The sequence below is a fragment of the Juglans microcarpa x Juglans regia genome, chromosome 5S (assembly GCF_004785595.1).
Source record: "Juglans microcarpa x Juglans regia isolate MS1-56 chromosome 5S, Jm3101_v1.0, whole genome shotgun sequence".
In the NCBI taxonomy this organism is placed as follows: Eukaryota; Viridiplantae; Streptophyta; class Magnoliopsida; order Fagales; family Juglandaceae; genus Juglans; species Juglans microcarpa x Juglans regia.
This window is the reverse complement of record NC_054603.1, coordinates 23,132,266-23,274,862: the sequence shown is the minus strand read 5'-3', so window position 1 is coordinate 23,274,862 and position 142,597 is coordinate 23,132,266. Positions and strand designations below refer to the sequence as shown.

Sequence of the window (142,597 nt, the reverse complement as noted above, 5' to 3'; positions counted from 1 at the left end):
TCTTCTATAGGACTCCTAGAAGATGAAGGTGCATGATATGGTGCAGGATATGATCTAGGGGGTTATGCAGGCTGCTGGTTTTCAGACTTTCAGCTAAAATTGGGTGATTGTGCCACCCCGGATTATAAGTATCAGAGTAAGGTATAAAAGACTTATTGTACATACCTAAGGCATTATATTGTCCCTCATACATCCCTCTCATCTCAGCAAATGTGAGACACTCTTGGGCTAGGTGATCCACCCCGCCACACACAAAACATGGTCCAAAAGACTCTGCATGATTAGCCACTTGTGTTGGCTTTAAGTCCTTAGTCTTTAACACCTCTAGCTCCCTAGTGAGTATCTCAACCTTAACCTTTAGGCTATCCTCTTCCCTGAGATGGTAAATTCCTCCACCATTTGGGTTTCCTGCAGGTCATGACCTATTCGTGCTTTCAGTAGCACTAGGTCCAATCCAAGTGTGAGCTTTTTCAGCAAGCTCATTAAGGTATTCTATGGCCTCATCAGAATCTTTATGTAAGAACTCACAATTACACATCATCTCCACAATTGCGCTCTCTAGGTGTAAGTCTCTCATAAAAATAGCTCACTAAGACCAATTCTCATACCCATGGTGAGGACACATACTCAACAACTCCTTAAATCTCTCCCAAGACTGATACAAAGTCTCACTGTCCTTTTGTGCAAAGGTGGAAATTTACCTTTTTAGTGCGTTGGTCTTATGTTGGGAAAAATATTTATTAAAGAAGACCTGAGTCATCTCACTCCATGACCCAATAGATTGGGGTCTCAGTGAGTACAGCCAACTCTTAGCTCTATCCTTCAAAGAGAAAGGAAAGAACTTAAGTCTCACAACATCATCAGTTGCATTTTGACTATAAAAAGTCGCAACTACTTCCTCAAACTCCCTAATATGCACACATATGGATTTTCATTTTCCAAGCCATGAAAATTAGGGAGTAACTGAATCATCCCTGTTTTAAAATCTAGTTGGCGAGTATTAGCTAGAAACATGATGCATGATGGTGTGGTTGTGCGTGTAGGGTGGAGGTAATCATGAAGAGTTCTAATGGGTTGATATTTGTGTTCACTCATTTCTTCAGGACTAGATGAATTGTCAACTAAAGGATTTAAAAAGCTTGATTCTAACTCTTCCACAGGCCTACAAGCAAATCTACCCAAGGTGTCTCTATATCTGTGCATGCAAGATAACAAAATACTAAAAGAAAAAAATACATTAAAAAGAAAGAAGAAAAAATACATAAATAATAATAATGCAGTAAGCTAAAAGAAGGAACGAAGTTACCGCCTTTACAAATTGCTAAAAAGAAAAACAATCTAGCAATTCTTTTACCATCTTCCCGACAACAGCGCCAAAATTTGATTACGCCCAAAGAATAATACAGTAGTTGTAACACAGCTTTGGGATGTCGATTCTACAGAGAGACAAATTAAAAGAATTGTAGAAGGAACAAAGAAACTAAAGAAATAGATTAAATTATTAATGGGAAAACAAAGATTAATTTTAAATGCAAATTAAAGTGAAGCAAAGTGACTAACGGAAAAAGTACTCAAGTTTAACAAACAGTAAAGCGTCGGGAATCCTTTGCACAAATATGGTATTTTAATTATTCTTAATTCATTGAATAACTCAATTGGGAACTCAATTCCTAATATTCCCAATTGGAAGGTATAGATTTATAAACTAAGATTAAACCAAATGTAACCCTTTGAAAAATCACTCACTACTTTTAAAATACGTAAATTATTATCACTATTGAGAAAATCCAACGACGACAATATACTCAGAAAGTGATATTGCAGCAAAGAATTAAATCAATATAGATAAATAATTGATCCAAACATAATCAAAGAGCTAATCCATTCAATAGAAAAAGCATGACTGAATCAATAAACAGAATAAATTCTATGATTATTCGGAGAAGAAAATATCAACAATAAATTGAGAATGATAAAATAAAAGAGTTTTAGTAATTGAAATTCAAATACATCAATTAAAAATACCATCTAATGTGCAAGTTCATCCCTAGCCCTACTTGAGAATTTAGTTACCCATAAATATAATAGACAACAAAAATCTCAAGAGAAAAATAGAGCAAATGGCGGCCATAGAAATTAATTTCAGTTCTTCCTCCTTCAAACTGAGTCGTCTCCCCTCTTCTGAACTCCCCAATTTCGTGCTAATGATGTGCTTAAATAGGGTAGGAAAGAAACCTTAATGTCTTCATATTCCCGCACACAAAATCACCTAAATTTTAAGACTCAACTTGGAAGCCACGTACGTGCTTTAGGAGTACGAATTTGGAAATTGTTATTAGAGACAACTTTGTAGCCCTTTAAGATTTCTTTCCAATGCATCAATCTGATATCTGAAAGAAAAGTTATGATTAAAATACTAAAGTATGTTCATTCTGTCTCCTAGGGCATTTTGGACTCTGATCCGAATTACTCTCAAACCCCATCATTATCCTTATTTGAAGAGTCCTACATTCGTTGAAAGTTCTTAGGTTGTTCCAACGTCTTGCCCACTTGAAAGTCCTTTGAATTTGAATGGGTTTGTACTTGCTCTTTTATAGACTCTGAAATTAAACATAAAAATCAGCTTAGGAGTATCCCAAAGTAAATAGAAACTCAATTCAAGAATACACATTAATTTTAATGATTTCTATTAACATTTTAGCATTTTAGTCCAATAATAGGGTATTTAGAGGGCACTTTCATACACTCATCACCACTTTTATTGCACTTATTCCCAAGAAGAATGGGGCTTCAGAGGTAAAGGATTACCGGCCTATTAGTCTTGTGAATGGGGTATATATGATCATTTCCAGAGTACTTTCAAATCGCTTGGGAGGAGTTTTGGTGAGATTCATTACGAAACCTCAAAACGCCTTTGTTAGGGGAAGATAGATATTGGACTCAATTCTTATCGCCAATGAATGCCTTGATAGTAGGTTAAAATTGAACAATTTGGGTCTTTTGTGTAAGTTAGATATAGAGAAGGCCTACGACCATGTTAACTGGGAATTCTTGTTGTACTTGCTTGGGAGGTGTGGTTTTGGGAAGAGATGGTGCATTTCGACAACGCGCTTGTCAGTTTTGGTGAATGGGAGCCCAGTTGGCTTTTTTAGCTGCTCTCGTGGGCTTAGACAAGGGGATCCTTTGTCCCCTCTCCTTTTTGTTATAGTCATGGAGGCATGCAGCAAAATGACTTCAGCAATGGTCAACAATGGATTCTTGACTATTTTTTGGTTGGTGATAACCATCGAGATACTCTCCACGTTTCTCATTTACTATTTGCAGATGACACCTTAGTTTTTTGCAAGGCAAAACGTAACCAGATCTAGGCTTTAAGGGCATTTCTACTCTGTTTTGAGACTGTGTCCGAGTTGAAAGTGAATCTATCCAAGTAAGAACTGGTTCCAGTTGGTAATATTCGGAATATCCGTATGTTGGCTAACACTCTTGGTTGTAAGCTATGAATCATCTGGGTCTTCCTCTAGGGGCTGCTTCCAGGGCGAAAACTATTTAGGATACAGTTATTGAAAAGATTGAACGAAGATTGACAGGTTGGAAGAGATTGTATCTATTGAAAGGGGGTAGGATTACTCTTATCAAAAGTACCCTTTCCAATATACCTACTTATTTCTTATCTTTGTTTCCCATTCATGCGAGTGTGGCGGCACGCATCAAAAAATTGCATCGTGATTTTCTATGGAGGGGAATTGGGGAAGAATTTAAATTTCACTTGGTCAAGTGGGACAAGATTTGTTCCCCAATCTCTTTTTGGGGGTTTGGGAATTAAAAATCTGAGGTTGATCAACTGGGCTTTACTTGGGAAATGATTGTGGCAAAACAATACGAAACATGAAGTGCTATGGAAGTCGGTGATTGATCACAAATATGGAGGCTTGCAGGGGATGGTGTTCTCAGGAGGCACGTGGGGTATATGGAGTGGGATTATGGAAGCACATTAGACGAGGGTAGGGAGGGTTTGCTCTTCATACTAGAAGAGTGTTTGGAAATGGGTCTAGAACCCAATTTTGGTATGATATTTGGTGCGGAGATAGGGTTTTCAAAGAATCATTCCCCACATTGTTTTTACTTGCCTGTGAGAAGGAAGCATCTTTGGTGGACATTATGGTGACAGATGGGGATTCAATCCAGCGGAATGTAAACTTCACTAAGGCCGCCCAAGATTGGGAAATCAAAACTTTTGTTGAATTCTTCCAACTCTTATATTCCATGAGATCGAGTAACCAAGGAGCTGATTCCTTATGGTGGACACTTGTCAGAAAAGGTTTATTTTCTGTTCGTTCTTTCTATAAAGCCCTCACATTACCACAGAATATTCAATTTCCATGGAAAAAAATATGGGGAAATAAGGCTCCTCTTCGGGCGGCATTTTTTGCATGGACTACGTCTTTGGAGAAGATTTTAACAATGGATAATCTACAAAAACGAGGGATGATAGTGGTGGAATGGTGTTGTAAGTGAAAACAAAGTAGTGAGACTGTGGACCATCTTCTACTACACTGCGAGATTGCTAGAGCATTATGGGTAGACATTCAGGCAGTTAGAGCTGGCATGGGTTATACCTGCAACAGTAGTGGAACTTCTGGCATGCTGGTCGAACCTTGGTGGTTTTCCACAAATCTAAGTTGGGGGAAAATGATTCTTATATTTATTCCTTGGTGCATTTGGCAGGAACAAAATGACCGGATATTTGAAGATCGGGAACGCTTCTTGGAGGGGATTAGATTGCTTGTTGTTAGCACTTTATTTTCTTGGGCCAGATCTGTAGACTTTGGCCTTGATTTTCAAGACTTTCTGTTTTCTATTTCTTCTAGCTAACTAGGTGTAATCTCTTGTATACTTTAGTTGTGCTTGGGCTATGCCTATTATATTAATATATTATAATCTTTTACTTATCAAAAAAAAAAAAATCTGGGTTGAAACCAGATTTGAAAAATGGTAGAAATAGACAGTAAATATACTGAAAGACATAATGAGGAAAACTTGGCTGAAGATAAACCAACAAAAAGAGCTTGGACTTATAAGTAGACCATCATAACGTGATCAGAAAACGAACACAAAATACAATAATGATCAAACCGGTGTGTAAATGCATATGATGGTAGTAGTTTTAGAGGACCCTCTTTTATCACTAACATCTAATATTTGTATCAAGTCCATGAAAGATCCTTCCAGGGTCTTTTGAGCATGACATTTCATGGCGGACGAGTAAGATGGCTGTTGATGTAGAGGTAAGTCGACGTCTTTACGTCGATCTGGTCTCTGCGGTACCTCAACCAATTCTAGACATTTCGGAGGCTTACAGGGGGCCAAAATATGTAGATGGAGAAGTATGTTTTCAATTTTCTAAGGAGGAGATTGTCCGATCCTCTGAACCTTTCTGTTTCTCCATAGTCCTAAAATTTTTACTACAAAGGCCGTCTTTGGATGCCATAAGGCTTTACATTCACAACGGTTGCGGATTATCATGTTTACCAGTGGTTTCAACAATGAGGCGTCCAAGAAATGTGTTTGTACATATGTCAACTGAAGCAGATTTTCAGAAAGCTCTCTCACGTGAAGTTTGTAAGGTGAATGGAATACATTATAGAATGTTTCATTGGAAGCCTGACTTTAATGAAGATGAAGAACCATCTTTGGTTCCGATGTGGCTATCTTTGTCTGGGCTCCTGCCAATTCCTACCAAGAATCATTCTTGAAAATTTTCACGGCACCGATAGGTAGGTATATTCGTCGAGACAATCCAACGGTCTGTGCAACTCGTATAGATGGGGCTCAGCTATATCTGGAGATGGATGTGTCGAAGGAACAAATACCGTATTTTTGGATAGGATTGCCGGGTAGTGGTCGAAAACAGGAGGTAATCTATGAAACATTACCAGCATTCTGATCTCAGTGCAAGATTCAAGGCCATAATGTGAGCACATGTAAAACGAAGAAGATATAGAAGAGAGAAAAAGTCTGGGAAAGGAAAAAGATTGTATAGAATGAAATGGAAAAAGAAGCCCAAGAGGAGAAGGTGGAGAATGATATTGATAAAGGTAAAGGGGGTGATGGTTAATTTGAACTCAATAATATGAGTAACTCATTGCAACTCCAGGTAGGGGACAAGGGTATGATTCGGTATGAGAATGAAGCTAAAGGGGTGGAGGATAATAATTAGATTGAGATATAGAAGGGCAAAGGTGTATCAAAAGAGGGGGGAAGTTCTGTGGAAAGGGTTTTAAATATGCAAGAGGACATGGAACCAGCAAGTTTGCCACCTGATGATGATGATGCTCTACGAGTGCCTGAAGAGGATTTATTCACAGTGGAGGAATCAGTTTCTGAACTTGATCCAGAGCGAGAGGTTGAAATTTTTTATTCTTGAAAAGACTATGCCTCTGAGAATGATGAGGAGGAAAAAAAAAAAAAAAAAAAAAAAGGTACTCAGAAAACTTTTGATAAAGTACAGAGATCGTCTCGGGTGTTAGCTAGACCCAATAAACTTCCTTTATGATCGGGCCAATATTGATATGGAATATCCGAGGTCTACATACTTTGAAAGGGAGGTTAAAAATGCTGGTTGGTAAGATGAAACCTCAAATTATTGCATTGATGGAGCCTTTTACATCGTCGGATACAGCTCAGGTTTGGATGAATATTTTACATATGGATCATTTTATGTCAAGTGAAGATGAGGGTGGGAAAATCTGGATATTGTGGCAGGATAATATTTGTGTGGATGTGATTTTACGATGTGAACAATTCTTGTTAATATGGGTGGATGATGGGAGCAGTATAATATTTTGTGGTTTTGTATATGCCAAGTGCAATATGTTTGATAGAACAGATTTATGGGCCCAATCAACTAGCAATGTATTAGGTAATGAGCCATGTATTATTGCAGGGGATTTTAATATTATCAGGAAGGATGCGGAGAGGAGGGGTGGGAGGCCTCGCCCAAGAGCAGCAATGGAAGAATTTAATTCTTGGATTCATGAATGTGGGCTTATTGAAATGAAGGCTGTGGGAAGAAGGTTTTCTTGGGGTAATGGACAGAGAGGATTATCAAGGGTCGGACAAAATTGGATAGAGTTTTCTTGAATACGAGTTTCCTAATTAAAGTGCCTAATGCTACTAACAATTATTTAACAAGATCAACATCAGACCATTCTCTGATGTTTGTGGAATTTCACAAGGATCCTTTTTCTTATGGCCCTACTCCTTTCCGTTTCCAGGAGATGTGGACGGAGCATACTGATTTCCATTCTTTTGTGGCTTCAACTTGGCAGGAGGAAATAGGGGGTATAGGGCTGTTGAAGCTAGCATTCAAACTTAAAAAGCTGAGAGGGGTAACGCGAAATTGGAATAAGCAAGTTTATGGTAGAACATAAGTTCATATAAGGAATCTGGAAAAGTAAGTTGAGGAGTTAGATGCAGTTTTGATAAATAACTGGGATCCCCGAATTGAATATGAGAGATTGCAGAAACAGTTTGAGTTGGATGAATAGAGGCATAGGGAAGAGATTCAATTAGCTCAAATGTCAAAAATTAAATGGCGTCTGGAAGGGGATCAAAATTCTAAGTTTTTCCATGCGTATTTATCTTATAAACGGAAGAAACGAGTGATGAATATGTCTCTTCAAGATGGTACAAATTTAAATTCTCCGGAAGAGATACACGTAGCTGTTGTTCAGTATTTTACAAAATTTATGCAAGAAGAGGATTATAGGGCCGAATCTTTCGAATCTAATCTCCCCAACGATATCAAGAGCTGATACTGCTGCTATTTGTAGTATTCCATCTGCTGAAGAAGTTCACCAAGCACTGGTTGATATTCCCTCTAATAGTGCACGGGGGTCAGATGGTTTTGGCTCAAGTTTCTATAAGAAATGTTGGGATATTATTAAAGCTAATGTTATGGATGCTATGTCAGAATTTTTTCAAGGAGGTAAGTTGTCCAGATTTTATTCATCTTCTTATTTGGTGTTAATTCTGAAAATTGATAATCCTACAAGGTTTGATAAATTCTGACCTATTAGTCTTTGTACGGTGTTTTACAAAATTTGTTCGAAGGTGATAGTGAATCGGTTAACTCCTCGACTTTCTAAAATGATATCTCCAGAACAAGGCGCATTTATCCCAGGTAGAAGTATTTTTGAGAATATAAGTCTTACTCAGGAAATGGTATAGGCGATTCACAGAAAGGTACATGGGGGAATGTGATGTTTAAATTGGATATGGCGAAGGCATATGATCGGGTTAATTGGGCTTTCTTGTTGGATGTTTTGCGATCATTTGGTTTTTCTCCACAAGTCTGTGAGTTGTTCCGTGAATGTATTTCTACTCGCTGGTTTTCTATAATGATGAATGGCACTACTAAATGTTTTTTTAAAAGTGGGCGTGGCTTGAGATAAGGGGACCCTTTGTCTCCTCGTTTGTTTATTATTTTCGAGGAAGTATTATCAAGATTAATTAAGCAAAATGTGGTTGAGAAGAAATTGGGCCAATTTTCACAATCTCAGGGCACTTGTTTGTTATCTCATCTCATGTATGCGGATGATGTCGTTATATTCACTAATGGTGGTCGAAACTCTATCTGATGTCTCTTGAAAATTTTGGCAACTTATGAGGAGTGGTCTGGTCAAGCAATTAGCAGAGAAAAGATGGCTATGTTTCCTTCGAATAAAATATCCATTGCTCGTAAACGACATTTGAAGAGAATTACTAGTTTTTCTGAAGGGAATTTTCCTTTCAAATATTTGAGTGTTCCCATTGTATCGGGAAGACTTAAAATGGTGGATTTGGAAGAGCTTGTTAACAAAGTCAATAAGAAAATAAGTGGTTGGAAAAGGAGGTTATTGTCTGTGGGTGGGAGATTAATTTTACTACGACATGTGCTTGTATGGTATTGGATTTGTTTGCGGTATTACAAGTTCCAAAAGCCATAATTGTTTCGTTAAATAGATTGATGAGTTCTTTTTTTTTTGGGAGAAAGCAAAGGAAGAGGTAAGCGGAAATGGGTTGCTTGGAATCTAATCTGTCGTCCTACTGCAGAGGGGGGGTTTAGGGATTAGGAACTTGGAGGAAATGCATAAAGCATTACATTTAAAATTTGCATGGAAACTAATGCATGAAGATTCTCTCCGGGCAAATTTTTTCCAATCTAAATATATTGGGAATAGGCCTTTGATGTTGACAATCCAGCAAAAGGGGTCTCATTTCTGGCAGATGATAGTAAAAAGTTTGCCTCTAGTTTTGAATAATTCTAAATGGAAAATAAATCAGGGGCAGGTGTACTTTTGGTATGACAAATGGCTGGATCAAGGAATACTAGCTGGTAATTTTTTGGTGAATGAGCAACCACTATTAAAAGTAAAGGATTGTCATATCAATAATGGTTGGGATTCAAATTTGATAGAGAGAATGGTGGGAATAGAAACTGCGGATAAGATCATAAAGGTGCTTGACAATAGTAAGGATGTGTTGATATGGACTAATTCTGAGTGGAGAGTTTTCAACTAATTCAGCTTGGGAGTGTATTCAGTTTCGAGGTGAAATTTTGGAGGGACATATATGGATTTGGAACAGATTATTGCCAAAAAACGTTTCAGTTTTAATGTGGAAGGCTTTTCATGGAGCTTTGGCTGTGGATGACTTTCGTAGTCAGGATCTTAAATCCACCATGCTTGGCGGCGAGAAAGGGACTTGGAACTGGTGTACCCCCTGCGACCGTCTAGTTTTGAGCTCAAGGCATCAACTTGAGTGACCCGCCAAGGTTTGAGTGTAGAGCATTGACCCAAATGGTGGGATTTGAGATCTACCGCACTGGGTGGCATTTGGATGTCGTGGCCCGAGCACTCTAAGTATCCAGAAAAGTTATGAAATCAACCACACTATGTGGCATTCGAACAGCAAGGCTCGAGCGCGGAACATCGACCTAACTAGCCAGGCAAGATGAAAAATCAAACGCGCTGGGTAGAGAGGGGGTGGGGCACTTGGGAAAGTTTTTCCCCCTTGCGCCTGTTGACTGAAGTGATTAGGTGAGATCTGAAATCGACCACATCGGGTGGCATTTAAACACTAAGGTGTGAGCGTGTATCATCCACCTACCAGAGTAGGTGGGATCTGAAAATCGACAGTGCTGGGTGGCTAGGGGGGACTGGGACACTTGGGAGATGTGTTACTGTTGCGCCCAGCAAGGTTTAAGCACAGAGCCTCAACCCGAGCGACCAGGCTAGATTTGAAATCAAGCACATTGGGTTACGTTCGGAGGCCAAGGGGGTGTAGCAGAGCATCGACTTAAGTCACCAGGCGGGATCTAGAATTGACCATGCTGAGTGGCAAGGGGAGACTGGGACACACCACGGTGGCATTTGGACGCTGAGGTGTGAGCATGGAGCATCAACCTACGAGAAGGCGAGATTAGAAATCGACCAGGTTGGGTGGCGAGGGACACTTCGGAGAGGTTTTCACTGTACACTCTCCAAGGCTTGAAAGAATTTGAAATTGACCTCACTAGGTGGCATTTGGAAGCCGAGGCCCAAGCAGGGAACATCGACCTAAGTCACTAGGCGGGATCTGAAATCGATCACGTTGGGTGGTGAGGTGGGGGGGGGGGGGATTGGGACACTTAGGAGAGGTGTTTCCTCTGCATACACGAAGGTTCGAGTGTGGGGCATCATTGTCAGCAATGTTGTTGCCTGTCAAAAGTACAATCAATGCGGATGTTGATGCATGTTTTGTAGCCGCCAAGATATGAAAACTCTCTGGTACCTTCGAGGGTGGAAGAAAGGGGTTGGGGGTGGTTGTGTAACCCTTAATGCCAAAGTCAGGTCTTTTCTTCAAGGACCAAAGCAGGAAGCCATGGCAAGTTTGAGAGATATATCAAGTTTGAAGCCTCCTTCCCTTTGCCAGCCTTCCTATATTTATAGAGATTTCTCGTGGATCCTTCTCTCTCTGTAGTGACATTTGTCCCAGATGGCATGATATCACATTTAATGCATGATGGGAACCAAGGTGGGCCTATTCTTAAAGATCATTTGCAAATTCCAGATGGGCCAATTACAAGATCAAGGGCCAAGAAGATCAAGGAAGCAATGCACGAATTGGTGCAATCCACTTGGGATGAAGCTAGCAAGAGCTCAACATTCAAGATGGGCTTGAAAGAAGGAAAACCAGCTTTGATCCACTTGATTCAAACTGTGGAAAACATGACTTAGAGATAGGGCCTATTGTTATTGGCGACTTCCAATTTGGTTAAATGATTTATTTTATTAGTTTAGAATAAGTGGGCTTGAAGATGCCTGGCCCACACGTCGTATTTTTAATGAACTAAGGTTTTCGAGAAGGCCTTGTATTTTGGCTAAGGGCTTATTTGGAAGGTTACTTTTTAGGAATTAGGGTTTCAAGAGGTACTGGTTCTTCAACGGGTTTAGATTTTGATATAATTTAAGTTCTTGAAATGAGAGTTCTCATCGGGTCTAGGTTTTTCCGTCCATTGACTTGAATTTGGCTTTCTTGGGGAGTTTTCAAATTGATTATGGGTTCAAGGGATTTCATTCCCGCGGGTTCATATCAATGCAATTGTTCGTGTCAACTACTGGAGGCAAACCTCAAGACTGGCCACTCTGAGCTGCATTCAATGCAGCAAATCATGCAAGGGACAGGATCATGACATGTTTGTTCCCCATTAATGGGTGGTGACTGGAGGAACCTAGGGGCCCAAGAAAGGGGTAAGGCAGCCGGCGGTTCCTCTAGTCACCACACATTAATGGGGAATTGACAGGTCAGGATCCTATCCCCTGTGTCCGTCAACTTTTGAGCACAGGGAATCAACTCGAGTGACCAGTCCCGATCTAAAATCAACCACCCATCGTTGGATCATACGAGAAATCGGTTATAAATAAAGGAAGGCTAACAACAGGAAGGAGGTTACAGGCTCGATATATCTCTCTAACTTCCATAGCTTCCTGCTTTCCTGGTCCTTGAATAAAAGACATGCCTTTGGCATCGGAGGAGACACAACCACCCCTCGCCACCCTTTCTTCCGCCCTCGTAGCTACAAGAGAGCTGTCATTGCAAGTTGCTACAAAACATGCATCAACAGTTGGCGCTGTTTGTGAGATCTGATATTATTTTGGCTTAATAGGGTAAGCGTGCCTTTCAGATGACGGCCACAAGGTGTTCTCGTGCGACCCTCGAGCAAGAGTCTACGTTGGCAAGAATGGTAGGAAGGTTCGTGAAACTAGAGAGAACAAAATGTTAAAGAAAAGGAATGTTGTGTTCGAGGGTGGTACCGGACCATGCAAGACTAAGCAGACAAAAGGGGAGTCACAGAACATTGCAGGGCACCACTCGAAGACAAAGAGCACAAGCGGATAGGTGACTAACTACACATGTCTCATGGGCAAGTATGAGGAGATGAAAAAGAGGATAATGGGTCATCCACTGTGGACCAAGCTACTTAGTGGCACAGACCTACCCTATAGAGATGAAGTGATGGTAGTCCCGCTTCCCCAAAATTTAGGGCCCCATAGATAGAGATGTATGATGGGTTGAAGGATCTGGCCAAGCACCTGGAAACGTTCAAAACTCACATGAAGCTACCCAGCTTCTTGGGAGAGATAGCATTTCGGGCTATCAATTGTCGCCCTTCGACCAGGCACCATCCATAGCTTCAAGGAGCTTGGCTAGCAATTCTTCTCAAGCAAGAAAAGAAGACGATTATAGGATTCAAGAAGGGAGGGGACATCCACCTTGGATAAAGAAGGGCTTGGGGATTGGTTGGAGCGGGTGGTAGAGTGTGGTGATGCAAGTTTAAGCTTGTGTCTTCACTTGTATAGGTGAATAGTGTTCAAACCCTTCATACCTTTTTTGTTTTTCCGGTGCTGCAATGCGTGATGTGGTTGCAGGTGCTTCGATGGTGCAGAAATTAAAACAAAAATAAAATGAAAAAAATATAATGAGATCATGCATTGATGCCTTTGGGTAGGGGTATCAAAATCTAGCCAGTTTTTCATCTCATGCTTGCCTCACCTCTTGTCTTTTTTTCATGGCTATTTTGCACAGGTATAATGACTTATTTTGAAGGCTTTTTCAGGTGGTGGAAGGTGCAAGAATTGGCTTCCAAATGCTCAAGTGTGTGCAGCTCATGGAAGGGGGTGAAATGATGTTGTCAAGTGGTTCAAGTGTGGATGTCCATCGGTTTGTGGTTTCTGTTTGGGGATAGCTTGGGTCAAAACTCCCATGATCGCTGGAGGGGCTCTTGGCGATTGAAGGGAAGGGGTGGTGGCGTGTGGAGTTGGCTCAACCAAGAGCAGAAATATCAATTGAAATACCATCATTGCCTGTTCGTTTGAAAACATCACTAGACGAGATTTTTCTTTAAAAAAGGATTTTCTCTTCGTAAAACGTTTATCCCGTCAGTGCCTTCATTTCTTAAAGAATGTGATACATTCATGCATTCATACGTTCATACATTAAATACTAATGTTGATATTTGATGTATCAAATACTCTTCACACTTTGTGCCTAGGCTTTAGGCAGCGTTTATGCAACTTAACCAATTGTAACGCCCCGTCCCCGAGGGTCCGGAGAGTTAACTCATAAAAACCTGATAATCAACAAATTTATAGACTCCAAAATATAACGTCATCAGAATACTACAAAGTCTCTTAATAAAATCCGCCACATCTCAAAAATCTTCTATGAGTAATCCACTATGCTTAAAAATCATCTCACCGATACTCCATAATCCTGATCCTTAGCTGGTCTATTCAAAATCATCTGAAAAATGAATGGAGATAAGGGGTGAGTTATCAACAACTCAGTAAGCAGAGGACATATACTAGTGTGTAAACATGAGCATTTTCACAGAGTTCGGAATGCAGAAACAAAACATTTCAGTATCAATATGCAAATCTCAAACAAATACGTTTTATCAGAAAATCAGAGTGACTTCTCAAATATTTCATATTCAGAAACCAACTTTTCATGTTCAAAGACTCCTTTGGCACAACATGACTGAACAACTTCGTCTTATCATATCATATCAGAACAGAAACCATGTTTAACCCCCGTGGTAGGGTTGTGCATCCTGCGGAAAGCCAAGCAGGACATAAATCACCGTGTTACCAAAGCGATTGCACTAAGAACAGAAAACCACTATTATATCCCGTGGCGGGCCAGAGGTCACTATTATCTCCCGTGACAGGGTCAGAGGTCACTATTATATCCCGTGACAGGGCCACATATCAGAGCAAAACAGAATCAGAATCACCATATCAAAGTCAGAATCAGAGTTAGAAAGTCATGCCAAAGGTTTTTCAGATGTCACATCATAACAGAGTACAAAACAGAATAGAATCATATCACAAAACATACTTTATGCACAAAATTTCATATTCGCCCTCTTTTTCAAAGTTCAGAAACAGAATATCAGAAATAAGCTCATGTCTACACCAGTCATGACAGAAAATACTTTCTTCTTAAACAGAATCTTATGAGTAATGCAGAACAAATATCTGAAGTTGTTTTCAGATTTCTTTTCATAACCAAATATGCACATTTTCCAAGAAGGACCTTAGTTCATTTTATTTTAATGCAAAGTCTAGCGTAGGAACCCCGCTTACCTGGACTTCTTAGCTTTTCAGAACTTTCCTCAAAAATACCAAACAAATATTAATCGTCACCTATAAAATAATCACGTAACTTCCATAAATTTCCAATCAACCACGTATTTCGATATTAAAACTTAAAAATGCTAAAAGAACCTATTTTAAGAACCTCAAAACCTCAAATTCTCATAATACCTAAAATACCAACATTTTCTAAGACCAACAATATTCACTTAATCGAAATCGTACTGGAGAAGAAAATTTATCGAAAAAGTATTATGATACTTATAGAACTCAATAAAAATTAATATTCAAAATATCTAAAATACCAACAATATTTTATAAATAAAAAGAATATATTGATTACTAAACTTTTCCTAAAATAATTCATGAAAAACTCACCTCTTATGAAAAATAGATTTACTTACTTTAACTAACAATATTATCAAAATACAATATAATATTTATTAAAACTTAAAACAAAATCCTAATTAGATATAAACTCAACACACAAAAATTTCTTCTCAGCCGAAACTCAAACTGTGAACTTTCCTAATATATATTAGGTTAAAACTAGTAAGTGCCCAAGTTAAAACTTTACTTATAAATACACACACACACACACAAGCACACATATATATATATATATATATAAATAGGCACCCTATACGTAAAACAGACGATAAACAAACAACAGAATAAACGAAAAACATGCAGCGGCGGCAGGGACTCACCGAGATGGTGAAGTGCGACGGCGCGGCGTGCGACGAGAGGTGGTGCACTCGGTGGCTATGCACTGGACGAGAAAGAGAGAGAGAGATGCACGGTGAGAGGAGCTTACGGGAGAGTAAACCAACGTGAGAGACAGAAAACAGAGAGGGAGATACCGTGCGGCGGGGCAGCAAGAGGCGGACCTGGGGTGACAGAAAACTTCGCAGGCGGTTTCTGGAGCCGCAACGTGAAGAAGCTCACGGTGGTTAAAGGTTGCAATGGCTCACGGTAGGAGGAGAACCATCCTCTGTTTCGGGAGTGAAAAACAGAGGCTGCGGGATGGCTATCGAAGGCTACGGGTTCACGGCTGGGTCACGGTGGCGGCGCATGGCAGCGTTGAGGAGGAGCAAGCGGCGACTTGACTTCCTTGGGAGGCTGCGATTTTCCAGGAGACGGTTGGATAAAACCGTGAAGATGCAGGATGGCTTTTGGCCGTGCGCGGGCGAGTCTCTTGCCGTGCGATCCGCTTGCTCAGCGTCTCACGTGGTGCAATGGTTTCCCGCGGTTGCTGACCTCATTGTATGAGCGGGACGCTCTCACGGTAACGGCATGCTGCTGCGGCTGAGGCCGAGACGGACACGATGGCGCACAGAGAGGTGTTGAGCCTAGGTGAAGGATGCTAACGGTGGTGTCGGTTTTACGTGCGTGGAGATGGAAGTTGATGTCGAACTAGGAGGGGCTGCACGATGGTGATCTCTGGAGGCTGGTGGCAGCGACGGCACAAGGTAGTTTCGAAGGTCTAGGGTGTAAGTGTGAAAATATACGGGTGTTAAGAAAACCCTAGAGAAAGAAAAGAGATAGACGTGCACCGTGTAGTGTTGTGCGTGGGAGAAAAAAAAAACAGAAAAGAAAAAGAAAAAGAAAAAAATAAAATAAAACAATAACAATTAAACTCCAACAATAAAATTATTCATTAAAGCAAAACTCAAATTTAAAAACAAACATTAAATAATAACACCAAAGCACATCTAAATAAATTTCACAACTTAAAAATTATAAAATAAATCCAACGAAAAAAATTCGATAAATTTTTAAAACAAGAACAATAATATTTAAATTAATTATATAAAAAAAATCTTCCACATAAAATAAATAAATACGCTAAAAAAATACGGGGTATTACACCAATACTCTGACCAACTCTGATGACTGCTGCATGAGAACCGACAAATATTAATTTGAATCTTTGCTCCTTACAAGTATCCTTGTATTACTTACAGTGTACCTCCTTGTGTGATGTGGCAGGTGTGGGTAAGAGTTGCCTTCTTTTGCGTTTCTCAGATGGATCATTTACTACCAGTTTTATTACAGTAATTGGTTAAGTGTTTTCCAATCCTATCTATTTAGGAAGTTTCTTTTCTTTTCTTTTTTCAATGTAATTAGCTTCTGATGACACTTGGTTGGATTTTATTTGACAAAATTGATTTTAAGATAAGGACAATAGAGCTTGATGGCAAATGAATTAAACTTAAAATTTGGGATACTACTGGTCAAGAGCGTTTTCGAACGATTACGACTGGTTAGTCTATAGCCTTAAAAGTGATATTGAATAGGATTGTAAATGCACTCTTATTCTATTTTATGGTCTTTACCACATTATGGGTAGTGCAGTTTTGTATTGGAATTTTTTGGGGTTGTCAAAAGTTTTGAAAGAGTTGAGTTTATAAAGCTAAGTTGGCAAAACAGTGATTTACAAAGCTTATATTGTGGTTAGGACCCCATTTATGATTAGGTGGAACCCATTATTGTAGAAGAGAAAGTGAGGACTTGTATTATCAGAACAAAGCAACAACAGAACTATATCCAAAATCAGAATGTCATGCCAAAAGTTTTCAGATGTCACATCTTATCAAAACAGATTCAAACTATCTTCATATAATTATGCACAAAATTTTATATTCACTCTTTTTGTACAGTTCAGAAACAAAACGTCACAAATAAACTCATGTCTACACCAGTTTTGACAAAATGGTTTCTCTTTCATACAGAGTTCATGAGTGACGTTGAACAAATAACTAAGGTTGTCGTCACATTTCTTTTCAAAACATATAATGCACATTTTCATAAATCAACCTCAATTCATTTTCTTTTTATGCAAAGTCTAGTATAGAAATCTCACTTACATGAACTTCTTAGCTTTTTAGAATTTCTTTACAAAAGTGTCAAACAAATATCAATCATCACCTATAGAAAATCATATAACTTGAGTAAATCTCCAATTGAACAGATACCTCGTATTTATACCTGAAATACTTAAATCTTCTATTTTAATTCCTCAAAAACCTAAGAATCCCCTTAACCCTAAAATATCATTATTCCCAAATACTTTGATTTCCACATTGTTCCTCAAAACAATTGCATGGTTAAATCATGTTACTTCAAAAATTAATCTTATAATATTGTCCATAAAAATATGTGAACTTGACACCAAAATTATTAAACCCAAATCATATAAATATTATAAAGGTATAACCACCTAAAATGATTTAGGATCCAATCCAAAACACACCAGCTGAACTTAGAATACCCACTCTTGTGTGATCAAGGATGGCCCATTAGAAGAAAAATAAGCCCAACTTAAGATCAAATCCACCATTAATAAAAGGCCCACCCCAAGCCAATTACATTATATCTGCCATAAGTTGCCTAAGGGCATGGCCGTAAATTACTAAACTAGAATGTAAAACCTAAAAGTGACTCAAAGCAGCACAAAGTGTAGAACCAGAAGTATTCGAGCGACAGCGTACGAACAAAAATAAAGGCCACCGTGTGAGAGAAGCAGGTCATGCGACTGCCGTTCCAAGCGGTCAAACCAAGATCGGCGACGATGGCATCGTGCGGGGTGGTGAAGCTGAGATAGAGAGAGAGTGAGAGAGAGAGAGAGAGAGAGACGAAAAGATGAGCAAGAGAGAAAAGGTTTGAGCAGTTGCTCACCGAACGGAAACCAGGCACCAAGTAAAAAGAATCCAGCGGCTGGCAACGATGAACTCACGGCGGCTTCCTTCATGGCATGTGGTGGAGTTCATAGAGAGAGTTTAATCGAAAAGGGACCGAGAGGAAGCATATCGTTGGGCGACACGAAGGAGTAACAGAAATAGCTGGACGATGTAGTGTAAAGTCGTGGGACCGTGTCTCATGGCTGGGCCACGATGCCCTGCTGGCAACTTGCTGGCACAGCTTCCGATGAAAATAGGTTGAGCACAAAACATGCTCTTTTTTCATGTTTAAAAACAAAGATCTTTGGTTTTCTTTGAGCAGGTGGCTCGACGACGGTGGTTCACAGTGGAGGAAAAATGGGCTGCGATGGATGCTGTTTGGCGTTGACCAGTGGCTGAGCAGAAGATGTAGGTTGCGGGTGTAACGCTCGTCCTTGTGGTGGGTCCTTTTATAAAATATTTTGAGAAAGGACGACGGGAATTACCGTCCGATTTAAAACTTTTTGCTTCTTCTGTAACACCCCGTATTTTAGTGTATTTTTTAATTGAAAGATTATTTGTTATTAATTTAAAATTTATTCTCTTGTTTTAAAATTGTTGGATTTTTAGTTGTGTTATTTTTATGATTTTTAGTTTACGAAAATTATTTTTGAAGTGCTTTCTCTAAATTAATTATTTTTATGCGTTTAAATTTCTTCTCAAATTAAATTAACTTGTTGTGGGGTTTAATTATTTATTTTCATTTTAATCACTGTGTTTGAATTATTTTATTTTACTTGCTGTGTTAAAATCGTTTCCGTTGGATCGTTTTTATGACCCAAGATATGAGGATTGGACCTCATTTCTTTTCCTACATTTTCTCTTTCCTCTTTTCTTTTTCTTCTTTTTTTTTTCTTCTCCTTCTTTTTCTTTTCTTTTTCTCCTCTCCCGCGCGCCGCACGACTCTCCCCCTTTCTCTCTCCGTCCGTTTCTTCTTCCACCCAGCCCCGCTGCCTCACGCTGCCGTGCGCGACACCGTCCGGCCCACTGTCCTTCCCAGCCACCAGCGACCACCCCCTGTAATCTCAGCCCCAACCGCGCCGCCGTTAGCTCCCACGCGCATCACCAAGCCGCGGCACACCTTGCGCTGCTGCACCGCCGTCGCACCACCCCCGGCCACCATCTTCTCACCACATCATCCTCGACCTTCTAGCAACCCAATGGACCCAACCCCACCTCCGATCTGTCACCGGTGAAGCCCCACCATCAACATTTCCGTTTTGGGTATTTTTGCACTTCAACCGCCTATTTGCGCCGGCACCCACAGCCAACCACCACCACCACTAGCTTCACCGACATCCCTAAGCCCTACCCTATCAATCTCGGGTCTTCGTTTACACCCGTTCAAAAGTGGGTCTTTGAGACCCACGGCCATAGTGCTTTTGGCACTGTTTTGTTGCTACGTTGCCGCTTCTAGCACCTCGGTGATCTCTCAAAAATTATATTATAGCATTGTAAGTATTTTTCCCAAAGAACTTTTGAGATTTAAATGTATTTATGCTCTGATTCATTTTACTGTTAATTTATTGGTGGTGCCGGACTGAGTCCGAGGAGTAAGGGGATCGGTTAGATTGGATGATGGAGTTGTTTGTGTGAGATTGGTTTATGCTATGAAATTTGTTAGCTGTTTCGGGTTTAAATATTGGAGTTTTGAGTTTGACGTTGGTCATGGTGAATATTGATGATTTTTAGGAAGTGATGATATATTTTTGGATTATTGGTTTGATGTATTGGAGATGTTTAGAAGGGTTTGTTGGGGCCTTTTAACATCTAGAAGTGTTGAGATATTTTTTCCTGTTGTGGAGTTGTGAACGGAGAGAGAGTAGTGTGTAGTGTCGTCCTGATTAAATTGTTAGTAATTGTTTGGGACTGCGAACTGTAGGAATAAGTGTGAGTTATTGGAATTTGAGTTTACATTGGTTTTGATGCTTGTATTGGACAATATTGAGATTGATATAGAATATTTTGGGTCGAAGTGTGAGCTGTCCGGATTATTATTTGGCTGATTGAGTTTGATTAAACTTACTGAATTATGGTCTAGAAATTGGGTATTAAGTTGTCTAAGACCAATTTTGTGTTGTTGGACTTTAATATTTAGTTTATATTATTTTTATGAATAGGTGACGAGACGGATAGAGACCGTTTTCAAGTCATAGATAATGCGCTGCAGGAGTCAGGTAAGCGGGGTTCCTATGCTAGACCTTACACGAATTATTCGAGACTAAGGTTGATTTTATGAAAACTTTACATATTTTTGTGGTGAAATGAGAACTTGGGAAAAACAAAACCAACCTCGGTCGTTTATTTGCATACTCATGAAATCTGTACGAAAAAGAGAAAAATATGTTCTGACATGCATTGTGTAGACATGAGCTAAATTCTGTCATGTGATTTCTGAAATCTAAAAAAAATGAGCGATATTGAGAATATGAAAGATTGTGCATTTATTTAGAAAGATGTTCTGACTTTTGTGTTCAGTGTGGGTAAATTGTCTGATTCTGTTTTGGTACTCTGTATTTTTTTTATATAACATTTGAAAACCTTTGGCATGGTGTACTGGTTTTCGTATCTGACTCTGTCTCTGCTTTGCTCTACTCTGCTCTGTTATGCTCTGCTCTGTTTGGGTTGGTACCAACTTCTCTGTCTCTGAGTGCACCCACTTTGGAAACAAAGTGGTTTTATTGTGGTCTTTCCTGTGTGCACACTCGAGTCTCCGAGAAGAATAAAGGAAAGATTTCACCTCTGTCTCTGCTTGGTTTGGCCACCGGGGTTAGCACAACCCTACCACGGGGGTGAAACATAGTCTCTGCTCTGTTTGATGCTCTGTTTTGATCTGATGATGATACTCAGTTTATGTTATGCCAAAGCACTATGAGTTTTACTTGTCTTAAAACCATCGCTCTGTTACTTTTGAAAATATGTTCTGTTCTGCATGATAACTCTGGAAAATATTTTGTTTTGCATGCTCTATTTTGTAAATGCTGATGTTTACATGCTAGCATATGATTTCTGCTTACTGAGTTGTTGATAACTCACCCCCCTATCTTCATAATATTTTTCAGATGATGTGGAGAGTGCAACTGAGGACCTGGATTAGATTGGTGAGCATGATTAAGCTGAGAGAGGATGTTAGAAGAAGGAATTCTGATGTCTTATGTCTTTTAGATTTAATTATATCTTGGGCTTGGGTTTAGTAAGACTTTTGAAGTTATTAGTTTGGTTTGTTATGACTACAGGGAGATTTTGGACTCCTTAGCTTATTTTGCTGCAGTAATAACTTTGTAGAGTTTCAATGTGGTTATTTAGAGTACTTGAGATTGAGTTTTGCTAATAAAGTTTTGGAATTTTATTTTAGTTGTGTTGGAAAACATGTTCTTAAGTGACAGGTAGTAATTCTCCAGGCCAGCTGGGTTTGGGGCGTTACATCTTCCCAGGGTGCAAGACTCTACGTTTATAAAATAAAATGTGCTTTTATAATAAAAGAGGTTTACAGTGGAAAACATCAATTTTAATAATAAAAAGGCCTCCCTTACATTTAAACCTCGTGCCTAGACTTCCGTGCTCTTCCTCATGGGCCGTGTCCGTCCCGACACGTACTTCATTTCCTTCCCTGTTGGGGGGGGAAGGGACATACATAAAAACTAAAATGAGTCAAAGACTCGTAAGCATTACTTCATACAGTTAAAATATAATAACGTAGGTTCTCATTCATACATTCATCATTCGTACATACTATACATACATGCATGCGTGCATACGTGCGTTCATTTGAAAATGTCACTGGACGGGGTTTTTCTTTGAAAATTGACTTTCTTTTCGTAAAACGTGTCCCCCGTCAGTGCCTTCATTTCTACAAGAGTGCAATGCCTTCATTTCTTAAAGTGCATTCATGCATACGTACATACATACATACATACATTCTTTCTTTCACTTTCATAGGCCAGTACACACTGTTACGCCCCGTGTGTTAGGGTTAGCAGCCCTATGGCCAATAGATTCTCCCGTAGCCACGGGTTGGAGTCCCATTCTGTTAGGGTGCAGCACTGGGTGCACTACCAGTACTACTGTCCGGCATTGCAATCTGCCCATTCATTCATTGGGTACCCCTTTTCATTCATTCATGTGGCCGTTACATATCTTCATACATGTCATGCCTTTCTTTGCTTTTCATTCTTTCATTCATGTCAGCTTTAAGGAGCTGGAGCTTTCATTCATTCATGCCAGCTCTAAAGAGAAGGAGCTTTCATTCAGTTCTTTCTTTCATTTAACAGTCCTTTCATAAGAAAACATTAATTTTCATGAGAAAGCATTTCTTTTCATGAGAAAACATCGTCTGGGGCGTAAGCCCAAAAATCATCTTTCTTTTTTTCAAATCATTTCAGTTTAATAGTTCGTTCGTGGAAAACTTCATTTAAAAACATGCATGGCTTAAACGTCTGCTTTCGTGGCATCCACAAGCATCACCTTGAGCGTCGTCTCTCATGGCATCCACGAGCGTCACCTCATGGCGCACATGAGAACGTTGGTTTGTAGGATCCATAAAAGCATCATTCTAAACTCGTCTTTCGTGCATTTACATCGGTTCGTGGAGTTTTTAGAAAATACATACAATAGATACCAAGGAGGGGCTGTACACACATATACATTTGAACACTTAGCATTTTCTTCAGTAAAACGTCTTTCGTTTCATTTCGTTAGGCATCGTGAGGAAAAGCGTTTCTTTTCGTTTCTTTATATATTTTAGAAGACTCTAGAAGAGCATGAACATAATACTTACCTGGACTCCATGCTACTTTTATACCATGCAGTCCATTCATGCGCGTGTCAGCTGGCAACCTACATGCATACATAACCTTAACGTCATTCTCTATCTAGTGCATAAGCAACTTAACTATAAATAGGACTACACTATATTTGGAACACTCCCCTTCTATCCCGTGCACTTACGTGCCCTTTACTATGTTAAATCTTTCGGAGACCAGTTACGGTCACTACCTCTTCCAAACTCGAAGTTCCACATCGAGTGTTCATTCACTAAGGTGAACCCATAATTCACCTTAGGATTAAGACAGTAAGACCTTCGTCTTACTCTCTTTATTGAACTCATCTCGATGCATGACTCAGACTAACTAAGTCACGCATCCCAATTCTAGACAATACACCCGTCACTCCCTCCATACATCCTAGCCCGTACTAAATCCTCATTCTCATCCATACAAGCCACATGGCTCTAAGCCAACTCTAAGGCTTAAGCACTGTGTAACTGTACTCAGGACAGACTACCCATTACATATGGTGAATCCATCCGGAACATGTGTCTAACTAGATTACACATGTACCTTACCCCTTTTATCACCTAAGATCAACATATAACATATTGATCACCTGCTCGAAGGGACAAGGGTCATACTCCGATACCAACCTTTTCTTAACCCGGCCAGCATGACTCTTTATGCTAGCCGTCCCTTCTTACCGTTCATCCCAACACTTAGTGCTACAAGGCTCCATTCACAACTATGCCTTGCGTCACGTCACATAGCTCGAGACTACTCTCAAGCTACACCGTGACCTTGTCACGTCACCTGACATCCTGTTACGCCATTTCTACGTCAACTCCTTACTCATCACAAGTACGGTTCCTCACGTACTCCCGTCACATCGTGACATCTCGTCACGTTCCCGTTACGCCATTCCAAAGCTAACTTCTTATCCATCGTAAGCACGACTGTCAGTAACCACGTCACTTCGTGACATTGCCCAGTCATGCTTCCGCTGCGCACTCTTGTACTTATTCTGCTACTTCACGCATATTCCTAGCCATAAGTCCATCACAGTGACACTTGTCACCTCAGACTACAGGCTACGCCATAACTACTTCGGGATATTGTTTCACAATTCTCGACACTATTCACCACGTTCTACGCCCATCAACTACACAACCATCCTTATCTCTGCGACACGCCACACGGAGTGTCACTGCCTCGTGGAGTACACTCCACGTATACTCCCTTTCCACACGCTACCACCTATCATCATTATGGCATACCTGCCGTATGGTGCGTCACTCCACCACATGGATTACATTTCTCGTATACTCCCTTCATACACCCATCACCATCATGGCATACTTGCCATATGGTGCATCTTACCACCACATAGAGTACACTCCACGTGTACTCTCTTCACACATGTCACATTACCATTATGGCATACCCGCCATATGGTGCGTCACTCCACCACATGTAGTACACTTCTCATGTACACCCTTCATACACACTACGACCCATCACCATCGTGGCATACTTGCCATATGGTGAATCTTACCACCACATAGAGTACACTCCACGTGTACTCTCTTCACACTCGTCACATTACCATTATGGCATACCCGCCATATGGTGCGTCACTCCACCACATGGAGTACACTTCTCGTGTACTCCCTTCATACACACTACGACCCATCACCATCATGGCATACTTGTCATATGGTGCATCTTACCACCACATAGAGTACACTCCACCTGTACTCTCTTCACACGCATCACATCACACAGAGTACACTCAACGTGTACTCTTCCCGTTTCACATGCCCCATCACCATTATGGCATATCCGCCACATGGTGCATTACTCCACCATATGGAGTATATTCCACATGTACTCCCTTCACACACCATGTCATACAGAGTACACTCTACGTGTACTCTTCCCATTCCACAGTACGTAAAGAGAGCATATTCTACATATACTCTCTGTATCCCACACTACGCCACACACAAAGTACACTTAGCGTGTACTGTTCCCACTCCACATGCCACGACACCGATACAACACATACTCCGCAGCCACCCTACATTGCACAGTCCACAACACTGCATAGCACAATTCCCAACTACACTCCACACTTCACAGCGCACTACACAAATAAGCCCAACACTTCATATACACGGCACTTCACATCACCACACTACACAGATATGCCCAACACTTCACATACACAGCACTTCACATACACAGCACTTCACAGATAAGCCCAACACTTCACATACACGGCACTTCACATCACCACACTACACAGATATACCCAACACTTCACAGCACAACACATCATAAAACGCCCATCACTTCGCTACACAGCACCTCTCCATACTACACAGCCATTCCCCTAATACTAACAGCACAGTCCACAACCTAATCAACAAATTAATATCTAACATAAATAACGAGAGATAGAGGGTTATACTATTGACGGGATAACCCGTGCATTGCTCAATGATCGTTACAGCCGATGACGTCGGAAAGGTCATACGTGGTTACTAACCCATGTACGTTGACTGTTTGGGCGTTTGGATAGCTAAGTATGGTCTTGGAAGGGCTCGTGATGGCCTTGTGTTGGTGGCTGTGAGGAGCGTAACACGGCGGATTTGGCCGTGTGCAGTCGCCGTCAGTCACACACAATGACTGTCCATCACATGCAGTGGTTACCCACCACATAAAGTGGTGGTTTGGACCTAGGGCTTGACAAAGGGTAATGCGGTGGACCTCGTGGTGGCGTCGAGGTGGTGCCAAGGTGGCTCACGGCGGCAGATCTGGCCGCACAGTGGAGGAGAAGCCGTGGGAGGGTGAGAGAGAGAGTATGTGTGCATGGGTGACAAATCGGAGCCGTGGGTGGTTGGGTTGGCTTGGTGGTGGCCTGAGGAGGCTGGAGGTGGTGGTCATCTGCCGTGGGTGGCGGTGGAGGGTGTAAAACCCATGTGTGTGAGGGGGAGGAAGTCGTGCAGTGGAGGAGAGGCTATGGCCCTCGGGTCACATGGAGGAGGAAGGGGAAGAGAGAGGGAGGCTCACGGTGGTGCCTGGTGGCCGTGGGTGTTGCGCACGGTGGAGAAATGGGTTAAAACTCATTTCGGGTACTTGCCGTGGAAGGAGAGGGAGGGCTGCGTAACAGGGGCTGGCTTCGGTGGAAGATGATGGCCGGTAGGAGGGGAGGTCGCCGTGGGAGCAATGGAGCCATTGGGCGGCGCACGGCGGTGCAGTGGCCATCAAGCCCGTTTGGGCTTTGCACTTCCAAGGGAGAGGAGAAGAGAGCGTGAGAGGGAGGGACAACCGTAGGAGGACTCGCCGGAGGAAGAGGAGGCCAATGGTGCCGGCGGTGAGAGCTGGCGGCGCACGGCGGCGCCGAGCTGGAGGAAGAAGCATTCGGGCGGGAGAGAGGGACGGGAAAAGTGAGGGAAAGAGAGAGGGGGTCTGGGTATTTAATCCAGTCCCTTCGTCTTAGGGGTCCTCAAAACGATCTAACGTTGAGATATTAAAATACTGATTTGAAAATGCATAAACGTTAACTTAATTAAAAGCACTTAGAGAAATTAAGGTAAATATTATTTTAAGCTAACTTTAGTTTATAAAATAATATTTCTTCATCATTAATAAATGATGAAGTCTTATTCAATATATTTAAAAGGATGAAACCATTTAATTTAATTAAAGCTTTCAACATAATTTAAATCCCTTAATATTTTAAATAATTGGAATCATTTTAATAATTAATATTAAAATGATCTCCGACAATTATAATATTTTGGAGCTCTTCAAAATATTATAATTGTCTCATTTAAAAACAAGTTTAACTCAACGATACTGGAATACCTCATATAAATATTTTCAGTACATTTAAAACACTGGACGTGCCTTAGAAGTCACCTAATATCTCGAGAGACACGTCGTTATGGTTCGGCAGACATAACGGTGCTCGCAGTCACCAGAAAGAATGGCAGACTGTTGCATAATTCCATCATCGAAATTTACTTACGTCAAAAAGGATGAGCCTTACGTAAGAAAAATGAAACTTACGTAAAAAGAAAGGAGCGGGGGTTACAGCGGGATATCGTTTTCGTGGTAAGGAAGTTGGTGGTGGAGGAGGCTTGCGGAGGTGATCATTGTGGCAACTCTTGGATGCAGAAGGGCATGCATGCTTGGGTTGATGCCGTGTGCTCTAGCTCCGATGGTTGGCTTTCAACTACAGTGCTGTGGGTTTTTTTCTAAGGTGCAGTGGCTGTGGTAGCTACGATGGGGTTGGTTTGTTCATGGTGTTGTTTGTTCTGATCTGTGAAAGAAATAAACGAAGGATAACAAGCGAGAGAGACGGTGAGAGTTGGTAAGGTCCTGAGAGAGAAAATGGCACCGTGGTCTTGGCACTAGCTAGAGAAAAAACATATAGGAGATAAGGAAAGAGAGCTGCCGACTGTTGACCTGTGAAGGAGAAAAACCGCCAGAAGATTCGGAGAGAAAAAGGGTGGGTTGGTGGATAGCTGTCTGTAGGAAAAACCAAAACAACGCAAATATTTTGGCGTGAAATATGCCGTTAAGGGTCCAAAGAAAAAGACCCCGTGGGTTCGGCGTAAGAGGATACCAAAAAAACAGAAAATTATTCACGAAAATACGGCTTAAATAAAGAAAAACAAAATTTTAGAAAAAAATATATTCATAGTCCTTTTTTTCATCCCATAATATGACATTAGATAATAAATTTACAAGTAAAATATACTAAACGCTTTCCAATCATCTAATATTAATATAAAATGATGAAAGAATAATAGGAATTGAAATAATAAGTAATATTATGCAAAATTTTATTCCTCTAGAAAGGTCCCGAATAATACACATTAGTAAAGCCAATCGACTTATAGATATAAATAACTTTTTAACTTATCTTATCTAATTATTATAATTTTATTAAACTCCTCCATAAAATACAATAAATTATTCAACTTTTTTAAATTTTAAAATAATAATACTATTAAAAATAATATTCTAATAATATTTTATTTAATTTTCATCTCTCATCTCGTCTCACCCAACCACTATTTATTCATCCCTCCCAACATTATTCATTTATCCTTTATTAAAGCTTTAAGTACCCATTAACAAAATCAATACTTATCATAAAAGTCCTTGTGAAAACCACTTGATGTATACACTTTGAATCTTACTATACATTGAAAACTCGATTCAAGAACACGATACAAGATACGAGTTTATGTTTAGAAAAACAGTACGATGAGAGAAACGCCTGAATATCCAACCATAGACACCACTACTACAGGAAACAAAATTCTATACATGGGATCGATCTGAGGTTAAAAAACAAAAAACAGCAGCACACAGAAGACATGTTCGTCGAATTAATTTGGAACACTGATGTCCATGTCTAGTTGCTTAGTTCTTGGAAATACTCGTGAGGTATTGAAGGAGGACAGTACTTCTTTGCCACGAACTCGTACTGATGCCGAAAGAAACATGTCAGTTCAAATCAGTTCATATGAACATAAATTAAAAAAATAAACCAAAAAATAACAAAGTTTTATCTAAAATCATAGTATATTTTCGTTTTGGAAGCCACCACACCTCCATACAGCATAATCTAGAGTCATCCCTACAAGTAATAAGTTGTCAGGACGTGAGCTATATCTACAAACAATTGATGTGATTCTGTCATTGTGGCAAAAATATCCTAAGAATTAGAGATTCAACACAAGTATCTCCTGCACCACATGCAAACTTGCAAGATTTAATGACCTGAACCTTGAAATTTTCATGGTGATTGGATGAGTCCAGCAGAACTCTTCTGTTATGCTTTTCAGGAAGTAATTATTTTGTTTAAAATTATCTGAGCACATTTTAACATTCAGAAACAAACCTCTCTATAATATTTTGCTCACTGAAACTGTGTGCCATTGTTGTTCAACGCAATATTTTCTATCTTCAGTTTGGTGGCAACCATCCTTAATGCTCTTATAGAAACTCAGTAAAGAACGAAACCCAGAAAGCTATATAAAGATTAAATCTAAACTGAAGATAGAACGTATAGAAGTGCTTAAAAGGGGCTGTGCTGAACTGATTTAAAATCTGTGGTGCTGATGCATCTCATATTTTACTCTTCATCCAGAGAGGAAGAATGGTTTTACACACCTGATGTTGGCTGTATTTCTCCCTGATTGCGGGTAGATTAGAATTACTGCAATTACAGCACAGGCTATGCAGCGCCTTGACACAGTCACTCAAATCAGAAGCTTGGTAAAGCGTGTAATGCTTCAATACAGAATTCTGTAAATGTGATACATACAAAACTAAACTACGTTACATACCTCTATCAGAAGAGATGGAATAATGTAATAAACATCTTGGCCACAAGTAAAATCTGTATAATAATATTCCACACATACCCAGGGTTTCTTTAACGGGAGTAGTATAAATTTGGCCAAGAAAGTAGCAGAAGCAGCTACTAGCGATGGAGAATAACGCAGCATGCTGTATTCGAGAAGGGATAACTCCATGAGGTAGTTGGCCAAGCACTCCAGCTGCATTGATGGAACCTAGGAAAAGTAGCAGGCACCAACACCACACCATAACAAGATTTTGATCAACACCACAATGAAACAAAACAAATTTTATCACTCAGATTTTAACAAGACTTGATAACAAAAACTGACAGCATTGGCAGGCATTATTTTACACATTTTTTTCTATTAGTATCTATCTCACACATACTTTAAAAAAAAAAAAAAACCAGCTAAGTTTCGACCTACAATTTTAATTGACAGATTGTTAATATGTTAAATTTAATTAACAGCCAAAATCCACTGATATGACCCAATAAGTCTTCAAGGTATGACATAAAATTGATACACTTGGAAGTCCAAGAAAGAGATACCTTGCTGGTAGCTTGAACAACACAAACAAATCGCCTGAACAATTGTCATGAATGACAAAAGTCAAAACCCAAATCAACATGAATGAAATTCCACTCAACATTAAAAAAGTAGCTATCACCTCAAGAAACATTTAGCTGTTGGGGCTGTCATTTCAAACTTCAATGAATTTAGCACAGCAGATTCCATTTGCAAAACCTGCAAAAATTCCTTGGTCAATGTCTATGGGGAATGTGATAAAAAGCCAATTCAAAGAAGCATACAATAGTAGAATTTCAGACAACAAAAAATGGAACCAAACCTCCTCCTTGAAATATGTATTATCAGTGACGTAACAGAACTCGTCCACACTGGGTGCACAGATCTCCTCATACTTGCTGTCAAGACAATAGCACCACATGTTATTAATCATTATTCTCTATCATATATACAACTTAGGCAGATGCACATGCACAAATACAAACACAGGGTCAAACTTGTAAGCAAATCTTACGCAGCAATCATCATGCATGCAACACCAAGCAATTGCAACCGTTGCATATTCACCACATTGCCAGAAAGATAACGATCAATATAGTTAACAGTCAAAAATAGTGTATCAGGTAGAAGCCGGTACACTTCAGCAACCTACAGTTAACACTAGAAGGTAAGATAACCACAAAGCCAAAATAACAGCAAACTAAAAGAAATGCTTGATGATATTGACAACAAGCAACTTCATAATGCCAGGTCCAACCACACTTATCAAGATATTTGGTGCTTGTTAATGAATAAGCGTGATCCAGAAAATTGTGATGGAAAGGGGGGGAAACTTCTTGGATTATATAAATCACCGTGGCAATGTCATCACCCACCATAAATTACCTCCACAAGCCAGTCAATCAGTACAGCACGCATGCTGGCATTGATGTCTTTTTGGATCCTTTCCATGAAGTCCGTGGAAGGGCTTTTATTTGCCTAAAAAACGAAGAAATGAATCAATTACAATGTGCAGAAGTTAGGAAAGAAATGTGAACTTCATTAAATAGTAATCAGAAATTTGAAAAAAAAAAAATAAGAGAAACACATTGAATACAACATATTGTGGAGAAGTATGCAAACCTCGGATACACGCAAGTGCTTATAAATATCACAAGCAATGGTTGCACAGCATTGAGGGTCCATGACATTGTTATCAATATCTACAACTTGATCAAATGTTTCCATCTCCACAAGCATACCTATCTCACAGACATTCCCTGGAATCAATATCAGAGAGAATAGATTAGAAAGGGCATGATGTAAATATTCCAGGCACACACTTTGCAGCTAATAAAAGTCGAACAAGATGTTACGGCCCAAATAGGGCATAATACTTGGGACAGATATAAAATCCCTATTTACAAATTAAATGAGGAAGAGCCTAAACATATATGAAGTTAAATTGAGAGTGAATAAAAAATCTTAGAATAAAAACCTGCTTTTTCTGCATTGTCTGAAATGAAGAGACTGTTGCTTGTCTTCCTCTCGATCAATCTAACTGCTGAAGCATCCTCATTGTCAATATATTCAAATTCTGGACTCTTCAAAGACTCACACGTAGATATGCTCTCGTCCAAAGAAATGCAGCCACTAGCTGAGCTACTAGGAGAAATATCCATGTCTCTGGGAGCACGAATTATGCTACTCAGAGCACAAATTATGCTACTCAGAGCACAAAGACCGGCTTGCACGACGCGTGGAGCAGAATGGGCAGCAACACTAGCCACCGATTGATCACTTCCGGGGAAACATTTATCCTCTGACAGCACAAAGACACTTGATTTCAAGCCCCAGGATGCAGGCAAAGTTTTCTCAAGGAAGCCTGTATTGTCTGAGCAAGCAGAAACTTTCTTCTTGGTCTTGGCAATTTTGGCAACACATGGCACCTTTAAATACTAAACTCAGTTAATCTTTCTCTGAAATTTTAAAACAACTACACAACGATGTGGCAGTAAGCTCAAAGCTAAAACTTCTGCCCAATGTAATTGTGAGACGAAAGATCATATGTTATGATAACAATGGTGGAACGGAATTTCTCAACAACAAACACATTTTTACCAAAAAAAAAAAAAAAAAAGAATCGGAAGGACTATCCGTTTTGTACAACATAATTTCAGAAAAGTATAACCACCAAAACTGATATCTTGAAGCAGTCGACTACAGTGCACCATTAACCACAATGGCTTTTAGTTTTTATTATATGCGCTTAATTGGTTACAACAGGTGTTTTGTTGGCTACCCTCTCCATTTATATTCTACTTTTAATTTACTGAAAGCTTATTCATGAAAATAAATTGAGCATGTTCTCAATCTCTTTATTTATTTTTCGAACATCTTCCTTGTTGTCGTGTATGAAAAGAATTAAACCAACGCGGGTTTGAAGAACAGCTCTTTGGTCTAAAATTGGATCAAGGCAATACTGAGAAGGTTAGTAAAACCACCATGCTTGGCTTTGGTGCTGACGTTCTCATTTATAGAAATGTACAGATATGGAAGCATTTACAATCGTATATTCTGACAATTAACTATGGAAACTATCACCTAGAAATATCTCCTATAATCAAGGGGGATCTCGTGAATATGGTTCACAATCAGAGGGCAATATTCTCGAACCCTCTACAAATACCATACTATTTTAGAGGTAGGGAAAATAAAAATCAACGAGAATGTTGAACAGACACAGAAGCAAAGAAGCCCAACGGAGCAGCGTAGCACATTTACCAAAAAAAGACTAGAAATTATAAAAGTCCATGGTATGATACATATTATAAACTCTTAATCAATCATCCAATTATCCCTTTCAAGAATAAGAGGCACAGGGAAAGAGAAAGAATCGAATTCAGAGAAGTTTGAGCGCACCAGAGGCTTGGACTGAGGGAGCAAGGTGCGTGAATTACTCTTAGAGCCATTTCTTTGGTTGGTGACGTCAGCGAGAGCGGGTCGCCTCTTGGCCGCCGCGGTTAACTTCCCGGTTGGATTGTCGGAAACCGAGGGCATCTTGGCCGAAGATGAAGACGAAGATGGTGGGGGATCGTGGTTGTGGGTCGACATTTGAGTCGAAACCCTACCCTGTAGTGGAGATTTCGATGCGAATTCTGGCTTCAGCGATTACAGAGTGTGTCACTGTGTGTGTGTTTGTTTTCTTTTTCTTTTTCTTTTGGGTTCGTATTTTTATTGATGAAGAGCAATGGGGCGCGAAAACGTGCGGGTTTGAAAGATAAGAGATCCTGACCGTCTTTGTTTGAGTAGGATCGATCTGGACCGTCTGTGTTGGGTGCGGAAGTATCTGTCTTGTTTTCTGAAGCGGAGTTGGAAACTCCGCTCCGCTCCAAATCCTCGTAAGGATACGTCCCGTGGGCCCAAATTTGTGCCACCAATCAGATTTGATCTAAGTCTATACTCCTATTTTATTTTCACCTCGTAACGTAAGATGTGATATATATTCTCATCATTAAAATGATAAAAAATTATATAAAAAAAGTTATTTAATAATAATAAATATATCGCATCTTACGAAGTAGGATAAATATAAGATAATAATATAGTATATAAAATTTTTCTTAATATATTAATCATTCCTATTTCCATGGCTACTTTAGATATTAAAGTGACGTTAGATAATCGAAATTAAATGTGAATAGTTATATTTTGTGAATCTTATTAAGATTTATTTAAACGTAAATAAGTTGATATATGTGTTTGAATGTATAAAATAGGTTGAGATTGATTTTAACTTTTTATGAAAGTTAAAAAAATAATGAATCTCATCAATGATTAGTTTGAGATAGGTTGAAATGATTTTGGTGCGGTTTAAATAGTGAGTTCAGGTGATATGAATTGAGATGAAAGTTAAAAATTGAATAAAAAATTTTATTAGAATATTATTTTTTAATATTATTATTATTTTAAAATTTAAAAAATTTAAATTATTTATTATATTTTGTGTGAAAATTTGATAAATTTATAATAATGAAATGAAATGAAATATTTTTACTATCTAATGGAGGCCGGATCTTTGAAAATGGGCCTTAAGGTACATTTGGATACTAAAGTGATCTTAGGTGACATATGAGTAATAATAAAAAAAAAGTGATAAAATATTAAATAATAGTAAATAGTAATGGAATTATCTCAACTCCAATACCCAAACATATCCCTTTCTAATTTCTAATACATTTTTACCATTATGCACGAATAAATAAGGAAACATATATTTTACAGCCCCACAAATAGTTAAAAAATAATTTGATAGAATCCAGCAGTCAAATCTTAGTGGACATTGTAAAGTATCAATTTGTATACCTTTAGGTTGCGTTTTGATGTGAAGTTAATTTCAGATGATTGAATTGATATGTTAATAGTAATATTTTATAAGTTATATTGAGATGTGTTTGAATGTATGAAATATGTTGAGATAAGTTTAATTTTTTTATGTGAAGTTAAAAAAGTAATAAATCTCATCAATGATTGGTTTTGGATTAGTTGAACTCACTCTAACAACTAAACAGTGAGTTGAGATGAAAGTTGAAAGTTGAATAAAATATTGTTAGAATATTATTTTTTAATATTATATTTATTTTGAAATTTAAAAAAGTTGAATTATATATTATATTTTGTTTAGAAATTTAAAAAAAATGTAATGATTAAATAAGTTGAATTCTAAATCCAAACAAGGCCTTAGCGTGATTTTTAAGGGTGATGATGTTTTTTACAAGTTTCAATTATACAAGACTTTACAGGTATTTTCTAGGGATGTAACCGATTCTGTTTGGCCTAGTTTTAGACAAAATTTAAAACTGAACCGGTATGCACTGGTTTTACATTTTCAAAAACTGATTCTGCATTAGTTACTCATCTAAACCGGTACTTTCAATTTTATCGGTTCCGGTTCGGTTCAGTCCGATTTTCTGATTTTAATATACTATATACTATATACTATATACTATATTATAAATTATATATAATAGTATATTATAATATATAATATAGTGATAGATTAAAGTATATTATAATATATAGTAATATAATATTAGTATAACTATTAATATAATAGACTATAGTGATATAAGATTTTAAAATTTAATATTATATTAATTAGTAATTTATCATATAATACAAAACTATTTATATATAATATAAAAAATTATAATATGTATATGAACCGATCCGATTCAGTCTGATCTGGTTTTAGAAAAAGAAAAACTGGAATCGGTCCAATTTTAACCGGTTTTAAAGAAAATAAAACCGGTACCAGACTGAACCAAACTTGGTATCGAACCAAACCCACCAATTCGATCTAGTCTGGTCCGATCCGATTTACCGGTTCAATGGCTTTTTTTCACACCCCTAGTATTTTCTAAAAAAGTTAGCTCACCATTGAAAAAAGTGTAAAAATATAATTCCATGACAGGATCTACTTCTTATAAAAAGTTTGTACGAAACTTGTTCATATAAGATATGCAAGCAGTATTACTTGTAATGAAATACTTTTTATAAAGAAGTGTAAAAATATAATTTCAGATTTGTTACTTGATCATTTTCTAATTTTTAAACAGTTTGAAATAAAATGTGATAGTTTTTATCTTGTTGAAATCCTAAATTCCCAAAATCTAAAAATTCATGAAGTCAAAAGGCTACAAAATAGAAACTATTTTTGAAGTTATTTTATTTTGAAACATCATATTCTCATTTTCATCTCTTTTTTTTTTTTCCGAGGTTTTATTGAACACTTGGAGTTGGAGGGACTAATTTGTTTCTTTTATTTCCTATTTCTTTTTTGTGATGTAGATTTATTATTATTAAATTATTCAAACTATTGGTAATAGTTTTAAATTAATTTGTAATAATTTTAGACTAATTTGTGATATTTTGGAATTATAAGTTAGTAACTTTATTAAGTTTATTTAGGGTCGAAACTAGTTTTAGATTAATTTATATTTAGAGATAAACATTATTTTTATATATTTTAGATTTTCAAAATTTGTATTCATTTTGCTGGATTTGGACTGAGGAAGAGTTTATAGACTCACAAATAGTAAAAAAGGCTGGTAAAAACATGTTATGGGCCCAAAATAAGCCGGAAGGACCTCTAAAATAGGATATGGATTCGATCGGCCTATATTGAGGCCCAAGCGTGGGTGGATGGCCCGTAGACCATACACCCTCTCAACAACCAGACGAAGTCACTGCCCATGCGGGATGGGGTCGGGTGCCGGGTGCCGGGTGCCGGGTGCCATATACGACCCTCCCCTAGGCAGGTGTGACGGCTAGGACGGCCTGCTGCGCTCCCACCAAGGGTGGGTAGTAATATTAGTATTTGAAAAATGATAATTACAGTTATGAGTGAGTAAGTGTCGTGCAATCATTTAAAAAAAAGAATAAATACAAAACCCACATAAAAAAATAATAATTTTTTAATAGTAGACCCTACTCTTTTTCAAAACGACTGCACAGTACTTGCACACTCTACGACTGCATGTAATATTACTCTAGTATTTTATTTTACATTTTTGGTAATCGTAATGGGTCTTTTTTTTTCTTATCAAGTAATGGTTCTTATATGTAACGTCCGTCCTTGTGGTGGGACTTTTTATAAAATATTTTGATAAAGGATGAAGGAAATTACCGTCCGATTTAAAACTTTTTACTTGCATACCCAAGGTGCAAGACTCTACGTTTATGTTATAAAATGTGCTTTTAGAATAAAAGAGGTTTACAGCAGAAAACATTAATCTTACAATAAAAGGGTCTCTCGTACGATTAAAACTCGTGCCTAGACTTCCCTGCTCTTTCCCATGGTCGTGTCTGTCCTAATGCGTACTTCTCATTCCGTCCCTGTGAGGGGAGAGGGACATGCATAAAAACTAAAATGAGTCGAAGACTCGTAAGCATTACTTCATACAGTTAAAATATAACAACATAGGTTTTCATTCATGCATTCATCATTCATACATACTATACGTGCATGCTTACATACATACGTGCGTTCTTTTGAAAACGTCACTAGACGGGGTTTTCCTTTGAAAAATGGACTTTCTTTTCTTAAAACGTGTCCCCCGTCAATGCCTTCATTTCTGCAAGAATGCGATGCATTCTTACATACGTACGTTCATTCGAAAACGTCACTGGACGGGGTTTTCTTATAGTAAAACGTTTCCCCCATCAGTGTCTTCATTTCTTAAAAGTTCGTGCATTCATGCGTTACGTGCATACGTGCATACATACATGCATACATTCTTTTTTATCACTTTCATAGGCTAGTACACACTGTTACGCCCCGTGTGTTGGGATTAGCGGTCTTCCTTTTGACCTAAAGAGCTAGAGCTTTCATTCAGTTCTTTCTTTCCTTTAACAGTCCTTTCATGAGAAAACATTCATTTTCATAAGAAAGCATTTCTTTTCATGAAAAAACATCGTTTGAGGCGTAAGCCCGAAAATCATCTTTCCTTTTTCAGTTCATTTCAGTCCTATCCTTCATTTAAGAGTTCGTTCATGGAAAACATCATTTAAAAACATATATGGCTTAAACGTCAGCTTTCATGGCATCCACAAGCATCACCTTGAACGTCGTCTTTCATGGCACCCACGAGTATCACCTCATGGCGCACATGAAAGCGTCAGTTCGTAGGATCCATAAAAGCGTCAGTTTCATGCTTTTCGTGCATTTTCATCAGTTCGTAGATTTTCTTAGAAAATACATATAATAGACACAGCGTATAGTCATCCATTCACATGCGTACAAATAATATTTTCTTTGCGTAAAAAGGGGCTGCCAAGGAGGGGCCGTACATACTTATACCTTTGAACAATTAGCCTTTTATTTCGTAAAACGTCTTTCGCGTCTTTTCGTAGAGCATCATGAGAAAAAGCGTTTCTGTTCGTTTCTTTATATATTTTAGAAAGACTCAACAAGAGTATAAACGTAACACTTACCTGGACTCCATGCTACTTGCATATCATGCAGTCCATTCATGTGCGTGTCAGATGGCAACCTACATGCATACACATAATCTTAACGTCATTCTCTATCTAATGTATAAACAACTTAAACTAGAAATAGAACTATGCTTTACTTAGAACACTCTCCTTCTATCATGTGCACTTACGTGCCCTTTACTATGCTAAACCCTTCGAGGATCACTTACGGTCACCACATCTTCCAACTCAAGGTCTTGTCTTGAGTGCTTATTCACTAAAGTGAACCCATAATTCACCTTAGGATTAAGACACTAAGACCTTCGTCTTACTCTTCTTACTAACCACATTCGACGCATGATTCCGACCTATGGAATCACGCATCTCAATCCTAACGATACACCCGTCACTTCCTTCATGCACCTTAGCCCATACTAAATCCTCATTCCCATCCATACAAGCTACACGGCTCTAAGCCAACTCTGAGACTTAAGCACTGTGTAACTATACTCAGGACAGATTACTTATTACATATGGTGAAGCCGTCCGGCACATGTGTCTAATTAGATTACACATGTACTTTACCCCTTTATCACCTAAGATCAACATATAACACGTTGATCACCTGCTCGCAGGGACATAGGTCATACTCCGATACCAACCTTCTCTTAACCCGGTTAGCATGACTCTTTATGCTATCATTTCCTTTTAACAGTTCATCCCAACACTTAACATAACAAGGCTCCATTCACCATTACGCCTTATGTCACGTCATATAGTTCGAGACTATACCCGAGCTATACCATGACCTTGTCACGTCACCTAACATCCCGCTACGTCATTTCTTACATCAACTCCTTAACTCATCACGAGTACGGTTCCTCGGGTACTCCTGTCACATCGTGACATCTCGTCACGATCATGCTACACCATTTCTACACTAACTCACCCATCATAAGCACGACTGTCAATAACCACATCACTTCGTAATTTTGCCCAGTCATGCTTCTGCTGCGTACTCTTATACTTGTTCTGCTACTTCACTCATATTCCTAACCATAAGTCCATCAAGGTGACACTTCTCACTTCAGAGTACAGCCTGCACCATAACTACTTCGGGAAATAGTTCCACAGTTCTCGGCACTATTCACCACGGTCCATGCCCATCAATCACATAACCATCCTTATCTCTACGAGACATCACACAGAGTGTCACTGCCTCGTGGAGTACACTCCACATATACTCCATTTTCACATGCTACAACCTATCATCAATATGGCATACCCACTATACAATGCATCACTCTGCCACATGGAGTACACTCTGTGTGTACTCCCTTCATACACTCTACGCCATATCACCACTATGGCATATCCGCCATATGGTGCATCACTCCACCACATGGAATACACTTCACGTGTACTCTATTCACACACGTTATGCCACATCACCATTATGGCATACCCGCCATATGGTGCATTACTCCACCACATAAAGTACATTCCACGTATACTCTCTTCACATACGTTATGCCACACAGAGTACACTCCACATGTACTCTTCCCATTTCACAATACACCAGGAGGGTATATTCTACATATACTCTCCTTATTCCACACTACGCCACATCACCATTATGACATATCTGTCATATGGTGCGTCACTCCACCACATAGAGTACATTTCTCGTGTACTCTCTTCACACACGTTACACCATATCACCATGATGACATACACGCCATATGGTGCGTCACTCCACCACATGGAGTACACTCCACGTATACTCCATTTTCACATGCTACAACCTATCATCAATATAGCATACCCGCCATACAATACATTACTCCACCACATGGAGTACATTTCTCGTGTACTCCATTCATACGTACTACAACCCATCACCATTATGACATACTTGCCATATGGTGCATCTCTCCACCATATAGAGTACACTCCATGTGTACTCTCTTCATACACGCCATATCACCATTATGGCATTCCCGCCATATGGTGCGTCACTCCACCACATGGAGTACACCATTCACATACCACGCCATACAGAGTACTCTACGTGTACTCTTCCCATTCCACAATACGCTAGGAAAGTATATTTTACATATACTCTCCTTATCCTAAACTATGCCACACACACACATACAGAGTACATTCAGCATGTACTGTTCCCACTCCACATGCCACGTTACCAATACAACACATACTCCGCAACCACACTACACCGCACAGTCCACAACACTGCACAACACAATTCCCAACTATGCTCCATACTTCACAGCGCACTACACCAATAAGCCCAACACTTCACTACACAAAACGCCCAACACTTCACAGCACAACACATCTCCATACTACACAGCAACTCCACTAATACTAACAACACAGTCCACAACCTAGTCGATTAATCAATATCTAACATAATTAACGAGGGATAGAGGGTTATACCATCAACAGGATAACCCGTGCGTTGCTCATTGATTGTCACGGTCAATGATGCCGGAAGGGTCGTACGGGGCAGCTACGCCACGTACGAGGATTGTTTGGGCATTTGGATAGCTAAGTGTGGTCTTGGAAGGGCTCGTGAAGGCCTTGTGATGGTGGAAAGGAGCGTAACACGGCGGATCTAGCCGTGTACAGTGGCGGTCAGTCACGCACAGTGACTGTCAATCATGTGCAGTGGTTACCCACCACATAAAGTGGTGGTTTGCACCTAGGGCTCGGCTAAGGGAGGTGCGGTGGAACTCGTGGTGGCGTTGAGGTGGTGCCACGGTGGCTCACGACAGCGGTTCAAGGCCGTGAAGTGGATGAGAGGCCGTGGGAGAGTGAGAGAGAGTGTGCGTGCGTGGGTGGCAGATCGGGGCCATGGGTGGTTGGGTTGGCTTGGTGGTGGCCTGAGGAGGCTCATGAGGGTGGTTACTCGCCGTGGGTGGCGGCGCATCGTGGTGGAGGACGTGCAACCCGTGCGTTGGAGAGGAGAGAGTCTGTGCGTGAGTGAGAGGCTTGAGAGAGGTGGAGAGCTTGGCTGACTTGGAGGAGTTCGGGGAGGAGCTATGGTGGCCAGGGGAGGCACTTGGTGGCTGTGGGTGCCGCGCACGGCGGCGCTAAAGGTCGCGCACGGTGAAGCAGTGCATGGGTCTCTTGTGCGTGCGTGCTACAGGGAAGGTGGCTGCATGTGAGGGGCTGAGTTCGCTGGAGGGTGATGACCGGTGGCAGAGGAAGCTGCCGTGGAGGTGGTGGCGCTGGATGACAGCGCACGGCGGTGGAATGGGCATCATGCCCATTCGGGCTTTGCACATCCGAAAGGGAGAAAGGGAGAGCGTGAGAGAGAGGGGCTGGGCTGGTTGAGCTCGCCAGAGTGAGGTGGTGCCAGTGGTGCCGGTGGTGAGGGCTGCCGACGCACGGCAGTGCCGGGCTGAGGCATGGAGCATTCAGCGAGGGAGAGAGGCCGCGTATCACGTACGCTGGGGAGAGGGAGGAGAGAGAGAGGGCTGGGGAAAAGTGAGGAAGAAAGAGAGAGGGTCTAGGTTTATAATCCAATCCCTTCGTCTTGGGGTCCTCAAAACGATCTAACGTTGAGATATTAAAATACTGATTTGAAAATGCGTAAACGTTAACTTAATTAAAAACACTTAGAGGAATTAAGGTAAATATTATTTAAACTAACTTTAGTTTATAAAATAATATTCTTCATCATTAATAAATGATGAAGTCTTATTTAATATATTTAAGAGGATGAAACCATTTAATTTAATTAAAGCTTTCAACATAATTTAAATCTCATAATATTTTAAATAACTGAAATCATTTTAATGATTAATTTTAAAATGATTTCCAATAATTATAATACTTTTTAAGCTCTTCAAGAATATTATAATTGTCATATTTAAAATCAAGTTTAGTTCAATAATATTGGAAATACTTCTTATAAATATTTTCAGTACATTTAAAACACTGGGCGGGCCTTAGAAGTCATATAATATCTTTTGAAACACGCCATCGCAGTTCGGCACGCATGACGAGGTTCACAGTCGTTAGATGGAAGGGGCAGACAGATCACATAATCTCTGCCCTCGAGATTTACTTACATCATAAAGACGGAACGTACGTCAGAAAAGAGAAGCGTATGTAAGAAGGAGTAGAGTATATTACATTACATCTCTGGCTAGTGATGCATTTAACAATGACTACAGGGCTTAACTCTTGTAAAAAATATCCATGTTGAATTATGGATCATATAATTGTTTACAATTTTCTAATTTAAACAATCTCGTCAATTTAAAGAAAGAAATACACAATATGTGGGTTCCAGATATCGTGGGTTACACTATGTGTGACATTTTGGGATGTGTTTCCTAAACAATCCCTTAAGCTAAGTTTGAACGTTGAGATAATCTCAAATGATCTGTAAATAATAATGAATAGTTTGTGAATAATAGTGATTTATTTGTAAATAGTAATGAAATATTATGAGTAAAAATTATAAAAATGGTCCTTAATGTTGTGGGTTACACCATAGCATTTTGAAATCCACATTATGTCCTTCTATCTTCAAATTATAAAAAGACAAATCAAATGATGCTTATCATACCATTTTACAACTTAACCTCGCCGAATTGAGTAAAAATTATATTTTATGATTTTTCTTTCATTTTTTCTATTTTATTGACTCAAATATAATTTTCTTATAAAAAAATTGAAATTAAATAAAAAAAGAAGTTTAATTAATACAATCAAATTGAGTTGTCAAATGGTATACTCTATAGAAGGGTCTTTACACATTATAAATGCTATGGTAATATGCTATTTTGTCCACTCATTTTGGCACCTCATATATTTTATTTTATTTTTTTATTTTTTTCTTTACTTAATAGTTAAGAAAGTGACTATTAATGTATTGATATTTTTTTTATATTTTTTTAAAATATTTGAAAATGATAAAAAAATATGAATAAAAAATTTAAAAAAATAAAAAGCCCAATTTAGCCTAGCAGTCGAAAGGAGTAGCACCGCTCAAATACTATTGGTGAATAATTTGTTTTGTTTTAACATTGAATAGTAGAAGATTTACTTGATATAACTATTTCTTCATATCTTAAATAATATATGAGACGAAAAAGAAGTAATTATGTTAAAAATGAAAATGAAACATTATTTTCATCATTTGTTAGGCAAAGGAGGGATACTTCCTAGGAAGCCCACCTCACCAATAGCCCAATAGTGATCTTGGGCATAGACCCATAACCCATTGGGATGCATAGTCCTCCGGTGGGGTCAAGGTGATCTGCAAGTCTTAAGTGTCGTTTAGATTTGAAAATGAGTTGAGATGGATTGTGAATAGTAGTGAGATTTGTGAGTTAAAGTTGATGAATAGTAATAAATAGTAACGAGATGAGTTGAAATGAGTTGAAATGAGTTGAGATAGAATGCGAATACAAACCTCTCCATAGATATAAGAATCTGCTCTCCCAAGTATAAGTTATACATAACATTAACGCCTCGTTTATTTTTAAACTTGAAATTAAAGTTAAAAAATTAAATAAAATATTATTACAATATATTTTTTAATATTATTTTTATTTTTAGATTTAAAAAAATTGAATTATTTATTTTATTTTATGTAAAAATTTTAAAAAATTATAATAATAAGATAAGAGATTTTCAAAATTTTAGATTTTAGTCTTGAAAACACATCCATCTACTTTCTCTAATATTTTGTAGATAAGTTTTGGGGGGTAAAAGAAAAGAAAAACCTTAAAACAACTTCACATCCAGTGATGACCGTGCATGGCATCAACTTTGTTAGAACAAAGATCAAAGATTTTGCTGCCGTGGCTGGAGCTGAATGCAAGGTTGTGTAGTACTCATACCTTGCAACTATTAATGATCATATTCATATTTTGGTCTAAACTTTCTTCAATGCATATAATTTGCAAAGAAATCATCATGATGAGCAGTCGAATATTGTATATTTGCAGAGAAGAACTTCTCAATGATCTGGATGCTGATATACTAATTAATAATTTATATGAATTTATGAAAATGAATATGATCTCAAGTAGAACTGACGTTTATTTTACTAAATTTTTCGGTTTATATATATATATATATATATATATAAACCAACTTTTTTACACCTAGCTGGCCCATGATCTTTTTATAAAAATCTGTGAATTTGGAGCTTGAATCTCCCCTAGTCCTCCTCGAGAATATAAGAAGAGCCTGCGAATTCCTTCATTATCGTTCCACGTTGTGTTGGGAACTTTGGGGGTGGGTGCTCCTTTTGACTTGCTTGCTTTGGTTGCTTTGCACCTTGAAAGGCTAGATTTTATATTTATAACTTTTTCTTATAATGCTCTAGAATACTTTTTTGTACTGTTACGTTAATTTTCGTTGAGGTTCTGAACAGAAATCTGGAGGAATATTAAAGATGTAATATATATCAAATAACAGCAAACTGAAATTAATCTATTCTTTTGAGTAAAAAATCTAGGAATTATTTTAAACGTGTTGTTCTATTTTATATTTTAGAACGTATCCAAATGTTAACATGTCTGCATAAAGATCAGGGCCTTCACAATTTAATGGAATTGGTCAAGATGCTCAAATTCGATCCTTATAATATTATTGATGGAACCAATTTTATTAAATGTGTACTGCATGTGTTTGTATATGTGTTGTTTTCTCTAAGGTTTCATTTGATTACACAGATGAGATAAAATGAAAGTTAAAAGTTGAATCAAATAATATTAGAGTATTATTTTTTAATATTATTTTTATTATAAAATTTAAAAAATTTGAATTGTTTATTGTACTCTGGGTAGAAATTTGAAAAAATTTATAATAATTAAATGTGTTGAGATAGTTGAAATGATTAAAAATGGGTTGAGAGTCTGATACTGTTTGTCTAACCAAAACAAGACCCAAATGCGCGCGGCCATGCATGTCATTGCACGTAACTGCATTAATTGAAATTTGATGTCCGCATGAACACCAGTTCGATCTGTTCTGGCTTCATTTTAGGTCAATTTAACAGTACCAATATTGACCAAACCTGCTTTTTAGGGAGTCCTTAATGGCGATATTTAGCATTGGGTTTCTGCAGCTTGGCCTAGTCGTTTTTCTTGAAGGGCTTGTAAGTCTCCGGCCAGATCAAGAACAAACCCAGCAATGGAGCCCGCTGCTGCAGCTATGGAGACGATGAGGCACAAGACGCTCATGATTTGAAGGAGAATCCATTTACTGCTCCACTTTGGTATCTTGTTTTTCTCTATATACATCTGCACAGGGAAGTAAACTGTGGGAGGCCAAAACCCTAAAGCTCCAATAAGTCCAACCACGTCGTTGAAGAACGGCAGAAGCATTGATACAAGAGTGGTTGTGACCGCAAAGATTGTTCTCCAAACCAATCGGAAGAGGTTGAGTTTGTAGGGGCGGAAACTCGGGATTATGATCTCTCTGGTGATCTGGGTAGGATATCTTTTTGTCACGGCATCCTCAATCACATCGGAGAGTGCACGAGAATGAACTTGGAATGCACCAACACACAGGATGACCAAGGCAACATTTGCCGTGACAAGCAGCCAATTATATAGTTTATTGAAACCGAAACCCAAATCAGCGAGGAGGTCTCTAGGGGTGCTGTGATTTTCTTCAACCCCAATGGTGGGGATTCAGTGTGTTGGTGAATTTTCTTCAACCCCAATGGTGGGGATTCAACTTTTTCCTGTTTTATATTATAATATTATATCGTTAGTTCAAGTTCAACACATACATACATATATATATATATATATATATATATATAATATTAACTCATTTGCCAAATACAAGAAAAAAAGAAGGGTATAAATTCTGGATCGAAATAGTGTACCTGAACTTCACAAATGGTGTTGGCCGAGTAATCACGATATGCAAAAGCTATATCTCCAACTGCTAGGAAGATCCTAGATATCTTTCCCTTTCCAAATAGAGACACTGTACCGATGCTTATTCCAGTCAAGCTTCCCCTAAACTCCCCAGTTTCTATTAAATTGAGACAGCAACAAGTCAGAAAGTTATGCTTAAAACATAATTGACGAGGTAACAAAATAAATATATATCAGCATATTCATCAACCTTATTAAGATGCGCGCTTAACGAATATCATTTTAATGTATATCGTAATAATTAGTAACAAATCATCATGTATTACAAGTCATGATTTTCTCACTTCAACCGGAAAAAAAAAAAAAAAAAAAAAAAACAGTGTTTGGATTTGGATTGGTAATTTAAGGAAAACATTTATTATTATTTTTTTTTACTCTACTTACTTCTTAGTTATGAAGGTCAAGATTTTATTCAAGATTCGGGCTAAATTTCTTATTTTAACAAATTAATATCTCACTACAAGGGGAAATACCTTTACCAGCGATTCATTTTCGCTGGTAAAACCCACAAAATCGCCACGTTACTCCATTCCCAGCGATTTATAAATCGCTACAAGTTCGCCAGTATTAAAGTCTCACTTTAGATCTACTCCAACGGAAGCCAAAATTCACTGGCAATGAATTTTTTTACTGGCGAAAAATATTGGCCGCTTATAGCCCATTTAATCGCCGCAATTTGAAGATAAGATGCTGCTATTAATCGTTGAGAAAGATTAATTCCAGCGATCATTATCTGTTGCTAAAAGAGGGAATATTGCCGGTAATATACTTTAGCCGCGATTTTTTGAAATCGCCGTAATAGAATTAGCGATTTTGAAATAACAATTGCAGCGATAAAAGTTCGCAGTGAATTAGCGTTTCGTGCATAAAATCATTTCGCGGCAATTTATAACTCGCTGGTATTGACATTTTATCAGCGACATTAACATCGCTGCAATTGAGTTGTTTGTTTGGGGAACCCTTTTGCTGCGCTAATAAAATCGTTGGGAAAACGAAAATTACGGCGATTATAAAATTTATAATCGCCGTTAATTAGCGTTTCATTGGAAACTTATTTAGCGGCAATTGTTTAATCGCTACCACTGAATAATTAACAGCAATTTTTACATCGCTGAAACTGACTTGTTCCTTTTGGGACCTCAGTTGCAGCGATCATAAAGTCGCCGTAATTATCGTTTCTTTTTGTAAATTAACTAGCGGCGATAAATAAATCGCTGGTGACACATTAAAAAATAAAATAAAATGTGGTAAAAATTTTCGATAAAAAGTTTGTGGGAATAGTATTTTCCTATAAATATACCTTGGTACAGAGAAAAGGTGGTGTGAAAGGCATTTTTTCAAAGCATCTACATTCTCTTTTCTCTTTTTTTTTTTTTTTTTTTTTTTTTTTTTTTTTTTTGTAATTTAGTGGTATCGTTTGGCTCAAGCGACAAATTAGAGGGTAACTAGGAGAAGGAGTATGTAGTTGTGAATAGAAATACATACTATATTCCCCATCTTATCCTTAAAAAAAAAAATTAGTGATTAGGTAAAAATCTTAATTTAGTTAGCATATTACTAGAAAACTATTTATCATGACCATCCTTTAATTATCTTCTAATAATTTGATAATACATGACGATATTATGAGAAAAAAATGTTTAAGGAGACGACAAGTAACATTTTTCAATTTAATAATCATGTATGTGGCATTTCATGACATGATAAAATAATTACTCATGTACTCTCAAATTGGTGTAAAATGGAGAAACCAAATTAGGACCTGGAGAGACAAGGAAGATAACAGAGTGCTTGGCTCTCCATTTTTTGATTGATGGTTTCTGTGAAAGGAAGAAATAATGAAATGCCACGGGATTAATATTTGAAATGACCATGACCATGACCAAAGTGGGTTAATGGCTTTATTGGCGAAGTTTCTATGTCGGTTGAGATCACTCTGGATAGAAAAGTATCTGTCCCATTTTTTTCCATATATAATCATGCATATTCCCTGAAAGATGGGCGAGATATACACGCTAGGAGCAGGAGAGAAAATTAAATACTATATGATGATATATATGTTATCATTTATTAACATAGAGGAAATGTATCGATTGGTACGTTTCTTCTGTTCCTGTAGAAGGACCCATTTTAAGAATCCAATGCATGATTGCTATTCATGAGGAGCTTTTCAAATAAAAATGCTGAGGTGGTTCACCAATATGTTGTTCGTCATGCATGCTCACTTCCTCAGATCCCGACAGAGTGCATATCTAGTAAGAGTCGCGAGATTTCTTCTCATTGATTCTGAAACTTTAGAGAGTAGTAAAATACATTAATCTCCATTGCGTAATGGGTAAATTCCAACAACATTATGTGTATGAAAACATTCCCTTGATCAGGAATCCAGGATTCCCGGCCAGAGCTTATAATTAGATTTCCATTGCGGGAGGAAAGGTGCCAATATTAATATATGAGAAAAAATATTTACAAATGTGAATTGTGCAAGTGCCATGTAATTGCTTTATAAAAAGTAAATAAAACATAAGATCTACATGAAAAAAATAATTTTTTAATAGAGGCCTCACCATTTTTCAAAGCGATTACGCGACGTTTATGTACTTCACAGTTGTATGTAGAATTACTCTTAATCTATCTATATATTATGTTCATCATGGCTTTTAAGTTTGTATCATACAGTTCCCTTTCATCAATGAAGTCTATTAGCGAAGGGAAAAGAAAAAAAAACAAACAGAGAACTATGCAAACCTCGGATACACGACATTGTTACCAATATGATCTACAACCTGATCAAATGTTTCCATCTCCACATGAAGTATATATACATTTCTCACAGACAATATTTCCTGGAATCAAATATCTGATAAATTAAATAAATTAGAAAGGGCATGCTCATGTAAATATTCCAGGCACACATGCATGCACTTTGCAACTATATAATGAAAGTAGAATAAGATGTTACGTACGGCCCAAATTGGGCATGATAGTTGAGACACAAATCAAAGTTTACACATTCATCAATTATTATGATACTAGCTAGCTAATTGGTTTCTTCCTCCCTTTTCAATTTTCTATTTGATCTTCACATGATCAATGGTTTCAATCTCGTGCATCATGTGGTCCACAACAACACATGATGATTTTGCTTATTTTCTCAAAACTAGTCCAACCTCGAGATATTTCAAAGATGATCACTTTGATGACTTTTTGAACCATATCATATTGGTCATGGAACCATTGAATTCGACCAAAATTTTGCTTTGATTTTCTGATTTTTTTTTAATGTTTTTGTGCTTAGATTCGAAGTTTCGAACCTATATATATATAGAGAGAGAGAGAGAGAGAGAAAATTTACTCTTAGGCCGGTTTTTATTCCAACACCACACACCCATGACGTGGCGAATCCGGTCTGATCGCTACGTCACTGTTTTACACCCATCGCCAGATCCCTCTCACTTCCCCTCAAATCCCACCCTCATTTCTCCCACACGTAGAACTCAAAATGGCCTCTGGAGTATGTGTTCTCCTCTCGTCTAAGTACCTCTCTCCATCTCTCACTTCTGTAGTCCTCTCTCCCTCACGATAAGATCTCCCCTCCTGGCTCCCATAGCCCCTTTCTCTCTCTAACCTCGATCTGTGCCTGCATCCCCGATCTGTGACTTGATGCCATATTGGAGGAGGAAACTACTGCTTCCAGATTTGTGGCTCGAAGACATACGTGCCTACGTGCCCAGCTCAGCTCAGCTCATTCCCTACATCACTGTAAGTTTTAGGCTGAACTCTTCTTTTTGGTTCCACAGTACAATGACAGTGTTTAAGTTTTCGGGTATACATTGAGTAGAAGAAAGACATTGAGTTTGGTTAATTTTTTGTATGGAAGTTGTTTTCTCTTAATCGTTGGTTGAATGCTTGGGTTTTTTTGGTTCTGACCATCAACTATTTGATGGAATTACTGAGCGAAATGGACAATGTGTGAGTCCATGGTTGTGCCAATCATGGTATGTGTTCTGGTTTGGAAACCTTCGGAAAAAAGAAGAAACCGAAGATAATGGGAAGAAGAGATTATTTTGGAAGGAAAACTCATCCTCTTTCGTTCTCTGGTGTGCAGGCCGGCTTTTCTTCCTCTTCCTTTATTTTTTTTCCTTTGGATTTTGGCAGGGAGGTGGGGTGGGTTAGTATGAATTTATGCTTTTTTCTGTATTCTTTGCTTCCCATTTGCCATTCATTGCTTCCCATCCATTTACAACAACTAACTACTTATTGTTGTGCTTGAACTTGGCTTCTTTTCTAAACCATTGCAGTTCTTTTAGAATATACGTGCTTTAGTCGGTGGCACAACCCCATTCATACCAAACAATCCCCTGTTTTTGCCATGAACTTCTTATGTTTTTGCCAAGATTTCAACTCTTTGTTTCCTGTAATTGTTTTTCTTGTTCCAGAATTGTATTTATCAAACTTGTGCTTTTCCACCCGAGTTCTGATATAGTTGATAAATATAAAATATACTTTCACATATATTTTTTGTAGGCATACTTATATATATATATATATATGATGCAACATAATTAGCTAGATAAACCATGTATATGCACGCTGCTATCTTCATCTCATATTGTCTATTATTCTATTCTGGGATATCCCAAAATATTATCAACTTAGAAGAGTCAATAAACACAATTCTAACAACTCTCCTTACCCTTTCTTTAAAAAGTGAATAAACATTTTTGTTCGCTTTATTTGGGTTGAAATTAGGGGGGGCTCCTTATTTAAAATTGTGAATTTATCTTTATCTCCTACACACCATGACACGGTAAAAATCTACTCATATATGGGTTTCTAAGGAAGAACTAGCATCGAAGATGTGATTATATGAGTAGAATTGTATGCATTTTTTTTTTGTTGTATTTTTTGTATTGCTTTTCAATTTGTCAAATTTAATGTTTGAAATTCTTGAACTGTATGTAGGGAGAAGCAAGATGCCAATTTTTCAAATGGGCAGATATACTTCAACAGTTAGAGAAGAAAAATCTGACTAGAGAGAATGCAGTTCAGAAGAGGGAAGATGATTTATTGTTGTGCGAGTACGAAATTCATAAAAAAAGATAAACTAAAGGAGAGAGATAATGCTCTTCACAAACAAGAGGACGAAGTTTGAAAGCGGATCATAGATAATAGATGTACACGTATATTATTGTGCATGTATTGGGTGTTATCTATTGTAATAGTTTTTGGTTGGTTCGGACTATAGATGCATCGTTTTATTGTTAATTGTAAATGTATGGTGCGGACTATGTTTCTTACAGATATTGTTCATTTGATGATGTGGTTGTTGTCCATTAATATTCTTCATTTTCTAGTAATACCTGCATATAGGATTTTAGTGGGACAAGAAGGTATCCACAACCCGTGGTTCCATCTTGTATGATTACAATTTTTAAAGTTCGTGGTGGTTATATCAGATTGAAATGCCACAATGTATTGCACAACTATCCCAATTAGACGTAAAAAAAAATGAAAATAACTCATAAGATCATCAGGCAATATGTTGTCTAATTACACTGCAATATCCACCTCTAGTCGTCACCTGTTACCTGCAGCTCGGTTCTGACTGATGTTGCAATCTGCTAATTAATAATGTAGAACTTTCACCAGACCATATTAACAATTTTATATCGATCGATCTCCTTTTAATGTACGTAAGTTTATTTGTGGTATTCTCTGTGATGTTGTGGTCAACAAAAACATCATCATTTATGGTCCTTGTTTTCCTCTGTATTCATACAAATAATAAAATATAGTGGTGCACCATAAACCTATCTACCTACAAGTGCAAACAAAAAAAATAAAAAATAAACTAACCCAACATAACATACACACCCAACTACTACACCAAGAATATCATATTGCATCCAAAACCAAAATAAATTCAATAAACTAGTTTGCTAAAAATACATGAGTTATTTGACAAAAGCATAGTATAATTATCTATTGGGAACAGAACTGAAGTGGCACAACATGGTGTCATTGTCAACATGATTTTAAAAAGCCCCCTACATATTACAAAACACAATAGAAGTTAATGAAATCCTCAATGAACTTCTCAGCTCTTTAAACTACATATTACAAATCACAAGAAGCTACAATTTGAAAATTACATTCCTTACAAAAAATTCTACACTTTACATTAAAGAGTCTCATAGCCACAACATATCTTATCACAAAGCCTTACAACCACAAGAAGTTACTAAGTTACAACTTACAACCACAACCTCAGGCCTCCTCATTGTCTGATGGCGTTGGTTGTGTGACAGTACTACACTATGTTCCGATACAATCGTCAACGTTAGCACCAAGTTGAGCTTCCGAGACCTGACCATGCTATGATTCATCAAATATTTTTCTGCAGGTCTAAATTTTAAACCAAAAATACACATCTATTAGAAATGAATATGCATGTTGTCTGATATATATAGAATTAATAGAAAAAATTTACTACATGTTTCTTCTTTCTCTTGGTTATAGCCTTCTCCACAATCAAAACCTTATTTTCATTGGGGGCCTCCCTTTCTCTCGGACAACATGGAAACTTAATATTTTCTTCTACCAAATGGTAGCTACTATTTACACAGAGGGAAACTTTGTTTTCTGCTCTTTTGGCTGTGATGCACAACATCATTACTGCTTGCATGTCTTTTTTTGTAGGTTAAAAAGGCATTGTAACAAAGGGAGCCAACACTAGTGAGTTAACTTTTAATGTTGTGGCATTGTAACTCTTATATCCTTTTTTTTTTCTAGGAAAATGATAATTCGTTAAGATCAAGACTTTTCTATTATGTCTCACGAATTTTTACAATGAAGAGTATGCTATATAAATAGATACATACTATCAATAGTTGTCTGGGCAACATGTTGGCTCTCAATAGTTGTTTGGTTTCCCTGTAAATATGCTATCATGGCTTTCATAAACACATTTTAGATGCTTCGGTTTGGTTCTAGGCAGGAAAACCCAAACATGTCCAGATTCAGCAAAAAAAAAAAAAAAAAAAAAAAAAAAAAAAAAAAAAAACCAATCCTTATATATCCTACAACTCAGTCATGTACAAACAAATAAATTACATTACTTTGTATTTGAGGAAAAACAAACATGTCTAACTTCTAGATTCCATACAAAAAAAAAAAAAAAACCCAATCCTTATATATAGAGCAACGACTCAGCCATGTACAAAAAAATAAATTACATTACTTGAGACTATTTGAGGAAACCCCAAACAAAGAGGACAGAGTTGGGCCATAAAATCTGCCATATTCAATAAGAACTCAACCATGTACAAAGAAACACAAACTCAGAGCGGGTGTGAGTTTCTGTGAATGTGAACCCAAAACACAGCTACTAATACCGTGCATTTTACTTAATTTTTTAGAGAGAGATATTTCCATAGAGAGAGAACCTGGGTGTGCTTTCTTTCGTCGATCGAAGTCTTCAGTTGTGGCAGATTGTGGCAAGGCGGGCGGAGGGGCGAAGCTGTGGAGGGAGAACATGGGGGAGGGCAAAAATTCGAATGAAATGAATTGGGGGTAAAACGATGACTAACATGGGGTTAAAACAATGTGTTTTATTGAAAGAAAAAAAAATAAAATAATGTCACATCATCGGTGTGTAGTGTTGGAGATTTAAGGGGCAGATGAGTAGAACTACTCATATATATATATATATATGAGATGGTTGCTGAGCTCCTGATCTCATTATTTTTATTAATATATACTCCCACTTGCCTTAAAAAAATATATAAAAAAAGGAATCAAATTATTTTGATGGATTTTACTGTCTCCATCATTCAAAATTTGGAGAGTTTATGTGTGCACGCGTGCGTGTGAGAATTGTTCAGTCGGCCAAAACAAGTGAAAGATGTAGCACACCAGGATTAGGTGGTTCGGGTCACGACTCCTCACAATTAATACCCTCGAGACCAGCTAGCAATGTAGCAGCTGTTACACCCACTCGATCTGCAAAAGTTATTCAATTTCAGAAAAACCCTTTCTCAATATTCTTTTTGCCTTTTGTTTTTCCTTGTTTTGTAGTGCCCGCACATGATGATGCTCTCCTACGACCTGCCCAGCAAAGGCAAGACCACTGACCACCACCGCACTTGCCATCGCCCACCAGCTCTTTGGGTTACCACTGCACCTATATATTGCTTATAAATCTTTAATTTATTTTAATTTAAGTATTAGTTTTGCTTTGAAAATTATTACAATGTGCTTTGAGGGAGCGTAATTGCTTTGGGCAGACAAGTGAGTCTCTTTGGGGGCTTAAATATTGCTTCCAACTGCCTGTATAAGCACCAGCTTTGCTCAAAGTACATCATGGATGATCTGTTTCTTTAAATGCTTTGACGCAAACACCTGTCTAAAGCTAAATGAAAAGATACCCATGAAGTGATGGGAACCAAAGTGGGCATAGACTTAAAGATCCTTTGAAAGTTCCAGATAAGCCAATTACAAGGTCAAGAGCCAAGAAAATCAATGAGGCAATGCTAGGGTTGATGCAATCTACTTGGGACGAGTTTAGCAAGAGTCCAATATTCAAGATGGGCTTGAAGGATGAAGATCCAGTTTTGATTCATTTGATAAGCTATGGGCACTTGAAAGCTTTGGGCACTTGAAGGCTTTTAACTTGTTTGATTCATTTAAAAGACTTATTTTATTAGTTTACAATATGTGAAGGACTTAAGGGGGCCTTTGTAAGGGCATGTTGGAAAAGTTATTATTTTATTGAACTAGGGTTAGGGTTAGTATTGTAGATGAGTTACTGTAACGCCGTACTGTAGCCGTGGCACTGTTCACTCAGGGGTATTTTTGGAAGTTGGGGCATTATTTTAGCTAGGGTTTTAATTAGCTTTGGTTTAAATACTCTATATTGCCTCATGTTAAGAAGTTTATGAAATTTGATAAATTTATTCATTGTGAGTTGAGTTTTACTCCTCTTGTTCTTAATTGAACTTTTGAACTTATCAAAGGTCAATCACAATCTTTGTGGCGTTCCTCATTTGTAATTTGGGTTATTGAGAAGGGATCTTCAACGGGTCTAGATTTTAATATAATCTAGGTTCTTGGAACGAGTTCTCATCGGGTCTAGATTCGCCATCTATTTGACTTGATTTTGACTTTCTTGGGTGAGTTTTCAAATTAAGTATGGGTTCAAGGGATTTCATTCCTGCGGGTTCATATCATGAAGCTTTGTGGTTGGGAAACAAATGGGGAACATAAGTCCAGGAATTCAATGACAGTAAAAAACTTGGAATGGGTTGCTTATCATTTTGAGAAGGGCATCATTCAAATTAATATAGAACTTCTATTGTTTGGGGCTTTGCACAATTAAGCAGTTAGCCCCTATTGCGTGTTATTTGTTTTATTTTCTGATCTTTACCCTACCTTGATATGCCTATTCAGATTATTGACCCCACGGTACTTTAGAAAAAGCACTCTTGGACTACACATAGCATATATAAAACCTGTCTTTCACCTGGACTTTGGATACTTTTACTTTAGTTGGCATCATTCTCATGACGACAATAGACCATCATCCTAGATGGTGGAGTTGATAGACTCAATTTACCGGTCTTCCCTTTGTAATAGAACCACGTTGTTTTGCAGGCCTGTGCTCTACAAATCTAGGGTGTTGGAACTAAATGCAAGTGATGACCATGGCATCAACTTTGTTAGAACAAAGATCAAAGATTTTGCTGCCGTGGCTGTCGGACGTTCTGGTCAGCGTCAAGGGTGTGTACTCCTACCTTGCAACTATTGGTAATCCTATTTTGGTCTACACTTTCTTCTATGCACTTCTAACAATGTTTTTCCCTTTTCTGCATGATATTTCAGAGGTTATTCGATCCATGTCCACCATTCAAGATCATCATTCTAGATGAGGCAGATTTAATAACTGAAGATGCTCAGGCATGTTAATTGTTAGCCGTTTTTACCTTGGTTTTGTATAATGAAATATACTCACTTATATTCTACTTGACAGGATGCCCTGAGGCTGCGTACCATGCTGAAACTTGCTCCAAAGTTAACGTTACGAGATTGTCTTTCATCTGTAATTACATCAATAGTTATGGCCTTAAACATAGTTGTTCTTAGATATTCTTAGACTATGTATGTGGAGGGATAAAATACTATAGCCCATAGTTGAGTCCGGCCTACTAGACCACCATTAGGGGACAAGAGGTGAAACAAAAAAGAGATAAGGAGGGACATGATAACATGCAAGTGTCAGAGGGGTTAGAGGCCAAGAAGAGCAAATTAGACACGCCAAGGGTGAAGTCACCTCATGGCAGGGGGATCAAACAAAGGGATAGGAGTGAGAGACAAGGAGGGACATGGAGCAGGCAGGTGGCAGGAGGTTTCAGAGCAAGTCAGAAGGAAAGTAGGAAAAGAAGGGAACCTAACACATGCAAAAGGGTCGGGCCCCATCACTGTAAAAGGGCGCACGCAACAAGGAGATATATAAAAAGCCTTCAGCTAGATGACTAGGGGGCGCTCGACTTCTACTTCATCTTCTTTTGCTTCTTCTTCAACTCCAGGAAAATGAGAGCTCCAGAGAGATTTTCTTCTGCAACAAGTGGATCTCCAGCTTTCTTTGTACAGTGAGATATGAGGGACCATGAGTGAATTTAAACAAATACATTATAGTGGAAACTCCCCTTCCCAAAACCCCGTGGACGTAGGCCTAGTACTGAACCACGTAAATATTTGTGTCCATCTCTCTTTACTTCCTCTGCACTTATCTTCTATCCATTGTCATGGACGTATGCACTGACACTGTACAACTGCATTGGAACACTGCTGGAGGTTCCAAACAACATCAATCGAGGCCCAAGTTGCCCCAGTGGGCCGAGATAGACTCTTTCTCTCCCTCCGACATGTTGAGCCATTTTTCTGGCATCAACAATGTAGTTTACTGCTATTCACAAATTATGCACTAATATTATTTCATTACTATTCATAAATCATCTAATATACTCTTCGTATTTGATGACTGCTTTCTAATTTAGTATGAAAAACTCACTAATCAATTGCATGAAAAGTATATATACTTATATATGACGTAATCATCCAATAGGCTCTTGAAGATATCCAAGCGTAAACGAGACAGGCAAACTGATTCATAGACTGTGATTATAGCTACTATTCGTTCAATGTTCATTAGAATAACTTGCATGCATGTATATTAATCGAAGTTCTCTTATTTATGTAACTGTATCATATATAGAATAATTTCCAAATCCAACTGTTAGTTGTGAAACAGTTCAGTTCATATGTAAATTACTTTGTCAAGGCTTAAGGAGTCCTTTTACCAATTAACTCTATTGTCATTAGTCACGCATGATTTCATTGAGTTCACTCATGTATGTAAGTTTCTTTCATTTCTTGTTAACAAGGATTAAGTTAACTGGGAGCATGCATGCATGAATGAGGCAATGATCAGGTTGGTCGCGCTGGTACCGTCGTCTTTGGACTGTAGGAAGCGTGAGGGTATTGTATTCCCTCCAGCTCCACCCCATAAGGTGGTGGCGGCCATGTGCCTTAGAAAATGCTTTTTTCTTTTAGTATATTTTTCGGTTTAAAAAGAAAAGAAACTGACCTTTTTACACCTAGCTGGCACATGATCTTTTTATAAAAATTTGTGAATTTGGAGCTTGAATCTCGCCTAGTCCTCCTCGAGAATGTAAGAAGAACATGCGAATTCCTTAACGTTTCGTTCTATTATGAGTGGGTGCTCCTAGGGGTGGACAGAGGGGCCCGCCCCACTTCCGCTCCTCCCTCGTATGGCGGGGCGGGCAACCTGAAGTACATCATGGCGGGGCGGGGCAACGTTGATGCCATCACCTACCAGCTCTTTGGGTTACAACTGCACCTATAGCTTATAAATCTTTAATTTATTTTAATTGAAGTATTCTTGCTTTGAGCATTATTACAATGTGCTCTGAGGGAGCTTAATTGCTTTGGGCGGACAAGTGAGTCTCTTTGGGAGCTTAATTGCTTCCAACTGCCTGTGTAAGCACCAGTTTTGCTCGAAGTATATCATGGATCTATTTCTTTTAATGCTTTGACGCAAACACCTTTATATTATCATATCATTTTTTTCTATGCCTGCCTAAAGCTAAATGAAGAGATACCCATGGAGCTTTGTGGGTGGGAAAAAAAATGGGGAACATAGCATACATAACACCTGTCTTTCACCTGGACTTGGATATTTTAGTTGGCATCATCCTAACAACTATAGACCATCATCCTAGATGGTGGAGTTGATAGACTCAATTTACCGGTCTTCCCTTCGTAATAAAACCGTGATGTTTTGTATTTCGGGTAGAGGTTGGGCTACGGGAAACATTGGGTTGGGGTTGAGGAGGTGTGATTTATTTTAACTCAGGTTTGATGTATTTTGAGTAGTTTTTCATGGGCTTTTTGGGGCAGTAGGAGCTCTCTAGTATGGGTTATGGATTTTCTTGTATACATCCAGTGTACTTGGTAACTCCTATTGATATATATATATATAATACTTGTAAAAAATAAAATAAAACTGTGATGTTTTGCAGGCCTGAGTTCTACAAGTCTTGGGGTGCTGGAGCTGAATGCGAGTGATGACCGTGGCATCAACGTTGTTAGAACAAAGATCAAAGATTTTGCTGTCGTGGATGTTGGTTCTGGTCAGCGTCAAGGGTGTGTACTCATACCTTGTAACTATTGGTATTCCTATTTTGGTGTACACTTCCTTCTATGCACTTTTAACAATGTTTTTCCCTTTTCTGCATGGTATTTCAAAGGTTATCCATGTCCACCATTCAAGATCATCATTCTAGATGAGGCAGATTCAATGACCGAAGATCCTCAGGCATGTTTGTTACTTGTTTTTTCCTTGGTTCTGTTTAATTAAATATACACTCCACTTATATTCTACTTGACAGAATGCCCTGAGGCGTACTATGGAAACTTACTCCAGAGTTACAAGATTTGTTTTCATCTGTAATTACATCAGCAGGTAAGCCTTATTGCTTCCTAATTTAGTATGAAAGTTGATGGGACCCTGACTCACTAATCAATTGCAAAGTATAATAGAACTTGACATGAAGCTCTTGATGATATCCAAGAGTAAACGATCCAGGCAATCTGATTTATAGACTGATTATAACTACTCTCCATTCATTAAAATAACAAGCATGTATAATCACAGTTCTCTTATGTAACTGCATCATAGAATTTCCTAATCCAACTGTTACTTGTGAACCAGTTCAGTTCATGTGTAAAGTACTTTATCAAGGCTTAAGGAATCATTTTACAAACTCTATTGTCATTAGTCATGCATTTCATTGATTTCTTTCACCCGTGTATGTAAGTTGCTTTCATTTCTTATTAACAATGATTAAGTTAACTGGGAGCATGAGGCAAGGATCAGGTTGGTGGCTTGAATAAAGGAAAAATATAGACCCGCACATTGTTTTTGATATAATCATCATTTGTGATTTCATCTTTGGCATTTTATGATCTTAATTATTAGTAGTTCTGCTCCTAGGAAAGACCCATAATTTTAGTGATGAACTTAGCCAAATGAAGTGGAGCTGCAATAGGTCTTAAGACTTAGAAAGTTCTCATGTTTTTCAAAGTTTTTTTTGTTCAATTTTCATGTGAATCTTTAGCTTTTCGCATCACACTGATATGCAGATGATTGAATGGAGACCCTTATACTTTATGATGAAGATGATTGTATTTTCTGTAGGATCATAGAACCACCACTACAACATAATAGGCCTTTTTCCACCAATCTGTTTTCCAAGACAAACGCTGGTGGGAAATACTTGCTTGATGCCACAAAATGGGTCCGTGACATAAGAAATTGCTTTTTGCATCGACATCACTACGACCCAGTCTAATTGGTTGTAATAAGTGTGTCTTTTCCCACGAAAAGAACTCGCCGGAAATGAAAATGCCCAAATATTAACGCATGTACAAACTTTGACTGGGTCTTGGACAAAACCTTGGTGGGAATTGATTCTCTCTCATTTCAGCGGTAAAATTGCCGACCTCCCCATACCAAAATCTACCAAATTGAAGGTGAAATCTCTCGTATTTTCTCACATTTGTTGGCCACATCCCGTAATTATTTCTTGTGGATTGGGTAAATTAGGGCTTGGGGAGAGAAATTTTACAGAGATCTCTGTAAGGAGTCCCAAGTTTTCCCGGGAATTTCGCAAATCATCCTCGTTGGCATCCACCAGTTGCAGGGACTCCCACGACTTGCATCCACCACGTTCAACCCTAGAAACATCGGTGGAGGTTCCAACTTTGTTGACGCCATGGATCGTATTTCCTATGGTTGGACCCCGAGCTCATACGAAGACAGAACATGGCGTCGCCTCACTGCGTCCCTCCATGGATTCCAACCTGAGACACTTTACAAGGATCGAGCAAAGCGGTTCGCACGATTTTCGGTTAGAGTTGTCCATGGACTCGTCTATGGCGTCACCACTCTCGTAGGTCCTCTCTCTCGCACTCTGAATAGTTTATATAAGGGTTAGTTCTCTGTTTTGCATTTCAATAATCTTCATATATGGTTTTAGTTGCTTTTAATTTGGAATTACATATAGGACTCATATTATGCATGGTTTAGACTTTGGTCAAAAATGAAAGAGAAAAACAAAAACAACCAATGGTGGGAAGAGCACACAGATAAATAAACTCCGTTCCCCAACTCAAACACAGAAGGAGCAACAAAGTAAGATAAGAGATTGGGATCGATCTTGACATTAGAAAACCAAGAGCAACAACACAATCTTACGCACACAACTACAATAGCAAAAGAAAATAGTTTCTTCTAATCCTACCCATGTATTCTCGCCTTTTTTTTTTTTTTATATATATATATATATATAGGTAAAATTTTTAACAAAGCAGGGTAATGTATTCTCGCTATTAATGTAATGACAAGCATCTATCTCCCATTGTTATAGCACTTGCCACCAGTCTTGTAGTTAAAAATAGATGATGTAGGCCAAAATAAATTCCCATAATAGTGACATATCATATATTTATCTTTTATTACATACAGATTAAAAGAAAGATTGTAACTGCAGTGAGAACACCATTCTAGTGCATAGAAGAATAATAATGTGTTTACATACAGCTATTATGCTCAGGCTGAAAGTCTTGCTCTAAGTTCTGTTGCAACAGCATCAATGAACTCTTCAGTATTCAGATAGTGATCCCTATTGGCTCTGCACGATGTGTAATGGTATATCACCACCATGGAAATAGAAACTAATCTTAAATAGAACATTGACCTCCTCTACACACACTTACTTAGGACCGGAAATAAGAATAGCTAGATCCTTGGTCATCTTCCTAGATTCCACAGCTCCAACACAAGTAGCTTCTAGTTTCTCAGTAAAATCCACTGGACTGCATTCTCATCCAGCTTTGCCCTGTCAACCAAAACATAGTTAGATCCTTGTACAGTAAATGTTTACTCTACATAAGTAATTAATACTCATCCTTTCTTTTCCCCTTGTGAAACTTGCAATCTGCATAATAGTTGAATTAACTATTGCAGAACCCAAGTCTGCAGATCAACAAAGCTAGCTTCATATACCTGTGTGCAAGCCCTCACGACCTAGCAAATATTGAGGCAATGCTATGTGTCTTGGGTTCACCTCCTTTCTTTTGAACCCTATGTGTCGTGTAGTGAAGTCCCATGGGCAGCTTCTGCTTCTATTGGGGCTTGTAATCTGGACAGCCCTGAAACTAATTATTATTACTAGTAAGTCAAAAATACACACATCTGGACACACCTGAACAGATGCCATCGTCTCATTTTGTTTTCATCCCAATGGCTATTCTAGTGTATTACAACATTCTAGTGCTTTTGTGTCCCTAATCGTTATGACCATACTCTCCCAACTCTGCTTGTACTTTCCTATATCTATTGTATCAGCACCCAAACACTAGAAATACAAAAAAATCAAGTGTAGTTGGCCATCAATTGGTATTTATGGCAGAATATTGTCATCTACTACTGAACAAAGCTCTCATCCCAAGAAATCAAAACACTTAAACAGTATACGCATCAGTACACTGTTATCATCAATCCAAGAGATCCAAACCCTGCACCATATGTAATAGAAGTTAGTGATCAAGTCCAACCAGTGAATGCCAGATTCAACATTAAAATGGGCAGCAATAATTTGTTCAGGTTCAAGCACAGAATAAAGAAAACTCTCTCCGTTGATGTCATGAGCAATCTGTTACACAAACCCAAGGGCCAAGAAATCACTCTGGACATCACCATGTTTGTTCTTGCATGCCCATACATAACCTCCTTCACTCTTGAGAGCGTGCATAAGCCACCATATCATCAATGAGTCGGTGTCCATACCTTGTAATTTGATTGTATAAGTAACTAAGTGAATAAAACGGTAACACACAAACCATCACTTTTAAATAAAAAAGTGACACTCACCATATGCCAGCACCCTTATACTTTAATTTCCACTTGGCCTCATAAATTATTAGATCTATTAATTTTCATCGTTTTCCTTCCTTAATTTCCTTTTACGTACGTCCGTACGTGTGTAGTTTGTATCTTCCTAATTAAAGAACATCTGTTTTGCAATTATTTGAACGAGCTTATCCTTTCTGGGTTTAGTACTGGTACTGGCCTGGTTAACCACTTGATGGTTAAATGCAGCCAGCAGTACTTACTACTCAGAGTTGCCAGTAGTAATATTTAAGAATATGGGTAGTTGCTATGTTCATGAATAGTGATAGTGTGATCGTGAACAAAGAGATCAAGGAACAAAAAAGAATAACTTTCTTTAGATTAACATAGCTTTAAAAAAGGGTACTAATTACGAATGAGAACTTTCTTTGCCAAAACTTTAGAAAAAAGAACCCATGTTTTTAACCTAGGCAGGATCTTAAATGCAAGATTAGGGACGTAAAATAATTCTAGTATAGCTAGCTTCTTTTATATATATATATATATTAAAATCTACAAAATTGAAATGCTGTTAGAAAAATACAAATAAGAAGAGTAGTACTCCAAACTACTCTTGTTGTCGAATATCACAAAGTAGTATGTGCTTATTAATTGCACTTTTTGTTTTTGTTGTATTAATTAAGGGAAAACTAGTAATATTAATGGGAGTACGTACAAGCGTCCAATTCTATCCAAATAACGTCGTCCCACTAACAAAACTTCAAAATTAATCAACGCTTGACTCATATTTCTCTCACACCCTTATGTCACTTTTACTAACGCTTTATATTAGGCACTTGTGCCCTATAATGCACGCATAATATATAGTTAATAATATTAAGACAACTTAATTATATATACGTACAGGCTATATGATATGTTAACATAAAGTTAATTATGAGATATTAAGAGTTCCTACAAAAATTAAACAGAAGATCGATCATAACTACTGCAGCATAGGTTTATGGTGCAAATTTTCATCAACTGATCAGTACTTGTAGATCATTAGCATTTCTCTAAAACTTTATTGATAGGAACATGCATGTACATGATATTCTACAATTTAGAGGGTAATGAAGAGCCAGATCAGCTCTATTTCCTTTTAAATAGAAGCAACGTCTACGTCCTAGCTAGTTATATGCATGTCCCTGCAAATTGCATATAACTAGAAAATAGAACATACTATAATAACAACAATTATTTAGATTAAAGTGGCATATCTTTTCAACGATGAGGGTTACACAATTTATAACAAGTATAACTGATCAATTATAACAACCGGTGGGATTTCCCTTTACTTTAGAATGAAGAAAGTGGTGGTCGGGGCATTATAGTTACGCAAAATTGGATTAGTTGGAGTGTGTTTGAAGAAGACATTCCAGTTGAAAAGAAGCTATTTAAGGCGATTGATGAGAATATAAGAATCCAAAGTCATTTAAAGGCTCTTTAGAGGTCAGAGCCAAAAGCCAACATTGCCACGGCAAGCTAAAACCGTGCGCTGATCATACCCTCCAAATTACAGACTTCAAACAAGAAAAGAAAGGAATACATAGCACCATATATATCTGTTTCCATATATAATTATATCTCCTCTGATCTCTCTTTCTCAGCTTAACATTCTTGGGTCTCTCTAGATCTTTCTCAATGGTAGATTTTAGTTGCAGAATCTCTGCCATGATCCGTATTCTTCTCGTGGTTTCTCTCTACTTCTTAGGTACCTGATCTTTGCTTTTATTTGTTGGGTACTTCTGTTTTTTGCTTTTGTGTGTGGTAATATTAGTTCCTAGTCTCTTATAAAAAAAAAATATATTAGTTCCTACTCAACAGAGGTTGCTCTGTACATATAACTATTGTATCAGCACCCAAACACTAGAAATACAAAAAAATAAAGAAGAGTTGACATAACATGGTATTTATGGCAGAATACTATCATCTAAGCATATATGCTCTACTGAACAAAGCTCTCATCCCAAGAAATCAGAAGTCTTAAAACAGAAAATGCACCAGTACAAACGTCATCAGTCCAAGAGATCCAAACCCTGCACCATATGTAATAGAAGTTAGTGATCAAGTCTAGCCAGTGAATGCCAGATTCAACATTAAAATGGGCAGCAATAATATGTTTAGGTCCAAGCACATTGGCTAAGAATACTCTCTCCGTTGATGTCATAAGCAATCTGTTACATGACATCTAATCTGTTGAAAACACATAATATTAATCAAATGACAGTTCAAAATCAAAACACTGACCAGGTTGCATACCTTCCATCATACTTCTTTAGAATTGTATTCTTTGTGCAAAGATAAAGTGGCCATTTTTGCTTATAGGCAGTGTTCATGGAAGCCTCAGCAAATCCACGAATAGACTGAACACATGCCCTCACATATATATGCAGAATAAATCAGTGAATTCTAGCAATCTATATTTTTTCCTTATAAATATTCAAGGATTTTGTAGGCCTAAATAGAGCAGGTAAACTTCATATCATGTTTTAATATCACATACGTTAGAATCCCTTATCCAGTTGCTTCTATATTAACTTTATTGTAAAAGCAAATTGCAATTGGGAGAGAGGTTCGCGCACACGCCTCAACTCATTCAGGCTTCGTATATGGCCTATCAAAGGCTATATATGTATATCCACTATAGTTAAATTAGCATGAAAAAAAACAAACATTAATAACAAAATTTATATATTAGTAATCTGATATACCTCCAGTTTTGCACCCTAAGTGGCTCATGCTCGGGTCCCTACATGGACAAACTAAGCGTTGCTCCACTTCTTTAGTGCTGGTACTGTTCCAGTTCCAATTAGAATTTGATAAATTAAAGCTTATTTCTCAGCACTTGTAAATAACGTTGTAATGCAGTTTCTTAGGTTATTATTTTCGTCAAGCTTATTTGTCAAGACTTGTAAATAAATTTCAGCTTATTTCAACTTCTGTAGGTTGTGGATACCATGGTGCAACATTGTCTTGCAGACTGATTTGTATTTAATCAGTCACAAACATTCCCTATTTACCACGTCTAGTCAACAGACAATCTTTAAAAAGCTATCTCAAGCAATCCTTTGCAGATCATTGGAATTACTAAAGGTAATTTTCCTACGTAATTCTACATTTCCAATAATATTATGCTAAATTTAATACTATGATTATCCTGACTCAGAAGAACTGGATAAAACCCAAATACATAGCAGTCATTTCTATATATGGTCTTATCACCCTATACGGTTTTAACTAGTCTACAGATAACTGAGCAACTAATAGGTATGGTTACTCAAACTTGATAACACAAGTTAGACATCGACTCTAAAACAGACCACTTAAACATAGTTGTTCATCTATACCTACCCACAAAAAGAAATGAAAAACAGATTGCACATGGTCCATTTCCAATTTTGCTTTATTAGCAACTTTTGCAACCACAATCCCAGTATATAACTCCATTGCAAAGTACATGTATCATATTCAGTTCATTGACTATCACCTTATAATCATAACTATAGGATTTCATTGTGTATGATACTAATACACAAAGTCATGTCTTTTTGATAGTCAAAGCTTGTCTCCAAGTATGGAGACTAATATTTATGATCTTAGGTTTGCCTAGTTATTACACCAAGTCTTCTTGGACCTAACATTCTCTTTTCTACTAGTTGGTCACCTACATACGATGGATAAGGTTTGGATGCATATCGAATATAGATTGCAATCCAATGAGTATGCTGTTGGTGTTAGACAATTCTTGGCTATGGCACAAGCTCACACACCTGCATCTGATCACATTAGGTGTCCATGTAGGAGATGCCGGAATAGAGCTTTCCATTCTATTCATACAATCGAAGATCATTTGTTCATCATGGGGATTGATCCAACTTATACGGAATGGATATTCCATGGGAAGATGATCCTTTCCTAGATGCTACATTTTCTGATGAAGAAGAAGATGATGCATTGGCTTACAGTGACTACATTGATGATGTCGACGAGATGTTAGATGACATTCGTCATGGGTCGTTTATGGATAATTCAACTAGAAATGAAGGAAATGCAAACCCACATGATCAACCATCCACATCTAATCCTCCAACAAACCTTAATTTCGAGGAGTTGGTAGCTGATGCACGAGCACGACGTCCACTTTATCCTTCATGCGATAAGTTCTCAAAACTGTCATTCATCGTCAAGTTGCTTCATATCAAGAGCATTGGTGGTTGGACCGTAAAGTCATTTGATATGGTGTTAAAGCTTTTGCAAGTTGCATTTCCCGATGCTCTATTTCCTGACTCATATAACGATGTTCGTCGCTTGGAGCATGGCTTGGGCTTTAGTTATAAAAAGATACATGTGTGTCCAAATGATTGTGCCTTGTTTTGGAGTGAAAATGCATCATTAAATGAATGCCCTAAATGTAACGCATCTAGGTGGATTGTATGCACAAGTAAGCAACAAAGGATACCACAAAAGGTTCTTCGATATTTTCCCCTGAAGCCGCGCTTACAGAGGCTATTTATGTCAAAGAAGACAGCCCAAGCCATGAGATGGCATGTAGAAGCTCGGGTTGATGATCTAACATGCATGCGACATCCAGCAGATTCTAGGGTATGGAAAGACTTTGATCACAAACATGAGAGGTTTTCCCAAGATCCTCGCAATGTTAGACTTGCTTTGGCGAGTGATGGATTTAACCCATTCACTAACATGAGCAAACCGTACAGCATATGGCCAGTACTACTTGTACCTTACAACTTGCCCCTTGGTCGTGCATGAAAGATCCATACACTATGTTGTCCTTGCTAATCCCTGGCCCTAAGTCACCAGGGAATGATATTGATATGTTCTTACGTCCTCTTATCGATGAGTTGAAGGAGTTATGGGAAGAGGGTATTCATACCTATGATGCGTATAGTGGGCAAATGTTTAGGTTGCATGCAACGCTACTTTGGACCATCAATGACTTCCCCGCATAAGCCAACCTTTCTGGGTGGAGCACAAAGGGCAAGATGGCATGCCCTTCATGTACAGCTGACACAAATTCACAATGGTTAGTACATGGGCGCAAACATTGCTATATGGGTCATCGACGATGGTTGGCACCAAATCACATTTAGAGATGGAAAAAAAAATCCTTTTAATGGGTACGAGGAACACCGACTCCAACCATCAAGATTTAACCGAGAGGATTTGCTAGAACAATTACGTGGGGTGTCACATGTCCAGTTTGGTAAATCTTCTTTGAAGAGGAAACGAACACCCAATCAACTAAATTGGACAAAAAAATCTATATTTTTTGACCTTCCGTACTGGTTAGACTTGGGGTTGAGACATAACCTGGACGTTATGCATATTGAGAAAAATATATGTGATAACGTGTTGGGAACTTTGCTCAATATTGATGGGAAAACCAAGGACTCCGCCAATGCGCGTAGGAATTTGGAAAATCTTGGACTAAGGAAAGAATTGCATTTACAATATGATGGCGATCGTATTTCAATGATTCTTGGTTGCTACATGTTAAACCTAGAAGAGAGAAGGAAATTTTGTGTGTGGTTGTCAGAAGTGAAATTCCCGGATGGTTTCACCTCAAACATTGCACGGTGTGTCAGTGTTAGTGATGGGAAAATCAAAGGAATGAAGAGCCATGATTGTCATGTATTTATGCAAGCACTGTTGCTGGTTGTGATTGGTGGGTTCTTACGGTCCGATGCACGTCAAGCCTTAATAGACTTAAGCTTGTTCTTCAAAGAATTATGTTCACGAACTTTGACCTTGTTAGTGTTGCATCAGCTTCAAGTTAATATTTCCATCATTTTTTGTAAACTGGAAATGATATTCCCTCCCGCCTTTTTTGATATCATAGTGCACCTAGCCATCCATTGCCAGAGGAGGCATTGCTGGTAGGACCTGTGCAATATAGATGGATGCAACCTTTTGAAAGGTACCTAGGGAAGTTCAAGCGGTACATCCGCAACAGAGCCCGTCCAGAAGGCTCAATTGCTGAGGCATATATTCATCTCGAGTGTCTTACATTTTGCTCTATGTACCTTCATGATATTGAGACTAGATCTAACCGAGAGGAACACAACAGTGACATACCTGGTGGTTCGAAGGGTCGGGAAATGAGCCTTGTTTATCTGTTTTCTCACAAAAGGTTCGGCCATTGGGGACAGCAAGCTCGCAGAAGTTGTCTGACGCATTAATGGACAAGGCTCGATGGTATGTACTTAATAATTGTACGGAGGTTGAGAAATACATAGAGTAAGTACATCCTGCTTTGAAAGTTTCTGTATTAATTGAAATTTATAGTTTTTAGACTTGTGTGGTAATGTTTGCTGACATATATGTAGGGAGCACTATAACAAATTGAAAGAAGAGGACCCTCATAACATCGACCGGAGGCACCAAAGTCAATTCCCATCGTGGTTCAAATCACGTGTAACTATACCAAACCACTTAGTATACATATGTCTCCCTCATACGCTTTATATTAGTAAAACAATAATTGTGCCTTTCTTATGTCCTAGATTCGAGAGTTGCGTGCAATTAGGCCAACTGAGGTAACCGATGACATATATGCATTAGCATGTGATCCAGACCCGTGGGTCACATCATATGCCGGATGTATAATGAATGGAGTTCGCTTCCATACGAAAGAGCGTGAAAGGCATCGCCGCACCCAAAACAGCAGGGTGGTGGTTCATGATGAGCAGCAGGGTTCCCCTGTTGACTTCTACGGAGTGTTACATGATATTATAGAATTACGATATATGGGTTGGCGCAAGGTTCATCTGTTTAGTTGTGCTTGGTATGACGTTGGCGACCCGAGAAAAGGGATACGTGTCAGGGACCACTTGACGATAGTGAATACTGCTAGACAATGGTATAAAGATGAGCCTTTCGCCCTTGCGTGCCAAGCATTGCAAGTGTTTTATCTCACAGATCCAACATTGGGGGGAAGTTGGGAGGTTGTACATAAGATTACAAATAGGAATGTCTACAACATTCGCTTGATGACTACTGCTGATGATGAGAATGATGATGAGGAATCGTCTAGGGGTGAAGCAGAAGATGATGATCAAGCACTTCTCCATGACTATCCTTCTATTTTGGAGATGGAATCAGCCATGGCCGATCCATTGAATCGAGTTGATAAAGAGAATTTGCATGTTGATCCAGCAATCATACCACGTCGAGTCCCGTCCGAACCAATTGATGATTCTATATTTATTGATGATGACCCAGTAGACGATGAATTAGGGATGGATGACATAAATGGCGATGATAACTCTAGGAGCGAGTCTGAGCAACATCTTCATGAGGGGACAAATGATGATGACGGTCATTCTAATTTGTATCGAGTATGTTAATTTAAGTTAAAATTCACCTACTAAGACATAACTTGTTCGATATATATTGTTTATCCAATTTAGAGCGACATGATATATCATCGCTATATGTTAGATGAACAGTTTGGTTGCCTTATCCACTCTCCCCCTTCATTTTGAATAAACCATCCATGAACACCCATTGTGGTACCATGCATTATTTTCATGGTTTCCATTTCTACATGCATATAAGAGTAAGTTGTTGTCTACAACTACGAAATGTATTGATAACCTATTCTAGTAGCTTACTTTGTATACGTGGTTATCGCAGACAACGCATAACTTCAATTGTCGATGTCGACGAAGGTGGGTGAGATGCAAGTGTAAGAACCAAGTTGTGACAATTGCATTGCAATGCATTAGGTATTATTATGATTGACTACATGAGTGCTATTATTTGGACATAGTTGGTTCATCCTTGGAGGTATCGTAAGTGGAAGTTTGTGGAGGCCGAATTGAAGAACTGTATACCAATAGCCTTCCGTGGAAAACTAGTGGACATATGCTTATTATATATTGTATAAGTCTTGATTGGATTTAATATACAATGACAGACATCTAACCTATTTAGATGAGATTAGATGAGTCTTGCTCGTATAAGTTGGTAGAAATTAAGTTTTACTATCTTCTAGAAAAAAGTGTTGTTTTACATTTAAGAAAATGCTATACATAGGCTTAAAGCTTTTGCAAGTGATATGGATGAACAAAGACAAATGTGCTTTGGCATTTTATACTTAGGAATTAGAAAAGGTTGTTAGCTAGTTAAAGGAAGCAACTGCTGGTACTTATGTGATTATGAATTACATTGTGTGCCGATTCATCTATTCCAATAAATGAAGAGAGGTTCTTGGTCCACCTACATTGAAGGCCGAGGCACGGAAGTTGTTGCAGTGGGATGATGAGCATATTCTTTGAAGTGCCAGCTAGGGGATGTAGTAGATCTACATGTTTGTTTGTATTATTTCTGAAGTGGAGTTATATGATCACAAAATGGGGATGATGTGCGTGCAATGTATACGTGAATAATATTCCAAGTGCCGCTGATCACATACATACTAAATGGCTTGCACTCCAAATGGATAACATAGGTTGTAACTACATTGGAAAATGCGATACGCTTTCTGGAAAAGGGCTGGGAATGAAAATCTTTCATATGCAAACAAACTAGAGCTATATATATGTAGAAACTCCAAACTTAATGTACGTAGATATCTAGGTGGGATGTGATAAGAAAAGACACATTGCATATGAGGCTAAGCTAGTGGTTGAATCAGGTATAAATACAAATCTCCTAAGCACACAATTTGGAGTGTATTTTAATTAGAAATAAATTTAAAAACCATGCACCTATACCAGTATATTTATTTAACATATGTTAATGTTTAACATATGTTAATGTCATAAGAAAAGACATTACTTATGAGGTAATTGGTGGCTGAACCAGGTATATGCAGGGACAAATTTAGTCTAAGTACAAAAATTAGTCATGTTTTAGACAAACGCTTTTAATTTAATATTCAAATCCTGATGTTGTACAAATTAGGAATAATCGTAAAAATAATAAATCTTCTTTGACAATGTTATAATTTAGGCAAATTGCAATTTTATAAGTTACATTATAACTTAATTAATTTGCTAAATGTTGCAGCGCAAGGCCTAAAAGAATTGCCATCTATATGTCTATAATTCGTATTTTTACAACATGAAGAGCAGTAATTTAAAGCACATATATTCAGAGGTGGGAGAAATATTAAGGGCGGGATAGTAATTTAATTTGGCTGGGAAATGGCGCCAGGGGTCATTTCTTGTGATCTGTAGAGCAGATATATAGCTGAGTCTTTTCCTGGACAGCTGGCAGTTTCTTGAGTCTTTTGCTGGACACATGCCCATACTTTGCTTAAATATGAAGAGAAATAACATATTGGCTGTTTTGGTAGTCCAGAAAAGGAAGCTTGATATTTGCTTCTGTTCTTGTTTCAGTGAGGAAGTAGATGTTCTGGTGGTTAGCTTCTGAGGCAGTGTACATTTCCAACGCCGGAGTTGCTTCTCTTCTTCCACTAAACAGACATAGAAAGTAACCTCCTTCACTGTGGATTGTTTGCTCTCCTTCTCTCCTTGACCTCTGACACGCAACCCAGACCCGCCAACTAGGTACAAACAGTTTTTATTTTCTAATATTTTCCCTCTCCTCCTTCTGCCTGTTCAAGATAAATTTCAAACAGTCTTTTGCTGTGTTTTACACAATCTCACTACATACCTTTCATTTTATTTGTTTTTTGTTATCTAAGTTTGGGAAAAAGTTAGAATATTGGTCTGAATATTCAAGTCTTCTGAAACTTCAGTTGGCCCTTTTGCATTTCAAAAGGTATAGAACACAGACACTATAGTACTTTTGGCATTTGAAAAAAATCTTATTGGATATGCAATAGATACCATAAAAGCTAGTAGAGGTTATTGGTTGTTTTTTAGATATTTCCCCATAAAGATGAGATTTCAGTAGAGTATAAAGTGTTTATCTATCTATTTAATACATAGATGTAAGATACATGGTTGATTGTTAAACAAAAACAGAACTTAAAGAGAGGTTTTGGGTTTTTAAATATCATATATGTAATAGTAATACACTTTATAAGAAGCTAGTACTTAAGTTAAAACCTGTAGAGTGTATTTTAAATGGACGGCAAAACCACAAGTATATGTACATAAAATTGCATTGCAAGGTTAGGCAGATTACAAAATTTAAAACCACTTAGCTGCAAAGAGACCATACAATGACAGATCTCTACTACAAAGCAAAATGAGTCATTTAACAGGCATACTCTATTACAAAAAACATACGTGAAGGGAATTTGTCTTTTGGTAGATCAAGACTACTGGCCTCAAGACAATGTTCAATGGTCATGCATGAAATACAAACATACGTTTTAATGGCTTTAGAGGGTAATGAATGGGCAACATGTATGGAAGTTGTCCAAAACACTTTTGAAGCTTTGACACTAACCTGAAATATACAGTGCAATCCTACGAGGGGGCAACATTTGCACATTCCCATGATAATTGATTTATATATGAACCCCACAAAATGAATTGAAACATGAATTATATCCATTAAAAGTTCTTAGTGAACAAAGGTATGATCTAAGGTGCACCCAATATTACTTGTAATATTAGTAATCTTCCCCATACATATATGTGTAGTAGTGAACTTAAACATTTTAAAATGTTAAGTTATAAGTGCATGATATTGGTCTATTTATAATCATATACTCATTATCCAGAGGCTGAAATATGGCTTAGCTGGGTTAAGTTGTTGCATAGTGTATGCATAATTATTAGAAAGACTTTGTTGGTTGCCTGTGACAACATTCTTCAATTGACTTCAACCATACAGCATGTGGAGATCTATAAAGAGGGGAAGGAAGGGGCGACTCTGACACTCGAGACCGATCATATGCTCGACCCCAGATGAAGAAACATTGCCTGCGAGAAATATTTTACGAGACGAGGTGGTGGCAAATGAATCGACTGAAGTAGTAGGAGGTGCAGGCGTACAGGAGTCCATGGAAGTAGCAGAAGCTGGAGAGGGGAATATTAATACAGGTATGCCAATTACTCTATATAATAGTTAATTATCTGTGGTCTAGATCAATTCATATAGGAGTCATATTGGAGAATTTGTATTATGGTTTGTGGATCGTATTACTTATTCTAGATTTAACTCCATATCTTTTTCTTAATAGATCCACCTATTAAGAAACGGGGTTGAGGGCCTGCGCAGGGTGCATTATTTGAACGCCTCCAGAAGGTGGGTAAGGTTCCTTTGGATATAAAGGATGGCCATCGAGGTCCATCGTGCGAAAATGCCTCAATCTTCACAGGAAAGGTAACGTGGATCGTTAAAGTATATGCCGACATGAGGCATGAAAGCTGGAGTTCTGTACCTGAGGAAGAGAATCAAGAGCTAATCGACCGTGTTAGGGTAGGACAATTATTTTATAGTATCCAATTAAAATGTAGTTCTTTACGCATTTAGCTTAATGTGCATTTGATGACATCATGTAACAATAAGTATAACTGAACTTGCAGGCAGATTTTATATTGGATTGGACGAAAGACAACCATAGGGAAATGGTTGTAACACATTTGTCCGAAAAGTATAATACCTATCATTATGAACTGCACAAAATCTACCTAAAATATGCGTCACATGAGGAGGCCAGACGTGGTGGGACACCTATGGTTCCAAAACCTGTTTGGGAGTTGCTTTGTGAGACGTGGGCAAGCAGAACATTCAAGGTATATTGTGGTTAGATTTCAGCTTCAAGTATGGCTATTTACTTTGTAATACATTTTGGTTTGTGTTAGATGTGATATATATATATATGTATATATTGGATTAGATGTGATATATATACTGCTACCTATTTAAAATCTAGCGGTCATTACACAAAATGAGACTTGATTTCTTGAAAAAAATGCAGGAGAAGTCTAAAAAAAACACTATAAATAGGCAAAAACTAAGGGTGAATCATACCGGCGGGAGGAAATCCTTTGTAAAGATATTGGAAGAGAAGGTTTGTGCCTTTTACGATGTATAATATTCATATTATAAATGTTGTTCAGACTTGAATATTAACGTAGTAGGTTAATTATGTGTGGCAGCGGGAGACAACACCAAATATGATTGCCTTCTACAAAGAAACACATTGGTCAGCATGGAAGGGCAAATTCATTAATAGCACAACTGAACACAACTATGTGGGAAATACTTGTGTTTGAATTAACTTGTATTAGACTAGATATTGGTTCAAAATTAACAGACTACATTGCTATTTTTTTTCATATTATTTTCAGAATCTCATGCTGGAGAGATTGAATGAGAAAGATCCTAAGGAGGACGTTGATGAAGCAGCAGCTGAAATTTTCAAAGACGTGTTAGGTTTCAAATCTGGATACGCATCAGGGATGGGGCACATGGTCATTCCTGAACCTTCTCCTTCAATGAAGAAGAACAAAGCTTTTATGCATCTAGCGGATGAGAACGAACGGAACAAAAGTGATGCGGAAATGTATAAGAGTAAAATAGAGCAGATGATGGCTGATATTGTAGCTATGAAGAGGAATTTTGATGAGTATGAGAAAGTCATGAACTATCGGGTATCTGAGTTGGAGGGAAAATGATGGGAACTAAGGTGGGCCTAGTCTTAAAGATCATTTGCAAATTCTAGATGGGCCAATTACAAGATCAAGGGCCAAGAAGATCAATGAAGCAATGCACGAATTGGTGCAATCCACTTGGGATGAAGCTAGTAAGAGCCCAACACTCAAGATGGGTTTGAAAGAATGAGAACCAGCTTTGATCTAATTGATTCAAGTTGTGGAAGACATGACTTAGAGATAGAGCCTATTGTTATTGGAGACTTCCAATTTGGTTAAATGATTTATTTTATTAGTTTAGAATAAGTGAGCTTGAAGATGCCTGGCCCACATGTCTTATTTTTAATGAACTAGGGTTTTCGAGAAGGCCTTGTATTTTGGCCAAGGGCTTATTTGGAAAATTACTTTTTAGGAATTAGGGTTTCAAGAGGTACTGTAGCGTTACTGTAGCCGCGGGTACTGTAGCAAGACACTGTTCATCAGGGCATTTTGGGTAAAAATGGGCTTTATTTTGGCCAGGATTTTAATTAGGTTTAGTTTAAATATTCCTTATAGCCTCATTTGAAGGTTAGACAATATTGAATGTTATTTGTGAGTTGAGGTTTCTCCTCTTGTTCTTGATTGAACTCTTGAACTTATCAAAGGTAAATCACAACCTTTGTGGCATTCCTCCTTTGTAATCTAGGTTCTTGAAACGGGTTCTTCAACGGGTCTAGATTTTGATATAATCTAGGTTCTTGAAACGAGTTCTCATCGGGTCTAGATTTTCCATCCATTGACTTGAATTTGGTTTTCTTGGGGAGTTTTCAAATTGATTGTGGGTTCAAGGGATTTCATTCCCGTGGATTCATATCAGGAAATACTGAGTCTCGTAGCAGGACGCTTAGGCGTCCCAAGTTCAGCAGTAATTTTTGTGGATTTTTTTTGTGGATGTTTTTTGTGGATGGTAACAATCCAAAGGCCATAGTGGTTTGTAGAAAATGAATATATGTATCTACAAACATTGCTGCCCATATTGTTAGGTTGGGTATGTTAGAACCAGTGCAGGAAAATTAACAGCTATTTTGGTATATTTTTTACTCGTGTTTTGTAAGCAAATATTGGAGATGTTAGTAGTCTCCGATGATTGTCTTGCCGCTTCAGAGACTTGTGGTTATGAAGGGGTAATTCTTGGCTATAATTTATGCATTTAATTAATGGTTTGTAGACTGTGTATATATTAAACCAGGCTTCATTGGCTAATATTAGTGTTGCTTTCATTGTATGCAGGTTTAAGCTCTATCATAACTTAGGTAGAAATTTGATGGAAGGATATCACAGTAGTTGGTGGAGATGATCAGGGTTTTAGATTCCTTAATAAATTTGCATTGTATTCCTTTGAGCAATACATAGCATTAAGTATAAAGTTTCTAGCCCATTTGCTTCTATTCAAGTTAATTATGCAAATACATGGTAGATGAAAAAAACATACTACATCCTTGGTTGGCACATATACGATATTGTTAATGTGCATAATGCAGTTTGGTTCTTGTGTTTGAATATGTAATAGAGTGGCTTTTACATTTATGCGCTTGCCCTCACATATGCCATTCCAATCAGGGTATATCTTCATACTATTTATTTATTTCATTTCTCCTTTCTTCCAACCAAGTATTACATTATTTTCCATTTCCAGTTTTCCTAGTGATGGTTTTGCCATTGAGCTATGAAAAAGGGTCATATTCTCTGTGGGTATTTTTTCTGATAATGTTATTCTGTACCTAACCTAAGCCTTGACCCAACCATCTTAAAATCTAGGAGTGATGCATTTTACTAGCAATAATTGATTTATGATATTATTTTTAACACACACTTGAGTGTTTGAATAACCATGAGGCTACTAGAATGAAGGTATTATGCAAGCATAAGTCCAACCTATTTTGTGTGTGTGGCTAGGAATACTTAGACAAATTAATTTTGGGGCTAGTTATGATTGATCTACATCATAACATTCTAGGAATTGGGTGTAGGCCTTTTTGGGATATAGACTGAAAATGGATGGGCAGTACTTGTGGCTAGATGATGTTATTTCCCTCAAGTATGCTCTTATTCTTATAACTAGAAGCGTTTGTTTTGGAATGATCCTTATATTTATGTATTTGCTCCATTGCCTTTTATTTCCTGGGGTATTAAAGTGGAAAACTGCCCCTTTCCCCCAACCAGAATTTTCTTGTTTCTTTCTCTTGCAAGCTTTTTCATATGTTTATACATAGACTTGTGGATCGAGTTGCCTAGGCTAGTGAAGAATCTCAATACCAAGCTTGTAATTATTTGGCTCTATTGATGCTTTGTATCTAAATTTGGTAGTTTCTAGTGGTTATACTCACTCCCATATTTGTATACTCTGGTACAGAAAGATTAATGGTGGTTAGCTTATGTAAAAAAAAAAAAAAAAAAAGGTCCAGGTGTGCCATCCATGATAAGTTGTGTAGTTATCATTTGCTCATTTAAATTTTAGCTATATAGTGAATATGTGCCTTTTCTTTTATCTTTCTGTAATTAAGCTAGTGGTTGCATATTGTGAAGGATTATAACTACACAAAAAGGGCATCTATATTTAATCGAGTGTTAGATCATTTGTTAGAAATATGGCATAATTGCTTGTACTAGTCCAATTCTCATCTTTCAGGTCTTAAAGGTACAACAGAGGATCCAATCTCTCCAGGCAGGGAGCACTATTCCAGAATGGACACAAACCTCAATTCATCAGCATTAGTACTGCAACATGTGTTTACTGCAGTAATGTGTCTTTTAGTCCGAAAGTTATCATCCACGCTGAACAATTATGTGGGATTTGTAATTACATCCTGTACTTGGGTTCTAGCACCATATATATCTGTATTTTGATGGCCTATGTTGATTGGTTAACCTAGTGGTCATATTTGTAAAATACAATATTAATTATGTATATATACATAATAGCTGTTGGTAATCTGAATGTTTTGTTGGATTAGTTTGATATATGTTGTTGCTTACATTTGTTGATGGATAATTGTGTTGAAGGAGGTTCAATATAGGAGGTTCACTAGTGATAGTGTTGATTTTTGGTTGGATTAATTGTTTTTGGAATCTTATTGGTAGGAAAGCCATTTTGTTTTTCAAGAAATCACACTGGTGAGAACAAACTTTTCAAGAAGAGTTGATTTGGTCAGAAATTATCTTTTCTCACCATCGTATTTCCCATTACTAATATTCTTGTGAAATGCATCTTTTAATGTTTAACCAAACTGATCGAAAAAGTAATTTCTCACGAAAGTTGTCATGTTAAAACCTCTTTTGCCATGAATTAATCCCGTGGGTAATAGTGGTCACTTTTGTTACAATTTTGCACGTTGGTGGAAAATGCTATTTTCCGACCAAGAGATTGTAGTGGAAATAAGAAGGTATAGACATGCGAATTTTTTTCCCATGAACAAATTGGTGGGTAAAATGCAAAAGACCCATTTTTTGCCACGAATTAATCCCTGTAGGAAAAAGTGGATCACTTTTGTTACAAATGAAATTCACCAGAAATAACTATTTACAATCAATCAAGTTGGTAGAAAAATCCTTTTTCTGACCAATTGATTGTAGTGGAAATTGTAATTTCCACTAGATGTTATCTTCTGATTATTTTTTTCCCATGAAGACGAAGGCGGGTAAAAACGCAAAAGACCCATCTTTTGTCATGAACAAATTTCGTGGATATAGTAGTGTTGCCACGAAATTATTTCATGGAGAACGGCATTATTACCGACCATGAGGTCATGTTAGAGGACTTATTTGCCACAAAATTAAAATGCTTTATCCGCCGTTCAAGTGGTGGCAAAAAGCTTGCTTTTCCCATGAACTAAAAATTTGGTGGAAAAAATATTTTTCCCCACCGGTTATATGTCACGAGTGTCCCACGGATCATTTTGGTGGGAACAAATGATTTCCCACGAAGTCTACACTTTTTCTGACCACATTCCCTCATGGAAAAAAATGAGATTTCTTGTAGTGCACTTGCTTCAAGGTGTGCAAAGTTCAGGTTCAAACCACTTTCAGAAGAAATCATGAGCAGTCGAATATTGCATATTTGCAAAGAAGAACGCCTCAATCTAGATGCCGAGGTGTAGCCATAATGTCTCAGAGTTTGTCTTTTGCTACATAATGTCTCAGAGTTTGTCTTTTGAAATAGTTTTTAGAGTAGATTTCTTCATTGTTTTGGTGTTAGGTTTTCTAACTTCATTAATATGATGCATAATTCTAGGCTCTTTCAACCTTGAGTTCTATTTCACAAGGTGATCTTCGTCAGGCTATTACGTACTTACAGGTGAGAACTGGTTTGTATTTTTCCTGTTGTGTGTTCAAGTTTGTAAATATTATCACCTATAAGAAAAAGTATGTGAATATTATGATTTCATCGTTGCTCATGCAGAAGAGCATTCTTTTTTAAATCGGATGCCATCTCGGCGTCTTAAATAATCTATTCTTGCCAAACTGGTTTGGTCCATACATTTTGTTGATGGTTGCTCCAATGAAGTACCCCCATCCTGTTAGTGGATAATCTTTCAATTCATCTCTGAAACCTTTCCTTCAATTCATCTCTGAAACCTTCAGCTTAAAATATTGGTTTGCAAAAAACTTTTCTTGGCAGTGCCAGATATACAGGTGCCACAAATAACCATTGTGTTTTCAATTTAATTAGTATTTTCTTCAATGCTCAACATACATTCATTTTGGCAAATCCGTGATAAAATTGGAAAAAAATTATTTGATTGATGATGATGGGTTGACTACTAGGAACTTTCAATATAGGTTTTCCATTTCATTGGTCTATGGTCATGGTTGAAATTGTACAGATTTTAAATAGTAGGTCTTCCAGTCAAAATACTGTTATTAATCTGGAGTATCAAAATTGTAAATTCTCAAGTGGCTTTATTTTATGTGGATCTTGGGCCTTTAAATAGCAATTAATAAACGGAGTACTAGATATGCTTTTGTGAGAGATCATGGGCTCTTTTGAGTAGAATTTTCAATGAAAAAGGTCAAATAAAAATAGCTCTGACATTGGAGCTTGGAGACACAAATCTTTGTCTTGTGATTAAGGGCTGTTGGATGTCTATACAGTATAATTGTACAATTTCTTGATGTTGAGCAATGTTACACTTTTCTTAAATCTTGTCATTCACAACCACACACGTTTCCCATTTAAAGTGGTTTTTTTTTCTATCGATCACTTAAATGACACCCATTTGAATCGTGTCATGTCACCAAGTGTGATTGGGAATGACAGATTGGGATGAAGAAGAGCATTTCTCAATTGTTTATTCTGTAGTCTTGCTTTTAAATTTAGTCCTCTTCATCCATTTATTTTTTCTTTTCTATTAACTATTCCATGGACACTGAGTTGGAGCTTAGTATGTAGATAATGACTTAAAGTTTCTAATCCGTCTTGGCATATTTCAGTTAGCTGCGCGATTATTTGGATCATCCATTTCTTCGAAGGATCTGATTAGTGTGCCTGGGGTAAGTTATGATAAAGTTTCAAAAGGCTTTGTTTGTCTTAACATGCATCAAAACCCATACACAAATTAAACGTGCATACACATACGTGCATGGATGCAATATGTGTATACATCTATATGTTTATCTGATTTAATTGTGGCTTCTACAGGCTTTTAATGAATAAAACCACCCTTTATATCCATGTGGTCAAGTATATAAGAAACTTTTCTCAACATCAAAGATTGTTGTGCTTGTGCACGCAAGCTTGTTTGAGACTGGGTGCAAGATGTTGGAAGTTTCATCCACGAATTTCACACCTGCGTGTTTTCTCTGATTCCAACATTTTGCCGTCAGTTCCATGCTTTATTGATGTGATAGTGGAACTTCATATCATCATTCAAACATTTTCTTTATTCGTTTTTCAGCAACCGATGATAAATATAAGTACTCTCCATAAATACAAGGACTTTTTCCTCCAGTTTTAGAAGCCCCGCCATGTGGTTAACTCCTAAACGCTTTATTATTAGGTCATTCCACAAGAGTTGTCAAGGCATTCCTTATAACTTGTAAAAGCGGTAACTTTGTTGTGGCAAACAAGGAAGTCAATGATATAATTGCAGAGGGATATCCGGTCTCTCAGATGCTTTATCAGGTTTCCAAATTATACTTTTGTTAGTGGTTCTTTACCAGTTGCAGTTGGTAGATAAAGATACAAATAATCGAATGCTTTTTTTCCAGTTACTTGAGCTGGTTGTTGAGGCAAATGAAGTATCAGATGAACAGAAGGCTAGAATTAGTAAGAAATTGGCTGAAGCAGATAAGGTTAATTATCTAGTTTGAACATTTTTTCAAGCATTTAATGTAACATCCGGGCTCTAATCCTAGTGTACGTTGAAGCCCAGCCCAGAAGAGCCCTAGACCATTCGTTTTGGTGAGTCTCTTCTTCCCTTTGTGTTTTCTTTTCTCTTCTCTTCCAGTCAGTTTTCCCCCTCTCTGTTCACTCCCCGATTTCTCCTCTCTAATCTCCCCACATTCTGCAGTTACTTTCGGTTCCTCATGTGAAGATTTTCCCTTGCCATTTCGATTTTCTTCTCCATACCACATACCGATTCATCCTCACTCCGATCCTCTCCCTCTTACTCATTTTTTTTTTTTGGTTCATCCTTTCGGGAACTGTTTTTCCTTGTTTCCTCTCAGTGTATCTGCAGAAGCTTGCTACAGCTTCTCTGTTTTTCCTTTTTTGCTGCGACGGTGAGTCATCTCTCTCCCTTCTCTGTTTCTCTGTCTCTCCGGCTACTATGTGACTGATCGTGGGTCTCTAGAAATCGGGTATTGCTGTTGGCACTTGCACAGACCCTCTCTTTCACTTGTTGCTCCTGGCACTCGCACTGACCCTCTATTTCACTTGGTTTTGCTTTGATTTGTGTTCACACACACACTCACTCTGTTTTGGTTGTCGTGCACACACACTCAGCTTTCATCCCTCTTTGCACAGGCCATTGTCTACTTGTTTTTCCTTTAGGGATTCCAGTGAATTTTGGGCTTAAGTTACAGTGGGTTGCTTGGATTAAAAGATCCTATTTTAAATCCTCAAAACCTAAAATTCTTATAATTCCTAAAATACTATCATTTTCTAAATCCATCAATATCCACTTAATCGAATTCGTACCAAATAAGATATTTAATCGAACAAGTAATAAGACAATTATGGAACTCAATAAAAAGTAATATTTAAAATATCTAAAATACCAACAACATCTTATAAATTAATAGAATACTTAGACTACTTTTAAAAAAAAATCTTATACAATACGCCATGAAAAACTCCCCTCTTAAAAAAAATAGGTTACTTCCTTGAGTTAACAATATTATTAAAAATATTATCTACACAAAAAAATATTTCATGAGACTTAAAACAAAACTCATTTAAACATAACCCAAAAATGCCTCTCATCCGAAAACATAAATCTGGGAACTACACTAAGGGTAAACTGGTAAGTACCCAACTATTAGGTTAACACTTTCCATATATATATATATATATTATATATATATATATATATATATATATATAATATGTGCACATAAATAACTTATAAGAATAGACCAGACGAACAAACACATGGGATTAACACCCAGTATGCAGCGGCAGGAGCTTACCCAAGGGAAACTGAGGCACGAGTGGAGGGGTAAGGCACGACGAGGCTGGTTGGAGGGACCGAGGTGGCGCGGCAGAAGAGCAAGAGGAGCTTGGCTGAGCACGAGAGAAAGAGAGGGAGTGGTGAGCGAAAGAGAGGGCGGAAAGAAAGGAGCAAGTAAACCTAGAGAGATGCTCACCATGAGAGGTTGCTCCGGGCTGAGGTGGCCTGTGGGTGTCCAGCGTCCTTTTCCGTGCAAGTGGTGACAGCTTAGAGCGGTTGGCGAGGTATGGCTGTCTGGTGGTAAGAACTCTCTGTTTTGAGATGCAAAAACAGAGGTCCTTCGTTGTGTTTGAGGGTGGTGTTTTTCGACGTGGGTTCATAGCTGACTATGACGGTGAGGTCTAGCCAGAGGTTTACATGAGTTGGATGAACCGGGAGCAACTACGTGGAGGTGCTGGGGTGGCACGACAGTGCACGGTTGGGGGCTTCGTGCATGCATGGGTTGCGATGATTTTGTATGGGGGCAGCGTGAGTTATGGACGGTGCAACGGCTGGAAAAACAGAAGGGCACGAGGAGGTTTGAAGCACTAGGCACTATCTCACATTGGTGGGTGGTGGCAAAGGGAGTCGACGGCAGCAACGGGATGGCTGAAGAGGGCAGCAGTAGCAACAAATGACACAAAGCAGTTTCTCTATGCATGGGCTAATGTATGTGTATATATATGTGAGTGATGGAAACCCTAAGGGAAACGCTGAGATGAAGAAACGTGCATGCCAAGGACGTGAGGAAAACTCTAGGGGAGAAAATAAACAGAAAAGAAAATGTGCGTGAACAATAAAAAAAGGCTCGAACAGAAAACTCGAACACTCAATTGGGTTTTTCATATGCATAAGCCCAAAAATATATAAAAATCAGGCTTGACTGGGTCCGGGTGTTACATAGTGGGTATGTCCCTTGTAACCCTGGTATAATCTTTGTCATTGCCTGAACAATCTTGGGATCTTCGCTGTAGCTTTTGTAGCATCGACCCCATCTAGGATCTCTACAAACCTGCACAGGCAAAAGTATTTAGGACTCAACTTCAGTTGAAGAGTCCGCCATCCCGATAGCAAGCAGTAGATGGATTCAACTTAGTTACCGCTATACAAGGTGCAAAAACATATGGGATGCCTGTAGCTCTAGCTTCAAGTGCAGTTGCAGCCCCAATCCTCTTAACAAGTTCAGGGTCTCTGGTCAATCAGAAGGAAGCTTGATCACAGGTGATACATTTTAATGATAAGATTGATTAAATAGACATCAATAGATTCTTACTGTTCATGGATTTCTGATATTGCAGTTTTTGGACATACTAAAAGCCAGCAGTTAAGAAGAAGAGAAACAAAAAGAAATCTAATGCCATGTTGTTCTTTTCCTAGGTTCTTCAATAATTAAGCAACTATAAAGACTAAAGGCCAGCATTGAAACACAATGGGAAAAAAAACCTACTGTTGGCATACATGCAATCATCCATCACAGAATTCGACAGTACATGCCAATGCATTTCCCTGTTCTTTCCTATGTTTGTGCTTTTAAGACAGACTATAATCAACACTTTTTTATAAATTCAAAGGAATCAAATTATTGATCAACCATGCCTTTTGCTTTGCGCATTTTTCTTCATCTTCAAATATGGATTTTGCATCTTCAGCCTCTAGGGAAAGCTACTAGCTCTTGATGTTGTCAAACTACATACATCCAGCTTTACTTTAATTTTATTTAATTGTCGTTAGGTATACGTTATAACAATTTGTTTCATCTACAAAGCATTAAAATGAACAACTTCGACCAATATCAGCATCCGACAATTTCTGAATGAAAATTACTGCTAGGGAGCTATTTGAACATATGGACAATAAAATGATTATAAGTAGCAATTTTATAGCAATGAAATTAATTCACAATTTTATACAAAACTAGCCATTTACCAGTTATAGTTGAACAAAGAAGTTTTCCTCAATATTCAGTACTAAGACCAGGCCGAACAAACAAAGATGGAAATATTAATATTGGGAAACTCATTGCCAATGGCTTGTGCACTCCCAGGATTAGTTGGGATACTGTTCTCGGACGCCTAATGCCAATAAAAAAAAAAAAAGATGGAAATATCAATATCAGGTTGCTTTTCTTGCCTGGTAGCGCCAAGTCCAACATTGTGGGGAAAAATTGTTGCCTTGTAGACATTGTTGTGGCCATGAACAGCATCAATCCCATAAATCATTGGAATTCCAAGGCGAGTCGATATAGAACCCTTTTGGTATTCACTCACCATGTTAATCCAAGTCTCTGCAGAAGCCTCCTTAGCTGGAACACACCCTCCTCCACTTAAGATACTCCCTGCCAACCGAAGTATTTTTCTTTTAAATGCTCATTACCTGCAAATGCGACACTTTTAACACTCTGTTTCTTCCCTTGAAGTCACATACAGAAAATAAATAGGATAGGTGATTATTACCAATGAAGTACTTCTTCATCACCTCAGCTGATGCAACACTGCGGTCAATCTGCACCATTTGGCCAATCTTTTCCTCCAATGTCATCCTGCGCATTAAATCCTTGATTCGAACATTCACTGGCTGTTTTGGGTCTTGATATTTCACGAATTCTGCTTCTATGAAGGCTGCCCAAAAACATAAGAGCAGAAGCCCCATCAAGGAAATGGGAGATCCCGCCATTTCCTGTTTGCAAAATGCCTTCATATTGTAACGAAGAAAAAATAATGAGGATCATAGCCAATAAGTTCCTCGAGTATACCACATGGTCAATGTATGAAAGGATTAAAGATAAGTGCATTAAAAACAAAAAAAAAAAAAAAAAAAGATACATTTCAAGGTAAAACTTACAAATCACAAACTATGTCATATATTAATTAAATGATTAAGCTCACAATTTTCCGTTAGCTTAAGTTTACTAGATAATTGGTAATTTAGCAGGGTACGCTGCGTTTAGTTTCCAAACTCAACTGAGTTCAGTCTAATTTTAATCTGAGTCTAACGTCCAAACACCCAGCTCTCAAATTACTAAACTTATCACAACTCAAAACCTTTTTACATATGGGACCTACAACTTTTTCAACTTTAAACATCTTTATACGTGAGACCCACAACCTTTTTCAATTTCCCATAAAGGTACTAAACTCATTTTAATATCCAAACGCACTTTAAACTCAGTTTAGATAGACCCCACATAATTTCCTACACTACTCAACTCACTACTATTCATAAAGAACTCAATTCAGCTCAACTCAGCTCAACATCCAAACGCAGCCTAAAGCAATGCTTCTGAACTAAAAACTTTGACAACAAATTGTAGCTCCTTCCAATTAAGTACTTCGCTAGGTCTAGTCATTAGGCAGAAGTTTAATCCCACATGAGAGGGGAAGTGTTAGTATATTAATTATATGATATACGCATCACTTCCAATAATTCTAAGCTTTTGGGACACTCAAAAACTTGACAAATTAAGCTATGAAAAGTAACCACAAAAAATAAATGAAAATGAAATAAAGAAAGGGGGCAAATATAGACAAGGGAACATTTCAATAAATGCTCCCAAGATAGAAGGCAGAAGTTGATGAAGTTAAAAGGATGTCATTAGAAAAAAGAAAACTAATTTCGAAATACAAACCAAATTTTGATGCAAAAAGCACGCGTATACGGTGCATCTGAAACATAAAGAGGTACATGGTGGATAGTGAAAAGAAAGTAGGAAAACCATGTAAACTCGTATACCAAGAATATGATTCTCATATACTGTATTGGGTGTTATATTGGGTCAACAAATAATATGAGTGCCCCCTTCCCCATTTTCCCCTTTCATAGTCCATAAAAAAGTTGTTACGACATTAGTCTTTTAAACATTGGCCAGCCTCGTCAACATTTTAACTAATGTATCTGATTTTTCTTTGATCCCAAAATCTAAATATATGACCCAAAGTTATTTTTGAAGGAATAGAGTCTTTAGCTGGTTTTTTTTTAAAGGCTATGTTGCTTAGATAAATTTGAAAAATTATGTTTTTCCTTTTTTTTTTTTTAAGAAGAATTCAATGCATCAGCCACTATTCACTTTCATAGGTCACACCTATAGCTTTTTCTCATAGGGTGTGGGGGTATTTTTCATAGGATGTGGAGTGTAAGATAGTTGTTACAACTTAGAAAGATATGAAGTGAAGTCATCAACTGAGAAGAAGAAATTATGAATTGTATTATTGTATTCAATTTGGAGTTAGAGCTTTGCTTTTATACATGTAAAATACTGAAGGCTATAAAGGTAAAAACATCATAACCAATGTACCTAATTAACAGAATTAGTTATCTAATAGTCCCCCTCAAGATGAATTGTATATATTATGCACATTCATCTTGGACAAAAGAGAAAAGAAAGAAATAAAACCCAATGGTTTAGTTAGGATATTTGCAACTTGATGAGCTGAAGATACATGTAAAGTTCGAATAATGCCAGCTTGTATTTTCTCCCTTATGATTTGACAATCTAACTCAATATGCTTTGTTCTTTCATGAAACACTGGGTTGGCAGCAATATGTAAAGCAGCTTGGTTATTACAGAACAATAGTGAAGACTTGGAAAGTGCTTGATGCAAGTCTGAAAGTAGAGAAATAATCCAAGTGATTTCACATACTGCACATGCCATGGATCTGTATTCGGCTTCAGCAAATGACTTGGAAATAGTTTTCTGCTTCTTTGATTTCCAAGACAAGTGAATCTCCAATGAACACAAAGAAACCAGAAACTGATCTTCTTGTGTCAGGGCAGCTAGCCCAATCCGAGTCAGCAAACGCTTTTAATTGAATGGAAGAGGATGCTGAAAAAAAAGTCTTTGTCCCGGTGCCTTTTTAATGCATTTCAAAATTCTCATAGCAGCTTGCATGTGTGGCACTTGAGGTTGATCAAGAAACTGGCTTAGATGATGCACAAAAAAGGTAATGTCTGGTCGTGTATTGGTAAGATACAATAATCTTCCAATAAGTTTTCTATAACTTGTGCTATCTTCTATTAATTCCCCATCCCATCTTCCTTGCTGAGCTTACAGTGAGTATCCATAGGAAAATTTACTGGTTTGGAACCAAGTAAACCAGCACTATCTATAAACTCCAAAGCATACATTCTTTGACATATGGAAATGCCTTGTTTGCTTCTAGCAATTTCCATACCCAAAAAATACTTGACAGGGCTAAGATCCTTCAATTTAAACTGATCATTAAGAGCAATTTTAATTGATTCTATAGCTGCCATGTTATTGCTAGCTAAAAGTATATCATCTGCATATACTAAACAAATTCAGTTCCTTTTGCCTTGTGAATAAGGACTAGTCTGACTTGGATTGTTGAAAACCAAGTTGAAGTAGGGCTGCTGTGAATTTGGAACTCCACTGTCTAGAAGCCTGTTTCAGGCCATAGAGTGACTTCTACAATTTACACACTCTAGTGTCCCCGTTTTGAAGATATCCAAGTGGTAACTTCATGTAAACATCCTCATCTAAGTCTCCATATAGAAATGCATTGTTGACATCAAGATGAATAAGATGCCAACCATGTATTGCAAGCCAATGATAAAAAACACCTTATTGTCACCATTTTTGCAACAGGAGAAAAAGATTCAAAAAAATCAAGACCCTCTCTTTGAGTATATCCTTTTGCTACTAGTCTTGCCTTATATCTCTCAATTGAACCATCAACCTTATATTTAATTTTATAAATCCACTTACAACCAATTGGAATTTTATTTGGTGGGAGTTCAGTAAGTGTCCAGGTGTGATTTGATTCTAGAGTAGCTAGTTCAAGGGACATAGCTTCTCTCCAATGAGGATGATGGACAGCTTGATAATAAAATTCAGGTTCTATTTGAGATGAAATGGATACACTGAATGCATGATGTGAGGATGACAATTTTGAGTAAGATATAAAATAAAAAATGTTGTAAGGAGTACCTGCTTGCTTACAGAACATACCTTTAGGAGATGTGTTAGAGGTAGAGGTTGCAAGATGGCAATGATAATTCTGCAAATATCCAGGAGCTTTATGCTATCGAGTAGATTTTCTCACTTGATGAAATTGAGTTTCATCTTGAATATTGAGCTGGTTTGTGTGTTTGAAGAAGTAGTATTTGGTGAATCAATGATGGTAGGTTCAAATTGAGGTACTGTTTCAGGCTGAGGTGTGGGTTGTCTATTTGTAGTAGATATTGTTTCTGGAATGTATTTGGGTATCACAACTTGAGATAGAGCAAGAGAGGATTTAAGATCAGAAGAAAATGGAAAAACTGTTTCATGAAACACAACATCTCTAGAAATAAGGAATGAATTTGACTCGAGGTCAAACAATTTGTATCCTTTTGTGCCAAAAGGATATCCTTTGAATATATATTTTCTAGCTCTAGAGTCAAACTTGGATCTGTTTTGAGTAAGAGTTGAAGCATAACATAATGAACCAAAAACTTACAAGTTTGTATATGAAGGAATGTTTCCATATAAAACTTCATGAGGTGACTGATTATTTAGAAGAGGAGAAGGAATCTTATTTATTATATATGTGGCTGTGAGTGTACATTCACCCCATAAATTTGAAGGCACATTTGATTGAAACCTCAAAGCTCTAGCTACATTGAGAAGATGTTGGTGTTTGCGTTCTACTATGGAATTTTGTTGTGGTGTTTCCACACAAAATTTTTGATGGATAATACCTTTTGAAGAGAAGAAATCTAACATATTAAACTTTGGACCATTATCAGTTCTTACACACTAATTTTTGCTTTAAACTGTGTAAAAACCAGACTATAAAAGGAATTGAAAATATTCCTCACATCTGATTTAGACTTCATGAGATATACCCATGTTGATCTTGAATGATCATCAACTATTATTAGAAAGTATCTAAATCCATCATGGGTAGGAACTGAGAAAGGTCTCCATATATCACAATGCAGTAATTGCAAAGGAGAGCTAGCATTGTAATTATGAGTATGAAATGACAATCTTTTCTGTTTTGCTAAGGGACATATAGAACAATGATTTGTATGTACCTCTTTATTTGGAAAAGAAACATCTGGAATTGATTTAGAAAGAACTTGCAATCTAGCTAATGATGGGTGGCCAAGTCTACAATGCCAGAGATGGAATTTTGAGTTTATTACAGAATTGGTATTTGAGAAGGTAGAAAAACTGTCAACAGCATTAGCTTGTGGTTGTTGCAGTAGATATAGACCAGCAACTCTTCTACCCTTCCCAATCATCCTCCATGGGGTAAGGCCCTGAATATAGCAATCATTAGATGTAAAAATAAAATAACATTTCTTATTGGAGGTTTGTTTGCTGACAGAAATTAGATTATATGAGAAAGATGGCACACATAGCACATCTTTTAGAATTAACTGATCAGATATTTGTACACTTCCAATATGTGTAACTGGAACATTTTCACCATTTGGAAGTTGCACAGAAGAATTGCGTTTCTAAGTAATGTTTGTAAAACAATCAACTGAATGGATTATGTGGTCTGTGGCACCTGTATTGATGATCCAGGTGTTTGGAATTGAAATGCTTGGCATGTTTACATTAAAAACCAAGCTGGAAACAAATTTATGGGATGAATTTATACTTGCTGAAGATGATAACAGGTTTGGAATGGAAGAGACAATTGCTGCTTGGTGATTATCCTGAGATGGTTGTTTGTTGTGGATTTAAGCAAGTAATTCCTGACATTCTTCTTGAGAGAAAGGCAGTGAATTTGTGGATTCAAAAGAATTACTCACAGATTGAGCCATGACTTGATTGGCTGTGGAAAATTTCCCTTTCTGCTGTCTATAGTTGGGAGGATACCCATGGATCTTGGAGCATTTATCAACCGTATGGTTGGTCATCCCACAGTGAGTACACATCAATTTTTCTTTTCTTCCTTGCTGCCTCCCAAAATTCTATCTAGGATTTTTTACTTTCTTACTCAAGAATGCTGTTGTTTCAACATTAGATGAACGTGTAGATCCAACTTCTTGTTGTTTCTCCTCTTGGATAATTAGAGAAAATACTTTGGAAAGTGGTGGCAGTGGATCTATAAGCAAAATCTGTCCTCTAATGATAAAGAAATTTTCATTCAATCCCATAAGGAACTAAATGACATGCTGTCTTGTCTATGTTGATATTCTAAAAAAAAATTGACAGCACCACAACTGCAAGATTTTAATGCTCTACACGTACAATTGGGAATCTGATTGTAGTTAAGTAATTCATCCCATAAGCACTTAAATTTTCGATAGTAAGCACTTATAGATAACTGATCTTGTGACAGTGAAGTAAGATCCTTCTGTAGTTGAAAAATTCTTGGCCCGTTTCCATGAGAAAATTGATTCTCTAATTCTTCCCACATTTCTTTTGCAATTGTTGCATATATAATTGTTCCTACAATGTCCTTCGAAACAAAGTTCAAAATCCAAGACAATATCATGTTGTTGCATCACTCCCATGATTCATACAAAGGATCAGAATTAGCTGGCTGTTGTTTAACTCCACTGATGAACCCCATCTTGTTCTTTGCCTTCAAAGCAATTTGCATTGATCTACACCATGTGTGGTAATTATCCCCCGTGACGACTTGAAAAACCAACACAGAACCAGTCGAATCTCCATTCTGCAGATGGTAGGAATCCGCTAGTTGATCACACGTGTGAACAGAATTAGAGTTTGGCACCACATTAGCCATCGCAGCGAGAGAAAAAAGATGGAACCCTAGAGTTTCATCTCTGATACCATGTTAGAAAGATATGAAGTGAAGTCATCGACTGAGAAGAAGAAATTCTGAATTGTATTATTGTATTTAATCTGGAGTTTCAACTTTGCTTTTATACATGTAAAATACTGAAGGCTATAAAGGTAAAAACATCATAACCAACGTAACTAACTAACAGAATTAGTTATCTAATAGTTACTAATGAGAAGAATTTTTTCTTTTTTAAATTGAGGAAGCATTTACGACTGCCCATAGTTCCACCCTTTTGGAAAAAAATAAAAGAAAAGCTATTTTCCCTCCTCAAGTGTACCGCTTGCCAAACATTTTTTATTTTTATTTTTATATAGGAATTAAGGAAGTGATTTTAAGTGTATTGGAGAGTATTTTTTATTATTTTAAAATATTTAAATATATTAAAAATGTGAAAAAAAAAACTCAAAAATTGAAAACGGTAAAGTTGAGCGGGCTACTCTGGGCGGCAGAGTAGCCCGACTCAATAAATAAATAAATTAGTATTTCAACACTGAATTCCAGAAGATACCGCAATACTGTGTAAATTTTCAACTTCAATGAGAGAGTACTTGCTATCCTAACGATATCAAATTAAAAATAATTTGGAAATTAAATTGGATGCATCCTCGTTTTGCGAATTCTCAATTCGATCTTTCTTTTTTTTTCGCAAGATTCAAAAATATATATTTAGACATAAAGAGTCTGATACAAACATAGGTATTCCAAAAGTCTGATACAAAAAATTATCTAGATACAAGAGGATCTTTTCCACTGTGAAATTACAGTAGAGATGCTGGCATTTGTATTAGTGGGATGTTTCCAAAGGCTTATATTGCCGTTGCCCATTGCGCTAGATTATGCGCACATTGATTTTCTGATCAATGAATTTTCGTCACTGTCCATTCTTTAAAGTAATTTAAATGATGTCTGATGTCATTTATGATGGGACTCAAAATCCATTCTTGAACAAGAGAGGAATTGGAGATTGCTTGGATTGTCACTTTTGAATCTCCTTGTAGTACTATCTTTTCCAGCTTTATAGTCTTTCAGCTTCTTTAATAGCCATAAGAGCTACACTTGCTTCTCCTTGATTTGGGCTGACATTATTAATGAAATCTATTTTGACAAAAATTGCATCTCCATTATCTTTCCAGCAAATGGAAGCAATGATGGATCCTTCTTTTCGAATCCCCACATCAAAAGTAATGAGGCGATATCCAGCAGGGTGTCTCACGTCATTTTCATCGATCAGATTATCCTTTGCTGCCCAAGCTCTTGAATGTTGTGAATATGTTGTAAAAACATATTCAACATATGCATGGATACAGGGGGTTGATTACTTATGGACCACCTTATTTCAAAAGAACCAGAGATTATCCATTGCAATGATGGCCAAGATTTGGAAATCTTGATGTTCCTCCTCTGGAATCTTAAGATTAGTCAAAGATTTGAGAATATTGTTGATCCAGATAGAAATGGGTTGAGAAGCAAAAAGAGATATATCAATGGGCCATTTGGACTTTCTGCATACTACTCTGGAATACAGGCAGCTGAAAAAAAAGTGATGGATATTCTCAGGTTCGGTGTTGCACAAAGGACATGTGACATGTTCATCAGACAGTTGAAAGACTAAATTTATGAGACCCTTCATTGGGAGGATATTGTGGCAGATTTTCCAGAGAAACAATTTGAGTCTATCTTGAATTTGTAGTTTCAGATATTCTTCCAATTAGTGAACTGATTTGTAGATTCTGTTGGACCAATTGTATTAACAAGGGCTGCATAGGCCGACTTTACAGAGAAGGCACCTGAGGAATGATGTATCCATTTAATCTTATCAGGGATATGGTGAAATCTGTGATTTGCGAGAGGAATTTTTTGTATTTCTCTTGAGGTATGTTCTGAGAAGATGGTATTTAAAAGCAAAACATTCCAGCGCCTAGGTTCTTCAAGAATAAGCTCAGAGACCAACATTGAAGGGTCAATTGGGAAATAGCTAGGATTTGGAATAAGGATATGGGATGGAAGGGTTGGAATTCAAGGGTCACTCCAAACTCTTGTAGAGACTCCATTATTAATCTTAAAACATATGTTGTTTTGAATGAAATCTCTATGTTTCAAAATACTTTTCCAAAATCCAGAATCATTAGCCTTAAGGGAAGCTTGTAAGAAAGAAATGTTATTGAGATATTTCTTTGTTAGAACTTCTTTCCAAAGACTACTGGAGCCATTTACGAAAGACCAGGCGAATTTAGACACAAAAGCATAATTGAAAATGGAGATTTGTTTGAGACCGAGACCACCCATGGATTTAGGAAGGCATATGGATTTCCATGGCTTAGGATTGAATTTGTTTTTTTGAAGGTCCTCAAAACCCCACCAGAATCTTCTGAAAAGAGTATCAATCCTTTTTGTCATGAATTGTGGAAACAACATAGCGGACATGACATAGAAGGGAATCAAACTAGCAATAGCTCTTATTAGGGCAGTTTTAGAAGCTTGAGAGAGAATTTTTGTTTTCCAACCCTGGAGTTTTGATTGAATCTTTTCAAAGATTTCTGTAAAGAAATTTTTTTTTCTCAACCCCACTCAAGAGAGGTGATCCCAAATATTTAGAATTAGAGGGTGAGACTCTAAATTCTCAGGAGTTTTTGACAATGTTAATTGAATCCAAGGAGATATTCCTACTGAAATGGAGGGATGATTTTTTCTGGTTAATAGTTTGCCCAAACCAAGAATTATAGGTATCAATACAGTCTTCAAAAGCTTGAACAGTATGGGTTGAGACTGAACCAAAAAGAAATAAATCATTCGCAAACATCAGATGAGAGATGGAAGGACCATTCCTAGACAGCTTGATGCCCTTTAATAGATTGAGATTTTCTTTATTGGCAATGAGCCTAGAGAGCACTTCAGTCCCTAGGATGAAAAGGAATGAAGATAGGGGATCTCCTTATCTTAATCCCCTAGACGGTTGGAAGAAATCATGGAGAGACCCATTAATGATGATTAAGTAGGAGATTGTTGATATAGATTCTTTGATCCAATTGATCCATTATTTTTTGAATCCAGCTTCTCTCAATTCGATCTTTCATTTCATATATTATCTGGAAAATAATTGAGACTGCTCCACGGCCCACGGGTAAATTACTCCATGTGCATCATGCTCTCTTCACGTGCTTTTGTCAGGCTAGCATCATCACGTCTAATAATTAAGGAAAAAAATATTTTTAACGTTATCGCAAAATTTATCAATTGTATTTTTTTATTTAATTATTAAGTGAATATTTTTTTAATGAATTTGTGATTTTTTTTTTAATCTTTAAAGAGTTCAAAAAAAATTACAGAACTTTTGGTGACTTTCCTATGTGCGTGTAGTATACCCAAAAATTAAAATCTAAAAGATTATAGTAAAATGTTTAATTTTTTTCTATTAAATTTAATGGACAAAAAGGAGATCTCATTCTCTCTCTCCCTCTATCGCAACCACTACAAGAAAAGAAAAATATATTTAATTATAGTTTTTCAAAAATAAAATAAAAATATTATTCTAAACATTAGATTTTATCGTTTTAAATTACACTTGATCTATCATATTTTAAATGACTATTTATTAAGCAATAGAATCAGTACAGATAAAAAAAAAAAAAAAAAAATCATGAGAGTTTAACTCAATAAATTAGAAAAATAATATTTATTTGAATTATGACATCATAAATGAGCTTGTGCTATTAAAAACAGGCACAAAGTTGAAACCAAAAATTAATGATATACCAGAAAAAAAAAAAAAAAAAAAGGTCATTACATCTAAAAAGCTCCCGGCAAATTCCAAATTAAACGTTGAGCAACGAAAACTCCAAAAACAGAGTTGAAGGAATATACATCGGTAATATGATAATGAATCGCAAGAATCCAATCGGAAATGAAACAGTGGACAGTTGCTTCATAGAGAGGAATCAAAGTATACTTTCGTCCAATAGAAAACTACATGATACGCACATCACATAGCAGTAGCAGTTTCCCCTTTTTTGTTCTCTTGCATTTGCCATCTCATTGTCCAACAAAATAAATTGAAAAAGAAAAGGGAAAATACAAACGAAATGAAAATCAATTTAGGGGAAAATTACTGTCTAGGGAATGCGATCAAGATCATGCTCACAAAATTATTAGAATGTGAGCGGTTCCTTCGAAAATTTGATGGGAAGTAAAAGAAATTGAACTCCGAATCACACTGGTTTTACCGCTCTTTTGATTTCTATATAAGATACAAACTCATCAAAACTCAAATGAATGCTTTCCAATCTCCAGGGCACCAAGGAATTCAAGATAAGTACTATAAATCTTTACAGACACTTATCTCAGCAAACAAACAGAGCATCAAAGATTTTGCACACAGAAGAAGAACTAGAATCGTAGGTGTGAGAGAGATGGAGAAGGAAGAGAGAGAAGAGTTTCAACTTACAGAAGTGTAAGAGAAAACCCAAATGGGATAGCCACTGCGCGTCTGCTACTTCAGAGAGAGAGAGAGAGAGAGAGTCAGGTTAATTGATGGGAGCTGTAGTTTGGAGAAGAAAGCTGGATTGAGCTGGTATTTATAAAAATAAAAATAGAAAATGCCTTCTTTTATTCCAGTGGAGAAGAGGTAGGCTATTTATAGTGGTAGGCTATTTATAGTTCCACAACGGCTCAACCTCCTAATAATATATTTTCCATTCATTTCAATTTTTACAAAATTTGTAGTAATATATTAAAGAAATATATTTATCTTTCAACATTTTATATTCTTCTATTTTGTAACATGAAAGCATTACTTTTTATGATTAAGGTTATCTTTGGATATAAAAAGTATCACATTTCATCTCATCTCATCTAATCATTTATATTTTTCTAAATTTTCATATAAAGTATAATAACTAATTCAATTGTTCAAATTATAAAATAATAATAATATTAAAAAATAATATTCTAACAATATTTTATTCAATTTTTAATTTTTAACTTTCATCCCATCTCAATTCATTATTCAAAAATAATATTCTAAATTTAGGACTTCTATCTTATAAAAGAAAGATATATATTCGTGAGGTTAGAACCCGTTGAACTACAAGTCATACAATAAGATTGTAATTTATTTAACAAATAAATCGACATTGAAAAAATGAATACAAATATAAGTAATTAAAAAAAGAGATAATTATGATCTAATCGTAATAGCTAGTATTTGGCTCCCATTAATAGTAAAAGATATTGCTCGTTTGGTTCGTTGACTGCATTCAGTTTAGTTGATTTCGGTTTAGATTTAGATATTTTTTAATATCTAAATACTTAATTCTCAAATTATTAAATTCATCTCAATTCAAAACTTTTTTACATGTGAGACCCACAATATTTTTTAACTTAATATTTATTTACACGTAGATTCATAATATTTTTCAACTTCTCATAAATACATTTAAACTTATTTGAATCAAGATAAAGACGCAAGGAATGAAAATATTCGAAGTGTTTTTTTTTTTTTTTATGTTTATTGTACATTGTGGTAGTATTTATACACTAAGAAACGAATATTTGAGTATAACAGAATTCTCAAGATTAAATAAAATGGTGACACGTATAGAGAAATTCTTCTAGACTATTCTGCATTGCTATCATGTACTAGAGTGGCCTTTGGTAGAGCAGGAGCAGCTACATCTTTTGGTGGAGCAGAGGCTACGTTTGATGGTGGAGACACTGCAGGTTCATTATTTCTAATATGCCATGCGAGCTAAGTAGAGCTGGAAGAACTGTGAGGCTCGAACGTAATGAACAGAATCTGGAGGTTGACAAAGGCTTTATAAAAATGTCAGCTAGTTGGTCCTTGCTTGAGAGAAAAGAGACTTGAAGGGCTTTAGCATGAATCCAATCTCGTACAAAATGACAATCAGTGTCAACATGTTTGGTACAAGAGTGCATCACAGGATTAACAGACAGATATGTTACACCCAAATTATCACAACAAAGAATAAGAGGTTTGGAGAAAAAAACTCCTAACTTAGATAAAAGACCCTGCAGCCACAATAATTCACAGGAGGCATGTGCCAAGGCTTTATATTCATCTTCGGTACTCGATCTTGCAATTGTAGACTGTTTCTTAGAGCTCCAACAAACTAGATTTTTGCCATAAAAGACACAATATCCTCCAATGGATTTTCGATCATCCGGACAGTCGGCCCAACAGCATCAAAGAAAGCAGCCAAAACAGGAGTGGGAGATGATGTAATGGCCAAACCATAATCCATAGTATGCTTGAGATAGTGTAAAATACGCTTAACAGCTTGCCAATGGGACAAGCAGAATGCATGATAAACTGGCACACCCGATTCATAGAGAAAGCCAAATTTGGTCTTGTAAAGAGTAAGTATTGCAAACTTCCAACTATGTTTCTATAGAGAGACGAATCTTCCATAGAAGTAGAATCAAAGGCTGACAGTTTTGTGGAGGGAGACATAGGGCTACTCACAGACTTACAATTGCTCATGTTAGTTTTCTTAAGCAAGTCAAGAATATATTTCCTTTGTGATAAAACAAGTCCAGTGGGATTTCGATGACATTCAAGATCCAAAAAATAGTGAAGATCTCCCAAGTTCTTGAGAGGAAAATCAGATTGTAAAATCTCCACAAGTTGAGCTAACACACTCGGATTAGAGCCAGTGAGAATCACATCATCCACATACACTAAGAAATAAATTGTCACTGATTGATGCCTATAGATGAACAAAGAGGCATCCAATTTCGAGACACTAAATCCCAGTTCTAAGAGCCGTCAACTAAGACGCGCATACCAAGCACAGGGGGCTTGTTTTAGGCCGTATAGTGCTCTGTTAAGTCTGCAAACATAGTTCGGGAATTGTGGGTGAACAAATCTTAGTGGTTGTGACATGAATACTTGTTCATCTAAGGTACCGTGCAAAAAAGCATTTTGCACATCCAGTTGTTGAATCCGCCAACCAGAGGACATAGCAATTGAGAGCACTAACCTGATGGAAGTTGGCTTAATGACAGAGCTAAAAGTCTCCAAGTAGTCGAGCCATTCAAGCTGGCTGTAGCCCTTGGCTACGAGTCCGGCTTTCCGACGTTCGATCGAGCCATCCAAGTGATGCTTGGTCTTGAAAATCCAACGACAACCTACAAGATTTTGGTTAGATGTAGGTGGAACTAGAGACCAAATATTGTTAGATAAAAGAGCATCAAACTTGGATTGCATAGCATTTCGTCATTCCTGATGCTTTAAAGCCTCTGTTACGGAAGTGGGCTCTTCTGGTATCTCAGCAGAGATGGTATGAGCTTGTGGTCGGGGCCATGCGATGGTGCCATCGTTGCGAATTTTTGGGAAGTGGAGTTTTGATTTGGCTCGAGCTTGCATATGGTGTAGAGAAGAAGGGGGGCATCGGGGTAGAAGCTGAATGAATTGGGGAAGATGCAGGTGGCCTAGATACAGGTGTGAGCGGGCTAGGTGGATTCATGGGCTCTGATGGTGATGCTAAGGATTGGGAGGAAATGGTATTTTGGTTAGGTGGGTTAGGTGAAATGAGAGACGGGTTTGGGCTAGAGGCTATGGGTTGGGTTGTGGGGAGTGTGGATCGAGAAGAGTTAATGGGCCCGTGTGAGTGGTTTGAGTTGCTGAAGCTGGGAGGTGTGTTTAAGATTGGAAGAGAATATGAGTTGGGTTGAGGTCTCGAGGACGAGCTAGTAGTGTGTGTAGAAAAATAAAAATGCATTTCATCAAATAACACATCTCGTGAAATATACATATGGGCAGTAGGTACATGGAAACATAAATACCCATGATGATCTGAACTATATCCAAGAAAAATACAGGGAAGTGACTGATATTCCAATTTATGATGATTATATGGCCTAAGATTAGGCCAACAAATACATCCGAAAGATTTTAAAAATGTGTAATCTGGCACTTTGTGAAATAAAATTTCAAATGGAGATTTATTATTTAAAACAGGAGAGGGAAGACGATTGATGAGAAACATTGCAGTTGTAAAGGCATAAGACCAATACAAATGTGGAGTGGATGAGTGTACAAGAAGAGCTAATCCAGTTTCAACAATGTGTCGGTGTTTTCGTTCTACCGACCCATTTTGAGAATGAGCATAAGGACACGAGAGACGATGTGAAATACCAAAAGATTGTAACATTATATTTAAAGATCTATATTCACCACCCCAATCTGATTGAAAAACTCATTTTTTTTGTATTGAAAAGAAGTTCTACATGATGCTTAAATGATAAAAAAAGTAGATGTTACATCAGATTTGCATTTCAAAGGGAATATCCACATAAATCTGCTATAATCATCTACAAAAGACAGATAATAACGAAAACCACCTCGAGATAGAATTGGTGCAGGACCCCAAACATCAGAAAATAGAAGTTGAAGAGGAGCATTGGAACGAGATGTGGACTGATTGTATGGAAGTTGATGAAGCTTTGCTTGACAGCAGGAGGAACATAACCCGGACGTGGATGATGAGTGCACTAGAAGAGAAACTTTAGAGATGGTTTTATTAACTAGTTGCATAGAGCGATGTCCGAGCCTGACATGCCATTGAAAAGGAGATGCTCGAGTACCCATGTACGCTGGAGGAGATGGAAGATCATATGGAAACACATACATTCCATCCTTAGTATTGCCTTGGAGCAGAATTTTGTTGGAATGAGAGTCCTTCACACGGAAAAAAGTAGAGTAAAATTCAAAGAAAACGTCATTATCTTCACAAAATTTTCTAACATAAATTAAATTCTTAGAAATAGAAGAAATATGATAAAGTTTTGAGAGCTGAAATGAGCTGAAATGGAAGAGGGTGGAGGTGATTGAAAGCTTTGGTTGAACCTGTTATAGCACATGAGAGAGGTATGGCCTGGTTTAAGACAAACTTGGCATGTGGGATGGGATGGTGAGAAGTGGGAAGGTGAGAATCGACCAGCGTGACGACCACGACCACGTCCTCGGTAACCTCCTCTGCCTCGATAGAACCCACGACCCCTATTTTGATTCTCAGTGAGCGGTTTGTAAGTGACATTTGCAGAGAGTTCCATAGTAGCTGTGAGGCCAGTGAGTTGATGAGAAAGCTTGGATTCATGAGTGAGCAAATGACTGTACACCTGAGGTGGACTTAGAGGACCCACATTGGTTGTTATAGAGGTGACTACAGAATCGAAATCGGAACCTAAACCAGCCAAGAGATATGTGATAAATTCAGAAGATAATAAGGGTTTACTAGCTGCTGCAAGTGTATCTCGGAGGAGTTTTGTCTTTTGGTAATAATCTGCTATAGAGTCCGAGCCTTTCTTCAATGTGGCAAGTTGATACTGCACTTGCATGAGACGTGCTTGAGATTTTGCAGCAAAGAGATCGGCTAGTGTGACCCAGATCTCACGAGAGGAAACAGAGTCTAAGATATGAGCAATTATATTTTCTGATAAAGAGGAGATGAGGACACTCATGATGGCTTGATCTTGTTGTTGCCAAGCCAAGTATTCAGGGTTGGGTTTCTCAGAACTTTTATCAAACGGGTGGGGAGATTTAGTGGTTCCATCGACAAAGCCAAATAGATTTTGACCATTGAGATAAGGTATGAGCTGAGCCTTCCACAAAAGGTAATTATCATGATTGAGTTTGACAGTAACTAAATGGGAAGAAGATGGAAGAGGAAGAGGTGGAGGTTGGGGTGGAGAGGTTTTGAGTTTTTTCCACCATGGCAATACCTTAGACGTGAGTCTTTAGTTGGCTCTTGATACCATATTTGAATCAAGATAAAGACGCAAGGAATGAAAATATTCTGAGTGTTTTTTTTTTTATGTTTACTGTACATTGTGGTAGTATTTATACACTAAGAAACGAATATTTGAGTATAACAGAATTCTCAAGATTGAATAAAATGGTGACACGTGTAGAGAAATTCTTCTAGACTATTCTGCATTGCTGTCATTTACTGGAGTGGCCTTTGGTAGAGCAGGAGTAGCTACATCTTTTGGTGGAGCAGAGACTACGTCTGATGGTGGAGACACTGCAGGTTTGTTATTTTTAATAAAATTCATCTTAAATAAGCCTCGTAGAACTCATTTCACAATCTCATCTCACTATAATTTATAGAAAACTCAATTCAGCTTAACTTCAAAACCCAGCCTAAGATTGTTGACTATATGATATTCTTTCCGTCCTCCACAAACATATTATTTATTCCACATAATAGTCTTTTTCCAAGAAGATTGCTAGAAATGACTTCCATATTGTATTCCAAATTAGATTTCAGTAAAGACCAAAAGAACATTCTTCATGCAATGGTGCAAGGGAATCCACACAACTATTGACTCCACCTATTTTTGTTACATAATTTAATCACTCACAATAATAGAAGAGTTTTTATCTTCGTTTTCTAGCATAATCTGAGTATATACATTCTATAATATGGTATTTTTTTCACCACAGGAAAAGACATTTAATAAATTAGGGAGTAGTGTTATTCTCTCTCAAAAAATATCAGGTAAATAATATTTGTATTCATCTTCAAAATATGAGGAAGAGAAAAGAAGATCATTAGATTTATTTTACAATATAAAAATCTAGTAGTTCTAGGTACAGTTATAAATTTTACAAGTCTAGTCCACTCTATTTAAAAAAAAGTAAAATCCATTATTATAAAGTGAATTATAGACTTATCTAATTTTTTAAAATAGAATATACGGTATTTATTACTCTCTGTAATTATACAAATATTTATAATTTTACATACTAAACATTAAATTATAATTTTTTATAACAAAAAAAAAAGTTTGGTAGAGAGATAATGGCAAAACCAATGGTGCACAAGCGTTCTATTTTCCTTTTCTTATTGGTAATTTTTATTATTTTCAGCTAATTGTTGTGCGTGTGTGTGTGTGAGAGAGAGAGAGGGAGAGAGAGGGAGGCGGCTCGACTCCAATTTCGGATCTAGTGGTTAGGTTTGCTCTCGCGTCTCGGCATCGTGTGGATTATTCTTTTTTTTTTTTTTTTTTTTTTTTGGGAGGATTATTCCTCTTTTAAGTTTTGAGAGTGACATCCCCGATATATTAAACAAAGATAAACCTTCGCATCCCCTATATATTGTGTAGTGAGATCACTACACTATTATTTAATATTTTATTATTATTTTTTATTATTTTTTACTACTATTTATAGATCATTTAAAATCATTTCACTACTAAAATATAGGTTATATTTAAATAGTGAAGTAATCTCAGATATTTTGTAAATTGTAATGAAATAATATTAATAAAATATTAAATAATAGTAAAAATAAGTAAAAATAATAAAAAATAATAAATAATAATAGAGTATTCTCAGAATTCTCTAATGCCCAAACAGAGGCAAGCGGTATGAATTAAAACCTCACGCAATCATGTAAATCGGCAGTTTCTCCAAACTACATTGGTTGCTTTTTGAATCTGACATTTTTTTCATATAAGGTGTGTTTCCAGATATTCAATATAAAATATTTCTGTCAAATAATAATAATAAATTGTTATGATTTTTTTTTTAAAGAAAAACATTCATCACATTAATCAATAATGGAAACAGTTCGATCATGTATACCAGAATACAGAATTTCAGTTGGTCCTTCTTCAATCCAAACAATTTCCTCATTACTTTGTAAGCCCAACTTGGCAAGAATATGAGCCACTTGATTTCCTTGCCGTCAAACATACTAGAGCTTCCTTTGAGCAGACTGTCCAAAAACAACCTTCAGATCTTCCACAATTTGGCCATATCATGAGCAATTCTCTGCTGTATTCTGAATATCAGTAACCAAAGTCAAGGAATCCCTTTCAAACACTACCTTATTAAACCCCAGCTCAACACACAAATCAGTAGCCCTTTCTAGAGCCACAACTTCTGCCCGTAAAGAGAGGAAATAAAATATCTAGACCAAGCTACAGTTGCTAATAACTCCCATTGTGATCTCTGAAAACACATCCCCTCCCATCCTCTTACTGCTATCATGAAAGGCTGCATCCCAATTGGCTTTTATCCAATCTCGTTGAGGTCTGCACCACTTGACCAATCTTCTACTAACAGTTTGGCCTTCACTTATCATAAGAGTTGAAGCTTGAGCCGCTTGGAATTCATCCAATTCTAATCTTGCACCTGGATTAACAAATACATCTTCAAACACCCACCTAATTTCTTCTCAGCCATAACTTCCTAAAGACACAAGCTGTAAGTTCGAGTTCAAAAGCAGTTAGACATTTTGACAGCTGCTTCCAAGTAAAAACAAAATCAGTCTCAATAGTTTTAGATTTCTGCAGAAAACTCTCTGAATCAACCCAAACATCCATTGCAACTCCACAAGACCACAAGACATGGTTACTTGTCTCAACTTGCTGATTACAAATAGGGCAAGCTTCATTCTCAGTAAGCTTCCGTCTATAAAGATTACTTCTAGTAGGAGGAGCCTCATTAACTGCCCTCCACATAAAAACTTTAATGCATTTGGAACCTCAAAGCCCATACCTTGTTCCAAAGCGCAAAAAATGTTGCTAATCAAACCCCCCCCCCCCCCCCCCCAATTAAATTTTGTTTTTGCTGGCACTGCAAATGAAGGCTGATTTAACAGAAAATAGGTCATTGTTGGTAGGACGCCGATACAGCTTATCTCAGATCCTTTCTACTCACAGTCAAGCTTTTAATCACTTCAACTTCTTCTACCAAAAAAACCTCACCAATTAGAGGCACATTCCAAGAACCTCCAGGTAGAAGCAATTTGTCCACTGTATCCTCCCTATGTAAACCACAATAGGGGATTGAACCATATGAGTGTTAGGGATTGGCAGCCACTTATCCATCCAAATCCTTATTTTTTGACCATTACCCACCCTCCAACGCATACTATCCTTTACTAACCCAGCAACACCATTGATACTTCTCCAAATCAAAGAAGAGGTAGTACCAGTTTTTGCACTTAGAATATCCCCACTTCTATAATATTTATCTTTCATTATTCTAGCCACCAAAGAAAAAGGCTTTTTCAAAAGTCTCCAATATTGCTTTGCTAACCAAGCCTGATTAAAACTAACCATATCTCAAAACCCCATACCCCCATAATCTTTAGATAAACTGACCTTGTTTCACTGTTTCCATTGAATCTTGTGCTAGTTTTTCATGTGACCCCTCCAAAATCTGGCTATCAATTGAGAAATCTGTGAACACAGCTTCAAAGATAACTTGAATATACTCATAGCATATGTAGGTAACGCTCGTAAAACAGATTTCATTAGAACTTCCCTACCAGCCTGAGAAAGAAACTTATTTTGCCAATTATTGATTCTCTTCTTCACTCTATCCAAGATGCTACTAAAAGCTTTACATCTAGATCTACCCACCATCAAGGGCAACCCTAGATATTTTTTGGCATATCCACAAATTCGAGCCCCAACCGTCTGAGCTAAAACCTCATGCACCTCCCTACTTGTGTTTGAACTAAAAAACAAAGAAGTTTTTTCCAAGTTTAATTTTTTACCATAAGCCATTTCATAGGTATGCAAAAGACCTTCCAAAGTTAACCATTGATCCATTTTAGCCTTACAAAAGATCAAGCAATCATAAGCAAATAGCAAGTGATTTATACTTATACCCCTCTTACTAACCTCCACCCCTTTTAGGACCCCTCTTGCCTCAACATTATGTAATAGGGAAGATAGGCCTTTTGCACATAATAAAAAGAGATAAGGGGATAGAGGATCCCCTTGTCTCAAACCTCTAGAAGGGTATATCAAATTGCTACTATGGCCATTCACTAAAATTGAATACTTAACAGTAGAAACACAGACCATGATTCTGTCAACTAACTTCATGCTGAAACCCATTCTTAACATAACAGCCTTTAAATAAGACCATTCCATCCTATCATATGCCTTAGACATGTCCAATTTAATAGAAACTTCCTTTCTACCCCTTTAATCTGGTTCTCATTGTATGAATAGCCTCATAAGCAATCGTAATGTTATCAGAAATTAAATGACCCGAAATGAAGGCACTTTGATTGTAGGAAATAATCTCAGGTAAAATCATTTTTAACCTGTTTGCTAGTGTCTTAGCCATTAGTTTATAAATCACATTACATAAACTAATCGGTCTAAAATCACTAACAGCTTTAGGTCTGTCCACCTTAGGAATCAAAACCAAATTAGTCCTATTCATTTCATTGTCAAAAATACCATAATTCAAAAAATCCAGAACCACATTCACAACTCTATCACCCACTATACTCCAATAATCCTGGTAAAAATAAGGGCTAAAACCATCAAGGCCTGGGGATTTAAAAGGAGCCATTTGAGATAAAGCCAATTCAACCTCCAATCTGTCAAAAGGTGTATCCAGTGTATGGGACATTTCACTAGTTATTTTACAACTCAGATCAGCTAACTCGTCCTCAATTATCACATCATATGGGCTAGTTGAACAGAAAATACTAGCGAAATGATTCTCAAAAGCCTTTGAAATACCAACCTAGCCTGTCCTTAAGACAACATTAGAATCCCTAACCTCCATAATTCGATTCCTTCTCCTTCTCTGAGTAGCACACAAGTGGAAAAATCTAGTGTTTCTGTCACCAGCCTTATACCAGTTTACTTTAGCCCTTTGTTTCCATCTCAAATCTTCCTTCTCTAAAAGCAAACAAACCTCTTTCTATAAAGCTCTGATAGCATCCTCCTTATCTACCCCTTCTCTGTCTTGTAATCTCTTCAAATGAGCACTTTTCACAACAATCAATTTCTTGACTTCTGAACTTTTGGATTTGTTCCAGTTACCCAGCTCTTCACTGCATTGCTTCAAAGAAGCTTGTAATTTATCTTGATTAGAACCCTCTCAGAACTACCCCTCCAGGCTTTTGCTATAACTCGACCACATTCCTCTTCTTTTGACCAACAAGCCTCAAACATAAAAGGTTTGATTTTCCTTCCCATAACCCCACCTTTTGAAACCAAAGAAACAAAAAGGGGAGTATGGTCAGAACATCTAGCCACCATTGTATCCACCAATATTCAAACACCTTTTTCCTGCCATATTTTATTGATAAAAACCCTATCTAACCTTTCCTTAGTGAAAGTCCAATCCGAATGCATATTACTCCAGGTAAAAGGATTTCCACGACACCCCACATCTATCAAACTATTTTGATCCACAGCCACTAAAAACCTTCTTATTTGCAATTCAGATCTATCTCTACCTCCCACCTTCTTAGAAGAGAATAAAATCTCATTAAAGTCCCCAAATAAACACCAGGGATAAGGACCTGGATTCAATCTATGTAACAAATCCCAAGATTGAACCCTTCTGCTAGTCTGAGGATCCCTATAGAAACCAGTGAGCATAACCTTCTCCATTTGATTCAACCCATTAACCCATCCACTAATATGTGTTAATGAAAAATTGTGAACTGTAAACCCCAAATTCTTTTGCCATAACATAGCAATACCCCCACTTCTACCCACTGGATCTACTGAAAAGCAACAATCAAAACCCAGCTTTCTCTGAATCCCATCCATTTTAGAGGCAACAAGCAGTGTCTCCATGAAAAACCACAGGCCCAGGCCCAATTAAATCCGTAGCCCATTTTTTTGAACACTCTTATCAAAGTGTTTTTTGTATTGAGCTTAGAATCAACGACAGTTGTAATTACCACCTTCTCGATTTCCTTGTTAACTTCCACATTCGGTAACTGAGCAACCGCCTCTTGAGAGTTCTCAACTACCACAACATTGTCAGTTATCCCTTGAGTTTCGGACTCCTCTTCCCCCATCCCAAAACCACTACTTTCCTCACCCCACCAATCCACCTCCCTGCATCCCAGATTCCAGCCACCTTCCTTGGGTGCACCAGAGAAAGGCGTCGTAGAGCCTTCATGTCTATTTGTCACAAGCCCTCCTCTTTTGCCTCCGTAGAACCTAGCCCGTAACCAACTTCCGAATTGAGTTCCACCTTTTTGCTTTATAGTTTCTGGGGAAATACACTGTTTTTTTTCCATGACACATACGGTCACATGAAAAACAAATGTGAGGAAGCTTTTCCCATTGTATAGGAATCTACAACCTCTGAGAATTATATTGAATTGTTCTTCCCCGAGAGACAAGTTTACATAAATCCACCTCAACAAGAACTTGAAGAAAAGGATCCCACCCATTGTCATTATCTAGAATATCGACCTTTAGCACTCTGCCAATCGACTTACCAATTTGTTCACCAATAGCATGATTCATACAATCCATTGGAAGCCTGAAAAGCTGAATCCAGAAACACTCAAACGCAAGATCCATAGCATGAGGTGGAATGCTCAGATTGACTGGTTTGAATTATCAAATCCTTAGTACCTCTAAACCAACCTGTCTATCAACACACACCTTCCCAATTAAACTCATTTTCTCGCAGTTATGCAGTACCCCGAAATCCACATGCTCAATCTCAATCGCAACACTCTCATCTTCATTGAGATCAATTTTATTCCAATCCCCCTGCAAGTCTTCCATCACACTACAATACCCCACCCAGAAGTGAGACAATCCTTCTTACTCCGACGAATAAGAATACTAGTAGAGATCCTTCTCCTCTATCGTCGCACTCGAGAGAGAGAATACTCGTTAGATAAGGCGAATGATTTTTTTCTTCTCGTTATGATTTTGAGATAGTGTTTTCATAAATAATTACAAAACATGGCCAAAGTTAAATATTCATAAATAATTAAATAGAGCCGAATACGCAAGTTGAGATGAGGTAGCACCGAAAACAACACAAAATCATGAAAAATTACAAATTCTGAAGCGGTGCAAAATGGCAACCGAAAAAAAGGGAAGCAATTTTCTACTTTTCTAAAAGAAACCGCAGGCGAATTTTACATTCACTCTTTCAGTTGAAAATTGCTCTCTATTCTTGCACTTTCTTCTTTGCTCTCTCTCTCTCTCAAATAAACTGAGGGCAGGCTACTGTACTTTATGCATTCAAGTGCTTCTCTGGTGTGGAGGTGTTGAAGTTCAAAGGAAAATAAAACAAGTCAGTCCGATTGTTTTTTGTGTGTTTATAGTATATATAATCTATCTATGTATTACATAGGTTTGGTCATAGTCCTAAGAAATGAAGTAACTGATACAATAAATTCTGGAAATTCAGAAAAGCTAGCAAGTTTTAGATTTGGTGGTTGAAAAATAGGGAAACCATCAATCTAAAACAATATAAACATTGTTGAAACATAAACAAACAAAACATTGTGTACTTATCGAAGATAATGTTTGTCTTCATTTGTTTTTCCTTTAGATTGCTTTCCCACATCAGTTTCCAAAAGTCTCAACCAAAAAATTCCTCACTAAGAGTCTATAGGAATGAAGACATAAAATGTCTATAGGAATGACGGCATAAAATGTATTAGTTCTGAAATGCATACTACCATGCATTAACCTTCTCTGTTTTATATCAAAACTTACCTTCAAAAATCATATAAATAATAGCCAAGGTTATCCCAAGATAGATTATTAAATGATGAACTCTATTCATCATATACGAACAAGCTTGCCACATGTCTCTCTTTATTATACATTCATTCCAAAAGGCTTAAGCAATAATATAAGAAAACAACACCATCCAATTACTAAATTTTAAAATAGAAAAAACTAAAGCATAAATAGTAGGCACAAAAGCAATGAATCCACCTCTGTGCGCAAAATACGTTAAAATCAGCACTATCAACACTACCATGGTGTAGAACATTACTTAAGACTCGCTTAACCCTTAAATATATGAAAAATAGATGAAGTAACATTTTACACAGAAACCTTATGAACATTAGTCTCCAACAAAACAAAAAAAAAAAAAATCACATTTCCAACCTTACAAACTTTTGTAAGATTCTTAGAAGCACAATTTACACCCAAAATATAAGGAAACCAAATCTTAACAGGTACCATTACCTGGTACGTATAGAGTTTCACATATAATTAACAATAAAAACCCCAAAAAATTTACATCAGTTTTGAAAATTCTCAACCAAAAAATTCCTCACTGATAGGGGATTCCAAGAAACAATTATAACATAAGTCACTCAATGAACTTAAATAAAAAAGGCAAAGTTTATGAAATCTGAACTAAATCCAGCACTAAGCATATGAAATTATGAATTCCATCACCAAGTTTGAACATCTCTTTAATTTTAATAATTTTGGGAATTTGAGGCTAATAGAAAATGCTTTGCAATTTTAAGAAAACCCAAAACATTCAAGCAACTAGATCCCCAACATACCAATGACTTGGTAGACAGCGTTTAGATGATTTAAGGGTTGAGAATGACCCGAGGAAGGTCAGATCTAAATACTTGAAACCAACACAGAGTCACGAACCACCCAAGCCAAGAAAACCCAAAAACCCAAAAACCTACAAACATGAAAAAGAGAAGAGGAAGTGTTTCAGTATGCATATGCATGAAACCTACGCAGATCCAAAGAAAAACCCCCAACCATCGCACCAATTTTCAACCTTAGCACAAAGGACACGAAAATTTTAGAACCATAACCTTAGATCCTTTGCGAAAACTATAAAATATACCTTCTGCATCCAAATCTACAGATCTCACGTAATGTATGCTCCACAGTTGTTGTGGCCCCATGAATTATTTGTGCCACACTTGCTATGGACACACGTAAAATATAGTATGAGTCCATCAACGTTAGTGTCTGGCGCGCTTTGGTGACCAGCTAGTTAGCCCACATTCGCAACCTATTAACTGTACTTCTTCAACCTAAGGAATTTCACACCTATTTAGACGCTCCAGTTTGAACAAATGAGTTCCACTAGGATAGTACCCCATTCTAGTGTTTAGGGTCGTGATTGACATGAATAACGTAACAAGATTGTTCTCGAGATACACAAACTGTATTCTAGACAAGATGACATGAATACGAAAAGATAGAAGTCCTAACGTAGTGTAACGTGACATAAATGAAAGGCGACAAACATGACATACTTTCAAACATAAATCTAACAAATAACATTTCATAACATTGCATACATATAACAGACAATATTTCGTAACATAGAATAATATGTAACAGATAACATTTTGTAACTGGCATAATATGCGATAGTGAATATTACGTGACATAACATACATGTAACAGATGGCATACGTAATGTGACTTGCAACAAATAGTAACATAAGATAGAATATATTATGTAATAGATAAGTATTTCATGACAAAATAATTCTTGTAATTAATAAACAAGTGATGACATGTCATGGCATGGCATATATAATAACATATAAACATATTGTAGTTCATTTACCCATCACACATACATAGTAAACTGATAGTAAGTTAAGAGCTAACTTGACTCGATAGTCGCGTTCTACGAGAATAAAGAGAGAAACACGAGGAATTGTAAGAGGGTATTTTAAAAGTTAGAAATTTAATTACTAACAATTAGAAAAGTGAAAAGTGAAAACTTAGAGTAAAATTATCATTTTACCCTCTACATGTGGGAAAATGATCATTTTGCGCCTAACTTAAGGATTTCACAACTTAATTCCAAAAATTACCAAAATTTACATTTCTTATGTAAATTTTGTTCTAAACTCAAATATCAACTCAGAAAAATTTAAAACCATTCACAATTATGGAAAACTCACTATGGCCGAAACATTCATAGGTCATTTCTCTTGATTTTGGTTGTAATTTCTTCCATCTTCAAAGCCCATGATTAAATTAAAATTTTGTAATAAAGATCTTCCTATCCTAAATTTAAAAAGACACTTAAAATATCTATTAAGAAAAAGCTAATCATCAATGCCAAACTTTTTGTAAAAAGACACAAACTTTATAACAAAAAGTAAACCCTTAAATCATAAGTTTTGACCTTAATAAAAACTTCTCTAATAATTCTAAAAAATCAAATCTTACTTATAACATATTCAAAACATTATCCTAAGATCAACCATGCTTTAAATCATCAAACAAAAGTCACCAAAAAACACAAAACAACACTTGGAGTTTTTGGTTTTATACTTAATCCAAAAACAGAAACTTTTCTCTCAACTAACTTTGATCAATCTCTTGATCCATGGCTTAAAGGTATGTGATCTTCAAACTAAAATATCACATGGTTTAAAAAAGTGTCATAAGTAAGATCCAACCATCAAACATAAAATCACATTGCTAAAACTCAATAAAACAAGGATTTAACCCAAAAAATCAAATCTCAGGCCTAACTGAAATCCTCTTGTATAGAAAAATCATATCTTTAAAATTAATACTAAATATATTCAAAATAACAACCTAACATGTATATAAGAGGTTTAAGATCATCGTATAAAAATATCAAAGCCTTTGGAATAAGATTAAACCATGAAATATTCAAACTTTCACAAAACAAAAACTGTTTTTCCACTTCCAATTTTTAAGTTTCTAGATCTAAGAAAATCTATCATCAGAAGCTTTATTCATGCAACAAAACCTCAATGAAAATTCATAAACACATGCTAAAAACACTCCATAAATTTTTTGGACCAAGATATGTCCATTAACCTGGTCAAAAATTTCAAAACATAACATACTCTCCAGTTTCACACCCAGAATGAGCTTTCCATGGTTAAGGCTGCGTTTGGATGTTGAAGTGAGTTGAGTTGAGATGATAAAATATTGTTAGAATATTATTTTTTTAATATTATTATTATTTTAAAATTTGAAAAAGTTGAATTATTTATTATATTTTGTATTGGAATTTGAAAAAGTTATAATGATAAGTTGAAATGGGTTGATGATCCAAACGAAGCCTACTTTTGACCGATCAAATGGTGCATGAAATTAAACTAATAAGATATCCACGGAAACTAATTCATGTGTATGAAGGAGTGTCATCGTGCAAAAATACTTACAAAGGGTCAAAAATCTATATGCAAAAAGACCCAGAAATCTAGCCGATAGAGCTTTTTGAGTTTCTCTCTAAGAACGGGGTGAAGAAGTGATAAAAGGGAGTGAAATGTATCTTGCACGAATTTAGACTCCAGGAGGGGAAAAAGTTATGGGCTTGAATGATCCTTGATTGGAGGTGGCTATGTGACATAAATTGGAGAATATTGAGGGGCAAGGACTGCCTGCAACAACTGTGAGATATGGAGGTTGATAGGATGTATTTCTCCTTCACATCAAGACACTATTGGGTGCAGCCAATGACAATGGATGGTTTGCCATATGGGGGAGGAAACTTCTTCAAGAAACTTTGCCAAGGTGGCGAAATTCATAAGCCTTGATGGGCCTCAACCAAGTGAGTTTCAATTTGGGGTTTAAAGGGGGTTGGTTAGGGTTCGTGATGCTATCAAGTCCAAATCTAATTTTTCTTGGCCCAATCAAATATCCAAGGTTTAAAAGGTTGGATAATGATATCATAACAAGGATTTGATTAATTAATAGCATGTGGAAATGATTTAATCAAGTAATTAAAGTAATTAAACACGCTGCTAGAAATCGGATTAAAAAGGGTTTAGAGACCGGTTTGGAAAACCGTTTAGGGTTTCGGTTTCAACCAAAATTTTGGGGTTTCAATTGGATTCCAACCATTTAGGGTTTCTCTAGGATTGAAACCTTCTTTGGTCTGGCACAATTTGGTTGATCAGATGAAACAAAATTTTGCTTAGGTGGTATGATCTCGCACCTTGATTTCCTTCACAAATCTATCTAATGGTTCCTCTTTGTGTCAAGTGTCTAATACTATTCACTATGTGTGGCTATGATCTTGAGAAATGTCTAAATAAAACTTCTCTAACCTAATTTGAACATTCTACATTGTGATTTTGAAAACATTGCACTGATGCGCTTATCGAGGTTACGATTCACTTCGAAAAAAAGTATAATAAACTTAGTACTGAAAATTTTTAAATATTCATATTAACCTATAGTAAAAATCGTTTACTGAAATTAAACCCTGAAGTGCCCCTCAAAATAATTTCACAATTTCGAACAGGCGTTCCATCCGAAATTATGAAAATAGGTTGCTGCGCTATAAAATTCTAAATAATCAACTGAGTCTAATAGTGTAGACCAAAACACATTCTGACACTTCTAACTAACTCAAATAATAAAACTCACATTTTTAACACCATAGTGAGTGACAACACTGACGATGTTAACAAATTAAAACCTGTGCGATTGGTCGATTTGTAAAAACTTGTGGTGTTTTTACAAGATTCCTAAAGTCAATAGAAATTCCATCAGTGAATTCCTAGTGGGTTGTTAGAAGCTGAGCGGGCGCCAACTCAAAAAAAGCCAGTACTTCACGCACCGGCCAGTAAACTAGCAACATTAGGCCACATGAGAACATTGCGGGATACGCCGCAACTCTAGTACCATAGCCATAGCCTTCCTCATTCACCGCCCTGCTTATTGGAGGGGGCACTTCAAGCTCTAGCTTTAAAGGAATCTCATAGGTCGCCTTCAATTCCTCCAATTCCTCAGAAGTAACTATCAACCTCCATGAAAATCTTGCAAAATCATATATAAAGGAATTGTCCTGGGTGGCAGCAACTTGGACGGTGCTAGAAGGCACTTCTCGAGATCAGGTGTAAGAACAAAAGAAATAAAAGAAATTCCTCTTGGACCTCTCCGGAAAGAATTGACAGGGTAACTATAAGGGAAATCTTTCCCTTAGGAAAGGCCCACAAGACCTCTACCCAGAAACCCAACCCAATGGAATTTTTATCCAAGCAAGGAGCAAAATATCAACCAGGGAACGACGCCGTCTAGTCTACAACACAGCTTGACTTGACACAACGGGAAACACGGGAAACACGGAGGACCCTTGATTCATCAGTACCAGATCATCAACTACTTGTATAAATCGGATTGAGGGTCAGGGAGCCACCTCGCTGTAACACCCCGTATTTCAGTGTATTTTTACTGAAGGATTATTTTTGATTGTTCAAAAATTTATCCTCTTATTTTAAAATTGGTTGGATTTTTAGTAAGTTTATTTCTATGATTTTAATTTGGTGAAAATTATTTTTATGTGCTTTCCAAATATTTATTTATTGTTATGCATTTAAATTGCTTTTAATATTTAAATTAATTACTGTGGGATTTAGTTATTTCAATTTGATTTTACCATTACGTTTGAATTATTTTATTTAACTTGTGGTTTTAAAATCATCTCCGTTGGATCATTTTTGTGACCCAAGTTAGGAGGATTGGACCTCATTTCTTTTCCCTCCATTTTTCTTTCCTTCCTTTTTCTTTTCTTTCTTTTCTTTTTCTCCTTTATTTTTTTCCTCCCTGCGCAACTCCCTCTCCCTCCCTCTCTCTCCGTCCGTTCTTCCTTTCCCCAGCCCGTCGCCATCGCGCCGCCGTGCGCGACACCGCCCGGCCGACCAGCTCCCCCTCCCTCCGGCAACCTCACCTCCCAAATCTCAGCCCCTACCTCGCCGCCGGTAGCCCACACGCACCCCACGAAGCCGCGGGCCACCTTCACGCCAGCACCTCCGTGAGCCGGGTGGCCTTCACCGCCCAGCCCGCTAGCTTCCCCAGCCGCCGGCGACCTCACCCCACCAACCTCAGCTCCATTCGTGCCGCCGTTAACCACCAGTAGCCCTTCAAAGCTGCGACACTCTTTCCGCCGTTGCGCCGCCGTCGCACCGCCATTGGCCACCATCTTCCTACCACTTCATCCCCGACCTCTTGGCAACCCATTGGACCCAACCCCACCTCCGATCCATCACCGGTAAAGCTCCACCATCTACATTTTCGATTTGGGCATTTTGGTCTTCTACCGCCCATTTCGCCGCCACCCACGGCAAACCACCACCACCATTGGCTTCACCGACCTCCCTAGGCCCTACCCTACCATTTTTGGGTCTTCGTTTGTCATCGTTGAAAAGTGGGTATCTGTGACCCACGGCCACAGTGTATTTTACACTGTGGTGTTGCTCAGACATCACCACTTGCAACTTCGTGATCCTTCGAAAATTGTTATATTGCACTGTAAGTATTTTCCTTAAAGAACTTTCGTGATTTAAATATATTTTTACACTAACACATTATCTGAGAATTGGTTTGTTTTGCCGGACTGAGTCCGAGGAGTTTCGGGGGTCGGATGGATTGTGGACGGAGTTGTGTGTTTGTTTGCATTGTGAATTGTGGTTGTTGGTTGTTGGTTATGGCTTGTTCATGTACATCGCATATTGCATGCATGATCATGTTTGTAAAGAAAACTGGGTTTTCGCATGATTGCATACATGTTCATGTGTTTATTGGAATTGGATTTTCATGTGAGTAAAAGGAAAAGAGACTGTAGGGATGGTGGTAAGCAGGGATGGTGGTTGTGTCCCGCCTGTGATTCCCGCCTACAGTGCTCTGTTAAGTATTCATTGTGTGTAAAGGAACTGTAGGGATGGTGGTAAGCAGGGATGGTGGTAGAGTCCCGCCTGTGATTCCCGCCTACGGTGCACGCGATAGGGATGGTGGTAAGCAGGGATGGTGGTTGTGTCCCGCCTGTGATTCCCGCCTACGGTGCACGCGGTAGGGATGGTGGTAAGCAGAGACGGTGGTAGAGTCCCGCCTGCGATTCCCGCCTACAGTGTCCGATAAATGGATTGTTTGTGTGAATCATTTTATGGGAAACTGTTTTACGGATATTTTGGGCCAAAATGGGATTTTTGGCGTGTGTTGGAAATAATCATTTTTCTGGGAAAAAATGGTATTTTATGGCTAAATGTATTTTGCTATATTGTTGGTTGCATTAATGTATTTTTATCCCGAGAGTTGTTTGGTTTATACTTACCTGTGGTACCATTTTATGGTATCGCAGATTTTGATGCAGATGATGATGACGAGCCTTAGCTTGGCTCCGTTGGAGGAGTGATCTGGGATTGCTCCTGTTTAGTGAGTTATGTTTTTATCAATTTATGTATTTACCTTTTGTATTATATTTGGGATGACTGTATATTTTTAAAGATAAATTGTGTTGAATATTTGTATTTAAATTTCTGGTACTTAGTTGACTTATTTATATTATCCGCTGCGACTTTTATTGTGCACCTTTGCATGTTGCACACACACTTGAGCACATTTGGTTGGGATGCGTGACCGTGTTGTCACCATCCTGACGTCACGATTCCCTTGTTTTTTGTACGTGGGAGTCGGGGCGTCACATTGGTGCTACTAATTAAGTCACACTCTACATTAATTAAGCCGACACAAAGTCACGCCACATTTAAAGGTTTTGACAAAATGAACAGTACGGAGAACCCAAACTTCATGAGAGCAGGCATGATCTGCTCTTATGACCTGTAGTATAAATAGTTGATCCCAGGCATGAAAAAACTCTCTCTGATCTATAGAATTTCTTACTTATTTACTACATTTCAAAAACATTTACCGACTTTGGGATCAGAGGTTCTCCGGCCCCAATGCCACCCTCTCAAAGCTGCAGTAGATTCTTCTTTGTGCAAGTCTCATTTTCAAAGATCTAAGTTGTTGGATTTTGACCCAAGGGTGTGTGAAACACGATGTTAACACTAATAGTATTAGTGTATTACTAATATTTATATATTAGAGATTTAATATATATTAAAAATAAAAAAATGGACCGAACCGATAAAATTGGAAGTACCGGTTTGGCAAGGTAGCCGGTGCGGTATCGGTTCTTGAAAATGCAAAACTGCTGTATACCGATTTGATCCCAAAATTTGCCCAAAACTGGACTGCTTACACCCCTACCTATTTGTGATCAAAAGTACCAGCTTAGTTAGGAAATTCAAGGAAAATGCTAGTATGTCCCTCTGCTTTGCTCCATCATTTTGACCGTTCATGTATTTAATATATATTTTTTTAATTTTTTTTACTTAATGGTTAAAAAGATAACTTTTAGTGAATTGCTGTTTTTTTTTAAATATGAATAAAATATGAATAAAATAAAATAAAATGTAAAATTTATATTAATTAATATGCCCAACAGTCAAACTTGGGTGGCATATCGATATCACTCAATTCAAAATGAGTTATTCTAAGTACAAGCAGATTTGCAGACTAATTTGTACACCAATATTAACGTAGACTATTTTATTAAATGTTTATTTTTAAATCGGCACTATTTCATTAAAGTCTACTTTTTTACCTTAGTATTAGTGTGCGTATTAATATGCAAATCCGCTTACAGTTAGATTTTTCCATTTAAATTATCCCACAGCGAAATGAATATCTCTTACACGCAAAAAAAGGATAGCGGATGAAGATAAAATCATATTACTGATTATCAACTCTTGAAGAAACTATTGTTTAGAATAAAATAACACTAAAATCGGTGCATACTATATATGACGTTAACACGATGAGAGGAGATAAAAATTAAAGGTCGCATTTATTTTTTATAACTTCTCATAGCCAAATAGGTCTTTGTCATTATTACAAGACTAGATGATTCGGTCGGCTAGGGAAGGAAGCCTCCTAAAGAAATTCAAGGCCGGTGACGGCATCCGATTGCGGAAAAGAGGATGGCGGAAATAATAGAAACCAAACGCCATGGCCACCATCTTGGACGGCACCATATACAGTATCATCGCCACCACAAAACACAGCCCCACAAATATTCCGCTCGCACGCGGGTCCCTCCATGTCACCAACGCTTGCGCCCGTTCGCCTTGCGTCGCAATGTCTCCCAGCGCCCTTTGCACGCGTGCCCCTATTATGCGTAGCTTGTCGTACCTAGCACGCACGACCTCGTTCGGCCTGTTACACGGCACAGTGTCGAACTCCTCGTCGAGCTCGTCACGATCAACGGTATCGACCAGCGAGATCTGCGTGTCAAAATGTGGGAGTGAATCTCGCGCACGAAACCTGTAGTTCCAACCACCAATCACGAATACGTAGAATGCCAACGTTGGGACAATTAGGTCGGGGAACCAAACCAGCATGACAAACAAGGCGTGCACGAGTATTGTAGAAGTCGGATTCTTCCACAAACGCGTGTCATTTATCCACCTCGCGATGTCGATCAAACCGGCAATCACGTTGGCGATCCTAAACCAGTTTACACGTAGCTTTCGCATGCTGAAGGCGTGTGTGTCCGCGTCAAGCATGTAAAACACGACCTCCCGCCTAAGTGGTGGTTCGGATCGGGACAAATGCGCTGCGACGATCTTCACGGTTGTGTTCCTCAACATATCTTGCTGGTCCATGCCAAGCGGCTTGATATGGTGCATCAATGGCAGCAAAGGCTGCGAGTAGACATGGACAATGTCCATCGTGGGAACCGCACGTGCAAATCTTATGGCGATCTCCACCTCACCCATCTGCTTCATCCCTGAATTGTACAAAACCAGCAACGGGTACTTGCTTCTGTACACTTTACTAATTTGCAATGTAGAGAGGCGTACTCGAACCTTGCCAATGCAGAAATCGGGACGCGTGCTTTCCTTGGAGCCTTCCTCCATTCCATGTACTGCCCAACTGTCGAAAACTCCAATTGTCAACACAGTGCATGGGTCATACACCTGCCACGTGTACTGCTCGTTCCATTTAGGATCCAAGCTGTCAAAAACGGTTCGAGTACGTACCCACTTGGAACCGTATTTGGCGACGCAGTATGCATCTGTGGAGCCTTTACCTCTTACAGTCTTCATCGGTGTCAGGTTCTTGCAACTGATTATGCCGAGCTCGACCTTACCAATTGGTGGTTTCCATAGTTGCCGAGCAGTGGGACGATAATCGCTGCAAACATGGGTGGCCTCGTCCATCACATGATAACCACCGTCAAAGCACAAGCGGAGTTGGACCCTGCCTTTGTACATCCTCTTCTCCTTGTCTGGGTCCTCGAAACTGAACCAAGTTGAGGAAATTGGTCGGTCGTCCACCCGCCTTTCGATGGTAGTGAGTGGTATTCTAACCACACCTATTATTACCGTTGCTTTGGGTTGTCGGTTTTCCAGAGTGAGAACCAGGTGGTCATTTGATGGCTCTGCAGCGACGAACATCAAGTCTTCGTTCCAGGACAGGGTGCCGTTGCGTGAAACAGAGAGCTTGGTTTTCGAAACTTGGAATCCCAGCTGGGCTCTGACTTGGAAGGAGGATTCTTTTGACGCCATTAGGGGGAGAATATCCTGGGCATCGAGGACGGTAGCTCGAAGGTACCACAGCTTTGGGGATTGGTATACTTTGGCTTGGGAGTTAACATTATAAGCCATGTCCGTCTTACATGCATCCGGGAATGCCTCGTCAGCTTGTGTGCCAACCCACGTGGCAAGCATGAGGTCTCCACTGTGGGGCCCTTTTCCTTCCAATCGGTACCACTGTGTGGCCAGCGGGCTATCTGGTGGGTCCCGTAGTGGGATTTCTGTCACATCGAAGCCAACCCAACCTAAAAAAGTGCCGTGTCCGTGCTTCTCGGAGTTTGGAGGCGGGTCCCAAACACTGACTTCTAAGAGGGACGAAGAATCTGGAGCGTCGTGGCCGAAAGCAAATGTTTGGTTCCACACGAACAAATGATCAGTTTTGCGGGCGGGTTTGGATCTGACATGGTGGCTTGAAGCCAAAATTTTCACAACCGGATTGCCATTGGTGGGGAGCGACCTCGCTTTCACCACTCGAACGAACAGATAGTGCATCTTCTCTACGAGTTCGAATGACAGCGGTTCGATTTTCATGCTTTCCGTTGGATCCAAAGCAGTAAATTTTTCCCGCCCCATCGTCATTTTTATAGGTTTTGGACAGCTGATTTTAGAGAAACTGGCTTCTGGAGCGCTATCCGGCGATATCGGTACCGCTGTTGCCATCATTCCGATCTGAGGATAGGGTTGCTTGCACTCTTTAAGTGGTGGTTGGTCCGTTTGATCTTCATTCTTTTCTGATGGCTGTGGAGGCTCAGACTCGGACACTTCTGTCGGCTTCTCCACTTGATCAGGAGCGACATTTTCAGTTGGTGGCGCAGCTTCTGGGGCTAGATTAGATGCCCCTTTAGCGTCAGCAGGTGGCTCTTCATTGGGCTTTTGAGCATCAGCCGGAGCCGTCGGCTCGGGTGGACGAGCAGCAGATTCTTCATTCCCATTAGCTTCGGACGGAGGCTTTGGTTCATTTTCCGGAGGAGCCGGCGAATCAACCGGTGGTGGTGAAGGCTGCTCAGGCTTTACTTCCTTCACCGGAGGCTGAGGAGGCGGCGTCGGTGGTGGGGCGACCTCATCGACGAAGTATATCTTCAGCCCAATATCACCTCGAACCCAATAGAAGATGTTCTTCTTCTCCAAAGGGAAATACATCAACGCCTCCTCGCCTTTCCTAACGAACTGCGTAGAGCTCAACCTATTCCGACCCAGAAAATTGTTCTTCCTAGTCTGTCCATGGTTCCTGTCGTGGTAAATGTCGACCTCAAGCATGTCACCGAAAACTTCCGATGGCTTACCCACGTTGAACTCGAGCAACTCGTTCCATGTCGGGTTGAGATCACGAATTTTAGTTCGCGTGCGCTTTCGCTGCCCGTGGAAGTCGATCTGGACGTACGGGCTGGACGTGCCATTGCCGTCTATCGGCAATAGATTGCGTGCCTCAACAACTTCAACTATCAATTTGCGAACCGTGGCCATATTAAGTGGAAGTGGTTTTATTTTTGGCTATACTCTCACTCACATAATTGTTTGAGAATTGATTGCATCCGATGGACACTTGGAAGGGAGAGAAAAAACAGAGGGTTTCTTATGGTTACAGAGAGCCCTTTATATAATAGGATGACAGCAAATCGTAGTGGAATTCACTGTGGCATGGGAAGATCAAAAAGAGGAAAAAGGTATGCACAGCACAAAGAGACATCAAACGAAAAAATAATAGTAATGGTGCTTAACTTGATATGCAAGCAGCTTTAAATCTATACTGTGTTTTGCTGCCTTCATTGCTTGCTAAGATAAGACTTTCTTACGCCAAAAGATTCCCTCGACTCTGCTTATTACTTTTTCCTTTGGCCGTCCCTTGCAGATTTAAACACGCAGCATACCTTTTTGATAACTTAAAGAGTGCCATCAATTAAGAGAGATGGGCATATGCATGCTTTTTTCAAAGATGACTCTCTTTTGTGTCACCGGCCATGTTCTTTTCTTCACCCAACCCCGAGATTGCTTTTATAATTATAGGGCAATTTGACGCAGATCATGTCGCATATCCTCTCCACCTCTTTCTCGAACTTCGAAAAATCTTGGTCTGATCGGAACGGATCCTGTGTGGTGCGGCAGCATATAATATATTCACTATTTTATTAAGGGTATATGTTATTTACAATTTTATTATTGTTGAATTATAATATTAATATTTTTTTATATGTTTATATTTTTATTTTTGGAATTGTAATTCTAGATCTATGCTCATATTTTTTATTGTATAATTTGTAATATTGATTTTATTATATCTAAAAATTTTAAAAATATTGATATTTTTTGTTAGTAAGTAGTCTTATTTTTTTAAGATATTTGCAGCTACTAATATATATATATATATATATATATATATGTGTGTGTGTGTGTGTGTGTGTGTGTGTGAAATTATGTGAATTAGGTTAAATGGGTTATGACGCATGTCAGTTCAATCTATTTATATAAAACAGTTGAGTTAGGATTTAAAAGTTTGACACGTTAACTTGAGACGACACAAACACAATCCGAAAACACGAATTGCCACCCCTACTAGTGAAGTAGTATGAGAATATCTTAAAATAATTATGTCTCCAAACAAACCCTAATTCATTGAAATTGTAAGATATCGAGTAAATATATGAGTAAATATATGAAACTTATGAGAACTTTGGATTTACTCAAATTTGGGAAGTATTTAACATTGGAGCATATCAACTGACTACTGGCATGGTGGCGTAAAAGTACTACCTGCAATCAGGGACGAATTTACATTTCAAGAGAATGCATTTTTTGGGACCACAAATTTCGTCCCAAAAAATGTTATTTTCGTGCCAAAAGAGTTTTAGAGACGAAAATTTTTGCCTTATTTCATCCAAAAAGGTCCATTTCAAAAGGTTTTTAGAGATAAAATTTGATTTTCGTCTCAAAAAATACTTTTAGGAATGAAATCCGGCCAAACCGATCGAACTTGTTTGAATGAGAATTTTTTTTGGGATGAATTGTTTTTGTAAAAAAACCCGTTCGAATGGCACAAGTACTGTTCGGACAATGGGGTATGTGTTCAAACGTTATCGAAATTTGATTTGAACGATGCAAATTTATTTGATCTTGTCCGAACATATATATTTACGTTTGAACAAATAGAATCTGATCGAACACCATTCTTAAACATTAGAATTGAAAAAATTTGTTCAAACGACTAGTTCGATATTTTTGTTCGAACATTGTATGGTACATTCAAATAATGAAAGATGTGTTTGAATAAATTATTATTTGTTTGAATGTTCACACATGTAGTCTGTTTGAACAAACAATTAATCTATTCGAATAGGATTGACGGTTCTCAGTTCATTCAAATGGTTTTTGATTGGTCGTTCGAAGGGCAGCAAAAAAGCATTCAAAGGGTAATAAATTGTAAATTACCATTCAAATTGAGTATTTTACATTCAAACAGTACTCATGATATAGTAAGCTGTAAATTCAAAATAAGAAACTAATATTAAATATTGTAATTAAAATATCACAATTATTTAAATGTTGCATCAAATTAGAATAAGTCAAAGACATACATAAAGAAAATAAGTTCTAGGTTGGTGGTGGCATAGAATTTTGGCAAATAATTAATTGCCACTATTCGAACATTTTTTAGGATTGAATCTCCAGCTTTTTCTGCATGATTTGTTCTAACCTAGCCTCTATATCCGCTGCTTGATCTAATTGAGTCTGCAATTAGAAATGTTAGATCTCAAGCATTGCTTCCTCTAATTCTTGAGAGTTTTTATTCGATCCTACTTGAGAAGAGGATGATGTTTAGGAATGCTTCACACAACATCCTAAGCCCCTCAAATATCTAGAGCATGGTCCAAGAACTTGATAAAAGATCTGAACATCGTTCACAGATGATTTATAAGAAAGAGCTGTAGCATTTTACCGAAATGATAGCATCTTGTCCTATAAAAAAATCATTGGAGATAGTATAAATAATAAAAATATTATTAGACAATACAAATAAAAAAACTGAACTCACATAATTTGCTTCTGATTCGCAACTGGTCCAAACACTATCACGATTTGCATGTGATTTACTATACAATTGAGTCAGATTATAGTCAGTAGGACTACTGTGTTCCTGCACAAGGAAAATCTATATTATAACTTCAATTACAAATTTTGATATGTTAATATTTAACGGGGACTAGTATAACATTACCAATTTTCTTGATATTTGATGAAAAGATCTAGAACATACATAATGGTGTATCGTTAACTTTGCTTTATTAACAGTATAATCTGTTGCTACAAAAAAAGAAACAACATTATTGCTATATTTGTTTAATGCATCTAATATATATCATAAAGAAATATAGCAGTGAAATTACCTAATATGCGAAATCTTTAAACATATCACAAAACTTCTTCCATTCGTTTAGTGGTATGTCTTGGAATGAATTTTCACAAGCCTCTGTTGCACTACTAAACTTCTGATAGTGTACACGACTTCTATCTTTGTACCTCCGGAATGCATTGGACATCAGCTCATCAACCATTAGTCGATCCTCTCACCGATTAAAATTAAGTTCAAACTCCTCGAAAAAATTATAAATGATTTTTCCAAATATAAATTAAGTGACAATTTATACTTAATTTTTTTTCAAGTAACTTATTGCCAGGCAACGATTTTTTATGTGGTCTTTCACATCTTGAGAAACTTTAGCCCATGAAGATGTAGTCATTTGTGCATATGTGCGGGTAAGGGTATCAACATAGGAAGCAAGCCAAGTTGCCGAATCTTTAGAGCCACCAGTGTGATTATCAGGAATATCAACTTTAATTTTTTCCTCTTTCTCTTCTTTCTCTATGCAAACACCTCTAGAAGCACCTTGACCTCGATGATGGCTTACAACAACTATACAGTAATTAAAGCACATAATATCAAAAAAAATTATTTTATTTTTACACTATTACTTAAATCATTACATAAAATCAAGTTTCTATTCTGAATCTAGTGATGTTGGCCCACAATTCGTGGCAGATGAACCAATTGGGGAGTCGGTAATGGATAGAGATGGCACATGAGTTGCTTTGCATTTGGGAGGCATGTCTGTTTTAAATTGTAATAAATTATTATTCACAAAAATGTTATTATTTTTACAACAACGATGCAGAAACAACTATCATTCACTATCAATTTTGCTTAACCAATCACCCTCATCCTGACTAGACACTTCAATTGACTTATATTCTTCTGACAAGCCACCCTCAATTACTTCTAGTTCAACATCTTCTTTATGCAATGAAACCATATCGTATTGGCTAAGATCAACAAATAAATTGATGTCTGATTCGTTTTCTTGAATGCTTCTTCATTTGTTAGACCCTCAAAATTTTCATGTTGTCCATTTGCCTTTGGAATGTAATCATATATATTTTTTGGTGCAAACTTTTGTACTACTCACTATGGGTTTCTGTACTCCGGATCATCTAAATAAAAAACTTGATTTGCTTGGCAAGCAAGAATGAAAGGATCATTCATACCATGTGTGATATGTATTGACACTTACAAATATTCATCATTTCACACTCCCAACCTAGGATTTGTGACATCCCACTAATTACATGTAAACAATCAGACCATATGTCCCCACACGTACTTTAACAACCCCGTAAAAGTCAATGTTCTCCTCCCCGGGGCTTCCTTTGATTACGACCCCACAATTTTGAGTTTTTCTATATTGTTCTCTGTCACCCATGTGAAATCTATATCCATGCATCAAACATACTAAGTATTGAATGGCCTGCCTGGACGGACCACGTGCCAAAGCATACAATTCACTAGAGATTTCTTCTGAATTATCATCATGTTTCAATACAACCTACATCAATAAATTTTATTCCAGTTATATCAGCGTTAAATAGGAAAAAATCTATTTTAGTGGAATGAAATTCGTAGATAGTAGGACATTATTTACTAATACCGTCTGTTCAAACCATGAGGCAAACTTTTCTTTGCGCTTCTTTTCTACATCAGTTACACCATCCATTCGAACTAATTGAATATGTTCACTGCACTTGCTCAATTTAACAATTAATTCATATCATTATATTATATTTCATGACTTTTAATTTATTTTTATCGTACAGATCACTAATCTTAAGTAGTTGTCAATCTCTGCGTGGTTATTCAATACATACCATTGGGCTCTATCAAAATCTTGTCTACATAGGTCATAGCCCCCATTGTATGCCTATGGGACATATGGTATGAAAAAATACGAAGAATGATGAATTCACTCCCAAATGCCCACCTTCATAATTTAGGTCTGGTCGCGTGAATTTGGTATCAACTCCACTAAAATATATAGAACAAAATGTATGTCGTCCATTATCAATGTATGACTCTGCAATCAAACCTTCAGAACAAGCCTTATTCCCCATGGATCACTTAAAGTTTTTTCAAAAATCGTTCAATAGCATACATCATCTATACTGGACTATGCTAGCAACTAAAGCTTCACGAGGTAGGTGCACAACTAAGTGAACCATTACATCAAAGAATGATGGTGGATACAAACTCTCCAATTTGCACAATATCACTGCAATGTCATCTTCCATCTTTATTAATGCATCAACTTTCAACGTTCTACTGTAAATGTCCCTGAAAAACCCCCTTAATTCTGTTGAGTATGCTTTCCATGCACCCCAACTGGAACAAACACTACAAAAATACATGACAGTCGTGTCTTTTAAAACAAGTTATCTTCCAATCATGGGTTTGTACACATCTTAACACTTTTTGGGGTACATAACGCTTATCGGATGTCCATCTTAACTCATGACATAATGGACATTCATCACACTTTGCATACTGCTGCAAGAAGAGAACACAATCATTCTTACATGCACGAATGATATTATAGTCGAATCCTAGCCCTTGCTTTAATTGCTTTGCTTCATAAAAATTATGGTGTAATACGTTATCCGATGGACGAGCCTCTTTAAATAAATCGAGCAACATGTAAATGACCTTTGCAGAAATACGACGTATAGACTTGATATGAAATAACCTCACTGTGAAAGAAAACTTGCCATGATGAGTGTAACCCTCGTATAGTCTTCGTTGTGCGTCTTCCCACAATCTTTCAAAATTTGCGCTAGACTCAGATGACGAGGGCACTCTTTCTGCATCCTTCACCCTAAACAGTCTAGCAGCATGATCGCTTAACATCTCCAACATATCCTCTCCATTATCATCACTATTATTATATGCATCCACATTTATCTCATTTACGTCAATGTCATTGTCTTCCCCTATCTGATTTGTCTGGGTGCCAAATCTGATTCATTGAGGAAATGGTTCACCATATAACACCCACGGTGAGCATTTATGGTCGATTCCATTGACATATATATGCTCCTTCGTTGTCACCAAATTATAAGAACTAAAGTTCTTGCACTTATTGCACGAACATCTTATAAAACCTCGAGTGTCAGCACTCCCGCGAGCAAATTCTATAAACAATTTCACCCCTTGTGCATATTTATTGTAGTCTCTACCAAATATATCTTCTAGAAGCATCCAACTATTATCCATTGTATTTCCGTTACTATGCTACCGTTGCCAAAAAATCAAAGTCAAATCAAAATAACAGACAAAATCATGGGTCTTTCCATATTCACTACTTGTAAGGTAGTTAGTCTTATCCCATTTTAGAGACTATAATCCCTATTGCATATATACTCAACCTAAAACTCCCATGTCAGTTGGAATTTCGACATCATTTCTCCATAATTTTCCAAGTATGCTAGTTGCACAAAGTGCTCGGCTCTATCTACGAGTGAGACACTTTTGGACCACACACTTGAAGAATGCAGGGAAACACTTAACCAAATTCTCAAAACAAACACGAGAGTTTAGACTGAATATATCAAACATATAGATGATAGAATTCCAAACTGTCCACTTTAGATAATTCAAGAGTTGTACCCAAACATTCTTATAGTAGTATAGGGTACAACACTCGAACAGGCCTAAGGTCCAATTAGACAAGAACTCAATCATGCAAACACAATAACAAAAATATACTATAAAAACTTCTGTACGGTATTAGGTAGTTGGTTTCTATTTAAATTAAGGTAATTTGTGGTTAGGTTCATATTATTTCAATTAGGTAATTTATGAAAATAGCACTAATATTTTATTTGGGTTAAAAATTAATAGGTAATTACGTAGTTGGCTTCTACTTAAATTAGGGTAATTTATGGGTTAGAATCATATTATTTCAATTAGTTAATTTATGGAAATAACACAAATATTTTATTTGGAATAAAAATTAATAGGTAATTACGTAGTTGGTTTCTATTTAAATTAGGATAATTATAGTTTAGATTCATATTATTTCAATTAGGGTAATTTATGGTTTAAATTTAATAACATTTTTAAAATATATATTAAATCATTCACAAAGAGCAAACACTAATATAACATTCACAAAGAGCAAACACTAATATAATATCATTCACCAAGAGCAAACACTAATCTACTTCATTAACAAATGTAAAAAATATATACTAATTTACTCACAAATCTAATATAAAATTATAACTATCATCAATGAATATTGGGACCACATCATAAACAATATCAATTCCATAAAAATTTTGTAATGACCCAATTTCGTAAATGACCCAATTTCGTAAATTCAATCTTAAATTCATTTAAATACTAATATCTCAAAACCCTAATCTACTTCCTTCACAAATATAAAACACATATATACTAATTTCCAACTTGCACAAATCCAATATACATTATCAATATCATCAACAATTCACACAAGTACAAAACACACTCCCTCTTTAGAATGAAATATCTCTCTCTCTTTCTCTACCTCTCACTCTCACTAAGATTGAAACACCGTAAGAGGCAAAAATCTCCTCCCTAACTCTATTTGGCGCCCCAGAAAATGCTATGTCTAATTGTGAAGTCGAAAGAAGTCTGGGCAATTTAAGCTTAATATTGTTCCCATTTGAATGCTTATTTACATGTTCGAATGCAGAATTTTAAGATTAACATCGTATCTTTCGCACCCTTGTATTCCGCCTCTGTACTCTAGCATGCAATGGTGTTCTGTTTCTTGGATCCCCATGAAACAATGTTGGAACCGAGAAAAATGCAAAAGCCCCATGTTGAGCGCTGATCATTTGGGCACCCTGCCCAATCGGCGTCTATGAAAGAATGAAGAGAATAATCTGAGAATGGTTGGATGTGAAGACCAAGGTGTGTTGTGTGCTTGAGATACCATAGTATTCTCTTCACAGCTTGCCAATGAGGGACTTTAGGAGTGTGCATAAATTGGCACACTTTGTTAACTGCATATGCAACATCCGGATGAGTCAGTGGCTGGTATTAGAGGCTACCCACCATCCTGCGATAAAGTGTAGGATCTTCAAAAATCGGTCCATTTGAAATTGTTAATTTAACAGAGGTAGCCAAAGGCAATGTCACAGGCTTGGCACATTCCATGTGTGTTTTCTTTAGGAGATCATATATGTACTTAGTCTGAGAAAGATGAAGACCATTGGCAAGTGTATGGATTTTTAAGTCCAAGGAAGAATCAAAGGGGCCCAAGATCTTTTACAGGGAAAGAAACATTGAGAGCATGAAGAATATATCGAATTGCCTCAGGATCAGAACTAGTAAGGATGATATCATGCATGTAAACCAGAAAAAATAGAGTGATAGAAGCATGATGATAGATGAATAGGGAAGAATCAAAGAGTGAGGGGGTAAAACCAAGCTCCAGTAGCCGATTGCTCAACTTGGAAAACCAAGCCCATGGGGCTTGTTTCAAATCATATATAGCTTTGTTCAATTTACACACATGATGGGGAAAGTTGGGATTTATGAAGCCAATAGGTTGAGACATATAAACCTATTCTTGGATATCTCCATGCTGGAAGGCATTGCTGATATCAAGTTGTCTAAGAGACCAACGTTCAGTAACTGCAATGGAGAGTATAGTGCGAATTGTTGTGGGTTTCACAATTGGATTGAAGGTCTCAAAAAAGTCCACTCCAACCTGTTGGCGAAAGCCTTTGGTCACCAAGTGAGCTTTTCAGCATCCAACAGTTCAATTAGAGAGTCTTTTGGTCCTAAAATCGACAACCAATTAAGTTACTGCTATCAGAAGCTGGGACAAGTGTTCAAGTATTGGTTTGAAGAAGAGCCTGGAATTCATTGGACATGGTTGTGTGCCATTCTTGGTGTTTAATAGCTTCGGTGTGACAGGTGTGTTCTTCATGAATAGTGGATGTAATGGTAAAAAAGTTTCAAGGTGGTGGCCAGAGTACCATAACATCATAGTATTGATGAGGCTTGAGAGAATTAGTTTTGGAGCTAGTGACAATGGAAGGAACAGATGATGATGGTAATTGTGGAGAAGATGGAGAGGATTCAAACAAAGAGGGAGAAGATGAGGTAGATAGAACTGGACTTAGGTTTGGAAAAGAAGAAGTTGATGGGCCAGACACAAGAGTTGGACTAATGGGCCGAGCAAGGGAATTAGTATGAGATGGAGAGGGGGAGGTGGTGGGTCTAGAATAGAGGGAAGAGATGAATGGGTGGCCTCGGGTGTAAAGGAGTAAGTGCAAGGGGAAAGCAGCAATATCCCTTGTGGGATTCACTGTAACCAAGAAAGAGGCATTTTGTGGATCCAGATCAAGTTTGTGGCAAATTAAGCATGGAGATGAGGCCAGCAAGCAGTGCCAAACACTTTAGAAAGGTGTAATATGGTGGTTTGTGAAAAAAATTTTCATAAGGGGAGATGTTATGTAAGATAGGGGAAGGAAGTCGATTGATTAGAAAAATAGTTGTGTGAAAAGCATCGACCCAATAGAGTTGTTGTAAGGAAGCATCGGCAAGAAGGGCAAGACCTGTTTCAACAATATGCCGATGCTTCCTTTCAACAACCCCGTTTTGTTGATGAGTGTGATGGCAAGTTAGCCTATGCAAAATGCCTTGTGATGTGATGGACAATATTCACCACCCCAATCGCTTTGGATAGAAATTATGTTAGAATTAAAGAGAAGCTCAACATGTTTTTGAAACTTGATAAAAATTGATATAACATCCGATTTTTGCACTAATGGATACCACCAAGTGTATCGAGTGAAGTCATCTAGAAAGATACATAGTATTTAAAGCCTTCTCAAGAAAGGACAGGGCCTGGACCCCATACATCTAAGTATATCAATTGCAGAGGCTTAGTGGAGTGTTGATGGGATGAATTAAAAGGTAACTGGGTGCTTTTGGCTTGGCAGCAGATTGTAGAAGTTGTTTTTGACAAGACTGGAAGGTGATAAGCAAAGATGATTCGAGACACAAGCTGAAGGGAAGGATGCCCAAGATGTGAGTGCCACTGTGAAGTAGTAGTGTGCTCACCAACAACTGTCTGAGCTGGAGTTGAAGGAGGTAGAAGCTGGGAAAAAGAGTAGAGAACGTTATGCATGGGACCATGAAGAAAAGGAGCCCCTGTCTTTGCATCCTTGACAAGAAAATGAGTACTATGAAATCCAAACACAACTAAATTGTCAAGAAAGAATTTCTGAACAGAAGTTAAATTTTTAGTTATGGCATGAACATGCAGAAGATTTTTAAGAATAAATGAATGAGAAGGAGTGGGAAACATAGAGTCACCAATGTTGGTAAATAGCTAGCTCACTGCCATCACCAACTCGTATTTGTTCATTACCACCGTATGGACCTGAAGTGAGGTTGAGATTGGCTAAGTCAGAGCTGATATGGTTCGTTGCTGCAATGTCGGGGTACCAAGATATGTCAGAGGGAGGTAGGGAGCTGCTATAGTTAGCAGTGAGGGATCGGGGAGGGTCACTTTGGTAGGCGTGGTCGAAACGGTAATAGCATTTTAAGCCAATATGTCCAACTTTGCCACAGACCTGACAAGTTGATTTGGAGTGAGGGAGGGGGGGAAAGTTTGGGAGAAGATAAATTGTGGGAATAAGTAGTGGAAGGAGATGGGAAGGCACAACCTCTACCATGACCGTGATAACTACCATAGTAGGAACCATGACCACGAAAAGGAGGGGCAGTGGCTAAGTTGGGCGAAAGGTTGGTGGACATAGGGAGATGATTGGAGTGTGCCAAATGGCTTTCATGGGTAACATGTAGGCTATATAGTTCCTCAGGGGCCATAGGCTCAATTCTTGTTGTTACAAAGGTAACAAAAGCATCATAGTCACTGTTGAGGCCAGCAAGTAAATAAGAGATGAACTCAAAGGAAGATAAGGGAGTGTCAGCAGCACTCATGGTATTGGAGAAGTGTTTAAGTTTGTGGAAATAATCAGAAATGGAGCTAGCGCCTTTTGAAATGGTTGCTAACTGATAACGAAGTTGGATCACTCAAGCATGAGATTGAGAGGTGAATAATTTGTCAAGAGCAGACTAGTCCGCTTGGGAAGTAGAGTAGCCAACAACTTGGGCTATAAGGTTGTCCGAAGGGGAAGAGATAAGAGCACTGAGAGTCATCTGATCAGTCTGAGTCCAAGTCAAGAAATCTATAGTGGTGGAATTGGGGAGAAAACAAGAAGGGGGGGTACTCGAGCCATCAACAAAATGAAAAAGTCGCTGGCCCTGTCGGTAGGGTACCATTTGGGCACGCCAGAGAAGAAAATTTTCATGGGTGAGTTTTACTGTGACAAGATGAGAAAGGTGAGGTAGAAGAGAAGAGGAGGGTGGTGGGTTTTGCTTAGGTGATTCGTCCGCCATAGGATCATACGTTAGTCTTCAAATAGCTCTGATGTTATGAAAAATATAGTCCTCGAGAATAAGATTCTTCATTGCATAAATTTTGGTTTAGTACAATGCAATATATATTGAGAATCAAAGAGCCCAGAACATTCGGGCATTATAACAAACACCTATTGTGTGCTAGCACTCTAGAGCTAGCTATGGCATAAAACAGTTACAACAAATTCCTCACTACAATACAAACAGATCACAATTGTTTATTTACGGAATTAGACATAGAGTAGTCGAGTCCAGTGGCATTTGATGAGCTGGGGTGGTCTCATCTTTAAGCTGATGACATGGGGGAGCTGAGTTGGAGTTGACTGTGTTGTTACTGTTATTACTATGGAAGGATATGATGCTCCCCCTCTTCCTGAGCAGTCATCATAGGTCTTGGTAGAATCTCACAAATGTACAACCTCAAAGTCATCTTCCTCGAGATAGTTATCATAGGTACGGTCACCGTAGAATTCCAAGAATTCTCCTCCTCAAGGTTCTCTTCCTGAGTGTAGTCATCACAGGTCATGGTAGAATCCAAAGTTTTCTAAACTTGTTCTTCAATACCATAATTATCGTCAAAATCCTCGTGATAAAATGGATTCTAATGAATTGTTTATTTTGGGATTTAAAAAAGTTGAATTGTTTATTATATTTTGTATGGAAGTTTGTAAAACATTGTAACGTGAGATGAGATGTGTTAAGATTATTTTTTAATCCAAACCTCTCCTAAGATGACAAACAATAGATAAATTTTAGGGTACGAGGTTGTGATATTTTTTGAATAGTTGAATATAGTTTTGTCCATTCTTCAAATTCATCCATTTATCAATTTCTTGCTTGTGTAAATTGCTTTTTTGGGTTGAAATATAATGTCGATGTGTATCTTTTTATGTATTATCATGTTTTAGTACTAACTTTTTTAAGAGACTCTTTGTGGCTAGCTATTTTGGTCGCAAATAAACAAAGTTTTCCTTGCTGCAAATAATTATTTTGATCAGAAGTAATATTATCTACGATAGAAAGCATGGCAAATAATTATCAACAAGAAATGTTGTCGCAAAAGATTATTTGCTGTAATATCTCATCAATGCAAAACAAGTATTCCCGGTAATAATGAACAATTAGAACATCTTATTTCTAACATTTTTGTTCATATTTACCTACATAAGAAGTAATTGCAACAAACTTCACGGGTGCTAGATAAAAGATTTGTTTAGGCGGGATATGTTTTGCGAGTATGCAATAAGTTTTACTATTAAAAAGTTAGTACTGCTTGGTAACTATATGCTTAAAGTACTTTCAAACATGTTATGTTTGTTTGGACTAACACCAAATTTCATTTTTACCCTTTTTTCTCTCTACGTGTGAATAGGGTTTTCGTTTCTCCAGCCTCTGATGGTGGCGTAGGTCGGCCTTCTTTTGCCGACCTGGTGGCTGCTGTTCTACAACCCATCCCTGAGATGGTATTGCCATCACGACCTCCAAAGATGGTAGACGGTGAGGTCTACTTTCAGTTCACGAAAGAGGAAATCGAACGATCTGCCGAGCCTTTCCGTTACTCTGTGGTCCTTAAGTACTTGAAGAAATGCCCTTCTCTAGATGCTGTGCGTGCGTTCATTCATAACTATTGGGGTCTTTTTGCAATACCAATGGTTTCATCCATGTGGCGTCCTCGGAACGTGTTCGTGCGAATGGCGAATGATACCAATTTTACGAAGGCCTTATCGAGCGACGTATGTGAAATTAATGGGAGTGTCTACCGTGCTTTTCATTGATCTCCAAAATATAATGAAGATGATGAGCCGTCGAGGGTGCCAGTATGGCTTTCTCTCCCGGGTCTTCCTCCAAATTTCTATCGTGAAGCTTTTCTGAAAATACTCATGGCGCCTATTGGGATGTTCATACGTCGGGACAATTCGACTCGTTGTGCAACGAGAACTGATGGAGCATGGTTCTGTCTGGAAGTGGATGCTGCTAAAACACCCTTGACTCATTTCTGGATAGGGGCTCCCGGTTTGCCTACTAGCCATAATCAGGAAGTTGTTTACGAGACTCTTCTTGCCTACGGTGTTACGTGCAAGATGCAGGGGCATAACTCACATACGTGTAGAGTAGGAAAAACTAAGAAGAATGGGCAGTTTCAAGTGGGAAAGAAAGATAAGCAAGAGGTTGTCAAGGCTGTTGAAGAACCTGGGGCAAAATTGGTGTAAACTGTATCTGTCAATGTGGATACAACTGTCACCGTTGCGGAAGAAACATTGGTGACTGACTTGGAAGGAGAGGGTGTTGTGGTTGTAGAGTTGGTTTCTTCTGATGAAGTTCATCCGTCTGAGTCAGTGGGTAGTGTTGCAGTGCTTCTTGAGAATGCAGGTGCTTCGGTTTTGTTGTTAACAGAGGGAGATGCTGCGCCAGGGGGTGAAGTTGTTCCCCACGGTGTTAACACGTCTTTTGTTGAAGCAGTGGTTACTGAAACAGGAAAACTTCTACTCGTTCATGATGAGAATGCTATGGGTGCCAGTATGGGGGAAAATCCATTAGGGGGCTATATGCAATCGTCTCTTGAAACAACGATGATGTTGCCTAGCGAGAGGGGGAATTGTTTGCAGTAGGGGAGTTGTGCTTCTTGCGGAATAAATCATTGGAACCTGAATAGGTTTTTCTGGGTCATGAGGGGGTTTCTAGGGTGGAGATGCCTGTGTTGGAAAATATTGTATCAGAACCTGAACTAGAGTTTCAATTAGAGATATTTCCGCAGGATAAAGAGTACCTTAAGGAGTCTGAGGCTAATGAGGGTAAGAAGAAATATAAGAAAAAGATGTTTGTTAAAATGTGGAGTTCCTCTAAGGTTCATGCCTAACTTTCAAACCTTGCCTAATGATTGATTCCATGTTTGTATGGAATATTAGAGGGATTGGGACCTCCAGGAGTAGAGTAAAGAAGTTGATTGGTAAGTTGAAACCAAAAGTTGTTGCTCTATTAGAACCTTTTCAAAATTTAGAGGAAGCTCGTAAATTGGCGCGTTGTTTGAATTTTGATAGCATTGTTTCTAATGAGGATGAAGGGGAAAAATCTGGATATTCTTGAATAGTTCCTGTATGGTGCATGTGGTTCGGATGGGAATGCAATTTATATCTATGCTAGTGGATGAAGGGACTGAGATGTTCTGTCTCACTGTGGTTTATGCTAAATGTACCAGGCGAAGAGAAGACTCCTTTGGGATGGTCTCAGTTCTCAAAATTTGGGATCATATCCTTGTGTGTTTGTGGGTTATTTTAATATTATCCGTAATGATTTAGAAAGGAGGAGAGGTAGGCCTCGGCCTAGCATGGCAATGGAGGATTTTAATAATTGGATTCACCAAGAAGGTTTGGTGGAAATGCTTTAAAAGGAAGTATGTTTACATGGTGTGATGGGCAATCGGGGCTTGCCTGGTCATGGGCCCGTCTTGATCGTGCTCTTATGGATAGTTCTTCCTTTGCTTTGTTTCCTAATGCTACTTGTTCATATTTGCCACGTTCTACTTCAGATCATGCTCCCATGTTTATTGAACTCAAGAAAGATCCATTTGTTTATGGCCCGGCCCCTTTTCGTTTCCAGCAAATATGGGTGGACCATCATAGCTTCTTGGACTGTGTTCGGACAGGTTGGGATTTAAGAGTGGAGGGTTTGGCCATTCAGATTTTGACTAGAAAATTAAAGCAGACTAAGGTGATGTTAAGGGAGTGGAATAAAAGTGTATTTGGTCATACATTGGGTTGTATTGATGCGCTGGAAAAACAGGTTGAGGAGATTGAGCAACAACTTCTAGTTAATTGGGAGGAAAATTTGGAGAGAGAATTACATATGGTAGTCTTAGATTTGGCAAGCTGGCAGCAATGGGAAGAGATACGATTGGCACAAATGGAAAAATTGAAATGGAAGGTGGATGGTGATCGAAACTCTAAATTTTTTCATGCTTGCCTTGCTAATAAGGGGAGAAAAAGAGTGCTGGAAATGAGATCGAATATGGCGGTTTATGAGACGCCGGAAAGCATACATCAAGGGGCAGTGGATTATTTTTCTTCTTTCCTTCAAGGGGAGCCATCAGTTGAGCCACCTAGACTGGAACAACTCATTGATTCAGTCATTTCAGATGAATAAAATATCTCTCTTCTTCATGCGCCTTCTATAGAGGAAGTTTTTGAGGCCTTATCTTCCATTATGTCTCAAAGTGCTCTTGGTCCTGATGGTGTTGGTTCGGCATTCTATAAAAGCTATTGGGAGGTGGCTAAAATTGATGTGTGGAATGCAGTTTTGGAATTCTTTATGTCCAAGCAACTTCCAAGGTTCTTCATGGCCTTATATTTGGTTTTAATACCAAAGGTGGATTCGCCTACAGGTTTTGATAAATTTCGCCCTATTAGTTTGTGCTTTGTTTTTTATAAAATTTGCTCCAAAATTATTGTGAATGGATTAACAGGCCTCCTTGCTGGCCTGATATCTCCGGAGTAAGGAGCCTTTATTCGTGGAAGGAGTATTTTTGAGAATATTTGCCTCACCTAGGAAATGGTTCATTTTATTAACAAACGTACTCATGGGGGGAATATTATGTTGCAAGTGGATATGGCGAAAGCTTATGATCGTGTGGATTGGGCCTTTTTTATTGTAGTTTTGTGCAGGTTTGGCTTCTCTTCTAAATTTTGTGATTTGGTGCAGTTTTGTATCTCAAGTCCTTGGCATTCAATATGATGAATGGTACGATCAAGGGCTTCTTTCTGAGAGGTCGGGGTCTTCGCCAAGGGGATCCTTCGTCACCTTATTTGTTTATTATTTAGCAAGAGGCTCTATCCAGGGTGATTCATGCCAGTGTAAGAGAAAATAAATTTGGTCAATTTTATCAAGCCCGAGGTACGCCAATTGTGTATCATTTAATGTATGCTGATGATATAATGATTTTTTCTAATGGAAGTCAGAGATTGGTTCGAGCGCTTCAAAATATTATGAGTCAATATGAGAGAGATGGTTGGGGTAGGCTGTCAACATTCAGAAATCAGCGATGTATTGTTTAAATAATATTTCATCTACACGTAAGCATCGACTCTTGCGTCGTACGGGGTTCATGGAGGGAAGTTTCCCTTGTAAATATCTAGGGGTGCCGATAATTTTGGAGCGCCTAAAGCAATCTCATCTGGAGGGCATGGTGAATAAAGTTAGGCAAAAAATTAGTGGTTGGAAAATGAGGCTACTTTCTACTGGTGGTAAATTAGTTCTATTAAGGCATGTTATATCAAGTACGGCGATTCACCTCTTTGCTGTTTTACAGGTCCCTCAAGCTATTTATTAACAAGATTCATAGATTGATGAGCTCCTTCTTTTGGGGAGAATTAGAGGGACAGGCAAAAAAGAAATGGGTGGCTTGGAAACATTTTTGCAAACCTGTGGAAGAAGGAGGTCTTGGATTACGGCATCTTCACGACATGCAGAAAGCTTTACACATGTGTTTTGCTTGGAATCTTACTCAAGGTAATTCCTTATGGACTAATTTTTTGAAAGCAAAATATGTGGGTTCGAAGCCTTGGGCTTTAATAGAGGCCACAAAAGGTTCTAGATTCTGGAAAATGGTTGCAAATTGTATTCCATGTTTGTTGAATAATTCTAAATGGAGGATTAGAGAAGGGGATATTTTTTTTTGGTATGACAAATGGAGGGATAATGGTCCACTTATTAATGAAATGCCAGTAGTGGGTTCACTCCTGCTAAAAGTTAAAGAGTGTCGATTATTGGATAGTTGGGATGTGGATTTTCTAGAGAATTTGGTTGGGGAGGAGAAGGTGGATGAGATTTTAGTCTCTTTATCTAGGCCTAATTCCGGAAAAGACGTTCTAGTTTGTACTCCTATGGAGACAAGTATGTTCTCTACCAAATCTGCTTGGCATTGTATTCGTATTAGAGGTTCTTCTCTAGACTGGCATAATTGGGTTTGGCATAATAGTCTTCCTTTAAAAATGTCTATTCATTTTTGGAGGGCTTGGCATATGGCTTTGAGTGTGGATGATCGTTTGTGCTGTTTTGGTATTCCGCTTGCTTCCAAATGTGACTGTTATAATGTAGGTCATATTGAAAATATTGACCATGTACTCTTTGAGGGTGAGTTTCCTCATAACGTATGGTCTTTTTTTGGTATGATGTTTGGTATTCCTCTTGGCAGATCTTGGAAGCAAAATTCTAGAATTTGGTTTAGGTGTGCTAGCTCCTCTTCTCAGGTGGGTTTTATAGTTGGAATCATTCCCATAATTGTTACTTGGGGCTTATGGAGGAGAAGATGTCTTGCTCAAATGGAAGGTATTCGGGAATCTTATGAAGTTGTTATTCATTCTATTTGTGTGTGGCTTGGTTCCCTTTGTCATGTGGTAAAGAATCCCAAGTGTTTGTCTCATCGGGATGGTAAGATTCTAGAGGCCTTGCAGATTAAACCGATTGTGCCTAAAGCTCTTGTTGCAAATTGGTTAAGTGGATTAAGCCACTGTCGGGATGGTACAAATTGAACACGGATGGATGGTAGTAGTCTTGGAAATCCGGGATCGTGTGGCATTGGTGGGGGTTATTTGAAGTGATTCAGGAGGTCTTGTCAAGGCTTATGCCTCTCCTATTGGTGTCGATTCCAATAACAAAGCGGAACTTCTGGCGCTTCTTCAAGGTTTGAAATTTTGCAAGGCTTTACATATTTCTAATGTGATAATAGAAATGGATTCAATGGTGGTGTTATCGTGGTGGTTGAGAGGGCGTTGTGGTGTGTGGTACCTAGAAGATTCTTGGAAAGAAATTATTGGTTTGACTTATTCTCTTCATTGCTGGTTTCAGCATGTGTTCCATGAGGGTAATATGGTGGCGGATTGTTTAGCCAAGGAAGGCGCCATAGGCGTTGACTTGGCTTTTTCTAATAATTGTGACTTGCCATGAACTCTTCGGGGTTTGCTTTGTTTGGATTTCTTAGGCCTTCCATCTTTAAGAGTTTAGTTTTTTAATCTCGTTTTTGTGGTTATTGTTTAAGTTAATAAATAAGTTTGTCCTAAATTTGTTATTCTTGGTTGCGGGCCAGTTGGGTTTTCCCATGGTCATTTCTTGTCATTATTTATTAATTATAATTTTCAAACTTTCTGAGGTAGAAATGACAATTATTTATATTTTTAAAAATTATGACCATATTCATGAAAGTTTGAAAATTATAATTATCTTAAACTTGTATGGGTATTTTCGTCCATTGAAAGTTTTTTTAAAATTTGAATTATGTTCCGCATTATCTGGAAAAGCACATTTGACTCAAACATACTTTTTAGCTTATTTGAGATTAAAGATGCTTTAATATGTAATACCCAAACAATCTAATTTTTCTATTAAAAAACTTTTAAGGCTATTTATGTCTTTTTTAAGACTTGTACCGCAGCCCTAAATAGGCCCTATGCATTTTGCGACAGTTTTAGTCCTCGAAAAAGGTCATATTGTTGTAGTGATATTTTTAAGTATGTATATGTGTATATATATGTGTGGGCGTGTGTGTGTATATATATATAAGTTTGATCTATATATAATTTGACTCGCTCATTCCATAGGTGAACATTCTGACATCTTCCTTGCATGCAATCAAACTACAAGCTAGGGTGGTTACATTGTCTACGAGGGGAGGTTTTGTGGTGTTGCTGAACATGTTTACGGGTTAAAAATTAAAATAGATCAAATACGTATGGGCTAGAGCGAGATGGTCATATACATGATAGCAAATAGAGCAGGCGGTATAACAGACCATATGCATGAGGAAATAAATAATATAGAAAAGAGATATGAAACAAACTTTTTCATTAAAAATATAATACTTACAAGGAGACTAATTCTCAAAGGAGTTGGAAGCTGAAGACATGAGGGAAGAAAGATTAGAAGATTTACAAAGTAAAGAGGACTGGAATAGAGAGGTTTGGGCGAGAGAGGAAGGGATTTCAGATCAGCATTCTGAATGCCCTTCTTCCCTCGTGAACCCCTTTATATAGACACTAAAACAGTACAAAACAGTAACTCTAATAATACATGAACAATACCAGCCGACACTAAAAACAAGAACAGTATCAGCCGACGCTAAAAATAAACACAGTATATGACACGTAAGCTTGTATATACAAAGTCATTTGTTGTTTTGCTGGACAATAATCTATCATGAATAATCTTCTGAGGAGATAATATTCCTTACAATTTCCGTCTGTCATGCTGGCTAATCATAAAGTAACAATCTTTTGGAATCATATATTCTGAGTATCATAATTTGCTAATTCCAATTCAAATGGGTCTTGAGAATCCATCAGATGTACTGGATGGTAAGGTGAGTAATCTTGAGAAGGAGAGGCAACTTGGTTACCCTGAAATTGGGAGGCCTGTTGAGAAGGAGAGGCCCGATGGGCTGGTGATAATGCGGGTTGCTATAGTGGAGATAATCTGGCTAGATGTTGTGCTTCTTCTTCATTGTCACTGTCTGATACTTGTGACATTGCTTCGGCTAATTTTTTCAAATCCTTCTTGTTTGCAATGGATGCTAATTGTGCTTGAAATTTGCTTCGTTGGACTAGGACTTCTGGAGTATTGGTAACTTTTGAAAACATCTTTAATACATGATCATAATTGTATTTTTCCCACCATTTGGCTGAAACTTGGCGGGCTAGAAACATAATAGTTTTGAGAGAGGGATGAGGCTTGATGACGTATTCCCATTTTATAATCCAATTTAATTTTGTTTTGAGAAAGTAGAGCAGAAGTGGTGAACAATAGTTTAATGCTAGTGGACTGTCATTTTGTGAAGTAAAATTTCGAAAACTTTCCTGAAGGGGAAGAGAAAGGAGAAGAGGTTCGGGTCCATAATATATTGAAATTCACTAGGGGCATTTTTTAATCCAAAAGACATAACATTCCATTCAAAATGTCCAAAGGGGACTGTGAAGGCTGTCTTATATCAGTCTTTATTAGTAATTTAGATTTGCCAGAAGCCACTTTTCATGTTAAATTTTGATAATACTGTAGCATCATATAATCGGGATAATAAATCTTTTTTATTAGGAATTGTGTATCTAATCCATTGTAATACCTTATTTAAGGGTTTATAATTTATTACCAGACGAGAAACTCCTCTTTCTAATTCTGCTTGTTTTTTAACATAAAAGGCAGCACAACTCCATAGTGAATTACTTTTCCTTATTAATCCTTTTGTTCTTAAATCATTAATTTCTATTTTGCAATATTCTATTAATTCATTATTCATATGGATAGGTCTAGCCTTGGTTGGAATATTTTTCTCAAAAAACTCTTTTTCATAGGGTAATTCAACTATATGTTGTTTTCTGTTCCAAAAAGCATTAGGCAGGTTAGAGCATACTTCATTTTCGATTATAATCTTAAAATTATCAATTTTTTGGGTTAATAATGGGTCTTTTAACTGTTCTTGAATTCTTTTATATTTTAATTCTTGTTTTAAGAAATTTATCTGGTTTTCTTTTCTTCTAATTCTATTTTTTGTTAGAAAATTAATTTCTTTGGTCAATGAGACTTCCTTTAAAGAGTTAATCTCTTTTGATACTGGGGGAAACATAAATTTAAATTGAATTTCTTGTCCTAGTATTTTAGTAAAAATTCATTCTTCTGTTACAGAGAAAGGATAAAGTAGGTCAAAAAAGGGATTTCCTAGTATTACTTTAGTATTAATATTTTTTACTAAAATGAATGTTGTTTTAAAACAAATTCCATTATTACAGATATGTGCATTGGATAATTTATAATTTATATTCAATTTTTTTCTGTTTGCTTGGGATAATGTTTCTTTTATTTTTTTCAAAATATTTAGAAGGTATTAATCCCTCTTGTATACAATTTAAGTCTGCTCCTGTATCTAATAGGGCAATTGTAGTAAAAGAGAATTCTTGATTAATTGAAACTGTTACTTCAGCATACCATTTTTAAAAATTTATCTTATCAAGAATATTAATAAAATTGTCTGTTTCATATTTTTTAACAAATGTTGAACATTCCCCTTGTTCTATTTTTTGTTCTTTATCATGAAATTTTTTTTCGTTTTTCTCTATTTTTAATAATATAATTTCTTACAGTAATTGTTCA

The 142,597-nt window shown here is 37.5% G+C and overlaps 3 protein-coding genes, 1 non-coding gene and 1 pseudogene across 5 annotated transcripts; 2 read left to right on the top strand and 3 right to left on the bottom strand.

The window, feature by feature from the left end:
* Positions 1 to 605: 605 nt before the first annotated feature.
* On the top strand, positions 606 to 713 carry LOC121268731. The gene has a single exon (XR_005941242.1). It is a non-coding gene; the product is annotated as a small nucleolar RNA R71 (small nucleolar RNA).
* A 27,608-nt stretch (positions 714 to 28,321) lies between these two features.
* Positions 28,322 to 33,287, bottom strand: LOC121267224 (cyclin-A1-4-like). The gene is made up of 11 exons (XM_041171072.1): positions 32,988 to 33,287; positions 31,564 to 32,014; positions 31,209 to 31,345; positions 30,972 to 31,064; positions 30,601 to 30,734; positions 30,409 to 30,484; positions 30,229 to 30,305; positions 30,110 to 30,143; positions 29,622 to 29,771; positions 29,368 to 29,502; positions 28,322 to 28,678 (listed from the first exon to the last, which is right to left on the bottom strand). The coding sequence occupies exons 1-11, from the start codon at positions 33,177 to 33,179 to the stop codon at positions 28,607 to 28,609; spliced, it is 1,551 nt and encodes a 516-aa protein (XP_041027006.1). The 5' UTR covers positions 33,180 to 33,287; the 3' UTR covers positions 28,322 to 28,606.
* A 16,664-nt stretch (positions 33,288 to 49,951) lies between these two features.
* On the top strand, positions 49,952 to 81,410 carry LOC121267223 (annotated as a pseudogene).
* Positions 81,411 to 83,579: 2,169 nt separating this feature from the next.
* Positions 83,580 to 96,105, bottom strand: LOC121267222 (lysosomal beta glucosidase-like). Its single transcript, XM_041171071.1, has 5 exons — positions 95,961 to 96,105; positions 85,204 to 85,441; positions 84,881 to 85,085; positions 83,851 to 83,941; positions 83,580 to 83,762 (listed from the first exon to the last, which is right to left on the bottom strand). The coding sequence occupies exons 2-5, from the start codon at positions 85,421 to 85,423 to the stop codon at positions 83,580 to 83,582; spliced, it is 699 nt and encodes a 232-aa protein (XP_041027005.1). The 5' UTR covers positions 85,424 to 85,441; positions 95,961 to 96,105.
* A 21,792-nt stretch (positions 96,106 to 117,897) lies between these two features.
* LOC121268135 (protein QUIRKY) lies at positions 117,898 to 121,453 on the bottom strand. Of its 2 annotated transcripts, XM_041172266.1 has the most exons (2): positions 120,707 to 121,452; positions 117,898 to 120,667 (listed from the first exon to the last, which is right to left on the bottom strand). In XM_041172266.1, the coding sequence occupies exons 1-2, from the start codon at positions 121,126 to 121,128 to the stop codon at positions 117,967 to 117,969; spliced, it is 3,123 nt and encodes a 1,040-aa protein (XP_041028200.1). In that variant the 5' UTR covers positions 121,129 to 121,452; the 3' UTR covers positions 117,898 to 117,966. The 2 variants fall into 2 exon arrangements, with proteins under 2 accessions (XP_041028200.1, XP_041028199.1); XM_041172265.1 differs by having other exon boundaries at positions 117,898 to 121,453.
* Between the last annotated feature and the right edge of the window lie 21,144 nt (positions 121,454 to 142,597).

Coding starts and splice junctions, on each gene's coding strand:
- LOC121267224 (XM_041171072.1), bottom strand. CDS start 33,179: ATGTCGACCCACAACCACGATCCCCCACCATCTTCGTCTTCATCTTCG. Junction 31,346..31,563: donor AGACAATGCAGAAAAAGCAG/GTTTTTATTCTA, acceptor TATTGATTCCAG/GGAATGTCTGTGAGATAGGT. Junction 28,679..29,367: donor AGAAATACAGCCAACATCAG/GTGTGTAAAACC, acceptor TTTCGGCATCAG/TACGAGTTCGTGGCAAAGAA.
- LOC121267222 (XM_041171071.1), bottom strand. CDS start 85,423: ATGGCGGGATCTCCCATTTCCTTGATGGGGCTTCTGCTCTTATGTTTT. Junction 83,942..84,880: donor GTTGGACTTGGCGCTACCAG/GCAAGAAAAGCA, acceptor CTGATTGACCAG/AGACCCTGAACTTGTTAAGA. Junction 83,763..83,850: donor TTTTTGCACCTTGTATAGCG/GTAACTAAGTTG, acceptor TTGCCTGTGCAG/GTTTGTAGAGATCCTAGATG.
- LOC121268135 (XM_041172265.1), bottom strand. CDS start 121,128: ATGGCCACGGTTCGCAAATTGATAGTTGAAGTTGTTGAGGCACGCAAT.